A 142,429-nucleotide genomic window follows, 5' to 3' on the forward strand; every position below is an offset into this window, starting at 1 on the left:
TAGACATCCTCCCTCAATGGCAAGTTAGTGACGCAGCAATAAAACTGCTAGCATGTTTGCCAAGTGAAGCAGGGGCCAGTATGATTCCCTGGTGGGCTTTTCCACATTTATCATGCTATTTTTTTGATATAGAAATGACATGAGAAAACTTGGGGGGGAAACCATAATACGGTATGGACAAAATTTAAGAAAACGAAATTAAGTAAAGTGCTAGATGATTGACTAAGTGGTAGATGCATGATGGAGTGACGGGGAAATCGTTAGAAATTCAAGAAGAAGGTATTGTGATGTGATGTAACATATATTACTATTTTCTTTTTTTCTTCTGGATTACTCTTTTGTTTTTTACTTCTTTTTATTCTTAATAAAGCATATATAATTTTTTTTAAAAAATGATATTTATTAGATTTTGACAAGAAAAAAGTTACAATTAACAACAAAAAAAGAGAAAACACCAGAAATATACAGGAAACCAAAAATTTAACATAAAAAGAAAAAAGAAAAGAAAAAAAGACAGAAAAAATAAAAATCCCTTTTTTCAATTTCTTACTATTCATTTACTTATTTTCCTGACTTCCTCTCACCTCCCTTTTTTGTATTCCATTTAAAAGTTAATTCAGCAAATTCATACCTTCCTGATTTACCTTTAAATTCATCGTCATATGTTCTAACTTCAAATTTTCATCTAGGGTCAATCCATTCTTTCATGTTATTTTAGCTTATTACTTGTACCTCATTTCATTTCAGAGTCATTGACATTGAAAATTTTACAGTTCCCTTTACCAATAACTTCTTTAACCTCATCTCACCTTCAAAACATTAAAATTTCAAAATCTAAACCATCTTTAAACTTAACTCCTTCCAACCTTTCTGCTAAAGCCAATTAGTTCCTTTCATGCACATTTTAATATTGTATTAATATTACACTAATTCCCAAAATAAAGTAATTTATAAAAAGAAATTCTCATTCTAATTTTGTCCAATGTCCCTTCTTCCTGGTTTCCGATAATGCCAGTCCTTACACCATTATATCCTGTCCATCAGTCCAGTGTTCTAATATCTGAATAATAATAATAATAATTTATTATTTATACCCCGCCCATCTGGCTGGGCCTCCCCAGCCACTCTGGGCGGCTTCCAAAAGAATATTAAAATACTATGATACATCAAACATTAAAAGCATCCCTAAACAGGGCTGCCTTCAGATGTCTTCTAAAAGTCTGGTAGTTGTTGTTCTCTTTGACATCTGGTGGGAGGGCATTCCACAGGGAGGGCGCCACCACCGAAAAGGCCCTCTGCCTGGTTCCCTGTAACTTGGCTTCTCGCAGGGAGGGAACCGCCAGAAGGCCCTCAGCTCTGGACCTCAGCGTCCGGGCAGAATGATGGGGGTGGAGACGCTCCTTCAGGTATAGTGGACCGAGGCCGTTTAGGGCTTTAAAGGACAGCACCAACACTTTGAATTGTGCTTGGAAACGTACTGGGAGCCAATGTGGGTCTTTCAAGACCAGTGTTATGTGGTCCCGGCGGCCGCTCCCAGTCACCAGTCTAGCTGCCGCATTCTGGATTAGTTGTAGTTTCTGGGTCACCTTCAAAGGTAGCCCCACATAGAGCGCATTGCAGTAGTCCAAGCGGGAGTTAACCAGAGCATGCACCACTCTGGCGAGACAGCCTGCCGGCAGATAGGGTCTCATCCTGCATACCAGATGGAGCTGATAAACAGCTGCCCTGGATACAGAACTGACCTGCGCCTCCATGGACAGCTGCGAGTCCAAAATGACTCCCAGGCTGCGCACCTGGTCCTTCAGGGGCACAGGTACCCCATTCAGGACCAGGGAGTCCTCCACACCTGCCCGCCTCCTGTCCCCCAGAAACAGTACTTCTGTCTTGTCAGGATTCAATCCCAATATCTGAGGCTCTCAAGTCCTTTCTATGCCCCTTCTGCAGGTTTCCCTGCAATTACCCAATTATGCTTGCATTAATAAAGCATATATTAAATAAAAGAAAAATTTGGGGAACAGAGTCCCTCCTGAGTGGGGAAAGCGCTCTGTGCATGGTCAGAGGCACTGTGGCTGAACAGACACCTCCTCCAACCAAAAGGGACCACCTTCTTCTCTCTTATGCCCCAACCTACACTAACCCCTCTCAAAATAAAATTAAATCCTCCTCACAAACCCCTCCCCCCCTTTTCCTCCGATCGATGATCTCTGCGCTCCGCTCGCCTCGCCTCCCTCCGCACTCACCAACGCCGCCCATCGATCCCTCGGCAGTCTCCCGCCGCGCAGCCGGGCCCTGCGCTCCGCCGCTCTGCGCCTGCGCACTAGGAGCCAAGATGGCGGCGCCCGGTGGGCTGCAGGAGGAGGCGCTGAAGAGGAAGGAGCGGCTGAAGGCTCTGAGGGAGAGAACCGGGGCGGCGGCCAGGCAGGTCGGCTGGGGGAGCGGGGCGAGGGGTTAAGGGCGGCGGCTTCGGGTCCGAATGGGGCGGGGGGGGGAGCAGGGCCGAGGCCGGTCTGGCGTGGTGGGAGAGCAGGAAGGCAGCCCTGGTGGATCGGGCCCCGAAGCCTCCCCTCAGCCCTGTGGATCCCGAGGGGGAGGGGCGAATGACCGTCCCTGCCAGGTCACTTTTTGTGTCCCCCCTTCAAATAATTTTTATTTGTTATTTTTATTTTATTTTATTATTAATTTTCTACTTAATAATATATCACCACATCAGTGTTTTCCACTTCACCTCCCTGGCACTTCGGAGCCTATTGTTTTAAGCAGGGTTCCTCAAACTAGGCCCTCCAGATGTTTTTTTGGCCTACAACTCCCATGATCCTTGGCTTGCAGGACCAGTGGTAAGGGATGATGGGAATTGTAGTCTCAAAACATCTGGAGGGCCGAGTTTGAGGAAGCCCGGTTTTAAGTAATAAAACTGCTCCTTTTATGGGGTACCCAAGAACCTGTATAGAGTCCTTTTGTAGGTTCTCTATTGGTAGGTGAAAATAACAGAGGCCAACCAGAGAATATTGAGAAGCAAAGCAGCTAGGAAGCCTGATCTTTATTGATCTGTTGCCACAGGGTGCTCCCCTCACCCACAGGAGAAGGAGGAGCACTTTATATAAGCCCGCCCTGATATAAACATTTTAAATTGCCCACCCTGGAGTCCAAGACCACCCCCAGAAACATACATACATCACAGAAAAGGCGGTCTACAACAGAAATCTGAGTGGGTTGTTTTTACCCTGTCTGCCAGGTTACCAAATAAAAATAAAAAAGTCCTTCCAGTAGCACCTTAGAGACCAATTAAGTTTGTTATTGGTATGAGCTTTCGTGTGCATGCACATTTCTTCAGATACTATTCTTCATATGCTATCAGATACTTCAGACCAACAGGGCTACCTACCTGTTGCCAGTTTTCCTGTTAATGGTCACTTTGACTGGATTACTTGGGGAGTCTGGCCATTCTTTTGCAATGATAATACTTAATTCCTGAGCCAGGTCACAGGCTCACCCTATTCACACCTTAAATGTGCCCTTAAGGCAGGATTTGTGAGGGCAGAGACAATGAGGAGGTTTCTGCATTTCCTTTGACCTTGTAGAGAAATATTTGAGGTGACTGAGAGAGTCAAAATGGCTTTAGGACTTTTCCTGTGGGTTTCAGACATGTGGTTTTATATATTTTATATGTGTTTGCTTGGTACATTTCTGAACATGTATTTTATATATATGACGTAAAAATTTCTATAACACTATCAATTTCCTTCCCTCCCACCTCATGGTTTTCAAAATTAACTTTTATATCATTTTGCATCCCTGACCACTGGTCCTGTTAGCTAGGGATGATGGGAGTTGTAGTCCCAAAACATCTGGAGGGCCGAGTTTGGGGGTGCCTGACATAGGGTATGGGGGACTTGGATCTCCTGTGATCCTCAGAAATGAACTCTAATGTGTTTTTGGGGGTGGAGAGATTGCATTAACTTTTGAAGGCCTAGAGGTAGGGTTTTCGAATCCAGGAGCATGTGAGCAGCTTAAGGTGCCATGATATGAAGAATTTGAGGAGGCAGAGATTTGACATCTCTTTGATGATACAAGAGTAGACTGCGATCTACTCCCAGTACAAAAAAACTGGCAGTGATCTACCCATTTTTTTCCAGGGGGAAGCCAAAGTTATAGAGCTTTGGGGGGGGGGGAGGAGCCAACAGATACCCCTAGCGTAGGGGGCGGGAGGAGGCATCATTGCTAGACCGCGATCGACTACCAGCGTGAGGTGATCTACCAGCTGATTGCGATCAACCTGTTGGACGTGCCTAATGCATATGGTCAAAAGAAAGAGACACTGCTCTGGACCAGAAACCCTGGGTTCAAATTTCTGCTTGGTTCTGAGCGCAGTAGGCAGCCCTGAGTGTGTATGTGTGTGCTCCGCCCATTTCTTTTAATTTGTGGGTGATAATACTGATAAATAACTTGCAGATTGATTGTTTATCTGTACTACTGGCACAGTGTACACATATCACTTTAAACCCTTTAAAAGCACTCAACGGAAACTCCCTGTTTACACACATTCAAGGCATAGGTGCATTGCCACGAACCTGGAAGTGGAACGAAAACAGCTCTAAAAAAGCACAAAAACAATCTTGGGACCCCTTGGAGGCCTGTGGAGATTTGGAGTTTGAGTGATGAGGTTTGGAGGGAGCGGTTGTGCTGTTTGCAGGCTTTTTTGATCTTGTTCCCAATACAGTACAGTGGTGCCCCGCAAGACGAACGCCTCGCAAGACGGAAAACCCGCTAGACGAAAGGGTTTTCCGTTTTGGAGGCACTTCGCAAAACTAATTTCCCTATGGGCTTGCCTTCGCAAGACGAAATGTCTTGCGAGTTCCTGCGGGTTTCCCCCCCCCTTTTGCTAAGCCGCTTATCAGCTGATCCGCTAAAAGCCGCTAAACCGCTAATAGCGCTAATCCGCTAAACTGTCAATGGGCTTGCTTCGCAAGACGAAAAAAACGCTATACGAAGAGCCTCACGGAACGGATTAATTTCGTTTTGCGAGGCACCACTGTATATGCAATTTCACTTAAATGCCTCACAACATTTACCCTGCATAAATAGGGAGTTTTCCTGTATAATAATTTGTTGTTGTTTAGTCGTTTAGTCGTGTCCAACTCTTCGTGACCCCATGGACAAGAGCACGCCATAATAATTTAGTAATATTTATTGGGCATTTTCCTTATGATGGAAGGCATAAGCATTTGGGACTTCTTTTTTGGGGGGTAGTGAATCCTGAGGAGTTATGCTTGACAATTATGAATGGTGTAGCAAGGCAAAAGGTATTTGTCTGCTTTGAACCCACCAGTGAAAATGACTGGCAGTAGATTCAGTTGCTGATGAAGAGTATCACTAGAAGTTCCTTTGAAAAAAGAACTTCTAAATTCACAGAGGAATAGATCTGCCAGAGGCTATTTGCTAAAATGGAAACCTCCCTCGTTCAGAATACTTTTGATAATCTGTTACTATGAACTAATAGGACTCGGTTAGCTCCATCGTTCCTCAGCTGTGAACTGCCGGGAGCATCTAGCTGGCTACTATTGGAATACCTAAAATAGGCAGTCCATATGTTTTCATGATTTGAACGCTTTATTCCAGATCTTCTCAGGGCACACCTGTGTAGGTTTAGCATTGGGTACTTCATGCATTGCTGGAGGAGACACTTGAGAGTCCCATGGACTGCAAGAAGATCAAACCTTTCCATTCTGAAGGAAATCAGCCCTGAGTGCTCACTGGAAGGACAGATCCTGAAGCTGAGGCTCCAATACTTTGGCCACCTCATGAGAAGAGAAGACTCCCTGGAAAAGAGCCTAATGTTGGGAAAGATGGAGGGCACAAGGAGAAGGGGATGACAGAGGACAAGATGGTTGGACAGTGTTTTGGAAGCTACCAGCATGAGTTTGACCAAACTGCGGGAGGCAGTGGAAGACAGGAGTGCCTGGCGTGCTCTGGTCCAGGGCGTCACAAAGAGGTGGACACGACTAAATGACTAAACAACAACAACACTTCATGCATAACCTATGTACCATGACAGTATCTGCAATATATCCTGAAATAGCTTGATAGCATGAACTGACTTGGTGATTCTACATTGAGGAGGGGGGATATCATTGGCCCCAGCTGAGGCCATGTAGTGCTTGTTCTCTCACATGCTGTTGTCTACTTCACATCTACGCCGTCATTGAAGAGCGCTGCTTTTGTCCCTTGGAAACCTTTTATTTCTTAATTAAAAAGAAATACGATAGCTGAAGGCTTGCTGGCGCTTTCCTTGCCGCCAGTGCCCCCAAGAAGTTGCGGCTTCTATGAATTATCCATGTTAGGAATAAAGTGATCTGTCAAGATAAGCCGCCTACCCCCACAGCTCATTGTTTATTAATAGCCTGACTAATAAAGTTTCTGAAAGCTTGGGAAAATGGATTGCTTCAGGCCAGGCGGTTCAGCCTCTCAGACCAGGTGGGCCGCAGCAGTACTTTGACACAGAACCCACGAGCCACGCAATGAATTAAATTTCCATATCATGAATTAAAGTGTTCACAGTACAGGGGAACCTCAGGTTACGTACGTTGCAGGTTACAGACTCCACTAACCCAGAAATAGTGCTTCATGTTAAGAACTTTGCTTCAGGATGAGAACAGAAATTGTGCTCCAGTGGCGCGGTGGCAGCAGGAGGCCCCATTAGCTAAAGTAGTGCTTCAGGTTAAGAACAGTTTCAGGTTAAGTACGGACCTCCGGAACGAATGAAGTAATTAACCCGAGGTACCACTGTATAGCTAATATTATTTAATATACACAATATATTTAATAGAACATATGTAATTAAATGCACAATTAATAAATTTTATATACTTATTTATTTAGCAAAATTAATAACGCAGACATTGAGCTCCTGTCAGGATATCAAAAGATGGGGTATAAATAAATATTATCATAATAAATTATTTTAGATGGCTTCCAGTCAAAATGATTCAAGTCTTTGGTGAAGCCAGTAAATAAACGCAGCCCGTGAAGAAGAAGAAAAGTTCACAGAGTTGTGGGGCCAGTGCTCAAAATCTGCCAGGCATACAATCCTGTATTGCCCAGTTGCAACCATATGGAGGTCTCTGAATGTCAGGTTGGCAGCTGACATCTCCATCTGGCTGGATGGCACTGCTGCAATCCTGTTGTTGTTGTTATTGTTGTTTAGTCGTTTAGTTGTGTCCGACTCTTTGTGACCCCCTGAACCAGAGCACGCCAGGCACTCCTGTCTTCCACTGCCTCCCGCAATTTGGTCAAACTCATGCTGGTAGCTTCGAGAACACTGTCCAACCACCTTGTCCTCTGTCGTCTCCTTCTCCTTGTGCCCTCCATCTTTCCCAACATCAGGGTCTTTTCCAGGGAGTCTTCTCTTCTGAAGGTCACCCAGCAGCTGCTTGTGGAGGAGCAGGGAAGCGAACCCGGTTCACCAGATTACAAGACTACCGCTCTTAACCACTACACCACACCGGCTCCCTCAATCTTTCCCAGCATCAGGGTCTTTTCCAGGGAGTCTTCTCTTCTCATGAGGCGGCCAAAGTATTGGAGCCTCAGCTTCACAATCTCTCCTTCCAGCTGCAATCTTAGGCACACTTTTTTGAGGATAAGAAAGCTCCTCTGGATGCAGCGGTTCTTACTTCCAAGCAAATAACAACAACAACAATAACAACAATGACAAAGTTCCTTGAAAATAAAGGGGAAAAGGCACCTAGACCATGCGTAGACAAACTAAGGCCCGGGGACCGGATCCAGCCCAATTGCTTTCTAAATCTGGCCCGCAGACAGTCCGGGAATCAGCGTGCTTTTACATGAATAGAATGTGCCCTTTTATTTAAAATGCATCTCTGGCTTATTTGTGCGGCATAGGAATTCGTTCATTTTCTCTCTCCAAAATATAGTCCAGCTCCCCACAAAGTCTGAGGGACAGTGGAGCGGCTCCCTGCTGAAAAAGCTTGCAGACCCCTGGCCTAGACAGTCCATTTTGACGATTGTAACCTAGGTTTAAGTCGCCATTTGGTTGTATACGGTGGAGCCTTGGGTTACGTACCGTCCTCCTTACGAATGCTTCGGGTAACTAGCTCTACTAACCCGGGACCAGATGCCCCTAGTTGCGAACTTTGCCCCGGGATGCGAGCGGAAGTCGCTCTCCGGCAGTGCGGCAGCAGTGGGAGGCCCCATTAGCTGAAGCGTGCCTCGTGTAAAGAACGGTTTTGGTTTAAGAACAGACCTCCAGAACTGATTGTTTGTAACTGGAGTTACCACTGTAGCTGGGTTTCTAACTCTGGCGTCCACCTGCACCTGGAGGGCCTGTCTGTCTCGCTTTGCCGCTGGACGAAGAGCTCCCAGGGCAGTTTGTCGGGGTGGCCAAGAAGGAAGATGTTGCTCAGCTTCTCTCCGCCAGGTGAGAGTGGGCGAGTGGACAATGAGCTACAGCTGGAGGCGGCTCTGGAACAGCCATGCCACTGACGCTGCCAGTGTGAGCCCAAAGCAGCATGGCACAGGATCGCTCCCTCGGCTGCTGTGGCAAAGTGCTGTCTGCAGACCCACCTCTTCCCGCCATCTACCAAGGGCTGAATGTTTGATCACCCAGCGTAGAGTAAAGGCTGCTTCTGGTTTTGTTTTGGGGGAGTTGGTGATGCATCTTGGTGACCCTATAGGCCCCAAAAGACACAAAATAAAGCCTGATGCAAGTCACGTTCCTCACGGAGATGGTTTTTTTTTTGTCCAGGCCTTATTAAATGGATGACACTCGGTTCAGCTGTGCATTTCCTGTTTTCTTTCCTGTTTTCACACTGCATGAGGAAGTGGAACAGTGTCTTCAGGCCACGTTAAGCAGAGCCCCAGAGAAAAATAGGAAAGAGAACTCTTGCTTTGGTGTGATAAGGTCTGTGGTTTGCTCTGGCTGAGGCAGGAAGTGCAGGTCTTGTGTTGCTGCCTGATTTCAGAAAACAAATGATAGCTTTCCATTTTAACACCCAAAGCTTGGTTTCGCTGGCTCATGAAACACTTTCTGCTGTCTTAGCAAATGATCGTTATCGAGGCTTAGGCTGGGTAGTTTTTAAGGGAAGGAAATGCACTTTTTAAAAAAAGTATTTGACTTATTTGGATTTTTAATTTGCATTAAAAATAAAGAAAAGAAGCTACAGCAACAGTCCCTGTACAAAGGAAGAAATGCATGTATAGTGGTACCTCGGGTTAAGAACTTGATCTGTTTTGGAGGTCTGTTCTTAACCTGAAGCACCACTTTAGCTAATGGGGCCTCCTGCTGCCGCTGCACCACTGCTGCACAATTTCTGTTCTCATCCTGAAGCAAAGTTCTTAACCCAAGGTGCTATTTCCGGGTTAGCGGAGTCTGTAACCTGAAGCGTGTGTAACCTGAAGCATATGTAACCCGAGGTACCACTGTATTGCTCTGCTCCCATGTGGCTCTCAGAAGGCTGTTCATAAGTGCTAAAGGGATACATATGGAGATAATGGAAATATGGAAATAGACTGGAAAGAGAAGCTGCTGAATTGCAACTTATTACCAAACTTAAAACCATGGAGAGACCTGGTCTGAACAAAGACCTTGGATTCTTATCTCATTATACATGACAAAGCCATTTTTCACCTTCTCACCCCTTGCTTTTTCCTGTAAGACCTACTGCAGTCGTTAAGAGTCGTCAACAGGCTCATCACAGCTATCTGCCAATCACCCATTCCCACCACCCTTCTGAGTAATACCCCTCCCCACCTTCTCACTATATAGAAGGGTCTGGTGACTTCTGTTTCAGTGTATCTGAAGAAGTGTGCATGCACACGAAAGCTCATACCTAGAACTAACTTAGTTGGTCTTTAAGGTGCTACTGGAAGGAATTTTTCGTTTTGAATATGGAGATAACGTTAGTCTTTCTTCATGCCAGTGACCTTCCCTGGCCCAGCGGCTTTTCAAATCTTGGTGCATGCTTTCAACTTAAGCAAATTTTGTAGGGCCCTTGTTTTGGGAGGTTTATGCCTCACTTTTCCCCCCACACCCCTGATATCTGCGGCAACAGGACTCCCACTTTTGGAACTGCCCTGTGGAGTGTTTTCCCAGGCCCAGATTGCAGCCTTTATATATTTTAGCCAGGTTTGCGGTGCTGTATGCATGCTAGAAATATTCTCTGCTGGTAGCATTGCTGCCTCTCTGTGGCATGGGACGGGAGACCTTTCCAATCCAGCCAGTTACAATTTATTTCTTGAGCAACCCCGAAGCCACACGGTTCACAATCCCTCCCTCCTCTCTTCTGCAGAATCTGGGTCTTGGCAGCAGAGGGTTGCTCAGAGTTAAAGAGAAACTGTGCTAACAGAGGGCAGAAAAGGTGGCGAAATCTCTCTCCTTGAGAGCAGAGGACGTGACAGCTTTGAAAACTTGCTATCAAGTTTTTTAGATCGGTTGGCGCCAGTCTGTGTACTGGTATAAATAAAGAAGCAAAAGAGGGCTAGATGTGGATAACAAATGTGGAACAAGGCTGCGAGACAACTTTCTAAACACATTTTACAAGTACATGGAAAGTGCAGAATTTTATAGCAAAGTACCTTCCGTGTTGAAGAACCCATGCTGCGTTCTTTTTTTCCAACCCACCCACTTAACTTTTCCTGTCTTGGCTATTTCTCTCTTTCTGTAGTCCTTGTTTATAGGGGTCAGGGAAAAAAAAATAACTGAAATTTAGGCCAGGGGTAGCCAGCATGGTCCCCTTCAGATGTTGTGGACTCCCATCATCCCAGACTGCTGGGAGCTGTAGTAAGAATCTTAATGTTCTACCAGGAAAGCCTTCTAAAAGGTTAAGATACCGGGTTTGTGCACAAGGCCAAAAAACATTTCCGCTTCGTACATTCTGGCATCAAAATATAATGGGTGTCCAGGTAACCTGGGGCCTAGCACAATTGGTGCTTTTGAATTATGGTGCTGGAGGAGACTCTTGAGAGTCCCATGGACTGCAAGAAGATCAAACCGATCCCTTCTGAAGGAAATCAGCCCTGAGTGCTCACTGGAAGGACAGATCGTGATCCTGAGGCTCCAAGACTTTGGCCACCTCATGAGAAGAGAAGACGCCCTGGGAAAGACCCTGATGTTGGGAAAGATGGAGGGCACAAGGAGAAGGGGACGAAAGAGGGCGAGATGGTGGGACAGTGTTCTCGAAGCTACCAGCATGAGTTTGACCAAACTGCGGGAGGCAATGGAAGACAGGAGTGTCTGGTGTGTTCTGGTTCATGGGGTCACGAAAAGTCGGACACAACTAAACAAGAAGCACTTTGAAGAGCCATGCAGTAGTGGCTGCAATCTTGGGCAGCGAATTCTAAACATGCCTTGACCGTTTTGTATAGTGTCTGTCTCTCAAATATTCTCCTCCTTAACAGCCTGAGCCAGTGCGACCCTTACATTCAGAACTAGCTGGTTTTAGTGTTGGAGGATTAACTTTTCGGGCCACCGAGGTGGCTCTTGCGGCACCTAACCATCCGTGCCATAGAATTGGTTTTCCTGGTCGTAGCCAAGTGGTCTGGTGTATTCTTCTGCACATTTCTGAGTGGTTTGCTGCACCTCGGTGGTTAACTCTGTTGTGTTCAGCTGGGCAGGAGTTGCTCTCAGCCAAGGTCACCTTTAATGAATGTTAGATTTCCCAGCCAAAGTTTCGTCCCTCCCCTCTTGTTTCCAGGCTTACAATCCAAAGATAGCAGTGCCTCCCCTTGTGAAGAGCCAAGGCTCCTCAAGGAATTTCAGGTTTTGAAAGGACAAAATCAAATGCTTTTAAAATGCCAACCCTGGCTTGGCTAACTGGGCCTGTATTATTGAACTGTATCGCTCGTCAAGCAGCTCTGCCTTTCCCCAACAGGGTTTTTTGTGTTTGATTTAAAAAGGAATTGCAAGGGAGGGGGGTGGTAAGAGAAGACTAGGGGGAAACTAGGTTAATGATCAACTCCAAAAATGCACAGTTAGATCTGTGTCTTGCGCCCAAGTGGGAATGCTTAATTAGTATCTGCGAAGCATGTGATTTACATCTGCAAACGACTCCCTGGTGTTGCTTGAAATTAACCTGTTATGTGTGTTCACATCATATATATAAATAGCAGCTTCTGTCTTGAATATTTGTTAATTTCACAGCAGTGCTGTACAACGATGGCTATTTACAGACGGCTGAAGAGAGAGCGAGAACACAAGAACAAGCTTTTGCCCTTGAGGACCTTATAACAGGATAGGTTTGAACCCTCTCTTTTGTGCAAGCCAGGAAGAATCTGTTGACACATTCATGGCTGGTTAACTGGTACAAGGGGGAAGAACTCACAGTTTTTAATTCTGCAGTGGCTTCCCCATTTTTAGCATAGCAATGTTTAGCTTTTCACAGACATACTGTCTGGGCTTGTGGGGTGGCAATGTTGAACGTAAAATCTGAGAGGAGATTTTTGGATGCCCATGTTTGGTGGCAAATGGTTTCTTTTTAAATATTAGCAAATTTCCCTTTACAGTGGTACCTCAGGTTACAAACGCTTCAGGTTACAGACTCTGCTAACCTAGAAATAGTGCTTCAGGTTAAGAACTTTGCTTCAGGATAAGAACAGAAATTGTGCTCTGGCGGCAGCAGGAGGCCCCATTAACTAAAGTGGTGCTTCAGGTTAAGAACAGTTCCAGGTTAAGAACGGACCTCCGGAACGAATTAAGTACTTAACCCGAGGTGCCACTGTAATAGCTTTTACCAAAATTGGTTTTGGTACAGTGAAAAGAACCCCAAAAGCCATATAGAAGAAGATGCATTAACAACAACAACAACGTAGCAGGACCAAATATTTATTATGTGGTACATAAAAATGAGAAGGCCATTGCATTCCTCATTTCCCTGCAAAGAAATTCACAGAGATTAGTAGTCTTTAAAAAAAGCAACATTTTAAAATAGCCTGCCCACCCACATATAGCTGTGTCAGTGATGTCAAAAAGTTCAGGTGTTGGGTGGTGTAATGGTTCTAGGGGGTTGCTTGTGCGTAAGTCGTCGCCACACCTGGCTGAGTTACCTGGGTGAACCCTTTCTGTCCGGACAGCCACTCATCCGTGGCTGTCTCAATCGCTGGCAGAATCCGTCAGTGGGCGTTTCTTGAACTTCTTCCAGCAAAGAAGCTCTTTGACGCCTAGTCTCCGCCTACTCTCCCTGCGTGGAAGCCTTCTGCGCAGGGAGGGTGTGGGCAGCGGAGGACCCTTACTCTCCCCGCTGGTCTCCGGCAAGGAGTCCTGGAGCCCCCTCACCAATTCCCCCATCTGCCCCCCTTCTCCACTGGTGCTACGCTGATTTCCTTCCCCCGCAGATGGGCTGCCTCTCTCCCTCCTGGGACCCTCTCCGGCATCCCTCTGGAGCCCTCCCTCCGCCTCTGGCTCCGATGGCAGTTCCCTGAGAGGTGGGTGGGGGAGATCATGGGACATCTCTTTGTTAAGATCTCCTCCTTCTGCACTTGGCTGATTTGGCAGCCAGGTGAAGCTACCTTTTTGCATATATTTCTAACTGTTAACCACCTTCTGGGAAGGGAAAACAGCAGTGTTGTCATACCGGAGAAACTCCAGAACTTTGCATGCAGGAAGGTCCCTGATTCAGTCCTTGGTTTTTTTTTTTAAATAGATTTTTATTAAGATTTTAAAGAGAGAAATAGAAAAATAGAAAAATTTCCATTTAAACAAAGAAACAAAAAAACAACAACCAATACATAAGAACAAACATCATCACAGAAAACAAAAGACAAAAAAACACACCAAATCAAACCTTTACATAACTTTCTTTCCTTTACTTATTTCCTTGACCTCCTCACACCTCCCTTTTTTGTATTCTAGTTCAGTTAGATATTTCAGCAAATCCTTTCCAGCTTTGTTTTTATCCTAATAATTTATCTTAATATACTGTAATTTTACATTCTCATCTTTCACCAATTAACAATCCATTTTTACTTAATCCTTTATATCATTTCTGCTAAAACCACATTACTTCCTTCCGACATCCTTCTAACATTCCTTAATTTTACAATGTTTCTGTAGATAAACTTTAAATTTCTTCCAATCTTCTTCCACCAAATCTTCACCTTGGTCTCGGATTCTGCCAGTCATTTCCACCAGTTCCATATAGTCCATCACCTCCTGATTCAGTCCTTGGTAATTCTAGTTTTATATATAATAACTGTCAAGAGACTTCTTGCATGTGGCAGAAAGTCAGTTGTTGCACAATAAGGAAGCGAATTGGGGCATCGGTATACATAAAAGGTAATTGTAAAGGACCCCTGACAGTTAAGCGATTCACCCTCTTGTCAGAATAGTCATGCGATTTAGTGAGTAGATCGAGTGAGTTGGCCAGAGATACAGATACAGTGGTACCTCGGGTTAAGTACTTAATTCGCTCTGGAGGTCCGTTCTTAACCTGAAACTGTTCTTAACCTGAAGCACCACTTTAGCTAATGGGGCCTCCTGCTGCCACCAGAGCACGACTTCTGTTCTCATCCTGAAGCAAAGTTCTTAACTCGATGTACTATTTCTGGGTTAGTGGAGTCTGTAACCTGAAGCGTATGTGTCAGAGCTGCCTCTAGGTCCCAGCTCACAGAGGACCAACGCCAGGTTGATGTAATGTACAAAAGTCTTTATTGAAGTTTAGCTTCCATTTCAACGCCAGAGCGTGCAGCCCTACGTCTTAGACCTTAGATCGGCGAAGTCCCGTCTGAATCACCTCCCCTTCCGCACCAGTTTAAGATCCTAGCCCTGCTCCACCTTCTGCGCTGTTCTCTCCTCCTCTGGGTCCTCCTGCCCACCGGGACATTGCCCTTTCTGGACTCCTCCGACGCTGAGTCGCTTAGCTCCTCCCCCTGCCTCCGGCGGGCTTTAGGACCCGGTTCCCAATCCTCATTCTCTGCTGTCCCGCGCTCCTGTACATTTGAACTTGTTTCTCGCGCCAACCCAGTGACCTTTCTCCTAACCGTTACACTGCTTCTATCACTGCTTTCCTCTTCCGTGACACTGGCCGGATCTGACCTCCCCTCCGTTGCCTGACTCTCCGATGGAGGCAGCTCTGCCTCGTCTCCTCTCCCTGGTGGGGAAAGCACTGGCCCCGATACCTGGGACTCTTCCCCCCCACTCTGCTCTGGTGGGGAAGCTGGTCCTGATTTCCAACTACTGCTCTGGGAGTCCCTGCTGCCCCCTTGCTCCTGGGGCGTTCCCCTTGGGAACCCCCTGCCCCTGGCCACTGGCGCCCCCTTTTGTGAATCTTCCGATTCGCTGGAGAGGCTCATGGAATCCCTCGGACCACTGTCCCCTCCTACGCTCCCCTCGGATTCCTCCCCCTCGCTCTCCATCTCCCCTCTTCCCTGTGCCTCTGTTCCTGAGCCCCTGACAGTATGTAACCCGAAGCGTATGTAACCCGAGGTACCACTGTACTTGTAAGGTGGGGGCAGTGAAGGGTTTTTTTTGGGATGGAAACTGCATCAGAAAATGTTCAGTTTGCATTGGAAACTGATGACTTACAACAGCCTTCAACTGGCTGCCCTCCAGATGTTTTGGACTATAAATCCCATCAGCCCCAGCCAGCATGGCCAGGGATGATGGGAGGGAGTTGTAGTCCAGGCTTCCTGAACCTCGGCCCTCCAGATGTTTTTGGCCTACAACTCCCATGATCCCTAGCTAGCAGGACCAGTGGTCAGGGATGATGGGAATTGTAGTCTCAAAACATCTGGAGGGCCGAGGTTGAGGAAGCCTGCTGTAGTCCAGAACTTCTAAATGCGGCGCCAAGTTGGCAAAGGCTGCCCTAGAAATGGATCTGCTTTGGCATGTTTATTTTACTGTAATTTTTGCTCTATAAGACTCACTTTTTCCCTCCTAAAAAGTAGGGGGAAATGTGTGTTCGTCTTATGGAGCGAATGCAGGCTGCGCAGCTATTCCAGAAGCCAGAACAGCAAGAGGGATTTGCTGCTTTCACTGCGCAGCAATCCCTCTTGCTGTTCTGGCTTCTGAGATTCAGAATATTTTTTTTCTTGTTTTCCTCCTCCAAAAAACTAGGTCCGTCTTGTGGTCTGGTGCGTCTTATAGAGCGAAAAATACGGTACTTGCCTTTTATAAACCAAGTTAAAGACTCTGAAACTGCCAAGCTTTCATAGGATGATATTTGCAGCTGGCGTCCATTCATTGTTGATGGTGAACTTAGAAAATGGACAGTTTTCTGTGCAAGAATAAAGCACTGGGCGGTGGGGGGAAATCCTGACTCTCATTGCTGAGCGGAGATCGAGAGGTCATAGCTCAGTGCCGGAGCATCTTCCCCTATGTGGAAAGGTCTCAAGATTAATTTTTGGACCTCTCCATTCAAAAGATCTGATAGCTGGCAGTGAGAAAGGGCTTTGCCCAAAGTCCCACCTTATGGCACTTAGGCCTTGAAGGACCAGCGGTTTGAAATAAATGAATCCAAAAATGGTGCAGGTATAACATTAGTATCTGTGTCTTTATTTACTTTGGGGTGTGTGTGGTGGCAATAAATCACCACGATTAAAATTATAAATAAAAGCAGCTCTCTTTCCCACCCCACCCTGGGCTCTAGTGCATATTCTGCGCTGGGGGAAAACGCCCCCTTTATTGCACAATATAAATGCCAACCTCTCCCGGTTTGTTTAGCTTTGCTGACGGGTTCTTGGTGTGCATTTCAGCACACACTGCCCCCTCCACTTTTGAGTGCTTGGGAATCCAAGGGAATGTTTCACCCTTTGGAGTGGCAGGGCGGACGTTTGCAGCCTCTGATAAAGGGAGGCGATGGAATGAGCGTGGTCTGCGTGAGTTTGCTGTTTTGAGTTCTGGATTATGGCTGCTTGGGCAGTTTTTTTCCTTTTTTCTTTTAATGGACTCTTGTAAGCAAACCGGTTTCTTGCAAACCAAAGGTCCTTTTTTGGTGCTTTGGTCCTTTTGTAGGGAGATGCTAGCTTTCTCCATATAAAAAAAGCAGGTAGGCAACCACAGAGTTTGGCTGATCTTGGTAAAAGGTAAAGGGACCCCTGACCATTAGGTCCAGTCGTGGCCAACTCTGGGGTTGCGGTGCTCATCTCGCTTTACTGGCCGAGGGAGCCGGCGTGCAGCTTCCGGGTCATGTGGCCAGCATGACTAAGTCTCTTCTGGCGAACCAGAGCAGCGCACGGAAGCGCCGTTTACCTTCCCGCCAGAGCGGTACCTATTGATCTACTTGCACTTTGATGTGCTTTTGAACTGCTAGGTTGGCAGGAGCAGGGACCGAGCAACAGGAGCTCACCCTGTCGCAGGGATTCGAACCGCCAACCTTCTGATCGGCAAGTCCTAGGCTCTGTGGTTTAACCCACAGCGCCACCCGTAGAGTTTGGCTGATCTTGGTAGGCAACCATTATTAGTAGCTTCCTGCAAATCTTTGGGCACATGCAGAAGACACTCTATCCTTCCTTTTTTTTTTCTCCCCCCCCCTCTCTCTCTCTGTGTGTGTGTTGATATCTCATTTTCACATTGCATTTCAGAGACACTCTGGAGCAGTAGAAAACTATTGCAACTTATTAAGTGTTTCGAAACCCCAGCATGAATTGCGATGAACTTCCTGCAAAGGGTCTTGTTTGGTTGATATGCAGAGAGGTGGTCCTTGGGGTCCTGAGCCACATAAGACCTCACAGGTCTAAACCTTAGGCTTGATCTCTCTCCCTGTAGCCTGAAGTCTTTCATCAGCTGCACCTCCATCATCAGCCCTGTTGTTGTGCATCCTCCTCGAATGTTTTTGCCTCTCTGGAATGTGTCCTTGAACACTGATAACACCTCTTCCTTGCCTTGGCAGTGAATAGAGGGGTGTGTGCAGAAACTAGCCTGCTGCACAAAGGCAGCGTTAGAAACTCAGATACAGTGGTACCTTGGTTGTCGAACTTAATCCATTCCAGGAGTCCGTTCAACTCCCGGAATGGTTCGAAAAGCAAGGCGCAGCTTCCGATTGGCAGCAGGAGCTTTCTGCACTCAATTGGAAGCCGTGTCGGACGTTCAGCTTCCAAAAAAGTTTGCAAACCGGAATACTCAAACTGCTTTGCAGAGTTTGGGAGCCGATTTGTTCGACAACCTAAGCCGTTCGACAATCAAGTACCACTGTATATAAGCTAGGTGTCAAATGGCTCCTTAAACCAAGTTTACAGTCGCCAAAATGGAATGTCTAATTGCCATTTTGGGGAAAGACAGCTCTAAAGTCTTATTTTTCAAAGGATGGACTCACTGTGATTGGTTCTCAGTGAAACACCTGGCCGGTTCAGAGGACAGCCTTGAGCAAGGTTTAGAGAACTTAAAGATGAAAAGTCACTTGATTCAGGAACAGTGCACATATTAGCTTATTCCTGCCTCTTAATGGTGACACTGACCATCCATAATATAGGGCTATTCTTTACAACTGTGGGCAAGGCAGTGGGGTAAGTGAAGACAAGCGACAGCAATTAGCTATAACGTTGTTCACTGCTCCTGCTCAGGCTGCACAGAGAAAAAGCATTTTGGTTCCTGAAATTCATTCTGACTGTGCAGATAAAATATACCGTATTTTTCGCTCTATAACACGCACCTGACCATAACACGCACATTGTTTTTAGAGGAGGAAAACAAGGGAAAAAACATTCTGAATGAAACAGTGGATGTATCATTTTTGGGCTTCATGCTGTGGCCACAGACATGTGATCTGATGGTGAATTTGGGGTGACCCAATGCAAAGATCCTGAGAATCCCTGTGGATCCATGCTCTGTAACCACGTTTTTGCACCATTGCAGCCCCAGGCAACAGTGGGTGCGTGATTTTTTTGGTGCAGGCTGTAGCCATGGACATGCTATGTGATCTGATGTTGAATTTGGGGTGACCCAATGCAAAGATCCTGAGAATCCCTGTGGATCTATGCTTTTTAACCACGTTTTTGCACCATTGCAGCCCCATGCAACAGTGGGTGCGTGATTTTGGGGGGGCAGGCTGTAGCCATGGACATGCTATGTGATCTGATGGTGAATTTGGGGTGACCCAATGCAAGGATCCTGAGAATCCCTGTGGATCCATGCTTTTTAACCACATTTTTGCACCATTGCAGCCCCAGGCAACAGTGGGTGCGTGATTTTTTTGGTGCAGGCTGTAGCCATGGACATGCTATGTGATCTGATGGTGAATTTGGGGTGACCCAATGCAAAGATCCTGAGGATCCATGTGGATCCATGCTTTTTAACCACATTTTTGCACCATTGCAGCCCCAGGCAACAGTGGGTGCGTGATTTTGGGGGGGCAGGCTGTAGCCATGGACATGCTATGTGATCTGATGGTGAATTTGGGGTGACCCAATGCAAAGATCCTGAGGATCTATGCTTTGTAACCACATTTTAAGTGGGGAGGGAAGGAAAAACACAGAAGGGACAAGGAGCAGGAGAGGGGTGTGCAGAGAAGCAGCTGGCTAAGAATGCAGGAGAGGGGTAGGGAGGAAAGGAAGGCAAAAGTTTCCCCCCACCCAAGCCAGCCAGCCATCTCTCTCTCTCTCCCTCTCTCTCTCTCCCTCTCTCTCTCTCCCTCCCTCCCTCCCTCCCTCCCTCCCCCCCTCTCTCCCTTCCCCCCTCTCTCTCCCTCTCCCCCAGCAGCACTGGAGCTTGCCTGGAGGGGAGGGGCTTTCCCTGCTCTTTGTTCCGTTTCAGCAAACACAGCAAGGAAACAGAGGAGGGTGGGCAGTAAGACCCTGAGGCAGAATGCAGGAAAGCAGCCACTTCCTCTTTTCAAGTTTCGCTTCTCCGTGCAGCGTGCAGCCCTGCGATTTGATTTTTGCTTGATTTTTCGGCTCCAGGGACCACACATTCGCTCTATAACACGCACAGACATTTCCCCTTCCTTTTTAGGAGAAAAAATCTGCGTGTTATAGAGCGAAATTTACGGTACCTTAACTGATAGAATTCTACAGGATGCTGTATTAGCGTCTGAAAACGGCCCAGAGCCAGTGGTTGATAGCTAGGTGCAAAATGCACATGGGAAATTTCGAACACTGTACGAAGGGTAAATGCTACCTTGGTTCCGAGCACAATTCAAACTGTTGGTGCTGACCTTTAAAGCCCTAAACGGCCTCGGTCCTGTATACCTGAAGGAGCGTCTCCACCCCCACCGTTCAGCCTGGACGCTGAGGTCCAGCTCTGAGGGCCTTCTGGCGGTTCCCTCATTGCTTTGGGTTAAGTACTTAATTTGTTCCAGAGGTCCGTTCTTAACCTGAAACTGTTCTTAACCTGAAGCACCACTTTAGCCAATGGGGCCTCCCGCTGCCGTCACGCCGCCGGAGCACAATTTCTGTTCTCATCCTGAAGCAAAGTTCTTAACCCGAGGTAATATTTCTCGGTTAGCGGAGGCTGTAACCTGAAGCGTATGTAACCTGAAGCGTATGTAACCCGAGGTACCACTGTACCAGATTTTTAGAAGACATATGAAGGCAGCCCTGTTTAGGAAAGCTTTTAATGTTTAATAGACTATTGTATTTTAATAATTTGTTGGAAGCCACTCAGAATGGCTGGGAAAACCCAGCCAGATGGGTGGGGTATAAATAAATAAATTATTATTATTACAGTGGTGCCCCGCAAGACGAACGCCTCGCAAGACGGAAAACCCGGTAGACAAAAGGGTTTTCCGTTTTGGAGGCGCTTCGCAAAACGAATTTCCCTATGGGCTTGCTTCGCAAGACGAAAATGTCTTGTGAGTTCCTGCAGGTTTTTTTTCCTCCCCCCCCCTTTTCCTAAGCCCTAAGCCGCTTATCAGCTGATCCGCTAATACTGTCCCGCAAGACGAAAAAACTGCTAGACGAAGAGCCTCACGGAACGGATTAATTTCGTCTTGCGAGGCACCACTGTATTATTATTATTATTATTATTATTATTATTATTATTATTATATTGGTTCCTCCACCCACCTTTGGCTCTGGCCCTGCCTGCTGCTGGGATGTGGCCCCTGAGTGGTTGCCCACAAGGGAATGTGTCGCTCAGTTTGAAAAAGCCCCCTCACACACCCCAGACTAAAAGAAGCAGGAGACTGCTTTCCTTTCTAGCTGCCGCCGCCACCGCCGCAACCCCATCACCTGTTTGTTCCGCTGTGCAAAGTCATAATATTCAGGCTGCGGCTGCCGTCATTTCCATAGCAACCTGCTGCGACTGAGCAAGGATTATGACTTCAATAAGGAGCGAACACCAGGAACTACGGCAGGCTTTTGGGCAGGCTGGCTCTTTGAAAGCAGCTAAGGAGATAAGCACATTTTCCCCTTGTAGACGGGAAGGATCTTCGCACTCGGGGCTGGGGCAGGGGCAAAATGCAAATCCCAGACCGGTTTTCAGACACTCCCAACCAATTGGCAAGCCTCTTTCTTCTATGCAGATTTTGGGTAGGAAAGATCTCAGATCCATAATTGCCGATTTATGGGTGCCTGAAATTCCCCCCCCCCCCCCGTCGCCTGAGAGTCCCTTGTACATTACAGGGGATTCCGGTGGAGGCAGATGGGTCAGGGCATGGGGTGGCCCCCGAAAAGAGAGGCTGGTTGCAGCCTAGACTACACCAGCCAGAGCCTCCCTTGACTTCTTGCTGCATAACTCCTGTCTTCTGTCTCTTTCTTCATGCCAAGGCTCCGATTTGGAGAGTGTGTGTTAAACCAGCCGTGCAGGTGGAACGCCCATCCTTATTGCTTAAGCTGTACATCTTCATGAAGTGACAATCATCTCCGATAGCCCATTGGCAATGATAGTCATTGCAGGACCTTAGAACTGATGGGAGGCATTAATAATAATAGTTTTTTTATTTATGCCCCTCCCTTCCCAGTTCAAAAACTGGGCTTACAACAAATTTAAAACAGTTTAAAACACTTAATTATAAAAGCAGCATAAAATACAGTATAAAAACACGAATAGCAATAAAAATCAAAAATCAGTTAGATAATCCCCAGGGCTAGCTGGCTGAATTGGTCCTACTTGGGCCAGCGAGGAGGCCAGGGGAGAATTAGCTCTGGGGTCTCAGAGTGGGTGGTCTTCATAAAAGGGGAGGGAAGAGAAGGGAAATAAAAGATCAGGCCGAATTCAAATTAGAGGCTAGGCGGAATAGCTCTGTCTTACAGGCCCGACGGAAGGAGGTTATATCCTGCAGGGCTCTAGTCTCATGGGATTCCACCAGGTCGGAGCCATCACTGAAAAGGCCCTGGCCCTGGTGGAGGATAGTCTGACTTCCTTAGGGCCCGGGACCTCTAAACTATGGTTATTCATGAACCTTAAGGTCCTTTGTGGGGCAGACCAGGAGAGGTGGTCCTGTAGATAAAGCTCTGGAGGATGATTTAGGGGAGGGGGCGACTCCTCTAGGAAGAAAGGTGGCAATGTTTGGGATTCCCCTCCCCCCATTCTGAGGAGAGGTGAGGAAGAATTGACGTGTTAGAAGTTTATAAAACCATGCCTGGCATGGAGAACATGGGCAGAGGAACGTTTTTCTCCCTCTCTCACAACACTAGAACACGCAATGAAGCTAAATGTTGGAACTTTCGGGACTGATAAAAGAAAGCACCACTTCTTCACTTAGCATATGGTTAAGCCTATGGAAACCTAGACAGCATCTTAAAAAGCAGAGACATCACCTTGTCAGCAAAGGTCCATATAGTTCAAGCTGTGGTTTTCCCAGTAGTGATGTATGGAAGTGAGAGCTGGACCATAAAGAAGGCTGATTGCCAAAGAATGGATCCTTTTGAATTATGGTGCTGGAGGAGACTCTTGAGAGTCCCATGGACTGCAAGAAGATCAAACCTCTCCATTCTGAAGGAAATCAGCCCTGAGTGCTCCCTGGAAGGACAGATCCTGAAGTTGAGGCTCCAAGACTTTGGCCACCTCAGGAGAAGAGAAGACTCCCTGGAAAAGACCCTGATGTTGGGAAAGATGGAGGGCACAAGGAGAAGGAGACGACAGAGGACGAGATGGCGGGACAGTGTTCTCGAAGCTACCAGCATGAGTTTGACCAAACTGCGGGAGGCGGTGGAAGACAGGAGTGCCTGGCGTGATCTGGTCCAGGGGGTCACGAAGAGGCGGACACAACTAAACGACTAAACAACAACCACCTATGGAACTCCTCCCAACAGGAGGCAGTGATGGGGGGGGGAGAGTGGGCTCTTGTGTTCGAATCCTGGTTGTGGGTTTCCCACACTTGGCCACTGTGAGATCAGGATGCTGGACTTAGATGGGCCATTGGCCTGATCCAGCTCACTATCTTTATGTATTCTTTGGTTTAATTTTGTGAGCGGTTGAGGCAGCGTTCCTCAATTACCCAGGGCTGCAAAGTTTATCTTTTTAGGAGGGGGAAAATGCGTCTTATAGAGTGAAAAATACGGTACCAAGGGCTGCAAAGTTTATCCCCTGTATTGGTGTGCTCCTTGTCTGCCTTCCCTGTTATCTGTGCATGTGTGTTTGCGTGTGTGATCTTTAGAAAACAGGTTGTGCTGTTTGCTATCTCCTGGGTTTTGGGGTCCAATCTGTCGGGTGCCTGACTCAATCGCAGAGCGAAGGAGCCGGAGACTTGGAGAGAGCGTGTGCGGCTCCGCCCCCAAGCTCCTGATTGGCTCTTGTGTCGCCATCTGCCACCTGCTTGGTGTAACTGCAGCCAAACGGGACCCTCTCACCATCTGTCTCTTGCTCACGGAATGCAACCAGCTCACTGATTCAAAGTCCTGATTAAAAAGTCCCAGATGGCTGGCAAAACCCAACAGCACCGTTGGAAAAGGCAAGGAAGGATCGGGGGAGGAAAAACACCAGAAGTTGGGCAGAAACATCCCTGAAATGAGAGCCAGATTTGCTGCGCCGATGAATGCCCAAAGTTCCAAGCACGGCTCACAAAACTGACACGTGGGATGATGTGTGTGCTGATCCCGGGGGGAAGGTTACCGTAGGCGTAGTCAAAGTCCGGTCCTGGGTCACTAGCCTGGAATCAGTCCACAAGGAGCGGGGCGAGGTCCGAAACAGGAAGCCGGGCGGGGACAGGAGCACAGAAGAGTCAGGTCTGGGTCCGGGCAGGAACAGGAACTCAACAACGACGTTGCTCCCACAACCTGGGACCGGGCCGACTGGCCTTTATCTGTTCTGAGGCCAGGGGCGGTCCCGGCCCCCAGGAGACCCGCCTCTCTTGGCCTTAAGGCGAGCACTCCTCCTGGGAGCAACCAGTTCCCTTCGCCTCTCTGCCCTGAGTCTCTGCAGTTCAGGAGAGGCTGGAGGGTTACTGGGCCCAGGGGGAGACTCACCTGCAGGCACTGAGTCCTCAACCACCTCTGGAGCCAGAGTGGATTCACCTGGTGCCTGCTCCTGAGGATCTAACACAGGTGCAGGCGCTTCAGAATCCAGGCCCTGCCCCAATTCAGCCGGCCCTGGAGGCGGGGACTCCTGTGCAGGCTGGGATTCCTCTGGTTCAGCCTCAGAATCAGAATCCCAGGCCATCACAATGTGTTTTGCTCTGTGCTCTAGGGAGATGGCATTTTTCTGCCCGGGGATAACAGGCTGTGCCAGGATAATTCTAAATTCTGTGCCTTCCATCGCCTCGCCAGGTTGGTGCCCTCTGCGGGGTCTTCCTTCTGGCTACCTGAAAGCAAGGACCACCCGCCTCCCGGATTTGAAGGGCATCACAGCAGGCCTTCTTAGGTTTCCGAGCACAATTCAAAGTGTTGGTGCTGACCTTCAAAGCCCTAAACGGCCTCGGTCCGGTATACCTGAAGGAACGTCTCCACCCCCATCGTTCCGCCCAGACGCCGAGGTCCACCTCCAAGGGCCTTCTGGCGGTTCCCTCCCTGCGAGAAGCAAAGTTACAGGAAACCAGGCAGAGGGCCTTCTCAGTGGTGGCGCCCACCCTGTGGAATGCCCTCCCATTAGATGTCAAAGAGAACAACAACTACCAGACTTTTAGAGGACATCTGAAGGTTCAGAGAAGTTTTTAATGTGTGACATTTTAATGTATTTTTAATCTTTGTTGGAAACCACCCAGAATGGCTGGGGAAACCCAGGCAGATGAGCGGGGTACAAATAAATAAATAAATAATAATAATAATAATAATAATAATAATAATAATAATAATTATTATTATTATTATTATTATTATTATTATTATTATTATTATTATTTTATTTATTGCATAATTGCACTGGCTTCCCTGCTGTGTTTGGGACCATAGTATGTGAGAAAGCAGTCACCCACGTTGAAGAAGAGCTATCATTTCCCACCCTCTTGATCCTATTTTCGTGTTTTTTTCTGACAGAGGTATTAATGTCTTGTGTCAGCCTGGTGCCCTCCAGGTGTTAACAGTTCCCATCAGCTCCAGCTGGCTTTGGCCAAAAAAAAGCATTGAAGCTCTGCTGCTACTTGTAGGAGTAACCAGTGCTGGGGTGTCTGTTATCCACAACTCTGTTTTTTTTGTTTCAAAAAAGGGTTCACCACTAATAACATAAACTGTTGCCACCTGTACTTTCTGCTCATAGCTGTACCTTGGGATAACACTCCATACATTGGTTGAAGTGGACTGTAGTCTGTGGCAGTTTTGCCGTAAAAACGTCTTCAAGGTGCTACGATACTCCATTTGCTTCTTTTTACCCCCGCCAAGATCTGATGCTTAACCTACTCAGTCAATGACAATTCTTAAACATGGTTGGATTGAGCACCCAGTTGTTCCAGTTTGCTTATTCTTTGTGAGCTCCCACATGCTTTCATATTTTACTACAGGCACCCCCAAACTCGGCTCTCCAGCTGTTTTGGGACTACAACTCTCATCATCCCTAGCTAACGGGACCAGTGGTCAGGGATGATGGGAATTGTAGTCCCAAAACATCTGGAGGGCAGAGTTTGGGGGTGCCTGTTTTACAGCTGTGTGGGAGGCTAGTTGTTGTTAAAAACCCCATCTAATTCTACATTACCATGCAGCTGTACTGACACTAAGCAAGGCGCAAACCCAGCAAAGCTCTGCATGCATTCTAGCCATGCATCCCCTTGCCCTTTGCTCATATGTGTTTGGTGGAGCTTCACCAGAGTACAGAAGGAGCCACTGTTTATCCTGGCATTCGTCACGTTCCAGGAAACAGTGTCAGCTTTCATTTGACTCGTGTGTGTGTGTTTGTGTGTGTGTTCTCTGCCACCCCCCTGCCAAACTCTCCCTCCAACAGCGCCAGCTCTCGACTTGCTTTGCTCATCCAGCTTGGACCACAGCAGTCCCCAAATGCAAAACTTGCTCTGCACGTCCCAGCACCCGCCAAACATCTAATTCATTTGCCTCCTCGCTGGCCTTGTGTGTCTTTGCGCACCTTCCATTTCTCAGTGGGGAATTCAGCCTGGAGCGAAATGAAATTAAGCCCAGACACCGAAGAACCCTGGGCCTGCTGGATCATTTACATGCAGTTCAGGCACCGGGCCTGGGTTTGTTTGTTTTTTTGCATTGAAATCTCGCACTGGCGAAACGTCAGGCTTGATGGGTGCTCTCCTTCCCCCTAATATCCCCCCTCTTTCTTTCTCTCCACAGAATAAAGATGATGGCGCACCGGAGCTCAAGCATTTCCGAGGCGACGGTGAAGAGAAAGATATGGGAAAGCATAAGTAAGTTTCTGCTTATCCCCCCCCCCCTCTCTCTGGGATTTGAGCAGTATCATGGCTCTGTCGTCTAGCGTAGAGGTCAGTGTTTGCTCCCTTCTTGCAAATTAGGAGCTGAGCTTTGGACTGTGTGTTCTACACACACACACACACACACACACACACACAGAGAGAGAGAGAGAGAGAGACAGACACACACACACACACACACACACACACAGCCCCCTCAGAAAGGAAAAACCAGCTTGTTTATAACAGGGAAACTTGCTTTTCCTGTTAAAACAGCGTACGAGGTAAGCGAGCCGCGAGGCGGCTTGTTACGCGATCCCAAGGGTGGTGAATAATGAATGACTTTGATATTGCATTTTCCGTTTCTGCTGATTAAGGCTAACGGTTCGAGCAGACTGTAGAGCAGGCAGCTCGAGAGGGGCAGGCTGGTGCCGCCTCTGCTCCACAACACAAGACAGGGTTATTGAAATGTTCAGCAGAGAAGAAACACTCGGGTTGTCTGAGCTGACCTGTGGATGAAAACATCCTGACAAGGCGACTGACTCATCTCTTTTCATTTTCCATCTTTCTCTCTCTCTAAAACAACAACAACATCCGGGGATGGAGATTTCCGTAGCTTCCCAGAGGGGATGTTTGCCTGTATACCTCCCTGTGGTGTTGTGAATGCAAGTGGGGTTTACAAACGTCCAAATTAAATGGAATAAGATGCCAAGCCCTGAGGAACGGGTACCAACTCCCATCCCCTGTCTTCAGAGACGGGGGCAAGGGATGGATCCTGAGCGCAGAATTGGGAGCTTCTCTGCTGAACACCCTCCTCCTCCCCACACTGCGGGCTGCACACCCAAAGGACTCTCCTGGGAGGTCTCTTGCCGGGAAGAGGCAGCGCTACTAATTGCGTGTGGCAGGTCTGCGAGAGCCTCGCATTTAGTGGTTAATTAAAGGGATTCGGATCTGTCCGTTTGGACAGGCTAGAGAAATGTAACAAGCCTCCAGCGGTTCCCTGGTGGGCATGGGGTGTCATGCGGCTGGTTTCTGGCTCCTGGCATTGCTCTGATGCTGTGGAATTGAACGGAAGGCCCAGCGGCACAACCCGTTTTTAACTCTGCACTTAGACACAGAGACGATCCTTTGCTGAGATGCCGCACGTAGTTTACCCACAAGGAGCATAGGATCCGCGGTGGTGTGGTAGCGTGGGTAGAAACCTCACACCTGGAGCATAGCACACACATGACCACACCCCAGCGGAATAGCCATTTTAAAAAAGAAGAAGAAGATAAATCTCCATGATTTAAAACTCACCTCCGCTATCTTGGATATGCAAAATAAAACCGGTTGTTTGCTCCAGTTGCAACAGACCCCAATGTCTTCCTCTCCCCTCTAAGAATTTAAAAAGAAACACATAACCACCAACTGCTTTGGTGTTAGAAATGTGTTGCACAGGCTAGGTGGAATGCTTTGCATATTTCAATATGCCTCCGGAATTAGTTATAAACCCCAATTGCATAGGAGGGTTAAAAATCACTGTTGCATATTTCTCTGGGGTGTTCAGGTCCAGTAATTCTGCTCTCTCTCTGTCTCCTCCTCCTATTTCCTCCCGTTAAATAAACTGTGAGCATCTCCCTCCTTTTCTCTCTTTCTCTTCCTCCCTCTCTCTCAGCCCTCCTCAGTTACTTCCTTCTAAGAATCTGGTTTTCAGATATAGACTGCCTCTGAAGATGGAGGCTCTGTTTAATTTTCTTAGCTAACCGTCACTGGTAGAACTCTCTTCCATCATCAGTGTGCCTTAAATTGCTAAGCATATACCAGTTTCCATTACAGTGGTACCTCGGGTTACATACGCTTCAGGTTACATACGCTTCAGGTTACAGATTCTGCTAACCCAGAAATAGTGCTTCAGGTTAAGAACTTTGTTTCAGGATGAGAACAGAGATCATGCTCCGGCAGCATGGAAGCAGCAGGAGGCCCCATTAGCTAAAGTGGTGCTTCAGGTTAAGAACAGTTTCAGGTTAAGTAAGAACCGCCGGAACAAATTAAGTACTTAACCCGAGGTACCACTGTACATATTTTCTCTCTCTCTCTCTCTCTCTCTCTCTGTGTGTGTGTGTTCACAGTATACTGCTTTGACAACGTTTGTTGGAAAGCAGTTTATAAATCCATAAATAAATAAAAAACCACCAGCCCCAAAAGACCCAGAGGTTTGGCTCACTGCACATACCCTGGAAATTACCCACCGGTTATCGTTCCTGCTTGGAGAGAAGGTTTTGGCCACAGGGGGTAAATCCTGTTGAACTCTGTGGGACTCGCTTCTAAGGAAACAGGCATTGAAAGAGGGGGTAGAAAAGAGCGGAACCTGAGCAAATAAGTTCTGATGCTGCCTAGCAACTTTCCATTCCTTGCCTTGCTTGTCCCCTGCAAGATTAAGCAGCTGCACTAAGGAGAGCAACAAAGAGAAAGATGCTCTCCCAAGTCCCCAGCCAATTTTTTATTCTTGCCCCACACGCCTGCCAAACACACAAGCAGCCCACTCCTCCTGCTGCCCGGCCTGTTTCTGAAGGGGTTTGATAGTTGGATGTGGGTCTGTGCTGCAGCAATGCAGTCTGGCTTTCGAGTCCCCCTCTTGCTGGTTTCTGTGTCCATGGGCACAAAATCTCCCAGGTTTCAGGGCTCTCTGCTTCTCTATGCCACCACCTCCTCCCAACTCAGAGGCAGAAGACTGCCTGTTCTTAAAGCTCTGAGCTCCTGCTGCGGACAGAGCTGAGCTCAGTGGCAAGACCTCTCCCAGCTCTCCAAATCCTGGGTTGCTGCATCCAGCCTCATCTCTGTCTCCTGGCCCTGCTCTTCTCCAACCTCTGCATCAGGACTGTTCTTTGTGTCAGGAGCTCGTCCTACACTCGAGTAGGACCCTGGGAGAGACACATGCCCAACTGGCATGTTCTCTCCCTCCTGGTCGTTCATTTGGGAGCTTCAAAGGAGAAGAAGAGTTTGGATTTGATATCCCGCTTTATCGCTACCCAAAGGAGTCTCAAAGCGGCTAAAATTCTCCTTTCTCTTTCTCCCCCACAACAAACACTCTGTGAGGTGAGTGGGGCTGAGAGACTTCAGAGAAGTGTGACTGGCCCAAGGTCACCCAGCAGCTGCATGTGGAGGGGCGGAGACGCGAACCTGGTTCACCAGATTACGAGTCCACCGCTCTGAACCACTACACCACACTGGCTCTCAGCTTTCTTCAGATCGAACATCACAGCGACTGATGCCAACAGACATCGGCACACTTAGGGACCCGCAGAGTCTTCGCAGTTTGCATAAAAGAACTCAGTGACTCAGCATTTTGGCTAATCTACTTTATTTACATACAAACACACACGGAGCACTGCGACATGGCTTCCTCTCTTTTTAGCCTCAGACAGCAAAGAAAAAGATCAAAGGACAATAGTCCCACTTCACGGAACACAGGAACACAAACATCCTGTCTCCGTCACTTCCCACTCCGTGGAGTTAAAACATACACCGTCATGTGATAGACAACAATCCCACGACTGCAACCACGGAGCAGGAATTCTAACACTTTGCCCCAGCTTCTTTCTGCCCACTTAACCCTGTTGCCCCTTCAGCTTCTGACACCTCCTCTTCCCAGTCCGCTCCCTCATTAGAAGAAGAAGAGCTTGGATTTGATATCCCCCTTTATCACTACCCGAAGGAGTCTCAAAGCAGCTAACAATCTCCTTTCCCTTCCTCCCCCACAACAAACACTCTGTGAGGTGAGTGGGGCTGAGAGACTTCAGAGAAGCGTAACTAGCCCAAGGTCACCCAGCAGCTGCATGTGGAGGAGCGGGGAAGCGAACCCGGTTCACCAGATTACGAGACTACCGCTCTTAACCACTACGCCACACTGGCTCTGTAATTTATAAGACTGCAAGTGAAGATCTCATACTCTATCATTGTTTTCCCTGTGTGTGACATTTATTCTGCCCACGATGTTTCCTCCTGTCCTTGTCTGTCAGTCTTATTCCCTGTTGTCACTGCATACCATCACACTCCCTCTTCTCCCTCTGCCCATCTTCACCCCACCACCAACCCTCTGCTTCTGAGCTTTCTTCCCTTGGGGATTCCCCAGCTGATGCCTTCTTCCACTCCTCTACAGCCAGCCAGTCCAGGACACCCCATGCAAATACCGTATTTTTCACTCTATAAGACGGCACTTTTCCCCCTTCAAAAATTAAGGGGAAATGTGTGTGCATCTTATGGAGCGAATGCAGGCTCCTTGGCTTCAGCAATAGCAACACGAAGCCTCTGAAGCGCAGAGGGAGAGCTCCCCCCATGCTCCGGAGGCTTCGTGTTGCTTTCGCTGAAGCCCCCGGAGCGCAGCGCGAACTCCTGCCGCGCTCTGAAGGCTTGCGGAGTTCCCGCTGCGCTCTGAAGGCTTGCGGATAGCCGCCTGAAGCCTGGAGAGCGAGAGGAGTCGGTGCACACCGATCCCTCTTGCTCTCCAGGCTTCGCTTCGCTGGAGAGGCGCTGCACAGTTTTCCCTCTCTGCGCAGCGCCCCTCCATCGAAGCGGGAGAAGAAATGGAAGGGACTCCGTTTCTCCCACTGCTTCGCTGAAGGGGCGCTGCGCAGAGAGGGGGAGAAATTTTTTTCCCCGTTCTCCCCCTCCTATGGTCCGGTGCGTCCTATAGAGTGAAAAATACGGTACCTGCTTGGGCCCCGAACAATCCATGCTTTCAGCCCGCTGCTCCTTGGGTCAAGCACCAGGCACGGCCTCTCCTTCCTAGGACCCCATTGCCATTCTCTCACCCTCAAAACTACCCCTGCCAGGCAGAACGAGCCCCTCTTTGCTGGACACCAAGCGAGTGGCCTTTGTCGGAGGCTGATGAGTGTGCAACATCAGACTGAAGCTTCCCTCTTTTCTTCTTTCCCCTTTCCAGGGAGCTCAAGTTGCGGAATTACACTCCGGAAGACGAAGAACTCAAGGGGCGGGTGGTGCCCAAAGCAAAGCCCGCCTCAGGTGAGTGGGCATCCAGAACCTCTTCTGAAATGGACCACAGCATCTTTCTTGCAACAGCGGCCAATCAGGTGCCTTCTTGGGAAGCCCACAGAGAGGGGCAGACACACTCGTTCTCCTGAGAGAGTCTGTGCAGTGTAGCAGTTGTCGAGTGTTGGGCTGGGACCCGGGAGACCAGAGTGCAAATCCCCACTGACTTTGGGCCAGTCGCAGTCTTGTAGCCGACCTCGCAGGGTCGTTGCGAGGATAAGATGAGGAGGGGGCAAGCCCTGCACACAGCGTTGAGCTCCTTGGAGGGAAAAGGTGGGATATAAACACAATAAGTAAAAATAAAAGAGAACGCACATGGAAGAATTGCTCCTTGCCTCTCAAATAATCAGTTGTTTGCAGGCAGCAAAAGACACTCCTGTTTGGTTCTCATGGCCGATAGCAAAGAAACTCCTACGTACCGTATTTTTCGCTCCATAAGGCGCACCGGACCATAAGGTGCACCTAGTTTTTAGAGGGGGAAATCAAGGGGAAAATCTTATTTCCCCCCCAGCACCAAAGAGTAGTGGACAGGCTGCGCACAGAGCTTCTGGGGTTGCTGGGGGAAGCCCGGGTCCCTCCCCCGCCCCAAATAGCAAAGAAGCCAAGACAGCGAGCAGGATCTATCCCGCTCGCTGTCTTGGCTTCTGCCATAGCCACGCAGCTTCTCCCGGCCGGAGGGGCTGCGAGCGGCTATGGCAATACCCCCACCTGCCACAAAAGCCCACAGGAGCCGCGCACCCTTTAAGGAGCATGCGGCTCCTGCGGGCTTTTCTACGAGGAGGGAGAAGGGACTAACTGGCCATGTCAGACCCTTCTCCCTCCTGGGGAAAAGCCTGTAAGAGCCGTGCAGAGCTTGTGTGCTGCTCTTGGGGGCTTTTCCTGCCTGCCTCCCCCCTGCATTCACTCCATAACACACACACACACACACATCTCCCCTTACTTTTTAGGAGGGAAAAAGTGTGTCTTATGGAGCGAAAAATATGGTAGTTCTCCAGACAGATCCAAGGAAGTCCTTCAGACCGAGTTTAGCTAAGCTATGGAATTTGCTGTTGCAGGAGGCAATGAAGACCACCAACCTAGATGTCTTTAAAGGAGTGTTGGGCAAATTCATGGCGGAGGAGAGGCCTATGGATGACAATTCTCTGCCTCCACTGTCAGAGGCACTGATGCTTCTGAATATCACTTACCATTGGCATACATCCAGAAGGCTCTCTTTACATTCTTTGCCATTGATTAGACTTCTTATTCAGGAATTTGGCTAACCCTGTCCAAAACAAGGACTGCGTCTCTGCAGAGTTGCTTCTAACCTGACCTTGGGGAGGAGGAAGACTGTATGAAGCAGAACAGATAAGCTTGCAGGAGTGATCAAAGCACTTCACAAGGGCCCTGACAGACTATATGAGGATTGGTCCTTCCTTTTCTGAACACGGGAATTAAGCGTGCACCTGTGTCTCACCCACAAACTGGCTTTTTGTGTCTTTCCCCCAAGGCGTTTTGGGAATTGTAGTACCGCTGGAGAACTAGCGTTCTCTAGCAGAAATCTTAGTGTCTTAGACACTTAAGAGTTGGAAGGGGCCACAGGAGTCATCTGGTCTGACTGACCATTGTGGGGTTCTAACCTGCGACCCTGAGATTAAGAGGCTTACTCTCTGCCAACTGAGCTACTTGAGTCTTGCCGTGGCAGCTTAAGTTTGTGCCCTCGGTTCATCTGATAGGGGAGGGATTCCAGTTGAGGTTAGGCCAGCGTTGGCCAACCTGGTGCCCTCTCCAGGTGTTTTGGACTACAACTCCCATTGGCCCTGCTGGTGTCCAAAAGGTCTGGAGAGGGCACCGGGTTGGCCAAGGCTTGTGGCCTTGTCCTTGTGCTCTCCAGCATGCATGTTGTTCATCGCATGTTTCCACCAGGGACTCCCAGAGAGCTTCTCTCCCTCTGTGACCTTCAGTGGACCTTACCTGTCTCTGCACGCCCCCTCTGACCCTCCTTCCCACCTGTGCTAAAATCGCCGTAACATCCTTCTGTCTCCTTCTGCCCCCTAGTGGAAGACAAGGTGAAAGAGCAGCTGGAGGCTGCGAAGCCCGAGCCCATCATCGAAGAAGTGGTAAGTCTGAAACGTTTGGTGCTTCAAACGAAACTGTTTTTAAAAGCCCCGCCTGTTTTGTTACAAAGCTGATTAGTAGTGGCTCTTAACAAGGGATTTTTTTGTGTTCCTCCCCTCTCCACTTTCCTAGGACTTGGCAAATCTTGCACCCAGGAAACCTGACTGGTGAGTATGAAGCTCTGAATGGGGTTTCCGGGACGACTGCACAAATTATTTGGGGATAAAATGCCTGCAATGTTCCTTAGCTTTTATATTATTAGTAGTACAGTGGTCCCTTGGACTACAGATGCTTCAGGTTACAGACGCTTCAGGTTACAGACTCTGCTAACCCAGAAATAGTACCTTGGGTTAAGAACTTTGCTTCGGGATGAGAACAGAAATCGTGTGGCGGTGGCAGCGGGAGGCCCCATTAGCTAAAGTGGTGCTTCAGGTTAAGAACAGTTTCAGGTTAAGAACGGACCTCCGGAACGAATTAAGTTCTTAACCCGAGGTACCACTGTATTAATATTAGCGTAATGCCCTTCATCTGTAGATCTCAGGGCCGCTCACAACATAAAAATGCAATATAAAAACACAAAATACATAATAAAAATAAGAATAAAAACAAACCAATAATATCCTCCTCCACAATGTAATTAAATGGGGATTGGGTTAGAAACCTACCTCAAGTGCCACTGGATAATTCAGAACAGACAGAGAAAGTACTTCTTCACAAAGTGCTTTTGGGGGTTTGTGCCATTTTAATAGAAGCATGAGATTGTAGAGCTGGAAGGGGACCCCAAGGACCATCTAGTCCAGCCCCCAGGAAGCACAATTAAAGAATCTCTGGCAGATAGCTTCCAGTAGCACCTTAAAGACCAACTAAGTTATTTCTAGGTATGAGCTTTCGTGTGCATGCACACTTCTTCAGATAATTCGTATCTGAAGAAGTGTGCATGCACACGAAAGCTCATACCTAGAACTAACTTAAACAAAAAAAATTCCTTCCAGTAGCACCTTAAAGACCAACTAAGTCAGTTCTCAGTGTATCTGAAGAAGTGTGCATGCACACGAAAGCTCATACCAAGAACTGACTTAGTTGGTCTTTAAGGTGCTACTGGAAGGAATTTTTTTTGTTTTGACTATGGCAGACCAACACGGCTACCTATCTGTAACTAGAACTAACTTAGTTGGTCTTTAAGGTGCTACTGGAAGGAATTTTTTGTTTTGACTATGGCAGACCAACACGGCTACCTATCTGTAACTGGCAGATAGCTGTCAAACCCCTATCCAATGAAGGATGGCCCAGCACCTTCCAAGGGTGTCCCTTCCACTGTTGAGTGGCTCTTACTGTCAGAAAGTTCTTCCTGATGTTTAGTTGGAGTCATTTGAATCCATGCGTCTGGGTCCTCGCCTCCGGAGCTCGCTCCGTCTTCCATGACAGCCCCTCAGATATTTGAAGGTGGCTAAGCATATCCACCTTTACCTTTACCTTTAAGCATATCCACGGGTGGCGCTGTGGGTTAAACCACAGAGCCTAGGACTTGCCAATCCCGTTGCTCGGTCCCAGCTCTGTCAACCTAGCAGTTCGAAAGCACGTCAAAGTGCAAGTAGATAAATAGGTACCACTTCGGCGGGAAGGTAAACGGCGTTTCTGTGCGCTGCTCTGGTTCGCCAGAAGTGGCTTAGTCATGCTGGCCACATGACCCGGAAGCTGTACGCCAGCTCCCTCGGCCAGTAAAGCGAGATGAGCGCCGCAACCCCAGAGTCGGTCACGACTGGACCTAACGCTCAGGGGTCCCTTTACCTTTACCTAAACATATCCACCTCCTCATAAGGCTTGGGTTCCAGACCCCTGATCATCTTGGTCACCCTCCTCTGCACACCTTCCAGCTTGTCAACATCCTTCTTAAATTGTGGTACCCAGAAGTGGACCCAGTATTCCAGGTGTGGTTTGACCAAGGCAGAACAGAGTGGTACTATTACTTCCCTTGATCTGGACGCTAGACCTCCATATGTTTCTGTACATAATAGCTCTGGGTGTTCATTTATTTTGCACCCAGATTTTATAATGCAGTTCTCTGCCCTGGGCACTTTTGTTAATCAAGTGTGCCGTGAATCAAAATGTTTTCTCAAGGGACTGGCAATTCAGCCCGACCATTTCCTTCTCCTTTCTACTGAAGGGGTTTTCCGTTCTGCACAGCCTAGCCCAGGAGGAGCCCTAGTCCTCTTCTGATTTCCTCGCAGGTACTGCTGCTGCGTTGCCAAAGGAACTTGCAATCCTGAGGCCGGATAGGTGCCCTTCAGGGCCTTGGCCTCCCTGTCTCCTCCTTGGGCCTGGGCTCATTTTCTTTCCATTTCCCTCACTCCTCAGGGACTTGAAGCGAGACGTGGCTAAGAAACTGGAGAAGCTGGAGAAGCGAACCCAGAGGGCGATAGCCGAACTAATAAGTGAGTGAGCGTCTGCGGGGAAATGTGTGAAGCAGTGCTGGAGGTGTCCATTGCAGTGCTGAGCATCACACAGGTCCCTTCGCCATCTAGTTTTGGCTCTCGCTCAGCCCTCTGTGCCTCCCCTTGGTATCCTGGTGTCCCTGCCCCATTCTTTAGGAAGTCGCCTTATAACGAGCTTGACGGCTGGTCCATCTAGCCCACTTTCGTCTACACTGGCTGGCAGCTGCTCTCCAGGATTTCAGGCAAGAGTTTCTTTCAGCCCTACCTGGAGATGCCACCAGGGGTTGAAGCTGGACCTCCTCTTTACAAGACAGATTCTCTTCCTCTTGAGTTGCAGCCCTTCCCCAGGGAAACTTAGCTCAGCTTGAATTCCAAATGTGGATTCTTGACAGGCCAAGAGGCAGAGATGAGTCAGGTTGGCAAAGAAGCCAGAATGCCTCCTCCTGCTGCTGCAACAAGCTCATATACCCCCCCCCCCAATGTCTCACAGGACCAGGAGAGGCATGAAGCGGGAAGAGCAAAAGCAGGCACACTGGCATAGTCTGAGATTGCTGGGGGAAACCCTGGAGAGGTGGAGACTCAGGCAGCTGTGTGAAAGCAAGGACCTTTAGTTTCCGCAACTGCCTCATAGGGGCAAGACGACCTCCTGAGAAAGGCTGCTGTGTTCATTAGGCCTGGCACTCCTGTGCAGATCCTGTATTTCTAAGAAAGAGTTAACGTCACCGGTCCTGAAAGACCTACATTGGCTCCCAGTACGTTTCCGAGCACAATTCAAAGGGTTGTTGCTGACCTTGAAAGCCTTAAACGGCCTCGGCCCAGTAGACCTGAAGGAGCGTCTCCACCCCCATCGTTCTACCCGGACATTGAGGTCCAGCTCCGAGGGCCTTCTGGTCGTTCCCTCCCTGTGAGAAGCCAAGCTACAGGGAACCAGGCAGAGGGCCTTCTCGGTAGTGGCACCCGCCCTGTGGAACGCCCTCCCAGCAGATGTCAAAGAGAAGAACAACTACCTGACATTTAGAAGACATCTGAAAGCAGCCCTGTTCAGGGAAGTTTTTAATGTGTGACATTTTAATGTATTTTTAAACTTTGTTGGAAGCTGCCCAGAGTGGCTGGCGAAACCCAGCCAGATGGGCGGGGTACAAATAATAAATTATTATTATTATTATTATTATTGTTGTTGTTGTTGTTATTGTTATTGCTACTGCTACTGCTACTACTACATGATGTGGTTTACTGTGGGCTCGCTTCAGACAGGCAACAGTTGCTGAGTGGTGTTTCTGTTTCCCTCGCAGGAGAGAGGCTAAGAGGCCAGGAGGAAGATCTGGCGTCAGCGGTTGACTCAGCAAAGCAGGAGGGAAGCGATTCGGACTGAGGCGGCCCATCCGGCAGGCTCTCCTTTGCCCTGGGTGGCTCTTGCGCAAAGCTTCTCTGACTCTGTGCCGGATGCAGGGCTGTGGAACGAGGGGACGAAATATGCTTGACACAAATCGGCAGAATGCAAGGGCCTGCCTGGTGTTTACGTCTTCTCCAGGCAGGCTTTTGCTTGGGGGTGTTGCTGGCAAGCAGACGAGTGGGGCAGAGGACTTTTCTCATGCAAGGGAGAACCAGGAAGATGGCCAAAAGTATGAGCCTGCAGAAGTGGGTCACAATCGCTTCCAGAACTGTGTCCTTGTGGATACCTGCAGTACAACAGACATATCTGAAGAGGACCCAGGGAAAACCTCACCCATCCCAAAAAAACATCATAACATGAAATGCTGCATTTTAAATGAAATAGGAAATTCTCTCTTGTTGATTTTCATAATGCAAAAGCACACGGGTGTTTAGAGAGTCCTCGGTCTCTTGCAGGCAAATTCCAGTATGCTTGGCAGACTTCCCTTGAAATCCCCTAGAAAGTCATGTTGGGCAAGAAGCTGACTTGAATGTGGCATATATCAAAGGGAGTTGGTCTCAGGGCAAGGACCCTGGATTCTGCCAACAGGCTCGCCTCTGGCAGCTGCTGAGGGGCCTGTAGTTAGATTTAGCACAGATTTTCCATGTGTTTCAAAGGATGCTTCAAAATCCCCAGCCCAGCAGCTGTGAAGTGTGGCGCTGCAGGAGACACCCAGAAATGCAGCAGAAAGCTCTTTGCAAAGTTTCCATAGGAAGTCCCCGGCACATTTGCCAATAATCTCTCAAAGGCAGTTCCCTACCAGTAATGCCACGCCTCAACCTTGCAAAAGAACATAGCTGTCAACTTTTCCCTTTTCTTGCAAGGAATCCTATTTGGAATAAGGGAATTTCCCATAAAAAAAGGGAAACGTTGACAGCTATGTGAAAGAAAGACGAGACCCTCGTGCTCTTGGCTGACACAGGACCCCCTCCTTCCTCCAGTCCGGTGCGTGCCGCAGCCTAAGCGAAGACCCTTGCAGTTTGTGGCACAAGATTTTGGGTGGAGAATTTGAGGCTTGGCAAAAGAGCAAGATCGCTTTGAAAATCCAACCCAGGAGTCTGCCCTTGCGAGAATTATTGGCTGTGATCGGGGAGTGTGTCGGGTTTTTTTCAGGGGGAACCAGGCCCTAAGGCAGTGGGCTGCCTCTCGTGGCCAAGACCCACAGTTCTGTAAGTGGTTGTGGTTGGAAAGGCCCTGTCCTTCTGTACCCCAGATCTCTAACCCCTATAGATAAGTTCTTCTTGCTGCTATCTGCTTGGACTAACCAGTTCTGAGCACATCCGACGCGGGGCAAGCAAGCGGCCGCCTCCTGGAATAGTTTTGTGGCCAGGCCACTTCTTTGTGGGTTGCTAAAATAACAACCTCTCTTGCATTGCAGCCTGGGATGTTAATATTTCATTTTGACATGTTTTCAGATCTGCCCGCCAGCCCCCAACTTTGAAAAGTCAGTGCCACTCCTTGTGGCCATCTTCGTGTTCTTTAAGCGATTCGCCTTCAGTCGTGCAGAGGTTTTTTAAAAAATAATAATAAAATGATCATCCACAGTGCCTTGTATTTTCTTTGATGTTCCTGGGTGATTAAATTAAAAACCCAACTGGGAGGTGCACCATCTGACACAGTATTTCATGCATGGAATTTTTCTGGAGAGTAGAATAGCTCTGGGAAGCTGGATTAGGCCTCCCAGTCCATTGAGCCACAAGATATCAGGCAGACATTCTGTCTGGCAGGTGAAGGTGTGGTTGAGCCAAGACTCCGATCTGCCTCTCAGGTCAAGTCGTTTTATTAAGTAAGGTCAGTGACCAGTATCAAGACGAAAACACTGATTGTTGTTGTTGTTTAGTCGTGTCCGACTCTTCGTGACCCCCTGGACCAGAGCACGCCAGGCCCTCCTGTCTTCCACTGCCTCCCACAGTTTGGTCAAACTCATGCTGGTAGCTTCGAGAACACTGTCCCACCATCTCGTCCTCTGTCGTCCCCTTCTCCTTGTGCCCTCCATCTTTCCCAACATCAGGGTCTTTTCCAGGGAGTCTTCTCTTCTCATGATGTGGCCTAAGTATTGGAGCCTCAGCTTCAGGATCTGTCCTTCCAGTGAGCACTCAGGGCTGATTTCCTTCAGAACGGAGAGGTTTGATCTTCTTGCAGTCCATGGGACTCTCAAGAGTCTCCTCCAGCACCATGATTCAAAAGCATCCATTCTTCGGCGATCAGCCTGCTTTATGCTCCAGCTCTCGCTGATTACAAAATTTAAAAGCCCAGGGCAAGATAAAATGATATCACATTGCATATACATAAAACCCTCCACAGTTCTAGGGGGTTGTTTAACTGTCCAGAAACCCTTCTGACCTAGAAGTTTCCCATCGGTCGATATATATACTACTAATTCTGGGAGCTAATCATTGCACATTGTATTTTGATTGCTGCTGCACAAAATTTGGCCACCTTGTACAGTGAAACCTTGGTTCCCAAACTTAACCCATTCCAGGAGTCTGTTCGATTCCCAAAACAGTTTGGGAGCCAAGGCATGGCTTCTGATTGGCTGCAGCAGCTTCCTGAAGCCAATTGGAAGCCGGGCTGGGTTTGGTTTGGCTTCCAAATCACATTCGAAAACCAGAACAATTACTTCTGGTTTTCGTTCGTTCGTGAGCCAGAACGTTCGGCTCCCAAGGTGTTCGGGAGCCGAGGTTCCACTGTATATTATAACAGGATCTCTACCGAGCAACAAAGTGGCAAGAAACTGATTGCAGCATCCAGTATATTTCTGGAGTAGTGACAGAATAAGGCCTTGTTGTTTGGCCAGAGTCATAGGGACAGCACCTCTCCAAATATTTTTCCCAGCCTAACCTACTTTGCAGGGGACGCGGGTGGCGCTGTGGGTTAAACCACAGAGCCTAGGACCTGCTGATCAGAAGGTCGGCGGTTCGAATCCCTGCGACGGGGTGAGCTCCCGTAGCTCGGTCCCTGCTCCTGCCAACCTAGCAGTTCGAAAGCACGTCAAAGTGCAAGTAGGTAAATAGGTACCGCTCCGGTGGAAAGGTAAACGGTGTTTCCGTGCGCTGCTCTGGTTCGCCAGAAGCGACTTAGTCATGCTGGCCACATGACCCGGAAGCTGTACGCTGGCTCCCTCGGCCAATAAAGCGAGATGAGCGCCGCAACCCCAGAGTCGGCCACAACTGGACCTAATGGTCCTTTACCTTAACCTACTTTGCAGGGAGGAAAACGTTGGCAGAGGGAAAGCCATGTAGTTTCTTGGGGGAAAGTTTGGGTGTAACCGCAACTAAACTGAACAAAGGCTTGAGCAAAACACACAGGTTGCAAAATGGGCTGGGCCAGGAAGTGGCTGGTGAGGCAACCTGGTTGGGTAAACTCCGGGAAATGTAGATTTTGACAGGTTGCATGCAAAGCCCGTTTCCTGCTCGTCTCCCCGAAGAAGGAATTTCCTGCGGGAAGTCCAGAGCAGTGCCTTAAAAAGCGCTCAGGACCTGCCTTGTTCTCAGAAGACAAGACGCTCAGCCACCGAAGCACACATCCCAGGAATGATGCGAGGTCCGTGGTTGCTTTTCCTGATTGTCGGCGTCACCCTGGTGGTGGCTGCCATCTCCGAGGCTGAAGTGCCGGCCACAGAAGGAGGACCAACTTTGGAAGATGCACCTGAGAAGGAAGAAGCCCACCTTGAGCGCCAGCAGGTAAGTCTGGGCGATGTATCTGAAGGAGAGCCTTCAGGGTTAAGATCTCGGCTATCGGCGATTGCTAGCCATGACGGCTCGGCTCTGCCTCCACAATCGGAAGCAAAACGTTTCTGAATCCCAGTTGCTGGAGACCGAAGGAGGGTTGAGGGATCTTGTGTTCAGATCCTGGTTTTTGGCTTCCCACAGGCATCTTGGTGGCCATTTTGAGAACAGGATGCTGGACTAGATGGGCCACTGGCCTGATCCAGCAGCCTCTTACCTTTTTACCTCCACCCCCATCATTCTGCCCGGACGCTGAAGTCCAGTGCCGAGGGCCTTCTGGCGGTTCCCTCCCTGCGAGAAGCCAAGTTACAGGGAACCAGGCAGAGGGCCTTCTCGGTGGTGGCTCCCGCCCCGTGGAACGCCCTCCCACCAGATGTCAAAGAGAAAAACAACTACCTGACATTCAGAAGACATCTGAAGGCAGCCCTGCTAGGGAAGTTTTTAATGTGTGATATTTTGATGTATTTTTAATCTTTGTTGGAAGCCGCCCAGCGTGGCTGGGGAACAGCCAGATGGGCGGGGTACAAATAATAAATTATTATTATTATTATTATTATTATTATTATTATTATTACGATCTCTCCAAGGGAGATGGCGGCATCTTGGACCACTCAGAGTTCGGCGTGACATGTAGCAATATTTTTACCGATCGGGCTTTGCTGTTCAACACAGCAAAAGGCTGAAAAAAGAACAATTACAGCAGATGGTGGACATCTTTCAATGATGAAAATCTGTGACTTGGTTTCCAAAGCGCCATTGTGGTCCAGGAATAGGGTTCTGTTATTCGTGGCTTTTTGGTTGTGGGCATGGTACAGCGAGGGGGGGGAAAGTATTTGATCCCCTGCTAAATTTGCCCGTCTTCCCTCTGACAAAGAAATGACCAACCCATAATTTTAATAGTAGGTTTCTTATAGCTGTGAGAGACAGAGAATAACAACAGGAAACCCCCCCCCACCAGAAACCCAGAAGACTAAAGGCAGAGATTGATGTGCATTATAATGAGTGGAATAAGTATTTGATCCCTTTGCAAAAGATGACTTAGTACTTGGTGGCAAAACCCTTGTTGGCAATTACAGAGGTCAGACGTTTCTTGTAGGTGGCCACCAGGTCTGCACACATCTCAGGAGGTATTTTGTCCCCCTCCGTGTTTGACGGTGGGGATGGTGTTCTTGGGATCATAGGCAGCATTCCTCCTCCTCCAAACACGGCGAGTTGAGTTGGTATATAAATTTCCCCTTGGCTTTTTTGCTGGCCCAAGTAGGAGTAGCATGGATAGCTGGCTCTGGTGGATATCTGATGCTTCCTCCCTTTATGGTCTTGATTTATGGGCTACTGCTAAAATGAGGCTGCATTTTAAGCTGTATTTTAGTTAACTGTTTCTTTTTCCTTTTTCCCGTTTTATTGTAGTTTATATTCAGTGTTAACTGCCCTGAGCCCCGCCCTGGCCAGGGAGGGCAGGGTATAAATAAAAATTTATTACAGTCATACCTCGGGTTGTGAACGTGATCTGTGCGGGAGGCACGTTCACGACCCGTAGTGCCACGTCTGCGCACGTGCGTGGTGCCATTTTGTGTTTCTGCGCATGCGCAAGCGCCAAAACTCGGAAGTAACCCATTCTGGTACTTCTGGGTTTGGCGTGGTCTGTAACCCCAAAATACTCAACCTGCAGCGTTCGCAACCCGAGGTATGGCTGTATTATTATTTATTATTGTTATTAAATTCACTGTACGGAATCCTGATTCCAACTATGGGTTTCCTGGAAGAACCTGGCGGAGGGAACCCACTCTGCTTCTTACCTTCCCTCTTAATTCTCGACATCTTTTGTCTATCAGGGAGCACGGGTCGCTAAAGCCTGGTGGAAAAAGTGGATACGGGAAAGTAGGAAGGAAGAGCCCCCGACCCCAAGGCCTGGGATGTTTGGCCCGCTCGTCAATGTGACAAACACCGTGCATTGCAATACAACCGCAACACCTGGGAACGGAAGTCAGCCGGTCCTCACCCTCTCCACCTCCCCGCACTGACTGTTTCCAGTGGACCCTTAGCTCTGTAGCACCCTAAGCTTTTTCACGCCCACACTGGATCCGCATGCCTGCATTTCTGTAACTTGCTCCTGGTAGTTAAGGCTATGTTGACTAAGGCTACGTTACACACACACACACACACACACACACACACACACCCCGTGTCGGAGGCCGATTGCCTCTGAACATCAGTTTCTGAGAATCGCAAATGAGGAGAGTTGCTGCCACGCTCAGATCCTGCTAGAGAACATCCCAAAATGAGCACCAGAGCGGCCACAGTGGGGAAAGGATGCTAGATCAGACAGGCCTTTTTAGATGCTTAGATTGCTTTCTTGACTTCAGCCACCGCCGGAGAAGGGCAGCGAAGGAATATTCTTTCTTTCTAGATTATCTCACAGTCAGTGATAACCATCTTCGGGAGATTGCAGACTGCCCTTCCTTGTAGGTTTCTAAGGTTTTTGGGATGCCTGTCTGTCATGGATGCTTTTGCTGAGATTCCTGCATTGAAGGGGGGCCTGGACTAGATGACCCTCGGGGTCCCTTTCCAACTCTACAATTCTGTGTTTCATTGTCTTGTTATATGGAGCTTCTAATTTTATAGCAATAAACACTATTACTGGCAAGGCATTACTTGTGTGTTACCTTGTGTCAATGCACCGGATTAGATCCACTAATCTGGATCAGGACCTGGCAGAAAGGTGGTTGTGTTGTGTGTGTGTGTGTGTGTGTGTGTGTGTGTGTGTGTGTGTGTATAATCCCTTTGCCCTTGCAGCACTCTCAACCTGGGTAAATCCTCCCCCTCATTGCCCTAATTAGAAAATATTTTTTTTGCTAATTGCACGGATGATGGAACAACTCGCTTGGCCCGATTCCCTCTGTGTCATGAAGCAATGACCGGTGAGTGGTGAAAGCCGTCTCTTCTACATTGCTGCACTGCAGAATTAAATTGTGGCACACAGGGCGGAGGTGGGGTGCGCCGCCTGTCATGGGATGTTAAAATGCATGCACCACTGATCAATAGGAAGACGAACTGCCGCGCCGTGATAAAACACTATTAATAGAAGGATTGATACAATTCCATAGGCTCGGGTCTCCAAGCCCTGCTTCTAGCGTATCCAGAAGCAGAGAGACAGGCAGACACAGAAGCTGCACAGTTAAGGGAGGAGCTACCCAGCTACGAGATAGTAGCTAAGCAACCAGAAGGGAGGGAGCAGCTGGGCAAGACATCAATTGAGAGTAGGGGGAACCCCCTCCCTCCCCCCAAACTTGGAGGTTCGAGCGTGCCAGAGAACAAAGGAGATGGGGGGGGGAGAGACTTGTCATTGGCATGCTTCTTGCTGTGGAAGTGAGCAGGAATCAGAGTAGGCAACTGATCTCCAGGGTTGCCTGTTTGTGCTTGTAACATAATGCAATAAAAGGACTATAAATCTACCAGATGCTTGTTAATTCTTATTGGTAAGCCACCAGAAGGCAGAGGGGAACTCCAGTACTTGACGCTATCTCTCATGCAGGCACAGCCCTTGAAAACCTTTAAAGGTAAAGGGACCCCTGACTATTAGGTTCATTTGTGGCTGACTCTGGGGTTGCAGTGCTCATCTCACTTTATTGGCTAAGGGAGCCGGCGTATGTAGCCAGCATGACTAAGCTGCTTCTGGCGAACCAGAGCAGTGCACAGAAACGCCGTTTACCCTCCCACCAGAGCGGTACCTATTTATCTACTTGCACTCTGACGTGCTTTTGAACTGCTAGGTTGGCAGGAGAAGGACCGAGCAATGGGAGCTCACCCCGTTGCAGGGATTCGAACTGCCGACCTTCTGATCAGCAAGTCCTAGGCTCTGTGGTTTAACCCACGGCACCACCTGCAACCCTTGAAAACCCTTACTCACCCCGTTGCAGGGATTCGAACTGCCGACCTTCTGATCAGCAAGTCCTAGGCTCTGTGGTTTAACCCACGGCACCACCTGCATCCCTTGAAAACCCTTACTCAACCCTATTTTCTTACTGTACGTGAAGAGCCCTCCTCGCGCCTTACCTGGAGTTGTTTCAGCTACTCGGTTCCTGCTAAGCTGTTTCTCACCAGTTTTGTGGCGGTCCACATTCTTGTGGCACTGGCCTCCCAGATAATGACCCCAACAGAAATCCCACGTCAGTAGGAAGGCTGAACCAACCTAGCATCTTTGGGAAACCAGGGATTTGCTGGTTGCCCTGCCCGGGTGTTGATGTTTTTTGCCTTGTTCTTTTAAGGATCCAAAGGCAGTAAGCACTCTTACGGGCGAGGATTTATTAATGAGAGAAGTGACAAGGTGCACGTACGTCTAAATGAAACCTAAGCAGACAGAAAACAGAAGTGCTTAGGCAAAAATGAACGAAAAATGTGGAATAGCGTCGCTCATGCTCCTTCTGTTGCTGCTGGGGGAAACGGCTGGTGGGTATTGGCGGCAGGCAGGTCCCCTCGTAGCCGAAGCTGGAAGATGCTTAACTCAGTCCTGGGTGGGTTTGATGCTGGGCTCCCTCCAGCCCTCCGAGAAACCGCCTGTCCGTTTAGAAAGCATTGAACTTTGTGGACCGATGGTCTGATTCTGTGGGAGGCAGCGTCTGTGCAAAGTGTGCTTGGCAAGTTTTAAAAGGAAGCGTCGTAGCGAACCTCTCCAATAGATGGAGAGGCAACGTTCTGGCGTTGCTGCGCCTTTGTGCCAAGATTGGCCGCTCTCGTTCGCATTTCCCGGACCGGTCTGTGCGCGTCTTAGAAGGCTGGTTTGGGGGAGAGAAGAGAGGCTGCAAAGGATGCCTTGCTAGCTGCCATGATGGTTGCAAGCGCCTCTTGGCGGATGAAGGCGATGGGGATGGATCAAACTGGTCCTGCACCCGGACTTCCACCTGACGTCCCAGTGCCCTTTGACGCATCTGGCCACGTAGCACATGCCGTGAATCACCTTCGCTTCCTGCTGCGGAAAGATCCGTGGGAGGCGGTGAGAAGGGGAAGAGGCCGCCAACAGCTGCTGGAACAGGCGTAGGCAAACTCGGCCCTCTGGCTGTTTTGGGACTACAACTCCCATCATCCCTAGCTAACAGGGATGATAGGAGTTGTAGTCCCCCCAAAAGTTGGAGGGCCGAGTTTGCCTATTCCTGAGCTAGAACTTGATATGCACGGAAGGGGAAGGACTAACTGAGGAGGAATGCCTTAGGAAACTGATGGGCTATGCTGAAATGGTGGGGTGGACTGCAAAAACGAAGGGGACGTAATGGCAAAATGTTTAAGGGAGAGTGGAGACCACGGATGGATTATCTGTCTAATTATCACCCTTAAAGTTGCTGGCAGAGAATATTACTATTATTATTATTAATTTTATTATTTATACCCCACCAATCTGGCTGGGTTTCCCCAGCCACTCTAGGTGGCTCCCAACAGAATATTAAAAATACAATCAAACATCAAACATTGAAAACTTCCCTAAACAGGGCTGCCTTCATTTGCCGTCTAAAAGTCAGATAGTGGTTTATTTCCTTGGCATCTGATGGGAGGGTGTTCCTCAGGGCAGGCGCCACTACTGAGAAGGCCCTCTGCCCGCTTATATTGAAATATAAGCAGTGGATTATCGAAAGAAAGAGAATGGGAAGACGCCACTTGGTCATTCAAGGGGTGGGATTTCCGAGTCCCCAATGAGGGTCAGGTTCAAGGAGGGCCATTTGTCTTCTGTTCGTGGCCCCCGGGTGTGGTTCTCTGGTTGCAGCGGCAGAACCGAGAAGCCGATCCTAGCCTTGCTTTCGGTTTCCGGCAATGTGCCACACTGATGCTAAGTCACGGGCATTGTGGGAAATCATTAGAATGGCTTACCTGCCTGCTCAGGATGCCAAGCCAGAGGTGGAGGGGGGAATGAAGGGGTCCCAAGGCAGGCCTTGGTGTCCTGGCAAGTGCCTTAGGATGCTGAGTACTAGTGCAGGATTCCTCCCCTCCCTCAAGACAGACAGATGCCAACAAGATTACTGCAATACGCTATATTTGGGGCTGCCCCTGTGCTTGGTTCAGAAGCTGCTTCTAGTACAGAGTGCAACAGCTAAATGGGTGCTCGAGTGAGACCCTGGCAGGACACAAACATCTCACCTAGGTGAAACAGTGGCCCAGGCTGCCTATGAGCTAGAAAGTCATTTCCAAGTTTCTACTTCAAACAACTTGGTGCCCCAGAGAGCCTGCTCATCTGCTCTGTGCCTCACCTGTGCCTCCTGCTTGGCTGCATCCTTGGGGCTGCCATCGCCTGCCCCTCTTGAATTTGTGTCTTCTGATGGGGCGGCAGCCCCTCTCATCACCAAGCCCACCACTAGCACCAGCAGCAGCCAGAAGCACCGCATCGCCCTCGAGGCGCTCCGAGGCGCCACACGACTCTTCATGTCCGGATTTGGGAGGGGAGAAGCTCCTGTTGATGGCGGAGGAATTGCAGGGAGAGAATGAAAATCAGGGGCAGGGGTTTAAGGACCAAGGAAGTTCCCCGAAACATCGCCTTTGCCTAGGGGAGCTGGAAAGGGGAACAAAGGCAGCAGCTAAGTTGGGGAGGAGTACAGAAAGCCCGCAACCTATAAAGCCTTAAATGGCTCAGGACCCCAACACCTCTCCCCTTATGAACCTACCCGGACCCTGAGATCATCTTCTGAGGCCTTTCTTCATGTGCCTCCTCCTCGAGAGGTCCGGAAGGTGGCAACATGAGAGCGGGGCCTTCTCTGCAGTGCCTCCCCATCTGTGGAATGCTCTCCTCAGGGAGATTCGCCTGGTGTCTTCATTATACGTCTTTAGGCACCAAGCAAAAACCTTCCTATTTAACCAGGCCTTTGGTTGATCCAATTTAACACCCTATGCCCTTTTAAAATGTGTTCTTTTTGGGGGGGAGGGGGGCTATTTGGTAGTTGTTTTTATTCTGGTTAGGTATTTTGTGGTTTTATATCTTGATTTTACTCTGTGAACTGCCCTGAGACCCCCAGGTATAGGGTGGTACCGTATTTTTCGCTCTATAGGACGCACTTTTCCCCCCTCCAAAAATGAAGGGGGAAAGTGTGTGCGTCCTATGGAGCGAATGCAGGTTTTCACTGAAGCCTGGAGAGTGAGAGGGGTCGGTGTGCACCGACCCCTCTCGCATTCCAGGCTTCAGGAAGCTATCCGCAAGCCTGCGGAGCCTGGCGGGAACTCCCGCTGGGCTCTGCAAGCTTGAGGACAGCTGCCTGCAGCCCGAAGCCCGGGGAGCGTGGCGCTGTGCACCCCGGGCTTCGGGCAGCTCTCCGCAAGCCTGCGGAGCCCGGCGGGAGTTCCCGCCAGGCTCCCAAGGCTTGCGGAAAGCAGCCTGCTGTCCCCAAAGCCAAAACAGCGAGACGGGGGGCTGCGCAGCGTACCTCGTTTTTGAGGGAGAGAACAAGAAAAAAAATCCCCCCCCATTCTCCCCCTCCTATGGTCCGGCGCGTCCTATGGTCCAGTGCGTCCAATAGAGCAAAAAATACGGTATATAAATTCAACAACAACAACAACAACAATTTGCTGGTGTTTTTTTTACTTTTTTAGAAAATGGCTCTGTTTTTGGTCTTCCTGACTTCAAGTTTTTTGGGGGGAAACGAACCTTTGCATAAGTTGCGGGCTTACTGTATGACAAAAGTAATGCGGGATGATTTAGTATTGGCAGTTGTATTAATCTGAGCAGTAGGACCAATTATCCGTACCCTTGGGAGCATCTTCCAATGGTCAGTTTCCTTCCAAAGACCATTACAGGTTCTATGTTGTGCTGATGCCTGATTATCATCTCCCAAAGCAACAACAGTGGTACCTCAGGTTACATATGCTTCAGGTTACAGACTCCAGTAACCCAGAAATAGTACCTTGGGTTAAGAACTTTGCTTCAGGATGAGAACAGAAATCGCGCGGCGGCAGTGGGAGGCCCCATTAGCTAAAGTGGTGCTTCAGGTTAAGAACAGTTTCAGGTTAAGAACGGACCTCTGGAACGAATTAAGTACTTAACCAGAGGTACCACTGTACTCTATTCCGAACTTAAAAATGGAAAGCGTAATGCTGGTGGTCAACAAAAGAGGTTTAAAGACTCTCTCAAGGCAGATCTTAAAAGATATAGTATAAACACTGACAACTGGGAAATACTGGCTTGTGAGTGCTCCAGTTGGAGAACATCCTTTCCCAAAGATGTCATGGGATTTGAAGACACTCGAACTCAGGACGCAAGGGAGAAATGCGCTAAGAGGAAGGCACGCTTGGCAAACCCTCACCAGGATCAACTCCCGCCCGGAAACCAATGTGGAAGGACGTGTGGATCCAGAATTGGCCTCCACAGTCACTTACAGACTCACTGTTAAAACCGTGTTTAGGGAAGACGATCTTACTCGGCTACGAGGGATCGCCAAAGAAGAAGACGACAAGTCAGGAGGAAAGGATTCCTTCATTGCAGGAAGTTGGAGTAACTGACCCTTGTGGTCCTTTCCAACTCTACAGTTCTATGGTTCTGGGAGAGGGAAGTCACAGCATCAAGCCGAGCTTGGCCCTGGCACCTTTCTGTGTGGGGAATCTCCACCCCATAGACTTAATTAAGTCCATTGGGCTTCTGAGGCCATTTGGCCAATCCACGCTAACTTTCCCGGCCCCTGATGCCACTTGTGGGGCAGGGAAGATCACAGCTAGGCCCATGGGACTCACCCTGTACTCCGGCAGACGCAAACGTCAGCTGATCTGCAGCACAGGGAGACGCAGGTGACCTGGTGGCATTGTGATGTCAGGTGATTGGCAGGTGTGTGGCCCCGCCCATCTGCCCAGCTGGGTGGAGGTGAGAGATAGTAATCCAGTCCACCAAACGGGTTCAGTCCCACATCTCTGGCACAAAACTGAAAGGAATAATAATAATAATAATAATAATAATAATAATAATAATAATAATTTACTATTTGTACCCCGCCCATCTGGCTGGGTTTCCCCAGCCACTCTGGGCGGCTTCCACAGAGACCAAAAATGCACTAAAATGTCACACATTAAAAACTTCCCTGAACAGGGCTGCCTTAAGATGTCTTTTGAATGTCAGGTAGTTGTTTATCACTTTGACATCTGATGGGAGGGCGTTCCACAGGGCGGGTGCCACCACTGAGAAGGCCCTCTGCCTGGTTCCTTGTAGCTTTGCGTCTCGCAGGGAGGGAACCGCCAGAAGGCCCTCGGAGCTGGACCTCAGTGTCCGGGCAGAATGATGGGGGTGGAGACGCTCCTTCAGGTATACTGGGCCAAGGCCGTTTAGGGCTTGAAAGTTCAGCACCGACACTTTGAATTAAGAATGGGAAAGATTAGATGGCTGAATAAGCTGAAGGATTTGGGCAAACATGTGCGACTGGCCATGTGCGAAGGAATCACCGAAGATCAAACTCAGTTGGCAATTCCGTCAATCGACCTGTCGTTTATTTATTTAGTCTGAAAAAATTACACACCACCTGATTGTAATTATTTTTTAAAAATTAAAAATCCAAAGTGGTTTATGAAAAGGATGAAACTACAAATTTCCGATAAGAACAGTGAAAAGCAGCTGCTTGAAATCTTTGGGGAATGATTAAAATAAACAATAAGCTAAACATTCTTAATAAGAATAAGAATAAGAATAAGAATAAGAATAATAATAATAATAATAATAATAATAATAATAATAATAATTTATTATTTATACCCCGCCCATCTGTCTGAGTCTCCCCAGCCACTCTGGGCGGCTCCCAATCAAATGTTAAAAACAGTACAGCATTAAATATTAAAAAAACTTCCCTGAACAGGGCTGCCTTCACATGTCTTCTAAAGATAAGATAACTGCTTATTTCCTTCACATCTGAAGGGAGGGTGTTCCACAGGGTGGGTGCCACTACCGAGAAAGCCCTCTGTCTAGGTATCTAGGGTAGGCCTGTCCAGACAAAAAATGTTTTAAAGAGGTGCTGAAAAGAATCTAGTGAAGGTGCCAGACTGATGTCAATCGGCAGGGAGGAGTGCCAATGTGTGGGTGCGGCCACACTAAGGTAAATATTGATCCTTTACGAATGTAGAATGAATATTATGCGGCGCCTGGCACAATGTGAATTCCGCAGTGCCAGGAATCCTGGAGGAAGTTCCCAGGTGAATGAATCATGGAGTGATAACAACTCCCCAGGTGAAAAGGAAATCATTGCAGACCTGGAAGGCTCTGCCACACACGGAGAAAGGCCCAGGATCAGGTCCGTGGGCCTGATCCTGCAGGCTCCTCTTATGTCAGCCTGACTTTTGAGTAACCCAGCACTGACTCCAGACCAGACCTTCCAAGTCAAGCTGGAAGGGACAGGATAACTGTTAGGTGGATTTGTGGCTGATTGGCTGACCAAATTCTCATTTGTGCTTCTTTGTAATCCTGCAAACAAACAAACAAGCCAAGGTCTTTGAATTTTTTAAAAAGGGGCAAATGTTTAATGCATATCTTTTAGGCTTTGTATATAGATTTTTACATTAGTATAACTGACTCTGTTGTAGGGTCAGTTGAGGCAGTGAGAGATTTTACTTTCTTGGGCTCCATGATCACTGCAGATGGTGACAGCAGTCATGAAATTAAAAGACGCCTGCTTCTTGGGAGAAAAGCAATGATAAACCTAGACAGCATCTTAAAAAGCAGAGACATCACCTTGCCAACAAAGGTCCGTATAGTTCAAGCTATGGTTTTCCCTGTAGTGATGTATGGAAGTGAGAGCTGGACCATAAAGAAGGCTGATCGCCAAAGAATTGATGGTGCTGGAGGAGACTCTTGAGAGTCCCGTGGACTGCAAGAAAATCAAACCTCTCCATTCTGAAGGAAATCAGCCCTGAATGCTCACTGGAAGGACAGATCCTGAAGCTGAGGCTCCAAGACTTTGGCCACCTCATGAGAAGACTCCCTGGAAAAGACCCTGATGTTGGGAAAGATGGAGGCCACAAGGAGAAGGGGATGACGAAGGAGGAGATGGTGGGACAGTGTTCTCAAAGCTACGAACATGAGTTTGACCAAACTGCGGGAGGCAGTGGAAGACAGGAGTGCCTGGCGTGCTCTGGTCCAGGGGGTCACGAAGAGTCGGACACAACTCAACGACTAAACAACAACAACAACTGACTCTGTATATTAAGGCAGCTTCCGATTCTCCTGCGATCCTTCCTGGTCTCTGCAACCAGCGAGGGTGTTGTGCAGTTCCCCCGTGGAGTTGTATCGCTGGATGATTCACCTGGGAATTTCCTCTAAGATTCCTGGCACTGTTGCAAGAGCCACATAATGTTCACTCCGCATTTCTAAGAATCTTTTTGTTTGGCCACACCCACACTTTGCAACTCCCTGCCTGTTGAAATCAGAAAGGTGTTCTCACTGTTCTCTTTCTGTACCTGTTGTTTGGCCTTGCTGGGCAAGCACAATGCGTGTAAACCGGCACAGAAATCACTAACTGTGATTGCCAAAGGTTTGCAATCATATTATTATTATTGATTGCCGCTATTATTGTTTTTTTTAAAAAATAATTTTTATTAAGTTTCCATATTTACTTACATCTCATTTTACGGATCTATAACTTAAAGCATTGCTCAAACAGAGCATCGACTTCCCTCCCTCTTTCTGACTTCCAAACATCTTTTACTAAATTCTCACATTTCTATAACCACTTTTTTACCTTAAAACCTCTTTTTTATAATAATTACCTCCTTATACGTAAATCAGTTCCTTATTTTCACATTACAAAGCGTTTCAGTTCAAACCTATTATTGTTTAGCACTGCCTGACATTTCAAGAAGGCAACATTAAAATTCTTTGGTTTTCCGAAAGCAGTTAATATGCTTCTGCATCAAATGTAGAACTGCCTGAAGGAGCGTCTCCACCCCATCCTTCTGCCTGGACACTGAGGTCCTTCTGGCGGTTCCCTCCCTGCGAGAAGTGAGGTTACAGGGAACCAGGCAGAGGGCCTTCTGGGTGGTGGCACCTGCCCTGTGGAATGCCCTCCCACCAGATGTCAAGGAAATAAGCAACTACAGTGGTACCTCGGGTTAAGTACCGTATTTTTTGCTCTATAAGACTCACTTTTTCCCTCCTAAAAAGTGAGGGGAAATGCGTGTGCGTCTTATGGAGCGAATGCAGGCTGCGCAGCTATCCCAGAAGCCAGAACAGCAAGAGGGATCGCTGCTTTCACTGCGCAGCAATCCTTCTTGCTGTTCTGGCTTCTGAGATTAAGAATATTTTTTGTCTTGTTTTCTTCCTCCCAAAACTAGGTGCGTCTTGTGGTCTGGTGCGTCTTATAGAGCGAAAAATACGATACTTAATTCGTTCCAGAGGTCCATTCTTAACCTGAAACTGTTCTTAACCTGAAGCACCACTTTAGCTAATGGGGCCTCCTGCTGCCACCGTGCCACCGGAGCCCGATTTGTCTTCTTATTCTGAAGCAAAGTTCTTAACCTGAAGCACTATTTCTGGGTTAGTAGAGTCTGTAACCTGAAGTGTATGTAACCTGAAGCGTATGTAACCCGAGGTACCACTGTATCTGACTTTTAGAAGACATCTGAAGGCAGCCCTGTTTAGGGAAGCTTTTAATATTTGATGAATTGTTGTATTTTAATATTTTGCTAGAAGCCCAGCCAGATGGGCGGGGTACAAATAAATTGATGGTGATGCCAAGCTAAATGTTGCCCAGTCACAAAAATAAGAGTAGATTTGAATTCCTCATACCCAAATAAGCCACATTTCGAAGGCCACTCAATGAAGAAATTTGCAAAGATTCATCCCCTAAAATGATGGCTAAAATAGCCACCCAACCTCTGGTTAAAAACCACCCGTGGAGGAGAGCGTGCCAACTTGAATGGATCCTTTATTGAACCTGTCACTGGCCCTGATTAGGGGACTCAGACCCCACACCCGTTGCTGGCCACACTGTTTTCACCCCATCCTGGGAGTGCACAGCCTGGGAGTCATTCTGGACTCACAGCTGTCCATAGAGGCGCAGGTTAATTCTGTGCCTAGGGCAGCTGTCTACCAGCTCCACCTGGTACGCAGGCTGAGACCCTCCCTGCCTGCAGACTGTCTTGCCAGAGTGGTGCATGCTCAGGTTATCTCCCTCTTGGACTACTGTAATGCGCTCTATGTGGGGCTACCTTTGAAGGTGACCTGGAAACTGCAACTAATCCAGAATGCGGCAGCTAGACAGGTGTCTGGGCGCGGCCGCCGGGCCCACAAAACACCAGTCATGAGAGATCTGCATTGGCTCCCAGTACGTTTCCGAGCACAATTCAAAGTGTTGGTGCTGACCTTCAAAGCCCTAAACGGCTTCGGTCCAGTATACCTGAAGGAGCGTCTCCACCCCCATCATTCAGCCCGGACACTGAGGTCCAGCGCCAAGAGCCTTCTGGCTGTTCCCTCATTGCGAGAAGTGAGGTTACAGGGAAGCAGGCAGAGGGCCTTCTTGGTAGTGGCGCCCGCCCTGTGGAACGCCCTCCCTTCAGATGTCAAGGAAAGAAGCACCTATCTTCTCTTTAAAAGACATCTGAAGGCAGCCCTGTTCAGGGAAGTTTTTAATATTTAATGCTGTATTGTTTTTAACACTCGATTGGGAGCTGCCCAGAGTGGCTGGGGAAACTCAGCCAGATGGGCGAGGTATATATAATAAATTATTATTATTATTATTATTATTATTATTATTATTATTATTATTATCCTCATTGCCAACCTTGGCTCTTTCTGTTCCAGGCAAGGAGCACCTGTTCTGAGTGCGTATGCGTCAATGGCACATGGGTTCTGACCTGGAGGCCTGGATGCGGTGGTTCCATAGCAGGAGGTATCCCTGAACATGAGGCATGGAAAGGTCGCTGCAAGAACACTCCCTGTTAGCAACATACCCCGGCAGCCCCTCTCCTCTCTGCCCCCCTCCAGTCTCCAAAGAAGCACGGACTGGTCCTGGAGATGCAACTGAGGATATTCCACCCCGATGCAAAGTCTCAACAAGCTCAGAGTCGGCTCTTGCAGAGGTTCCTCGCGGTGCTTCCAGCTCTTATGTCTCAATAAAGCATTTGCAAAAGTCGGTGGCCTCGTTTTGTCTGAAAATAAGTTTAAAAACACCCTCATAAGCGGGGCGGCTTAAAAACAGCTCGCAAGGATGAAGGCAGAAAGCAGCTGTATTCTTATAGTTGGGAAGTGGAAGGGGCAGGCGGAATATAAATTGGAAGAAGTGCATAAAGAGGTGTGGGATATAGCTATTAAAAATAAATTAATATGTGCCATAGGGACGTGGGTGGTGCTGTGGGTTAAACCACAGAGCTTAGGGCTTGCTGATCAGAAGGTCGGTGGTTCAAATCCCCCGACGGGGTGAGCTCCCATTGCTCGGTCCCTGCTCCTGCCAACCTAGCAGTTCAAAAGCACGTCAAAGTGCAAGTAGATAAATAGGTACCACTCCGGCGGGAAGATAAACGGCGTTTCCGTGTGCTGCTCTGGTTCGCCAGAAGTGGCTTAGTCCTGCTGGCCACATGACCCGGAAGCTGTACAATGGCTCCCTCGGCCAAGAAAGCGAGATGAGCGCCGCAACCCCAGAGTTGGCCATGACTGCACCTAATGGTCAGGGGTCCCTTTACCTTTACTTAACATGTGCCATTAAGCAGTGGCAGAGCATATTCCCGTGCTGCCCAGGGCGGGCGTGCTCCCGAGGGGAAGGTCCAGGCAAGCAATTTGGAGCAAAACAGCAGTCAGTAGGCCATGATCTTTATTGTTGTGCAACAGGTCCCCACAGGAGTAAGATAAGGTTATCAGATTTTTTTCAAATAATCCAGGGACACTTTTCAACTTCAATGGATTTTGTATGGGGACTGATTCGTAAATCCAGGGAAACGGGGACATCTGGTAACCTTAGAGTAAGAACCCCGAGCAGGGGGTGACACCCTCTTTTAAAACTTCCCTCTTTGCCCCAGAATACAATTAGAGCATCATCATTGATACATCATCACTACATGACTAAAAAAAGGTAAAGGACCCCTAACCATTAGGTCCAGTCACGAAAGACTCTGGGGTTGCGGTGCTCATCTCACTTTCAGGCTGAGGGAGCCGGCGTTTGTCCACAGACAGTTTTTCTGAGTCATGTGGCCAGCATGACTAAGCCACTTCTGGCAAACCAGAGCAGCGCATGGAAACGCCGTTTACCTTCCTGCCGGGGCGGTACCTATTTATCTACTTGCACTTTGACGTGCTTTCGAACTGCTAGGTTGGCAGGAGCAGGAACCGAGCAACGGGAGCTCACCCCGTTGCGGGGATTCAAACCACTGACCTTCTGATCAGCAAGTCCTAGGCTCAGTGGTTTAGACCACAGCGCCACCTGCGTGATGGGTCACTAGTATGTCACAAAGGTATACAAGGGTTAAGGGACGCGGGTGGCGCTGTGGGTTAAACCACAGAGCCTAGGACTTGCCAATCAGAAGGTTGGCGGTTTGAATCCCCGCAACGGAGTGAGCTCCCGTTCCTCAGTCCCTGCTCCTACCAACCTAGCAGTTCGAAAGCTGTCAAAAGTCCAAGTAGATAAATAGGAACTGCTCCAGTGGGAAGGTAAACGGCGTTTCCATGCACTGCTCTGGTTCGCCAGAAGCAGCTTAGTCATTCTGGCCACATGACCCGGAAGCTGTACGGCGGCTCCCTTGGCCAGTAAAGCAAGATGAGCGTTGCAACCCCAGAGTCAGCCACAACTGGACCTAATGGTCAGGGGTCCCTTTACCTTTTATACAAGGGTTACACAAGGTCAACATTAGGTCACTTTATCATATACCTTTCCCAACACCTCTTAAGGACCCAACACCGAAAGAACAATAAATTCCTTGACATATCCTTGCCCTCAGGACTTGTCTGGAGATGGGCTTTCAGAACACCTGACTTGCTCAACTGCCTCTGCAGATGTCTGTTGTTGCCACCGTGGTCACTTCCTGGTTGGGCTGCCGTGTATGCGCTCTCACGCTTGGGGAATTATGGTGGGATGCCCTGTTCCTGCTGCCTACGTGACTTCCTGGTTCATGGAGGGAGGTGGAGCCCAAATTCACCTTTCTTTAAGGGTTAAAATGGCATTGGAATGAGGAGATTTGGTTAAAGTTTGGATTTTGTATAGATTTATAAAGCTAGGTATCTCCCCTGAGCTGTCAAGTCAAAAGGATACATTCAGGCACAATATTTAATAATAATAATAATAAATATTTTTTAATTTATATCCCACCCTTCCTGGTTTAAAAACTGGGCTCAGGGCGGCTAACAGCAAATATAAAACATTGATTAAAATGCGACTTAAAAACAGCATCATCAATATCAATAAAATTCAAAAAATCAGGGGTCATTTGTGGGGGGAAACAAACAAACAAACAAACAAACAAACAAACAAACAAACAAACAAACCCAGTCAGTAGACCTCAAATGATTACCAGGGCTAACTGGCCAATTGGTCCTACTAGGGCCAGCGAGGAGACCAGGGAAGAATTTAAATGTGGGGTCCCAGAAAGGGTTTATTCATAGAAGAGGAAAGGGGAAAAGGGAATAGAGGATCAGGCTAATTCAAATTGAAGGCCAGGCGGAATAGCTCTGTCTTACAGGCCCTGCGGAAGGAGATCAAGTCCTGTAGGGACCCTAGTCCCGTGGGATAGAGCATTCCAACAGGTCGGAGCCATCACTGAAATGGCCCTGGCCCTGGTGGAGGATAGTCTGGCTTCCTTAGGGCCCAGGACCTTTAAGCTATTACAGTGGTACCTCGGGTTACATACGCTTCAGTTTACACACTCCGCTAACCCTGAAATAATGCTTCAGGTTACAAACTTTGCTTCAAGATGAGAACAGAAATCGTGCTCCGGCGGCACGGCGGCAGCAGGAGGCCCCATTAGCTAAAGTGGTGCTTCAGGTTAAGAACAGTTTCAGGTTAAGAATGGACCTCCAGAACGAATTAAGTACTTAACCCGAGGTACCACTGTATTATTCGTGGACCTTTTATAACATCGTAACAACTTTAAAGATGTCCCCCCCCCCTTGTCATTTCCGTAACAAACTAGTACCATGTCTCTTCTGCTAGATTCTTACCCAACTTAGTCCTTGAATTCAGTTCCCCTTTCCAGCAAAAGCAGTTGCTTTGGAAACTTCCTTCCCACTTGCAGAATGCATTCCCTTTCAAATCTCTCCCTCTGGGGGCTCATTCTCTCCCCGCTCCTCCTCCGTCATCAACAAGAGCTTCTCCCCTCCCCAAATCTGGACGCAAAGAGTCGTGTGGCGCCTCGGAGTGCCTCGAGGGCGATGCGGTGCGTCTGGCTGCTGCTGGCGCTCGTGGTGGGCTTGGTGCTGAGAGGAGCTGCCGCCCCAACAGAAGACACAATTTCAAGAGTGGCAATTTGGGTGGAAGGCGATGAAGGCCCCAAGGATGCAGCCAAGCAGGAGATACAGGTGAGGATGGAGAGCTGGTGTGGGCACCTGAATGATTTGGTCCTTTATACCCTTGCAATAGAAACTAGGGCACAGTTTGGTGGTTTAAAGGCAGCCTGGGCAGCTGTTTTGCCTTATGCTCTAGTTATCTCTCGCTTGGATTACTGTAATGCACTCTATGTGGGGCTACCTTTGAAGGTGACCCAGAAACTACAACTACTGTATTTTTCGCTCTATAAGACGCACCAGACCACAAGATGCACCTAGTTTTTGGAGGAGGAAAACAAGAAAATAATATTCTGAATCTCAGAAGCCAGAACAGCAAGAGGAATCGCTGCGCAGCGAAAGCAGCAATCCCTCTTGCTGTTCTGGCTCCTGGGATAGCTGCGCAGCCTGCATTCGCTCCATAAGACACACACGCATTTCCCCTTACTTTTTAGGAGGGAAAAAGTGGGTCTTATAGAGCAAAAAATACGGTACTTAACCCGAGGTACCACTGTAGTTGCTTATTTCCTTGACATCTGGTGGGAGGGCGTTCTACAGGGCAGGTGCCACCACCCAGAAGGCCCTCTGTCTGGTTCCCTGTAACCTCACTTGTCGCAGGGAGGGAACCGCCAGAAGGACCTCAGAGCTGGACCTCAGTGTCCAGGCAGAATGATGGGGTGGAGACGCTCCTTCAGGCAGTTCTACATTTGATGCAGAAGCATATTAACTGCTTTCGGAAAACCAAAGAATTTCCCCTTACTTTTTAAGAGGGAAAAAGTGAGTCTTATAGAGCAAAAAATACGGTAATCCAGAATGCGGCAGCTAGAATGGTGACTGGGAGTAGACACCGAGACCACATAACACCGGTCTTGAAAGATCTACATTGGCTCCCAGTACGTTTCCGAGCACAATTCAAAGTGTTGGTGCTGACCTTGAAAGCCCTAAACGGCATCGGCCCAGTATACCTGAAGGAGCGTCTCCACTCCCATCATTCTGCCCGGGCACTGAGGTCCAGCTCCGAGGGTCTTTTGGCGGTTCCCTCCCTGCGAGAAGCCAAGTTACAGGGAACCAGGCAGAGGGCCTTCTCAGTAGTGGCCCCCGCCCTGTGGAACACCCTCCCACCAGATGTCAAAGAGAAAAACAACTACCAGACTTTTAGAAGACATCTGAAGGCAGCCCTGTTTAGGGAAGCTTTTAATGTTTAACAGACCACTGTATTTTAATACTTTGTTGGAAGCCGCCCAGGGTGGTTGGGGAGACCCAGCCAGATGGGCGGGGTATAAATAATAAATAATAAATTATTATTATTATTGTTATTATTAGTCCAAGGGGTCTGTGTCCTGCCAGAGTCTCAATGAGGCCCACCTAGCTGCTGTTTTCTATACTAGAGGCAGCTTCCGAACTCAGTGCAGGGCTAGACCCATGTTCAGCGCACAGCAGTAGCCTAACAAGACAGTCTGGTTTAGGATCGGACTTTTCCTTCTCAGAGATGGGCTACCTGCCCAGGTGGATGAGCCCCATCTGCCTCTCAGTTCACTCTACCACACTCTTCTTTCCTTCTTTTATTTTCATTTTTTATTTATATTTCCAAATTTATACAATTCGTTATTTTAACTTTTTATTTTATTTTAAAAAGATTCTTTATTACAAAACTATTTACATAGAAAGTAAAAAAAAACCCCACGAAAGACAACATAAACAGACCATAGACACTGATTAACCACACCTCATTTGACCTTACATACCCTTTAACTTCCGATTCACCTCATTGTGCTTCACCTCATTGTGTACACACCTCATTCACCGCATTGTGTACACACTTCATATTTATTATTCTTTTCAGTTAATTACCATGAAATTTTTTTACTTCATAATTTCCTCGAACTTCAAGATTCAATCCAAATCTGTCAGGAGATTTGTGTCATTACAGTGCTTTTAAAGATATTCTTTGAACATTCTCCAATCTTTACTAAATTTCTGGTTAGAATTGCCTCTTATTCTCCCAGTCATCCTTGCAAGTTCTGAATATTCTATCATCTTTGCCTGCCAATCAGTTTTTGTGGGGATTACATCACCTTTCCAATGTTTTGCTATTAAAATCCTCGCCGCTCTTTCTGTTGCAGGCAAAGTGGAGCTGTTCCAAGTGCGTATGCGTCAATGGTAGATGGGTTCTGAGGTGGAGGCCTGGGTGCGGGAGTGCAATAGCAAGTATCCCTCATCGTCACCGACGGAAACGTCGCTGCAAGAAGTCTCGCTGTTAGCAATGTAGCCTCAGCCAACCTCTTCTCTCTGTCCTTCTCCAGTCTCCAAAGAATCACAGACTGGTCCAGCAGATACAACCGAGCCTATTCCATCCCAATGCAAAGTCCCAACGAGCGAAGAGTCGGCCCTTCAAGAGGTTCCGCACATCTCTTCCAGCTCTTATGTCTCAATAAAGCATTTGCAAAAGTCAGTGGCCTCGTTTTGTCCGAAAAGAAATTTAAAAACACCCTCGTAAGCGGGGCGGCTTAAAAACAGCTCGCAAGGATGAAGGCAGAAAGCGGCAGTACAGTGGTACCTCGGGATGCGAACGGGATCCGTTCCGGAGGCCCGTTCGCATCCAGAAGCAAACGGAACAAGCAACGGCACGTCTGCGCACATGTGCGTCGCTCTTCACCGCTTCTGCGCATTCGCGTGATGTCATTTTGAGCATCTGCGCATGCGTGAGCGGCGAAACCCGGAAGTAAGGCGCTCTGTTACTTCCGGGTTGCCGCGGAGCGCAACTCGAACGCGCTCAACATGAAGCATATTCAACCTGAGGTATGACTGTATTATGATAGCGGGGAAGTGAAAGGGGCAAGCAGAATATAAAATGGAAGAATGGCATAAAGAGGTGTGGGATATAGTTATTAAAGATAAATTAAGATGTGCCATTAAGGTAAGATGGGGAATATGCAGGAGAAATGATTCTGAGGCGATATGGAGGTTGTTTGTAGAATGTGTACTGTTAAAACGGAAAGGGGTCAAACCATCGCAAGAGGTGTTGACATTTTGGGAGGTTGGAAAGTTGCAATGGAATGGTCTCGGTGGTGGGGTGCACATTTATTTATTTATGATTATTAAGGTAAAGGGACCCCTGACCATTAGGTCCAGTCGTGGCCAACTCCGGGGTTGTGGCACTCATCTCGCTTTATTGGCCGAGGGAGCCGGCGTACAACTTCCGGGTCATGTGGCCAGCATGACTAAGCCGCTTCTGGCGAACCAGAGCAGCGCACGGAAACGCCGTTTACCTTCCCGCCGGAGCGCTACCTATTTATCTACTTGCACTTTGACGTGCTTTCGAACTGCTAGGTTGGCAGGAGCAGGGACCGAGCAACGGGAGCTCACCCTGTCGAGGGGATTTGAACCGCCGACCTTCTGATCGGCAAATGCTAGGCTCTGTGGTTTAACCCACAGCGCCACCCCCGTGGCCCATCTGTTTATGATTATTACTTTGTAATAATAATAATAATAATAATAATAATAATAATATAATTACATTGAAAAAGAAAGGATAGAAAGCAGCAGTAAAGATGGAGAACGCTGAAGTGCAACTACAAAATAATATCTTCCATAAAGTAAAATAAATTAAAATGGGAGCTGGGGGGATACACACAGAGAGAAATAATAGATTCATAGAATGGGGGAGTGGAAGGGGCCCCAAGGGTATCTAGTCCAATCACCTGCATTGCAGGACTCATACCTGGGTGGGCTCAAACCACCAACCTTCTGGTTAACAGCCAAACACACTGACTCACAAGAGTGGAAATCCCTAGTTCTGAAATCTCATGTAGCCACTTCAGATCTAGATATACCCTTTAAATTAATTTTTGTTTGTGAATCCTTCTTTGTTACAAGAGGAAGAGGAGGAACTGAACTGAAGAGGAGGAGGAGGCCTTAACAGTGTGATCATTGCTGTGACCAAGATATGTATAAAAGGTATGAATTAACTGCCTCCCTGGTCTCTTACCGGCTGAGAAAATTGAAATAGAAATAGAAATACGGTACTTTATTGTCACTTGTACAACTTGTATACAGTGAGATTACACGAGCACCCCCCACTCAGCTCTCTTAGTCTTAATTCCCCTCGTTTACTGACACACGAACACCAAACCCAAAAGTCAGTTGCCCTGTTGTCATCTTTTCATTCAGCAGCCTAACAGCCCACAGATAGAAGCCGTTCTTTACTCTGTTGGTGCGACTAATCCTGCTTCTATATCTTCTGCCCCAGGGCAGGAGATCAAGAAAGTGCTGGCCAGGGTGTGAATCATCCCTGAGATTCACACCCTGAGATTCACACTCTCCTGAGGCAATGTTCCTCCGCTATTTCATCCAGCGGATTCACAGGACAGCCTATCTTGTGCTGTATTCACTACCCTCTGTAGGCACTTCTTATCAGTTGGTGTCCAACCAGCGTCCCACACTGTGATGCTGTATGAAAGGACATTTTCTATTGTGGACCGGTAGAAGGAGATCATCAGATGTTGATTGACATCGTTTTTCCGCAATACTCTGAGGAGATGGAGTCTCTGTTGGGCTTTCTTAACCACCTGGGTTGTATTGATTTTCCAAGTAAGGTCTTAACTGAGATAAACTCCTAGGAATTTAAAGGAAGAGACTCTCCCCACACAGCCCTCCCCGATGTACAGCGGGGCTAGTTCTCCTCTCTTCCTCCGAAAGTCCGGCACCATCTCCTTTGTCTTGCTGATATTAAGGCGCAAGTTGTTCCCTAGGCATCATGTAGATATGCCCAGGGAATTTGAGGTCACCATTTTGCCAGAGCTAAGCTGGTCTTGGTCTGGTCAGTCGCTGGACGGATGAAGACTTGGCAACCCCATGCAGACCATCCTGGAAGTAGAAGGGGCCAATGGAAATGTCAGAAAACGCGCACACACACTGCAAAGTACGTTCATCATTTCATTCATTCGTTTTATTTGCATGCCACGTTTCCAGCCCCTCAAAATTATGCTCAAAGCAGCTTACCAGCAAAGTTGGTAGGGGTATGCACTTGAAACAAACGCTGCAAAACAATTTTACAATAACATAGCAAAACAATAGCAAATATAGTAACATACAACTCGCCCCCATATTTTGATACTATAAATATAACCCTTAAAGCCCTAAACAGCCTCGGTCCAGTATACCTGAAGGAGTGTCTCGACCCCCATTGTTCTGCCCGGACACTGAGGTCCAGCTCCGAGGGCCTTCTGGCGGTTCCCTCCCTGTGAGGTGCCAAGCAGTGGCGTAGCATGGGTTGTCAGCACCCATGCTACGCCATGGGTAAGTAATTTGCGCCCCCTAACCCGTGGATTTGCGCCCCCTAACCCGTGGATTTGCGCCCCCTAACCCTAACCCCCAGATGTTGCGCCCGGTGCGGCCGGCCCCCCCTGCACCCCCCATGCTACGCCACTGGTGCCAAGTTACAGGGAACCAGGCAGAGGGCCTTCTTGGTGTTGGTGCCCGCCCTGTGGAATGCCCTCCAACCAGATGTCAAGGAAATAAACAACTATCTGACTTTTAGAAGACACCTGAAGGCAACCCTGTTCAGGGAAGTTTTCAATGCCTGATGTTTTATCTCTTTTTTAATTATTATTATCATTAATTCTGTTGGGAGCCAGCCAGATGGATGGGGTATACAGTTGTTGTTGTTGTGGTTGTTGTTAACTTAAATGACACGCAGCATCCAAGAGCAAAAATAACCAAGGAGCTTCACAGGTTTCACCTTAGTCCTAGAACCAACCCTCCCATCTTTTCACAGCTGATTTCTGGGAACAAGGAGGAGGAATTAAGCAGAACCATTTTCGCACTGGCCAAGCTTGTAGAAGCTATGAGAGGGGCAAGAGCACACTCTCTTAGGGTATAATTTTCTGCACAGCTTCCCTTGAAGACTACTGTGTACAGTAAACCATATTTCTCGAAGACAGTAGCCCCCCAGTATAACCTCACATGCACACAGTTGATTTCAAACGGGAAAGTTTGTCTGTTTTTCTGGGAGAAACTACTGGTTTGGACTGAATTCTGCAAACTTCTGAATTAGGTAAATGTTATGGAGAACAACCAGTGGAAGGGAGGACATCTGCTTGGAGTGCAGAAGGTCTCAGGTTCAATTTCCAACATGTTCAGACAGGGCTGGGAGAGACCCTTGCCTGAAACCCTGGGGAGATGCTGCCAGCCAGTGCCACCTATATTGAACTAGATGCATGAGGCAGATTCTTATGTTGTGGCAGGACTTTGGCTCAGTGGTCGAGGATCTGCTTTGTGCCGAAGGTTCCAGATTCGATCTCTGATCTCTTCGGGTCGAATTAGGAGGGGGATGTCCCTTTTCTTAAATGTTGAAGAGCAGCGTCCACTCAGTGCAGATAATATTTACTTATTTCATAACGTTTATACACTGCTTGAGGGTTGAAAGAACAACAACCCACGACCGTCAAAGTACCGTATTTTTCGCTCCATAGGACACACCTTGTTTTAGATGGGGAAATCAAGAAAAAAATATCTTATTTCCCCCCCAGCCCCAAAGAGCAGTATACAGGCTGCACGCAACCTCTCCCTGCCGGAGGGAGCGCCTTCTGTTCCTCCTCCAGCTTCCAGGCAGGTGCGTGGCTGAAGCCTTTGGAGCGTAGCAGGATGTCGTGCTGCGCTCCAAAGGCTTCGGGTTCCTTTGGCTGAAGCCAGGAGAGTCTTGCTGTCCCGGCTTCAGCTAAAGGAACCTGAAGCCTTCGGAGCGCAGTGCGAGTTCCCACTGTGCTCCAAAGGCTTCAGGCGGCTATCCCTGAAGCCTGGAGAGCGAGAGGGGTCTGTGCGCTCTCCTCTCGCTCTCCAGGCTTCAGCGAAAGCAACGTGAAGCCTCTGGAGTGTGGAGGGAGCGCTCCCTTTGCGCTTCGGAGGCTTCGCGTTGCTATCGCTGAAGCCAAGGAGCCTGCATTCGCTCCGTAGGACGCACATACATTTCCCCTTCATTTTTGGAGGGGGAAAGTGCGTCCTATAGTGTGAAAAATACGGTAGTTTGCAAGATACAAAGCAATAAAATTATCCAAAGGGGAAATGCAGAACAATAAAAATAACGTCCATCAACTTTCTAAACATCCAGAGAATCTTGTCTAAAGGATGTTTTTAGCAGTGACCAATAAGTGCATAGTGAAGGCGCCTTCCAGATTTCAAGTGGCAGTGAGTTCCAAAGTTTAGCTGAAATATAGATTTGCTATTTCTTCATATTTATCCATTCTTACTTTGTGTCGACATGCAATTCGTTTGTATGTAGCTAATCTGTCCATAGCATCAATCCATGTGCTCAATGGAATCTTTTTGCAGCTCTTCCAATTCATCAAAACAAGTTTTTTTGCTTCTAATATAGCACGGGACATGCATTTTTTTCGACCCCTTGTAATCTCCTACGTTTCTTGAATATAATTTAGAATTAAATTCAATTCCCCTAAATAACTTTTTTTAAAAATTACTCTTGCTATTTATATCCTCACCTCGCTTCCTTCCAGAAGAAATCTGGAAGGAATATTTAAGCGATAAGTGGGAGAGAGAGGTGGGAAAACATTGTTAAAAAGGTGTAGTCATATATATATATATATATATATATATATGCAGGTTTTGGTGTCCTCGGGTGTCTTCCCGTGTAAAAGTTGGGGTGTCTAGGCGACGTTTCGACGAGGTCTCACTCGTCATCTTCAGGCTGGTGCTTTCGGCTTCTTGTTACTGGAACAGAGCGGGATCTCAATGTTTGAGTTCCTATAAATACTGTAGAGGGGGTGTGGTGTCTAGCCTCCAATGTTCTGGGCAGAGAGGAAGTTCCCAGGCTAGTGTGCCTTTTCTTCTTTTGTTCCTTAATTACTTGAGAGATACCTTGAGTGATTTCTTGAGTGATATCCTGAGTACCACTTAGGTGGGTCATTAGGTGTGGATTAGTTGCTAAAGTCTTTGTGTCTTGACCTCTTGAACTTTGTGAAGAGTTTTCCTGAGAAGATGGCTGTATTGCACTGGGATGGCTGTATTCCACAAAAACTGACACCAGATCCAGAGGCACACAGAACGCCAACACCAATCAACCACACCAGACCCAAACCCAGACCCTCTCCACAGATGAATTACTGACACCATCCAGTAGCCAATCCATGGTGGCACCTCCGGATGCTGCACCCCCCTGCAATCCCTACACAGATCTGGCTGACACAAGCCACAAAACCACAGCTCGCCCCTATACACGAAGCCAAGCCAAAGCACAACTAAGTGCAATACAGCCATCTTCTCAGGAAAACTCTTCACAAAGTTCAAGAGGTCAAGACACAAAGACTTTAGCAACTAATCCACACCTAATGACCCACCTAAGTGGTACTCAGGATATCACTCAAGAAATCACTCAAGGTATCTCTCAAGTAATTAAGGAACAAAAGAAGAAAAGGCACACTAGCCTGGGAACTTCCTCTCTGCCCAGAACATTGGAGGCTAGACACCACACCCCCTCTACAGTATTTATAGGAACTCAAACATTGAGATCCCGCTCTGTTCCAGTAACAAGAAGCCGAAAGCACCAGCCTGAAGATGACGAGTGAGACCTCGTCGAAACGTCGCCTAGACACCCCAACTTTTACACGGGAAGACACCCGAGGACACCAAAACCTGCATTCCTGTACCCGTGAAAATCTACGAAAGCAAATATATATATATATATATATATATATATATATATATATATATATATATATATGTTAGAGTTGTTACACATGCGGAGATAGAAAATACAGATAGACCAGTGGTCTGACTTGATGAAAAGCGGTTCATTATGTCCTCCTGAAGCCAGCAGTGTCTTTTATTCCTTATTCCCCCATCAAGGCCCCAACCCAACTGTCAGCTGACAACGTTCATGCGATGGGGAAACTCTGAGGTTTCAACGGCTGAATAGGTGGTTCGTGATGTTCCTCTCCCCCCTGGAGCAGGACTTCCTTCCACCTTGAGGATAAATGACAACCGTGAATCTTCTTCCCTTCTTCTCATTCTCTCCAGGTCGCCATGCCCAAATCCAGACCCAACAAGCTGCGCAGCTTCTGGCTGCTGGTGCTGCTGGTGGGTTTGGTGGTGTGTGGGGCTGTAGCCCTACAGGAAGACTCAACTTCAAGAGGCTCCATCTTGGGAGAAAGAGATGGAGGCCCCGAGGATGCAGCCAACCAGGAGATACAGGTGGGTGCTGAGATATTGTACAAAGGACCTCTTGTAGAAAAGGTCTATCTCGCCAGAGTGAAAACAAAAAATTCCTTCCAGTAGCACCTTAAAGACCAACTAAGTTAGTTCTAGGTGTGAGCTTTCGTGTGCATGCACACTTCTTCAGATACACACTGAAAGACAGAGTTGGTGCATGCTCTGGTTATCTCCCACTTGAACTACTGCAATGCGCTCTATGTGGGGCTACCTTTGAAGGTGACCCGGAAACTACAACTAATCCAGAACGCGGCAGCTAGACTGGGGACTGGGAGTGGCTGCCAAGACCACATAACACCGGTCCTGAGAGATCTGCATTGGCTCCCAGTACGTTTTTGAGCACAATTCAAAGCGTTGGTGCTGACCTTTAAAGCCCTAAATGGCCTCGGCCCAGTATACCTGAAGGATTAATAATAATAATAATAATAATAATAATAATAATACCTGCCCATCTGGCTGGGCTTCCCCAGCCACTCTGGGCGGCTACCAACAAAATATTAAAATACAGTAATGCACCAAACATTAAAAGTGTCCCTAAACAGGGCTGCCTTCAGATCTCTTCTAAAAGTCTGGTAGTTGTTTTTCTCTTTGACATCTGATGGGAGGGCGTTCCACAGGGCGGGCGCCACCACTGAGAAGGCCCCCTGCCTGGTTCCCTGTAACTTGGCTTCTCGCAGAGAGGGAACCGCCAGAAGGTCCTCGGACCTGGACCTCAGCATCCGGGCAGAATGATGGAGGTGGAGACGCTCCTTCAGTATAATAATATGCTCAGAATTTGTGCGTGTGTGTTTGGTTGTGGGTATAGGAGGGGTAGTAAAGGTGAAGGTGCCCCTGACCGTAAGGTCCAGTCGCAGACGACTCTGGGGTTGCGTGCTCATCTCGCTCTATAAGCCGAGGGAGCTGGCGTTTGTCTGCAGACAGCTTCCGGGTCATGTGGCCAGCATGACTAAGCCGCTTCTGGCGAACCAGAGCAGCGCACGGAAACGCCGTTTACCTTCCCGCCGGAGTGGTACCTATTTATCTACTTGCACTTTGACGCGCTTTCAAACTGCTAGGTTGGCAGGAGCAGGGACTGAGCAATGGGAGCTCACCCTGTCGCAGGGATTCGAACCGCGACCTTCTGATCGGCAAGCCCTAGGCTCTGTGGTTTAGACCACAGCGCCACCCGCGCCCCACATAGGGGTAGTAGTAACTCCCAACTCCTACCCCCTGACTCTGCCATGTTCATTCTCTCATGGACTTTCCTTCTGTAGGGAGTGAGGGTCAGGCGGTCCAGTAGATGGAGATGGTTTGCCTGCGCTTTCGTCAGATGGGTGAACGGCCGGAGGATTGTCACAATTCGTCCAGGATGCCTCGGCGCCTTGAGAGGCCGCTAAAAGTCTCGAGGCGATCTGAAAAGGAAGCATTAACAGTGCCAAGACACCCCCGTCGCTCGGTGGTCTTCTGGGAAATGCATGAACAGGCAGAACCAGTTTTGCAAGAACCTGACGACGCTACAACGTCCCTGTACTCTTGTCTTTTGGTGGAAACAAAGGCTTGTTTTAGCCATCAGGCAAAAATATCCCTGTTTCCCCAGACCTTTGGCTAATTAAACAATCGATAGCCTTGCAAACTGTGTGTGTGCATGTGAGGTTGTTTTTTTTTGGGGGGGCTGCTGTCTTCCAGAAATAGTACACAGTAGTCTTCAAGGGAGGCTGTGCAGAACTTGAAACCCTAAGACAGTATCTCCTTGCCCCTCTCAAAACTTCTAAAAGTTTGGTTTCAAAGAAGTCAGTCACTCATGGCCAGGGCCGGATTTAGGTTTGATGTGGCCCTCAGCAACTGAAGGTAATGGGGCCCTTTATATGTCCAGCTCTCCTTTGTCAACAAGAAATTGTCACTGTTTTTTGTGTTGAATATATGCTATATGGTAATTTATGGACCTAACAGGTATCTCAAGCCATTTGCACACAACAAAATATGTATTTTATCAAAGTAATTGTTACAAACAGTCCATGCAGAATGTAGGTACCCTATACAGTGGGGCCTCAGGTTACAGACGCTTCAGGTTATGGACTCTGCTAACCCAGAAATAGTACCTCGGGTTAAGAACTTTGCTTCAGGATGAGAACAGAAATCGTGCTCTGGCGGCATGGTGGCAGCGGGAGGCCCCATTAGCTAAAGTGGTACCTCAGGTTAAGAACAGTTTCAGGTTAAGAACAGACCTCCAGAACGAATTAAGTTTCTAACCCGACGTACCACTGTATATAGAAATGAGCAAACCAGTGATATTTTAGGGAGCAGGCTAGCAGGTGGGACCATTCCTTACATCATAGGAGCCTACAGAACACAAAACACTGTTGCTGTATGTAGGTTTTATTTTATTTGTTTTATATTTTGGAAATGTACATCCAGTTTTTTTCCCCTTTACATTTTTTGGGAGCCCCAAGAGAATGGGGCCCTAAGCTATAGCTATAGCGGGGTATGAATAAATAATAATAATAATAATAATACAGTAATAATAATAATAATAATAATAATAATAATAATAATAATAATATTTTCGCAGGGCCACTTGCATTCCCATGAAATGCAGCCTAAGCATTCCTAGGCTTCCAGAGTGCTGAGCGCACCTTACAGGGCAAGCAAATATTTTAGCTTTGCCTTTCGCTGATTTAAGTCGTTGGGTCAGCTTTCCCACTTCATTTATTTATTTTTTAAAGAAACATGCCATTTACTGATTTTCACAGAAGAATAAAAACTAACAAAGCAAAACTTCTTCTTCTTCTTCCTTTCATTCTGCCGTGGCTGTTTGCCACAGCTCACAGTCCCAAATGAATCCACATCTAAAGTTCTGCCAGGATGGAGGCGATATATTTGCTAGGACGATATCAAATTCCGCAAAGCCTTTTGCCAGATCTGAGCTTCGGGTATCACTTTCCTGGCGATGGAAGCCGATGCGAGTCTCATTTTTGCAGCTCTCGACAATTGGCTCCTCTTGCGGCCTGAAAATCCTTCCTTGCCCGCCCTGTTTTAAAACAACAACAACCTTGTCTTGTTCGATGCGATGGGAGGCTCTTGGGAAATATCTCCGGCTGCGATGCCCTGTGGAAGGGGCCTTTCTGCTGCCTGTTTCCCTCGGGGTGGCAGGGTGGGCTTCAAGTCTTGGGAAATAGGACAGCGGCCACAAACCTCCCTTTGTGAGGCCTGCCAGGAAACCCTTGCCATGAGATCACCTGCTCAGGTGAGCTCCGCCTCCCGGGCAAGAGAAACAGCAAACACCCTCAAGAGCTCCTTGCAAAATCCTGGTTCCTCCGAATGTAGGAGATGAAGGGAATTTACCTCCACCTCCTGATTCTCGGGGTCTTGGCTGCAGCCGCCGTGGCGAGGCCAAGCCAGCAAGGAGCGATGGCAAAGGAAGGAGCGGACATTGTACAAAGACAGGACAGAGGGATGGTACAAGAGGATGCAAGGCAGGTGCCAGCTATGGTAAGTCCAGACCCTCCAGATGTCTTTATTTTCCAGGGGCAGTCCTGGATTTACAGAAGTTCCTGATTTGATCCCAGAAGGTTCGGCTCTTCCTTAGGATGTCCCTATTTTCATCGAAGAAATGATGGAGGCCATGTGACCTTCGAGCCAAGGAGATAAGTAACCTTTTGTTGTTGTTTAGTCATTTAGTCGTCTCCTAGTGACCCCCTGGACTAGAGCACGCCAGGCACTCCTGTCTTCCACTGCCTCCCGCAGTTTGGTCAGGCTCATGTTTGTAGCTTCGAGAACCCTGTCCCACCATCTCATCCTCTGTTGTCCCCTTCTCCTTGTGCCCTCTTCTTTCCCAACATCAGGGTCTTTTCCAGGGAGCCTTCTCTTCTCCTGAGGTGGCCAAAGTATTGGAGCCTCAGCTTCAGGATCTGTCCTTCCAGTGAGCACTCAGGGCTGATTTCCTTCAGAATGGAGAGGTTTGATCTTCTTGCCGTCCATGGGACTCTCAAGAGTCTCCTCCAGCACCAGAATTCAAAAGCATCCCTTCTTTAGCGATCAGCCTTCTTTATGGTCCAGCTCTCACTTCCATACATCACTACAGGGAAAACCATGGCATTAACTATACGGACCTTTGTCAGCAAGGTGATGTCTCTGCTTTTTAAGATGCTGTCTAGGTTAGTCATTGCTTTTCTCCCAAGAAGCAGGCGTCTTTTAATTTCGTGGCTGCTGTCACCATCTGCAGTGATCATGGAGCCCAAGAAAGTAAAATCTCTCACTGCCTCCATTTCTTCCCCTTCTATTTGCCAGGAGGTGATGGGACCAGTGGCCATGATCTTCGTTTTTTTGATGTTGAGCTTCAGACCATATTTTGCGCTCTCCTCTTTCACCCTCATTGAAAGGTTCTTTAATTCCTCCTCACTTTCTGCCATCAAGGTTGTGTCATCTGCATATCTGAGGTTGTTGATATTTCTTCCAGCAATCTTAATTCCGGCTAGGGATTCCTCCAGCCCAGCCTTTCGCATGATAAATTTTGCATATAAGTTAAATAAGCAGGGAGACAAAATGCAGCCTTGTCGTACTCCTTTCCCAATTTTGAACCAATCAGTTGTTCCATATCCAGTTCTAACTGTAGCTTCTTGTCCCACATAGAGATTTCTCAGGAGACAGATGAGGTGATCAGGCACTCCCATTTCTTTAAGAACTTGCCATAGTTTGCTGTGGTCGACACAGTCAAAGGCTTTTGCATAGTCAATGAAGCAGAAGTAGATGTCTTTCTGGAACTCTCTAGCTTTCTCCATAATCTAGCGCATGTTTGCAATTTGATCTCCAGAGACCAGCCTTTCCTTAGGATGTCCCTATTTTCATCGAAGAAATGATGGAGGCCATGTGACCTTCGAGCCAAGGAGATAAGTAACCTTTAGAAGACATCTAAAGGGACATTTCTTAATGCTCAATGTTTTATTATGTCCCCCCCAAAAAAAAATTTAAAATTGATTTTCCAAAATTTTCACACAGCGAAAAGAAAAAAAAGAGACAAAACGCATAACAAAGACAATAAACTAAACACATAAGAAAATTATTACTTCAGATACCTAAATCTCTTAACATTGGAAACTGACTTCCTCGAATCCCCTCCATCTGAATTTCATTATATCGCCTGTATAACAGTTCTCCAATTTCGTATTTCTAATAATATTAACTCCTTTCATTAACTAACCTCTTCTCCTTTATTATTATTCTAATCATTAATATTTACTACCACATACTCTTATTCTACCCCTAAGCCTATTTGTTACTTCAAAGAATATTCTATTTATCTTATATTACAGATTTTTTTATTATGTTTTTATATATGCTGGAAGCCACCCAGAGTGGCTGGGGCAACTCAGGCAGATGGCCGGGATATTATTATTATTATTATTATTATTATTATTATTATTATTATTATTATTAAATAGGACGTCCCTATTTTGATTGAAGAAATGTTGGACGGTGTGTAACTCAAAGTGCCTCTTTCTGTCCTTCCCTTCCTGACAACGAGGAATCAGAGGCAACATAATGGAAGTTTATCCAAGATTAACATCCTGATGCAACAATAGGGACCGTTGTTCTATGTCATGTTCTCAGGATATCATCTGGATTGCTATTACAGTCTTGTTCAGATGCCAATTCTGGTTATATTGTAAACCACCCTGTGGTCTTCGGATGAAGGGCAGTCTAGAAATTTCAGTAATACTGTAGTAATTCACAGTAGCGAAAGATAGAAGGGTTTATTATTACCTACTATGGATGAGCGGTTATTGAAATTATTGGATTTGGCTGAGGTGACAAAGCTGATGTGTTTACTTAGAGAAAAATCCTTGTTGACATTTATTAATGAGTGGAAACTCCTTATGGGCTTTCTGCCCCAAAATGAGCCTGTGATATCTGGCTTTGAGGACTGAAAAAAGTTCCGTTTATGGAAAGTTCAGTTTATGGAAACCTGGAAGTGAGTGTTCCGGTTTGCAAATGTTCTTTGGAACCCGAATGTCCGACGCGGCTTCTGCGGCTTCCGATTGGCTGCAGGAGCTTCCTGCAGCCAATCGGAAGCCGCGCCTTGGTTTCTGAAAGTTTTGGAAGTTGAACGGACTTCCGGAACGAATTCCGTTCTACTTCCGAGGTACTGCTGTACTGCAAATGGAAGTAAAAATGTATTAATATTGATTATCCTATAGCACTGACATGTTACAAGGGGGTGAAGGGCATACAATATGGCGTGTTTCATTTAAATTCTGTTTTTTTGGCGTGTGTTTGTAATATATAAATATAAATAAAACCATTTAGAAAACAGGGTGGCAGAAAATGAAAGGGTCCACTTCCACCATGTGGTCTCTGACAGGTTAAACATGGTAGAAGTTTATAAAATTATACTAGAAAGTTGAAAGTAGAGAGAGAAAATTTTCCTTCCCTCTCTCATAACTCAGATACATCCATTGAAGTGGGATTTGGGAATATTCAGGACTGATCAAAAACATAGCTGTCAACGTTTCCCTTTTTTTAAGGGAAATTCCCTTATTCTGAATAGAATTTGTTATGTACTGAAGTTCTCACCCTGGGCCAGCATGGGGATACTGTAGATAGTTTTCACTCAGGTCCACATATGCAAATAGGGGATCGAAAGTGACGTTCAGTGATTGGATAGTTACAGAAAATGGTTACTGTTGCATTGTAGTGGAGTTCTATATAAGCAGGCTGGCTGAACCCTTCAGTTCAGTTCTGTTCTAGCCTGTGAATAAACAAGAGCTGTTTGAAGAATCGCTGTGTCATCTGATATGTTCACCAACAACTTAACAGAATTCCTTGCAAGAAAAGGGAAAAGTTGACGGTTATGATCAAAGAGACGACTTCTCCAGGCAGGTGCGTAGGTAAACTACAGAAAAATGAGTCCTAGTGCTATGAGAGAGGGAGAAAGAACTTTCTCTGAGTAAGTAGTAACACCCTAAATACCCTTCTTTTTATTTCCTCTCTCGATCTCAGGACCCGAGAGGGCAGCGGTCCGGGAAGGGGAAGAAGAGGAAGGGCTGGAATACAGGATCCATTGCCATTCTGGGCTCCAACGTGGCCCAGGGGTTCAAAGGCTGAGGAACCGTTCTCTTGGAGAAGAGAGGAACCGGTCGAGAGGCAGGAATCCATTATTCTGGACGTCTCTATGAGGGCGAGAGGGGGACCTCAAGGAACTCAGCACACCTGTGGGACAGAGATGGTCCAGCAGAAATGGATGGGGGGCTCGAGGTGGTGACACCCCCTTCTCCCGCCTCTCCAATTTTCCAGATGCCAACGTAATCTGTCCCAGTTCTCGTGGTGGCGGAGGAGAGATGTTTTCTATCAATAAATCTCCCGGAGTGAGTGAGCTCGCCTCGTGTGGCTGTTTATTTGCAAGCAGGTTGGAGCTCGAGGATGAAGGGCCAAGTCCTGGACCGGACAACCCCCACCTCTGTGCTTTGTAGTGTTATTTAATTAAAAAGACTTTGCCACTTGTTGTTGTTTAATCGTTTAGTCGTGTCTGCCTCTTGCTGACCCCATGAACCAGAGCACGCCAGGCCCTCCTGTCTTCCACTGCCTCCCGCAGTTTGGTCAGACTCATGCTGGTAGCTTCGAGAACACTGTCCCACCATCTCGTCCTCTGTCATCTCCTTCTCCTTGTGCCCTCCATCTTTCCCAACATCAGGGTCTTTTCCAGGGAGTCTTCTCTTCTCTTGAGGTGGCCAAAATATTGGAGCCTCAGCTTCAGGATCTGTCCTTCCAGTGAGCACTCAGGGCTGATTTCCTTCAGAATGGAGAGGTTTGATCTTCTTGCAGTCCATGGGACTCTCAAGAGTCTCCTCCAGCACCATAATTCAAAAGCATCCATTCTTCAGCGATCAGCCTTCTTTATGGTCCATCTCTCACTTCCATACATCACTACTGGGAAAACCATAGCTTGAACTATACGGACCTTTGTCAGCAAGGTGATGTCTCTGCTTTTTAAGATGCTGTCTAGTTTAAGATGCTGTGACTTTGCCACTAGATGTCACTAAGAGACCACGTTGTGGCTGATCTTTGAGAGTGACTGAGAGTCATAGAATCGTACATTTAGAAGGGACCCTGAGGATTATGTAGTTAGTACAATGCGGAGCAGATCCTGGCAGCGATTTGGTAAGTTTTATTTGCAAGGTGTCACAAGGGCAATTTGTAACATAGGCAGCCAACACTTTTCCCAGCTCTGCAGCTCCACCAATTTAACCAATGTCTTCCTGAAGTTTAATCCTGCGTTTAATGACCAGGCTGAGGTGCACTTGTGATTAAATCTGTCTGGCCTGACTCTTCCCTAAGCACAGATTTCCCAAGCCAGTGCTATTTTTTCTAGAAAAATAACTCTACCATGAATGCCTCCCTGTTCTCTTAGAATAGCTGCCACCTTGTTGTTGTTTAGTCGTTTAATTGTGTCCGCCTCTTCGTGACTCCCTGGACCAGAGCACGCCAGGCACTCCTGTCTTCCACTGCCTCCTGCAATTTGGTCAAACTCATGCTGGTAGCTCCGAGAACACTGTCCCACCATCTCGTCCTCTGCTGTCCCCTTCTCCTTGTGCCCTCCATCTTTCCCAACATCAGGGTCTTTTCCAGGGAGTCTTCTCTTCTCATGAGGTGGCCAAAATATTGGAGCCTCAGCTTCAGGATCTGTCCTTCCAGTGAGCACTCAGGGCTGATTTCCTTCAGAATGGAGAGGTTTGATCTTCTTGCAGTCCATGGGACTCTCAAGAGTCTCCTCCAGCACCATAATCCAAAAGCATCCATTCTTTGGCGATCAGCCTTCTTTATAGTCCAGCTTTTACTTCCATACATCACTACTGGGAAAACCAGAGCTTTTACTATACGGACCTTTGTTGGCAAGCTGCCAGCTAAGAGGAGCCAAAACTGGCTGGGAAAACGCCCCCTGTCCACGCACTGATTAAGTGAGATGTGCATGTATTTTGGGGGCAACTACTGTACTTTTCTGTGTATAGGACTAGGTTTTTTTCTTTATAAATTATGCTAAAAAGTGGGGGCCGTCTTATACATAGATAGTGCATAGGGTGGACGTTTGATTGGTTGCTGCCGCGACTGTCAGCGGCTATGGGGGCGTGTTATTGGTTGCTGTGTCAATGGCTGGTGTTGATTGGCTGATGCTGTGGCAATTGGGCGGGTGATTGACAGCTTCTGCAGGTGAGGGGACAAACAGGAGGTGGATTTAGCGCCGCGTGCGGCCAAGTGATTTCCGGCACCCCCCCCCCGAAAAAGCTCAAAAACCCTGGGTAATCTCCCCCCCAGAAAGCTCAACAACTCTGAGCCATCTCCCCCCATTTTCTTAAACTTGAGCTCCCCAAAATAGAAGGCGTCTTATACGTTGGGGCTTCTTATACACGGAAAAGTACGGTATTTTGTGCAAAGGTTGCAGAAAAACTCTCATGCATGAGAGCCATCTCACAATAAAACACCCATCTGGAAGCTCTCTCTCTCTCTCAGCAAGGAAAAACATTTATGAAAAATCTAGGGCAACATCCAACCAATACTTTCTAGGGGAAAAATTTGGAAATGGGCTGGGTTTGGGGCGTGTGTGCATCAAGCACACCTGGGTTTGTCCTCAACCATGGCAAACAGAGGAGCAGATGGGCCATTGGCCACTTAACAGCCACTGACAGATGGGAGTGAAATCCTTGATAAATGTTTAGTTTCCCTTTTACAGCCAGTAAATTCCAATTAGCATTTTCCCATATAGGTGCTCAACACGCTCAGTTTTAATGCACAACCTGGATTTGTCTCCGCCTGCCAATGGACAAGCAAAAACTCGCCGGAACACGAGATGCTGGATCAGGTTGGTGGTCTGAGAGACAGTGTGGTGTAGTGGTTAGAGCGTTACGCTAGGACCGGGGAGACAAGGGTTCGAATTCCCACTGGGCATGACACTCACCGGGTGTAACATTGAACCAATCGCTGTCTTCTCTCTTTATATATATATATATATATATATATATATGCAGGTTTTGGTGTCCTCGGGTGTCTTCCCGTGTAAAAGTTGGGGTGTCTAGGCGACGTTTCGACGAGGTCTCACTCGTCATCTTCAGGCTGGTGCTTTCGGCTTCTTGTTACTGGAACAGAGCGGGATCTCAATGTTTGAGTTCCTATAAATACTGTAGAGGGGGTGTGGTGTCTAGCCTCCAATGTTCTGGGCAGAGAGGAAGTTCCCAGGCTAGTGTGCCTTTTCTTCTTTTGTTCCTTAATTACTTGAGAGATACCTTGAGTGATTTCTTGAGTGATATCCTGAGTACCACTTAGGTGGGTCATTAGGTGTGGATTAGTTGCTAAAGTCTTTGTGTCTTGACCTCTTGAACTTTGTGAAGAGTTTTCCTGAATAATCATGGAAGCCATCGAGATAGAGAAACACCCTCACAACATGAACAAGCGTGACGACACATCCCGCTTGCCAGACATCTGGAAATTAGCCCTCCCCACAAAAACTGACACCAGATCCAGAGGCACACAGAACGCCAACACCAATCAACCACACCAGACCCAAACCCAGACCCTCTCCACAGATGAATTACTGACACCATCCAGTAGCCAATCCATGGTGGCACCTCCGGATGCTGCACCCCCCTGCAATCCCTACACAGATCTGGCTGACACAAGCCACAAAACCACAGCTCGCCCCTATACACGAAGCCAAGCCAAAGCACAACTAAGTGCAATACAGCCATCTTCTCAGGAAAACTCTTCACAAAGTTCAAGAGGTCAAGACACAAAGACTTTAGCAACTAATCCACACCTAATGACCCACCTAAGTGGTACTCAGGATATCACTCAAGAAATCACTCAAGGTATCTCTCAAGTAATTAAGGAACAAAAGAAGAAAAGGCACACTAGCCTGGGAACTTCCTCTCTGCCCAGAACATTGGAGGCTAGACACCACACCCCCTCTACAGTATTTATAGGAACTCAAACATTGAGATCCCGCTCTGTTCCAGTAACAAGAAGCCGAAAGCACCAGCCTGAAGATGACGAGTGAGACCTCGTCGAAACGTCGCCTAGACACCCCAACTTTTACACGGGAAGACACCCGAGGACACCAAAACCTGCATTCCTGTACCCGTGAAAATCTACGAAAGCATATATATATATATATATATATATATATATATATATATATATACTAATTTTTATTGAATGATTTTATGTTACAAAAAACAATACAACCATACTACCACTAAATATAATTAATAAATAAAAATTACATACATCAATATTTAGTTTATTGATTTTTAACATATCATTTTCAACAGTCATTTAACATAATTTTATATCTTATACAATTTTTTTTGACTTCCATCAATCGCACCCGAAAATTTTCCAACCTTTTTCACTTAATTTACATTTCTTAATTTCACCATTGCTTTTAATTATCTTAACTAATAAATCTCTTTATAACCTTCCTTGCAATATTTCATATGTTCCTCCTTATGAAACATCTTGTAATCCTACTAGTGAAACCTGTTGATTACAATTGCTTTTCAAATAGTTCACATATTTATTGCAGTCTTCTGAGAATCTCTGGTCCCGCAGGTTTCATTCCACCCCCCCTTTCCAATAAATTGTTATTGTTTTCATTGAACATACACTTACAATACAAATATGTCACATTAGCTCTGCTGATCTTCGGACTTCCCTCCACCCCTTCGGCACGTATCATATAATTTCTAACATCGCGTATTCTGTTTAGTTAACTTTATTTTTACCATACGTTGTAAGAGTTATTCCAGCCCTGCCAGTGTCTTTAAAGGTAAAGGTAAAGGGAGCCCTGACCATTAGGTCCAGTCGTGACCGACTCTGGGGTTGCGGCGCTCATCTCGCTTTACTGGCCGAGGGAGCCACTGTACAGCTTCTGGGTCATGTGGCCAGCATGACTAAGCCACTTCTGGCGAACCAGAGCAGTGCACGGAAACGCCATTTACCTTCCCGCCGGAGCGGTACCTATTTATCTACTTGCACTTTGATGTGCTTTCGAACTGCTAGGTTGGCAGGAGCAGGGACCAAACAACAGGAGCTCACCCCATCGTGGGGATTCAAACCGCCAACCTTCTGATCAGCAAGTCCTAGGCTCTGTGGTTTAACCCACAGCGCCACCCGCATCCCTATCTTTAGGGTTTTACAATTATCTGTTACATACACCATATATTTACTCCAGCTTTCTTGAAACTTCTGTTCATCCTGGTCTCGTATTTTTCCTGACAATCTGGCCAGTTCTGCATAACTCATCATTTTAACCTGCCATTCCGCAATGGTAGCTATTACATCTGTTTTCCAGTTCTGGACCAGAATAATTCTTGCTGCCGCCGTGGCATATAGAAAAAGGTTTTGATCCTTTTTTTTTATTTCCTTCCCCATCGATCCCAGTAGAAAGGCTTTGGGCTTTTTTGAGAAAGCGTACTTAAATATTTTTTTGAGTTCATTGTAAATTATTTCCCAATTTTTTTTTTCACTTTACCACAGATCTCCCTCCGCCTCTCTACATTTCCAACATTTCTTATTTTTCATTCTGTACATGTTTGCCAATTTTGCCAGCGTAAGATGCCACCTATAAACCATTTCCCATAGATTCTCCTTCAATGCTGTACAAGCTGTAAATTTCATATTTACATTCCATAATTCATGCCATGCATCTAGTTCAATATTATATCCAAAATCAGTGGCCCATTTTATCCAAAATCAGTGGTCCTGCAGGTTTCGAATCCTTCCTGTCATCTTACCTAATTCTGCATAGTCCATTAATTTTCATCTGCCATTCTTCTTTCGTCGGTAATTCTTCTTGCTTCCATTTCTGAGCCAACAATACTCTTGCAATCGCTGCCTTCTCTCAGCCTAACCTAAACAGAGGATGGATGGCCATTTGTGAGGGAATTATTTAGTTGAGATTCCTGCATTGCAGGGGGTTGGAATAGATGACCTTCACAGTCCCTTCCATGTTTAGCCTGGAGAAGAGGAGGTTAAGGGGTGATATGATAGCCATGTTCAAATATATAAAAGGATGTCACATAGAGGAGGGAGAAAGGTTGTTTTCTGCTGCTCCAGAGAAGCGGACAAGGAGCAATGGCTCCAAACTACAAGAAAGAAGATTCCACCTAAAGATTAGGAAGAACTTCCTGACAGTCAGAGCTGTCTGACAGTGGAATTTGCTGCCCAGGAGTGTGGTGGAGTCTCCTTCTTTGGAGGTCTTTAAGCAGAGGCTTGACAACCATATGTCAGGAGTGCTCTGATGGTGTTTCCTGCTTGGCAGGGGGTTGGACTCAATGGCCCTTGTGGTCTCTTCCAACTCTATGATTCTATTATTCTACAATTCTATGATTCCTTTCCTTTGACTCTCATCTGTCTCATTCCCTGCACTTACAGTATTTTTCGCTCTATAAGATACACCAGACTACAAGACGCACCTAGTTTTTGGAGGAGGAAAACAAGAAAAAAATATTCTGAGTCTCAGAAGCCAGAACAGCAAGAGGGATCTCTGTGCAGTGAAAGTAGCTATCCCTTTTGCTGTTCTGGCTTCTGGGATAGCTGCGCAGCCTGCATTCGCTCCATAAGATGCACACACATTTCCCCTTTTTAGGAGGGAAAAAGTGAGTCTTATAGAGCAAAAAATATGGTAATCCGCTTATTTCTTCTCTTCCTCTTCCCCCACCTCCTTGCCCAGTTTTACAGCTCACAGGCCAGAAAAAAGCGCATTGTAAAATGTGAAAATCTCTGTTCGCAGCGGAGTTGTCGGCAACCTCCATTAACTTTCTCGTAATAAATATTATTTAACGGCGTCCCCTCGCACGGAACTGGGGGTGGTGTTGGTTCAAAGGAAAGAGAGCGAGCGAGCGAGCAAGAGATTGGAGGAGTGAAATCAACACCGAAACATGCGAGGCTGTAAAACAAGGAATCATTACACTCAAATTGCTTTTCTACAGGGAGACTTGATGGAGAAGAAAAGGAAATTGGACAGCCGGGGGTCAGAGGGGATGTGAGAAAATGGGGAGCAGGCCTTAGGGTGAACTTTCTCAACATCAACTTCGTTGGACTGGTCATGTTGTGCGGGTGCCCGATTATCGTCTTCCAAAGCAACTATTCTATTCCAAACTTAAAAATGGAAAGCATAATGCTGGTGGTCAACAAAACAGGTTTAAAGTCTGTCTTAAGGCAAATCTAAAAAAATGTAGTATAAACACCGACAATTGGGAAACACTGGCCTGCGAGTGCTCCAATTGGAGAACAGCCTTTCCCAAAGGTGTCATGGGCTTTGAAGACACTCGAACTCAGGACACAAGGGAGAAAGGTGCTAAGAGGAAGGCACTTTGGAGGGTAGCACTCGAATCCATGGCTTCAAGTTACAAGGAAGTAGATTCCGACTCAACATCTTTCTGACCACAAGGGCTGTTTGGCAGTGGAACGGTCTCCCTCGGAAGGTGGTGGACTCTCCTTCCTTGGAGTTTTTTAAGCTGAGGTTGGGTGGCCATCTGTCATGGATGCTTTAGCGAAGATTCCTGCATTGCGGGGGTCAGACTAGATGACCCTTGGGTCCCTTCCAGCTCTACAATTCTATGATTCTGCTACAAATATCCTTCTTGGAAATGCTAGGGGTTTGAACTTTAGAACTTCCGGACACAAAACCAGTGATCTTCCTCCGTGCTGTAATCATTTTACATTGCGATGGAGTCAGATTGGGCTCTTCTGCCAAGACAACAACACAACACAACACAACACAACACAACACAACACAACACAACACAACACAACAACACAACACAACACGAGTGGCATAAAACCACAGACTCTGACTTTTGCTGGCTCTGCAGCCTTCATTCCTGACCTGCCTGAATCTCCTGGTATTATGGCTCATGTGGTTTAGGGATTTGAAGTTAATTAATTGAGCAAAAACATGCTGTTTCTCATTAATAAATGGTCTTATTGGATTATTTTTATATGTATTTGATGACGGAGGATTTGCTGCAGGCAAAATCTAGGCATTTGCTTCCCACTGTGGAAGGACGTGTGGATCCAGAACTGGCCTCCACAGTCACAGTTTACGGACACACTGTTAAAACCGTGTTTATGGAAGACAATCTTACTCGGCTACGAGGGATTGCAGCCAGGGACGGAGAACATGAAAGTGTTAAGATCAGAAGGCGGAAAATATGAAAACAACGAGAAGAGGCAGGAACGAAGATTTGGAGATATGCTTCAGAGGTCCAGACTATGGGGAGCCCGGAAAAATTTATAATTACAATTTGGACTATAATTGGTTGTTTATTTTATTTTATTATTTTTAATTGGATTATGATTTGGATATGTTGATTGGCTGTTTTTATTGGAAAATCAATAAAAATGATTTTTTTTAAAGAAGAGGGATCGTCAAAGAAGAAGAAGAAAGGTTCCGATTACATCACTGTCTGGGCGGAATGCCTTCTGCAAAAACAACAGAACTTTCCCCCCTCTCTCCTTTCCTCCCCCCAAATCTGCTTTCGGGGTTCCCACAATCCTCTGGGGTAGTTGTAGGATTGGTGCAGGGCCATAGGCGCCGACTCCATGGGGCCTGAGGGGGCCCGAGCCCCCTCATAATTTCGTTTGGGGGGGCTCTGCCCCCCCAATAATTTAAGAAAATTATTAGTTATATTATGCTTTGTAAAATCACAAAATTTTGTTGGTATTTTTTATTTTCCTTGTTTGACGATAGTTACCTTTTAAAATACATTCAGTAATGAGTTAAAACAAAGCCACTCCTGATCTAGAGAGGGGGTGGGGTTGCGGGCTCTCGATCAATCAACAATCTCGCGGGGCTGGCGTCAGCCCCGCGAGAAGCGGGGATTCCCCCTAGCTCATTAATATTCACTGCCCACGGCGGCAGCCAATCGGCTGCCGCAAAGGGCAGGCCCTCACAGGTTCACTTAAGGTCGGGGCAGCCCAGGGCTCGCCCCTTTCGTTCCCCCAGCAGCAGCGGTTTGGAGGTCTTGGGCCCCCCCAATATTTTTTATAAGTCGGTATGGGCCCCCGCCCCCCCAATATTTTTTATAAGTCGGCGCCCCTGTGCAGGGATTCAGGTGGAGGAGAGAGTGGAGAAGTTACGCTGAACTTGCAGAAGTCCTTCTGCACATGCAACAATTTGTAAAGGTGAGTTTCTGCTGGAGAGAACAGAATTGTTCTTCCACCATTCCTCTCCGGTCTTCGTGTTTTTTCTATATTTAATAAATTTGCAAGGAAAGTCGATTCAGAAAAAGACAATGAGAAGCACTGATTTAATAACTCCGAAAACTCACATTCGTCCACCTGTTTCTCTAACAACCCAATTTCCCTTTTCAATCTTCTCGCTTTATGACTGACACCGGAGATGATTCTTTCTTTCCACAATTTCCTCTCTTCCCGAACATGCGCGATGTTTTCTGCATTCAGCTTGCTCCTTCGCAAACTCCATCTGCCTCTGCTCCTCTGCAAATCTCACTTTTAATAAAACTGCACCAGCACTTCTTCGAATCCTTCTGTGTCTCAGCTGCTTTTTAAATTTTATTTACAGCTTCTGCAGGACAGTGGATGAGGCTGGGGTATCAATAAGCTCTGAGAGGAGCTGGCACAATAGCAGATGCCTGCGTTCTCCTGCTCGCATCTCCTTCCTTGGTCAATTTCCCAGGTCCAATTCCTGGCCTCCTCAATGAAAAGTCTCTGTGCTGGTCCCGTGGGTTACCCGAGAGGCGAGGTCCAAGTCCGGTCCGTGGTCAAAGGTGCAACGTGGAGGCAGTCCGTAGTAGCTGAAGCTGGGTGCAGGGCAGTGAGTCGGGTGAAGTCAGGAACAGGCATGCAACGTCATGCCTGGATGATCCATGATGGATTTTTCGGAGCTAGCCGACCTAACCGGAAGAGTCCGCGACCAGAAGAAGGAAGAATACCAGGAATATCAGGAAGAATGGAATAAGTTTAATGATTACAGTGGTGCCTCACAAGACGAAAAGAATCCGTTCCACGAGTCTCTTTGTCTTGCGGTTTTTTCGTCTTGCGTAGCAAGCCCTTTAGCAGCTTAGCGGATCAGCTGATAAGCGGCTTAGCGGATCAGCTGTTAAGCGGCTTAGCGGATCAGCTGTTAAGCGGCTTAGCGGATCAGCTGTTAAGCGGCTTAGCGGATCAGCTGATAAGCGGTTTAGCAGCTTAGAAAAAGGGGGGGGGGAGGGAACAAACCCCGCAGGAACTTGCAAGACATTTTCGTCTTGCAAAGCAAGCCCATAGGAAATTCGTTTTGCGAAGCACCTCCAAAACGGAAAACCCTTTCGTCTAGCGGGTTTTCCGTCTTGCGAGGCATTCGTCTTGCGGGGCACCACTGTATTTAGTTAAATTTGTTAAGTTAAATTAACCGGAAATAGCTTGCAGATACTTAATCAGGCTTAGGATTTTGTTTATATTAAGTGATGAATTAATATGATTAATTATATAAGGTGAAGATTTAAGGATGTTAATGTTTAAGTTAAATTTTATAAAAATTGGGATTTGGGAAACCGTTAAAAAGACATGCAATGAAATTCAACCAAGGGGAAGCGAGGAAGTCACTTAACAAAGTTAATAACTGTAATTTTCAATAAGGCTATGATTTATTTTTGTTATGTTTGTTTGTCTTGTTTCTTTGTTTGTTTGTTTGTTTATAATATTGTGAAAACCAATAAGAATTTTTTTTTTTTGGGGGGGGAGGAACAGGCATGCAAGCAGGGAGCCAGGGCGGGTCAGGAGCTCAGGCAGAAAAGCAGGAAAGGGTTCAGGCAGGAACTCTCAACCAACAATGCTGCTCCCGCAATGTGGGACTGGGGCTGGCTGGCTTTTATCTCCCACGAGGCATAGGGCGGTCCCGATCCTCTGGTGACTCGCCTCTCCTGGCCTGGAGGTGAGCACTCCTCCTGCGGGAACTTACTTCCCTCCGCCTCTCTGCCCTGAGCCTCTGCAGCTCAGGAGAGGCTGGAGGGTTTCCGGACCCAGAGGCAACCTCAGCTTCCTCTGACAGGGCTGGAAGAGGAGCACCTGCAGGCAATGGGTCCTCCATCACCTTTGGAGCCAGAGCATACTCAGCTGATGCCTGCACCTGAGGATTCAGCACAGGTGAGGACCCTTCAGGCTCAAGCCCCAGCCCCAGCCCCGGCTCAGCTGGTTCTGGAGGCAGGGAATCCTGTGCAGGCTGGAATCCCTTGTTGGAGATAAGCAGTGTCCAGTGCACAGCGGAATGATGAAAAGTACGTGCCAACATGCTCTATATTAACTTTATTTACACTTCAAAGCTGGTAATTTACAGAAAAACATCTTCCCTCTGCCGGAGCAGAGAAAGGCATCCTCTCTCCTCTAAAGCACGGAGAGAATCACACTGAACTGCAAAGAACAGTGAAAAACAGGAAACCAGTGTACGTCACATCCAGTCTCCTTTCCCGTGAGAAAACCCAACAGCACTTGACTGTGGAATGTAAACATTGTCTTGTGACAAGCACTTCGCTGCTCAGTGAAGGAAGCAGAAACCAACATCCTCCCCCTTTCTGTGAACATCACTGGGCAGCGTGTTCGTACAATATCAGTACAAACCCAACTTCTGCACATAGGTACAGTGTTGATCCCTTGATACAATCTTGGACAATACATCAGCAGGAATTTCATTACCTGGCATATAGGACACCGTTACGAGTCCCTTTTGAATACGTTCCCTAGCATGTTGCAACTTCAATTGCAAGTGCTTCGTGCTTTGCTTACAACCTTCAGAATTCAGCAAAGCCAAACATGCTTTGTTGTCCTGGTAAACCTGGATTGGACATTTGACAGGAATTTTCATGTCTTTGCACAATTGTAACAACCATTCACAATCTTTAAGTGAATAAGACAGTGCATTCAGTTCAGCTTCACAAGTACTTAAGCTAACTGTTGTTTGCTTCTTGCATGACCAATCAAATAGACCCTGATTGTACTTATAGCAAACTCCAGACGTACTTTTCCTGTCTGTAGTGTCACTTCCAAAACTTGCATCTGCAAATATCTCAAGACCACCAGACTTCTGATTGTTAAATCTCAGTCTGTAATGCATAGTGCCTTTCAAATACCGCGCTATGCGTTTCAGAGCTTTCCAATCCTTAACAGTAGGATTGTTGACTTGTCTGCTTAGCAAATTACAGCTAACAGCAATGTCAGGTCTTGAACATCTGGCAATGAAGTTTAGCTTGCCTAGCACACTTCTGTACAGTGTAGTATCAGAAAATGCTTCTCCAGTGTCATCTACCTGATAACCTGTTGTCATCGGTGTGTCTACAGGGTTAGCATCCATCAGGTTTAGTTTGCTTAACACATCAGCAATTTTACGTGACTGGTGTACTAGAATGTTACCATCTTGATCTCTCTCTGTTTCCAGAGATAGGTAGTTGTTTACCTCACCAAGATCTTTCATGTCAAAGTGCTCTTTCAATTGAGCTAGGGCATTATTGTACATTGTGACATCCTTCCAAAAGAATAAAAGATCATCAACATAAAACAAACAATACAGTTTCTTTTGCCCCTCCTCTTTGACAAATACACATGGATCAGCTTTCCCTTGCTTAAAACCTAGAGAAAACAATACTTCAGTGAGTTTTGTGTGCCAACACCGTGCACTTTGTTTGAGACCATAAAGGGACTTCTTCAGAGACAAACAAATCCCTGTTTTACCTGTACGCCATCAGGTGGAAGCATATAAAGTGATTCATCTAGAGATCCGTACAGAAAAGCTGTATTCACATCATGGTGACTAATGTGTAGATTCTCTTCTGCAGCTAGCTTGAGCATAAGCCTAATGCTCTCATTCCTCACGGTGGGTGAGTAGGTCTCGTGATAGTCTTCACCTGGTACCTGTGCAAAACCTCTGGCTACCAATCTGGCTTTGTGTCTGACTATCTTGCCATTTTGATCTGTCTTCGCTTTGAAGACCCATTTGCTTCCAAGCAGTTTCATTCCTGGAACTACTGGAACAAGGTCCCATGTTTTGTTCCTTTCCAAGGAATCAAGCTCAGCCTTCATGGCATTTAACCATGGCTCAGCTTCCTTTGAATCCAAATCCTGGATTTCTTGGAAACTTGAAGGTTCAAACACCTTCTTGGAGCTTTTAACAGCTGTTACTGCTATCTTAGCAAACTCATCAGCAAATCTCTTTGGAGGTCTGCCTTTTGTTGCTCTCTGTGACCTGTGAATTAGCCTTAAGTCTTCAACACTCTCCTCTTCCTTCTTAGGAGAAAAGTGACCTATTGTGAACAATGGTTCCTCTAATTCTTGATCAGAGCTTTCAGAGGGTCGCATAGAGGCTTTCGCACTCTTGAAATCCTCTGAATCACCCGATTCAGTTTCAGACTCAGAATCAGAACCTTCATCAGTGGGTGTGGGTTGTTGCGGTTGCTTTTGACTATCCTCAGTTTCATCACTGTCATCAGGATAACATTGGAAAATTCCCACATTCTCCCCCCACTTGGCATTGTACTCAACACTTCTTGTGAGCTTAATTTCCTTAGAGTCAGTCATCATTATTCTGTAAGACCCTTTCTGATAACCTAGAAAGATACCATGCAATCCACGCTTGTCTAACTTGGAGTTTTGTGGTGAGTGAACCCACATGTCAGAACCAAAAATTTTCATGTGTTTGATGTATGGCTTCTTGCCAAACATCTTCTCATAGGGGGTACAACCAATCGCTGAAGATAACCTGCGATTATAACTGTAAGTGAAACATGAGAGAGCTTCGGCCCAATAACTCTCTGGAAGATTGGCATCATGCAGCAAGGTTTTTAACCCTTGAAGCAATGTCTGATTTGCTCGTTCCGCAAGTCCATTCTGCCATGGCGAGCGAGGACTAGACAAATCGTGTTGAATTCCTTTCTCAGTCAGAAAAGCTTCAAACTGCTGAGAAGTGAATTCTCCCCCGCGATCAGTGAAAAGAATTTTTATCTTCTTACCATGCACATTTCCCAACCAAGCACAGAATTCCTTGAACCTTGGAAAAGCCTCTGATTTCTGCTTGAGATTGTACACATAAATATACCTGGAAAATGCATCAATGAGAACCATGAAGTACCTGTTTCCACCCAAAGAGGGCGCTAGTGGTCCAACCAAATCAGCATGAACAACCTGGTATGGTTCTGTAGCTTGCCTACTAGACACCTTACCTTTCGCAGCCATTTTTACCTTGTTTGCTGCGCATGCCTTGCACTTCATGTGGTACCTGCAGGGTTTAATAGTCATACCTTCAACCAAGGCAGGCATTTTAGATACTGCCTCAAAATGCAAATGACCAAATTTTCGATGAAAATCGTGAATACATTCTGCATGCAAACTTTTGTTAGAACCTGCAATGCAACAAGTGTCATCCTGCACAACATCATCAAAATACAAAACATACAAACGATCAACATATTCAGCATGCAATACATAATCATTTTTCTTTGTGATGATGCACCTTTTGTTCTTAAAGGAAACGTCAATTTTCCGCTCATTCAGCTGTCCAACGCTGAGCAGATTATGCTTGGCATCTGGCACATAAAGCACATCCTGTATCGATAAGTCCAAACTGTGAAGAACAACAGTTCCGTAGCCTTTACTGGGAATTGTGTGGTCATCCGCCTGGTGAATCGCACCTTCCTGCGGTGTAAAAGATACGAACAGTCGCTTATCGTTGCACATGTGATGCGTTGCAGCCGAATCAACAACGAAGAAAGATCTAGACGTCTTCTGGACCTCTGCAACTTTTGGAGTGAAGCGTGAGACCATTGCCTTGTGCTGAGTTGTCCTGGACACTGGACCTTTGCCTTTGCCTCGGCCTTTTCCACGCGATGAGCTTTCGCTGCACTGCTCTGTCTTGGCCCTGGGATATCTGCATTCCCTCTTCATATGGCCTAGACGTCCACACGAGTAGCATTTCACTGCCTTCAAAGCTTTGGCGCCATCTGGTGGTTCCACTGCACTATGGGATGACGTCTGTGAAGACTCCCCCTTGCCCATGCAGCTAGCACCCTGGCGGTCTGCTTCATTCAGAATCATGGCAGTATCACTGGCTACTGTGAGTTGAGCATTTGGCTGATTGGCATCAAATTCCCCACTTGCCTCATCCAGCCTTCTGCAGCTAGCCATCATGACTTTGGCATTAGCCTTCTGCGTCATCTCTGCTGCTTTAAATCAGGCTGCTTCATACAAGCTGTGTCTGTGCTGCTTCATTCCAAAAGCAAGTCCAAAACAGCCTCTGCCTGTGAGCCTGTGCCTTTCTGCTTAACTGCTTTGCTTATCTGCAGCTGCTTCAAACCGCATTCCAAAGGCAAGTTCAAAAGTGAAAGTTCTCTCTGCTGTCTTAAATTCATGCTGCGACACTGCTGCAGCTGCTTTACTTTCGATTTCCCCCAGCATAGGAAAAATTTATCCTTCTAGCCTTTTGCCTGTGCCACGGCAAAACCGGCTATAAAAGTTCAAAGTCCAGCCATAAAGCCATTAATTAGAAGCTGGCAGGCTGCCCGGAGCTGTAGCACATACCTCATCAAATCATCTTGACGCGCAGAGATATCGTCCGATCCGGCCCTCTGCATTCCGATCCTTTGCCGGCACTCCAATTCGACTTCTGGAGTCCATTCTCAAAACACTGCGTTTTTCTGGGCCCGGAACCAAATGTTGGAGATAAGCAGTGTCCAGTGCACAGCGGAATGATGAAAAGTACGTGCCAACATGCTCTATATTAACTTTATTTACACTTCAAAGCTGGTAATTTACAGAAAAACATCTTCCCTCTGCCGGAGCAGAGAAAGGCATCCTCTCTCCTCTAAAGCACGGAGAGAATCACACTGAACTGCAAAGAACAGTGAAAAACAGGAAACCAGTGTACGTCACATCCAGTCTCCTTTCCCGTGAGAAAACCCAACAGCACTTGACTGTGGAATGTAAACATTGTCTTGTGACAAGCACTTCGCTGCTCAGTGAAGGAAGCAGAAACCAACATCCCTCAGGTTAAGCATCCGAGTCCGAATCCCAGGCCATCACACTCTCTCTGGATTAGGAGAGCTACATTCGGATCCCAAAACTTCCTGAGATAGGGTTGAGGCCGCCGAGACCATATAACACTGCACTTGAAAGACCTACACTGGCTCCCAGTACGTTTCCGAGCACAATTCAAAGTGTTGGTGCTGACCTTTTAAGCCCTAAACGGCCTCGGTCCTGTATACCTGAAGGAGCGTCTCCACTCCCATCGTTCAGCCCGGACACTGAGGTCCAGCTCCGAGGGCCTTCTGGCGGCTCCCTCCCTGCGAGAAGCCAAGTTACAGGGAACTAGGCAGAGGGCCTTCTCGGTGGTGGCACCTGCCCTGTGGAACGCCCTTCCAGCAGATGTCAAAGAGAACAACAACTACCAGACTTTTAGAAGACATCTGAAGGCAGCCCTGTTTAGGGAAGCTTTTAATGTTTAATATGTTATTGTATTTTAGTGTTTTGTTGGAAGCCGCCCAGAGTGGCTGAGGAAACCCAGTCTCAAGCTTCCAGTCTCAATGGCCAGAGCCAGGCAAGGTGAGATGACTGTCTATGGTGTCAGAATCGACAGGGGCAGGCAGATCTGGCTCCCAAGGAATGCATCGCCTGCCGCCTCTGCCATGTTGACAATGACAGCTATGGCACAACCCTTGGAGACAGTATTTCCTCCTCCTTGGTGGCATCCTGCCTACAAGCCTTAGGAGGAATTATTGAAGGAGCTGGATGTTTAGACTGAGAAAGAGGAGACTGAGAGGAGGTAGGAGAGCCATCTTCAAATATCTCAGGGGCTGTCCCACGGAAGAGGGGAACAAGCTTGTTTCCTCCTGCTCTGGAAGGCAGGACTCGAACCCATGGCTTCAAGTTACAAGAAAGGAGATTCCGATTACAGTGGTACCTGCAGGGATCTTAATAATAACACGAAAATTATTTGGCTGCTCCATCCACCCAGGTAGGGCACTCCACACAAAATCAGAACAACTATCTTTTGTCCAATGCGATGTTTGAACCCTTGACCGTTCTGAGTTATCCCAGCTGATTTCTTAAGAAGAAACTCAAACACAGTGGTAGGTAAGTAGCTGGTCCCTGGTGGAGCCACCAGCCTTCTGATTCGATGCAATCCTCTAGTTTGAAAACCCTCCTAATGCCCCGCTCGAAAAACCCATCCAAAATCTGGTCTGCAATAAAAATGCAAGGTTATTGAGTGACTCTTGATCCCTTTGGCCTTGAGTCTCATTTCACTCTGTATTGACATTATGCCAGGGCAGCTGATCGGATTATAAATAGCCTCTCCTTTTCTACTTGATTGCAGCTCTACCAAGCCTGAGCTCCCAATTTCATTTGTTTCTTCCAAAGTCTTTGCAAAGTGCATCTCCCCCTTTCAGAATTATGGTTGGCCTTCAACAATTCGGAGAGGTCAGGAGTACTAAAACGCAATCATCAAACTTGAAATCGTCTTCTGCAAACTGAGTGAGGAGCCTGGAATTTAATTTCTGGGCCTCTCTGATGGTGAGTTTGAGCCAGGGATGGACAAACCGGTGCTGTTCCCATTCCTCACAGCCCCCCACCTCTGATATCCCCCTCATTTCTCCATAAATATGAGAAATAAACTCCACTTCCCCCTCTTGCACTGTTATATGTGTTACCGTATTTTTCGCTCCATAAGACGCACCTAGTTTTTAGAGGGGGAATGCAAGAAAAAAAAATTCTTTAAAGGGAGTTCTGAGCAGAGCCTGTATGCACCCCAGGCTCCGCTCAGCGCTTTCTTTCATGAGCCACATGGAACATGTGTGCGGCGCTTGGGGGCTTTTCCGCAAGGTGGGAGAAGGGACAGAGGGGCTAAGCCAGAAGCTAGAAGAGCAAGAGGGAGCGCTGTGCAGCGATCCTTCTCGCTCTTCTGGCTTCTGGGACAGCTGCGCAGCCTGCATTCGCTCCATAAGATGCACACACATTTCCCCTTACTTTTTAGGAGGGAAAAAGTGTGTCTTATAGAGCGAAAAATACGATCAAGTACCACAGGGCTCTAGTCTCTTGTGACAGAGCATTCCACCAAGTCGGGGCCAGTACTGAAAAGGCCCTGGCCCCAGTTGAGACCAATCTAACCACTTGGGACCTCCAAAATGTTGTCATTTGTGGACCTTAAGGTCCTCCGCGGGGCATACCAGGAGAGGCGGTCCCGTAGGTATGTAGGTCCTTGGCCGCATAGGGCTTTAAAGGTCAAAACCAGCACCTTAAACCCGATCCTGTACTCCACCAGAAGCCAGTGCAGCCCTGAAATTTGGAATCCCCTACAAGCTCTTGCCAAAGTTTTGCAGCAAATCCCCCCCCCACATTTTGCAACAACCCTCAAGGTGAGTAGTTGATGCTCAGACTTAGTGTCATAGCTATCACCCCCAAAACCCCATGTTGTGCGATTCACTCCAGACAAGTTCCAAAGTTTGGCAATAGTTTTGCGGCGTTTGTCAGAGAAAGCCCTGTATTTTGCAGTGCCCTGCAAACTGAGCAATCGATACTCAAACCTAGGGTCATAGCGATCACTCCAAAACCAAAAATTGTCCGACTGGGCCTCATTGTTAACGGCGAACAGAGAAGGGTCTTGCGAACAATTGCAATTACTGGCAAATCACAGACTAACAACTGTGGCAGAGCAGAGAGAAAGAACAAGAGAGAGGAAATAGGAACATTTGTAGCTCGGAGCTATTCCGGCGAAGCGATCCAAGATAATGTTTTTCATTGATCGCAAAGTCTGACAATCGCTTCTGCGTCTTGTGAACTTCTTTGTTTTATTATATTTTTCTTTGGCAACTCAAACAAGAGTGGTTTCGTTGGCTTGCAGGCAATATTCTGAGCTCGCGATGGAAATAGAAATGTTCTCAACTCGTTCGCGACAGCCTCTCCCCCTCTTCCCTTTCTCTTGCTGCAGTTTGACGTTCTTGCTCTGACGGTTTAAGTTTTCGCTGGTGGATGCGATCAGTTCTTTGCATGGGGAACCTTTGGGGCTGAATCGTAAACGCGGAATGGAAAGGTTTCAGCATTTAACTCCCCTCAGGAAGAAAAGGTCATATCACCCGTGGGGGTTTTCAATTTGGAGCAGGGGTCAGCAAACATTTTCAGCAGGGGGGCGGTCCACTGTCTCTCAGACCTTGTGGGGGGCCGGACTATAGTTTGAAGGAAAAAAATGAATGAATTCCTATGCCCCACAAACAACCCAGAGATGCATTTTAAATAAAAGCACACATTCTACTCATGTAAAAACACCAGGCAGGCCCCACAAATAACCCAGAGATGCATTTTAAATAAAAGGACACATTCTACTCATGGGAAAAAATGCTGATTCCGGGATGGTCCATGGGCCAGATTTAGAAGGCGATTGGGCTGGATCTGGCCCCTGGGCCTTAGTTTGTCTACCCATGGTTTAAAGAAAAGTTAGAATCATAGAATCATAGAGTTGGAAGAGACCACAAGGGCCATTGAGTCCAACCGCCTGCCAAGCAGGAAACACCATCAGAGCACTCCTGACATATGGTTGTCAAGCCTCTGCTTAAAGACCTCCAAAGAAGGAGACTCCACCACACTCCTTGGCAGCAAATTCCACTGTCAAACAGCTCTTACTGTCAGGAAGTTCTTCCTAATGTTTAGGTGGAATCTTCTTTCTTGTAGTTTGGATCCATTGCTCCGTGTCCGCTTCTCTGGAGCAGCAGAAAACAACCTTTCTCCCTCCTCTATGTGACATCCTTTTATATATTTGAACATGGCTGTCAGGGGTTCAGAAGGAGAGACACAGGAGGGGGAGCAAATGGAGAGTGAGGAGGAGGAGTACGAGGGGGGCGCAGGCAGTGACAGTGGCCAGAGTTATTCCACAAGCCTCTCTAGCGAATCGGAGGACTCACAGAAGGGAGCGCCGGTGGTCAGAGCGAGGGGGGTTCCAGGGGGGAAGCCCCAGGAGGAAGGGGCCAGCGGGGAGTCCCTGAGCAGCAGTTGATCAGGACCAGCGTCTCCACCAGAGCGCAGTGGGGAGGGGGAGTCCCAGGAGTCGGGACCAGTGTCCTCACCACCAGAGGGAGGAGAGGAGTCAGGTTTGGCAACGCCCACATCAGGAAGCGGGGAAACGGTCAGAAGGAAAGTCACCGGCTGGGCGCGCGCGCCAAGTTCAAATGTACAGGAGCGCGGCACAGCGGGGAGCCCGGGAAGGGAGCCAGGTCCTAAAGCCCGCCGGAGGGAGGGACAAGACTCAGGGGGCTCAGCGTCAGAGGAGTCCAGGAAGGAGGAAACCCCAGAGGGCAGAAGGACCCAGCGAAGGAAAGAACAGCGTAAGAGGTGGAGCCGGGCTAGAATCTTAAACTGGTGTGGGTGGAGCAGTGAGTCAGAGGGGACTTAGCCGGTCTAGCGTCAAGACGTGGGTCTGCGCGCCCAGAGCTTTGAAATGGAAACTAAACTTCAATAAAGACTTTTGTACATTATATCCACCGGGCGTTGGTCCTCTGTGAGCTGGGATCTAGAGGCAGACCTGACAATGGCTATCATATCACCCCTTAACCTCCTCTTCTCCAGGCTAAACATGCCCAGCTCCCTTAGCCGTTCCTCATAAGGCATAGTTTCCAGGCCTTTGACCATTTTGGTTGCCCTCCTCTGGACACGTTCCAGTTTGTCAGTGTCCTTCTTGAACTGTGGTGCCCAGAACTGGTCACCAATCTTCTTGCAGGTGTAATTGCACAGAGCATCCATTTACGTTGACAACTGCTTTATAATGCGATCGCAAGACACCCAGAAAGTATAAAACGATGCAGCTACATAAGAAGATGAGTCATTTGCTGCGGCAAACGCTTCCTCTTCCACTTTGCTGATCTGATAAGTACTTTATTGTGTGTGGTTGGGATAGGACTGACTATAAAACATTGTGTGGGTTTGCAAAATAAGGAACCCAAAGTTCTTTCCGCTAAAAGCGCACGCCCATTAGCCGGGAGATGTAAAAAGGAGGTAATGATCGGGATGGATAAGATAAATGGAGAAGTATTCTTCAGCTGTTAAGGTATAATGAGCCCTACTTTTCTGATCTTACAGGACCGAACTCTGCAAATGAGCTTGGTAAAGCTTCATTTGCTAGAGTCAAGAGCCATCGCCAACTGACGCATTTTGGCGTTGTTGCAAAGTGGGTATCCATTAATTTAAGACATTTCCTGATGGAAGAAACCTGCGAACTTGCCAAGGAACTGATAAGGTTCATAACTGAGTCATCTACAGTTTGACAAATCACTCTCCTTCCCGGGCCAAGAGGGAAAAAATGGTGAAAACAGGTTATTTATTGGGACAGTGTGATTTTTGCAGCTGCTGTTAAAGTTGCAAAACAGTGAAGCAATGGAGAAATTTCTGAAACGACAATGGGATATTAGCTCCGCCCAAGGCATGATGGAGAACGGCAATAACCGGGGGAAGATAGACATATGGTAATATTTTATGAGGACAGGAATTATTCACGGACAGAATAATTGCCACACACAGAAAGAACAAGGATATAGTTTGAGTGCCTCACTTGTAGTGTCATGAATCATTTAATGTGTCAACACGAAGTGAAGTTATTAATTTTGCAGTTCTTGTATGTGGGATTATTACTTTGACCGGAATGTAATTGAAATTAATAAGATTTTGGAACGCAGAAATAAAGGAAATCATCAAACCATCAATTCTAGCACGTGGGGGGAGGGCACCCAAATTACATAATTTGGTATTTGAATGATTGGTATTAGTAATTGTATTATAATTTGGCATTGTTATAATGAGGCTATTATTGGACTGTACAGTGGTACCTTGGTTCTCAACCTTAATCTGTTCCGGAAGTCCGTTCTAAAACCAAAGCGTTCCTAAACCAAGGCGCACTTTCCCATAGAAAGTAATGCAAAACGGATTAATCCGTTCCAGACTTTAAAAACAACCCCTAAAACAACACTTTAACATTTAATTTTACTATCTAATGAGACCACCGATCCATAAAAGGAAAGCAATAATCACTGTACAGTACTATAAAATAAATAAGACAGTATTGTATATGATAAAAACACATTTTTTTTTCTTACCTGCACTAATGATAGTCATTGTTTGGATTGGGGTGTGTGGTTTTTATCCATTTCTGCAATCACACAATCAGTCAGTCAGTAGCGGAACCGGGTTCCACATAGTCACAAAAACAAATTAACTGAAATAGCCTCAAAAACAAAAATGCAGTGGCGGAAAGGAAATAATTGGCTTTAGTAGAAAGATTTGAAGATAATAAGTATAAATATAATTTAAATTCTAAATTTAAAGGTATCTGGTTTTGAAAGTAAAGATAAAGTTAAAGGTAATATTGATAAATTTGAAATAGATTGTTAAGATAAATTATTCTTTTTTTATAAATATGGGAAGAATTTGCTGAAACAATGATTAAATTGGAATACAAAAAAGGGGGGTATGAGGAGGTCTAAGACACAAGATAATGAAATGAAGTTATTTTGAATCTTGTATACTTTTCTCTCTTTTTCTTTTTTCTTTTGCCTTTTTTTCTGTTTTTGTTTGTTTATGCTTTAAATGTTTTTGTATCTTGAAAACTTGAATAAATATTATTTTAAAAAAACACACAACAAAAATGCAAAATAAATAGCAAAAGCAAAACGGCCAAACTTAATCCATTCCAGAAGTCCGTTTGACTTCCAAAATGTTCAAAAACCAAGGCACAGTTTCTGATTGGAGCAGGCACCCCAGAAACAATAGCCGACAGCCGCATCGGATGTTTGGCTTCTGAAAAATGTTTGAAAACCAGAACACACACTTCCGGATTTTCAGCATATGAGAACCAAGGCATTTGAGAACCAAGGTACCACTGTAATTGAAAACTAATTAAAAAATGATTATCATTTTCCAAGACATACCCACACAAAAGCCTCAGGGCAGTTTAGAAAATAGCAACATAAGGAACAACAGAGTGGAATTGGATAACATCATTTTCACACAATACGAAAAAGATAAAAAAAGTTAATATGACAACAATTCATAATAATAAGCAGCATCTAGTCTACCATGTATTTTGGAAGGTGGTTTGGCTGTCCGTTTGGCTGTTTGCCCATTTCTTGAGATGTCACCGTCAAATGCGACACAACGGTTTCTGAGGTGGAGGAAGCAACCTTTGCCAAAGTTTGGGTTCCGGCCACCATTTTGAAAATGGGGGCCCCCCGAGAAGGGTGCTGCTCATAGCTGCTGCCCTGCCTCCTTTGTGGGTGTGGCCCACCCCTGTCCCTGCTGCTGTGCCATGCTGGCGCTGTGGGCGAACCTGTCGCCTCCTCTGCCGAGCTGCATCCCATGGGCAACATTGCCACAGGCGGGCCATGCTCCATCCATGCTCCCATTGAGGATGTGGCAAGGTCATGGCACAACTACCGCAGAGGAGGAAGGCAGAATGCCTTGCCTCTGTGGCAAAACCATACCCTCCAACATTTCTCCGATGAAAATAGGGATGCCCCATTCCATAATGATTTACTATTTATACCAGGCATAGGCAAACTCGGGCCTCCACATGTTTTGGGACTACAACTCCCATCATCCCTAACTAACAGGACCAGTGGTCAGGGATGGTGGGAGTTGTAGTCCCAAAACATCTGGAGGGCCGAGTTTGCCTATGCCTGATTTATACCCCACACATCTTACTGGGTTGCCCCAGCCACTTTGGGCAGCTTCCAACATACATTGGAACCTTGGTTTTCGAACGTAATCCATTCCGAAAGACCGTTTGACTTCTGAAACCTTCGAAAACTGAAAACTCAATACGGAAGCCTCAGAACAACAGGGAAACTCAAAACAGAAGCTGCGTAGCATGTTCAGCTTCCGAAAATCATTAAAAAACCAGAGCAGTTACTTCTGGGTTTTCGGCATTCGAAAGTCAGAACGTTTGACTACGGAGCTGTTTGACAACTGAGGTTCTACTGTATATTAAAACATAATAAAACATTTCAAAACTTTCCTGTACAGGGTTGGCTTCAGACGGCTTGGGCGTCGGATCACTCCATACCCTCCAACATTTCTCCAGTAAAAATAGGGATGTCCTAAGGAAAAGTGGGACATTCCGGGATCAAATCAGAAACTGGGACAGCTTCTGTAAATCAGGGACATCCCTGGAAAATAGCAAAACATCCCAGGCTGGCCCTGCTTGTGTTGGTTTCTGCTTCCTCACTGAGCAGCGAATGCATGTCACAAGACATTGTGTTGTATTCCACAGTCCAAGTTACTGTTGGATTCCCACGGGAATGGGAGACTGGATGTGACGTACACTGGTTTCCTGTTTTTCACTGTTCTCTCAGTTTCTTTGTGTTGAGAGGAGTTGCTTCTCTGCTCTCACAGAGGCAAGATGTATGTTTGTGTGCTCTCAGCATAGCTTGTAAATAAACTTCAGCATGTAGCACATTGCCTGCTTATCCTTTCGTCTGCGTGACTACGCTCTGCTTGGGCTCAAGATAAGACGAGCCTGCACCAGCTTCAGATGGGCTGGAGCTGGTCAAATCTCACAGCCTGTAGTGGCCATCAAATTGGGAAGCACATGCTGTCAGTGTTGGAAAAGCAAAGGTCCTGACTTCCTTTGTCTCCTCAGCCTGGTCCTCGGACCCTTGTCAGCATAAAAGAGTCCACAAAAAGAGTGTCCTTGCAGAGTATTTTCTGCTTTTATTCTTAAAAGTTTTTATCTGCAAAACGACCGAACAACTGTATACACATCAACACTACCAGCTGCTCCAACCAACCAACCAACCCACACCAACACAATCAATGACCACTCTATATATACAGGTACAATTAGCTGAAAGGTTGCGTGAGTCATTGTAGGCCGTTGACTCACCCTGACTTAGTTCTTTTAGCATTAAAGAAACAGCAGCAGCAAATTTTTAGCTGTGGCACATGTTTCTGACAGCTAGCACAGGAAGGAAGAGGCTTGCTTTCCCATACTTCTTCATTCAATAAGAGATTGGTTCTCATTTCCTGGAACCCGTCACTGACTCTCCCCTCCCGCTGTATAACGATCCAATTAAAATGCGGAGGAGTCTTAATCAGGACAAAACCCTGCAAAGGTTTCGGTAGGTAATCCACCAGGCAGCAAAACCCCCTCTTTTTGCAGCTGTGATTATAGTTGCAGCTGCTTTTGGAACATTTTGCAGCCCTCACAGCTCTCCCCTATTGATGCAAATATCACTAAACGCCATGCATATATATCAGATTCGGATTGGCTGACATCCTGTAGGAGGGATGACAGCAAGGAGCCGAGGTTGGGGGCGAAGAAACGAAGGATCAAAGGGGAAAATAAGAATCGTTCTGTTATGGAAAAAATTCCCGGTGAGAGACTATTCAACAGCCTAGCTTGTTGTGCAACAAGTCCCCACAAGAGTAAGAACTCCGAGGCCCAAAAATGGAAGCAAGATGGAAGAACGGAGGATGAAATTAATGGACTACGCGGAACTTGACAAACTAACGGGAAGGACCAGAAGTTTACAGAGGACTGGAGTAAATTTACGAATTATTTGAAAAGTATTTGCGATGACCAGACGGCATTTGTAGATTTGCAAGAAGTTCTGTGAGGAATAACATTAGAAATATTGTAAAAATGGAGAAGGAGACGTGATATGTTAAGAATTTAAAGGCAATATTAAGTTAGGAAATGCGTAAGAAGCGATTAAGAAGGAGGATTAGCAGAGGTGCTGATGGAAGTCCAATAAGATTGTATTTGTGATAAATTGTGTGGTATGTTTTATAATTTTGTATGTTAAAAACATATATATATATATATATATATTCCTTCAGAATGGAGAGGTTGGATCTTCTTGCAGTCCATGGGACTCATATATATATATATATATGAGTAAGAACCCCCAGCATGGGGTGACATCCTCTTTTAAAACTTCCCTCTTTCCCCCAGAATACAATTTGAGAGGCATCATTGATACATCGTCACTATAAAACTAGCATGTCACAAATGGGGAGGGGCATACAAGGGTTACATAAGTTCAACATTAGGTCACTTTATCAGACACCTTTCCCAACACCTCTGTTATGTACTAAGCTTGGATCCTAGAACAATAGGCAGGTAGGATCCTTGTTGTTTAGTCGTTTAGTCGTGTCCGACTCTTCGTGACCCCCTGGACCAGAGCACGCCAGGCACTCCTGTCTTCCACTGCCTCCCGCAGTTTGGTCAAACTCATGCTGGTAGCTTCGAGAACACTGTCCCACCATCTCGTCCTCTGTCCTCCCCTTCTCCTTGTGCCCTCCATCTTTCCCAACATCAGGGTCTTTTCCGGGGAGTCTTCTCTTCTCATGAGGTGGCCAAAGTCTTGGAGCCTCAGCTTCAGGATCTGTCCTTCCAGTGAGCACTCCGGGCTGATTTCCTTCAGAATGGAGAGGTTGGATCTTCTTGCAGTCCATGGGACTCTCAAGAGTCTCCTCCAGCACCATAATTCAAAAGCATTGATTCTTTGGCGATCAGCCTTCTTTATGGTGAGGCATCTAATCATAAGCCTGCATTTTTATCAGAGCTTATATATTTCGATCAGGGCCTGTATATTAAAATGAGCTTAAAGATTTTCAAATGTTTCATGCCAGGCAGAAGACTAAAAAACCTTGGCAAGATGTTTTTCCTCCTAGACAAGGGGGCCCCCTGATTTATAGCAGAAAACAATTCTCAAAGTCGTAAAAAGGGAATTACAGGCTGAGAGCGAGGACACTGACCCTACATATTACAGAAGATAAAAAAGGCTGAGAAAACATAATTAGGAGTGGGTAAATAGTAAAATAACACCATGTGCCTCCCATTAAAACTTGAGCCATATTTTCCTAAGGTTGAAAGGTCAAGAGCAAATTGAAAAGCAACTGGTCTGGCTGGCAGAAAGAGAGCATTTTTGGGAAGTCTTTTCTAAAGCTGTTTCTTTCTTAAACTGAGATCCTTTTAAGATTTCTTTTCCTTTTAAAAGGTTATTTATGTATTAAATATATTAGCTTAAATGTAATTATGTAAAGGATTTAGAAACTAAGAACTGTTAAATCCTTATGCTAGATTCTTATTTCATCTAGTTGTAAGAGTTGTAACTATCCTGAAATTAAGTCAGCCACCAGCCCAGCCCCCCTGCCAGACAGGAGACGCCATCGAGCACTCCTGATATATGGTTGTCAGGCCTTTTGTTTAGACACCTCCAAATGAAGGAGATCTTTCAATGATGATGTGAACTCAAGATCCTTGAAGATAAAAAGTTAAGATTAACCATCTGTTTTGGAAGGCAATAGGGCAAGGAGGGCAAGAGGTGAGCTGGTAATTAAGATTCCTTGTTGAGACACATGTAAGATATATTACTACTTATTTGTCATTTATAGATATAAGAATATATAGCTCTTTGTGTCCCATAAAAGGACAGAAGGAAATGGGTGTATCTTTTGTGATTGGTTCTAGCAAACAGCCAATAGGAATTTCAACCAGGCTGATTGGACAGAGGCAGCCACAGGAGGAGCAAGGGGGCTGGATTAAGGAAATATAAGTGCTGGCCAGAATGGCAGGAGGCCAGGCCAGAGCTTGGTAACCATATACCACTGTGCCTCTCATTTATTTGTCTGACAAATAAATTACTATTTTAATTTCTCTATTGCTGCGTTGAATATTTCATTCCAGCTAAGCGTTAACCACAAGCAGGGTGCTACAATGGTCCAGCTCTCACTTCCATACATCACGACTGGGAAAACCATAGCTTGAACTATATGGACCTTAGGTAGGATCCTAGAATGCAACTACCGATTGGCTTTCAGGAGAAGACCAATCAGGCTCCAGGAGGGAAGCAGAATCAGCGAATCAGATGGGACTCATTGTGTAAATACAGTGATACCTTTGGTTACGTACTTAATTCGTTCCGGAGGTCCGTTCTTAACCTGAAACTGTTCTTAACCTGAAGCACCACTTGAGCTAATGGGGTCTCCCGCTGCCACGGCATGATTTCTGTTCTCATCCTGAAGCAAAGTTCTTAACCCGAGGTACTATTTCTGGGTTAGCAGAGTCTGTAACCTGAAGCGTGTGTAACCTGAAGCATCTGTAACCCAAGGTACCACTGAAATGTATATAAAAGCCTGAGGTTTGGGGGGAAATTCAGTCAGTGTTTTACAAGCTGCAATAAAGAGCATGAAATCACTGCAGGACTCTGAGGATATTTCAACCTCTTAAGTACCTGTCACCGAAAGAACAATAAAACTCTTTACATAGCCTTGCCTTCAGGACTTGTCTGGAGATGGGCTTTCAGAACACCTGACTTGCTCAACTGCCTCTGCAGATGTCTGTTGTTGTCCCCTTGGTCACTTCCTGGTTGGGCTGCCGTGTATGCGCTCTCACGCTTGGGGAATTATGGTGGGATGCCCTGTTCCTGCTGCCTATGTGACTTCCTGGTTCTTGGAGGGAGGTGGAGCCCAAATTCACCTTTCTTTAAGGGTTAAAATGGCGTTGGAATGAGGAGATTCAGTTACTGTTTGGATTTTGCACAAATTTATAAAGCTAGGTGGAATATACTCGGAGTTGAGTGTGGATTTCATGCTCTTTATTCAGCTCAGAGGAGTGAGGAATGGAAGTACCCCCGAAGTGTCTGCTTTATGTACATTATTTACACAATGGGCCCCACGTGATTGGCTAATTCTGGGATTTTCCTGTAGGCCAATCAGCTTGCAGATTCACTTCCACCTGGAGTTGGATTGGGTGGCTCCTGCGGACCAATCAGACTGCTGCATTCTGAATCCTTTTGTTCTAGGACCAATCAGACTGCTGCATTCTGAATCCTATTCAACTCAGTACATAACACTAGATATCTTCCCTGAATGGGAATCGGGTGGCGCTGTGGTCTAAACCACAGAGCCTAGGGCTTGCCGATCAGAAGGTTGGCGGTTCGAATCCCCGCGACAGGGTGAGCTCCCATTGCTCAGTCCCTGCTCCTGCCAACCTAGCAGTTCAAAAGCACATCAAAGTGCAAGTAGATAAATAGGTACCACTCTGGCGGGAAGGTAAACGGTGTTTCCGTGCGCTGCCCTGGTTCGGCGGAGCAACATGACCCGGAAGCTGTACGCCGGCTCCCTCGGCCAATAAAGCGAGATGAGCGCTGCAACCCCAGAGTTGGCCATGACTGGACCTAATGGTCAGGGGTCCCTTTACCTAACAACTTTAAAGATGTGCCCCCCCTGTCATTTCCATTACAGCTCCATGTATCCGAAGTCTAGTTTTTAATGTTTGGCCTGGGTACTTTGAAATCTTGAGATGCTAAGTGGACCCTCCAGTCGAGCGCAGGCCAAACTCTCAGACCACAAGTGGGCTGCAAAAGTACTTTGACACGGAAACTGCAGGCCAGTCGCTGAATTAAATTTCCCCACCGTTAATTAAAGCACCCACAATATAATTTTATTTAACGTACACACATCCTTGACTCACATTCTAGCAACACGTGCAGAAGGCTGATTGCCGAAGAATGGATGCTTTTGAATTATGGTGCTGAAGGAGACTCTTGAGAGTCCCATGGACTGCAAGAAGATCAAACCTCTCCATTCTGAAGGAAACCAGCCCTGAGTGCTCACTGGAAGGACAGATCCTGAAGCTGAGGCTCCAATCCTTTGACCACCTCATGAGAAGAGGAGACTCCCTGGAAAAGACCCTGATGTTGGGAAAGATGGAGGGCACAAGGAGAAGGGGACGACAGAGGACGAGATGGTGGGACAGTGTTCTCGAAGCTACCAGCATGAGTTTGACCAAACTGCGGGAGGCGGTGGAATACAGGAGTGCCTGGCGTGCTCTGGTCCAGGGGGTCACGAAGAGTCGGATACGACTAAATGACTAAACAACAACAGCAACAGACTGTGTAGAGCACGATTTCTGTTCTCATCCTGAAGCAAAGTTCTTAACCCAAGGTACTATTTCTGGGTTAGTGGAGTCTGTAACTTGAAGCGTATGTAACCCGAGGTACCACTGTACTATGTTCTAGTAGCTTTTGATTTTTTCACAGGTCCACCAAACATGTATAAGTGTCCCCTCTGTTTTACCACACCTCCAGCACAAATCTGGTTTCATCACATTGTCCCGTTGCGCCAGAAGCGGTTTAGTCCTGCTGGCCACATGACCTCTGTGGACAAACGCCGGCTCCCTCGGCCTGAAAGCGAGTTGAGTGCCGCAACCCCAGAGTCGCCTTTGACTGGACTTAACCGTCCAGGGGTCCTTTACCTTGACCTTACCATCTGCAGATTGGATGAGTGTCCCCTCGATTACCTCATCCAAGTCAGTTATAAAGTTGTTGAAGCAGAAAAAGAAGAAGCAGAAGCAGAAGGAGAAGGAGAAGGAGAAGGAGAAGGAGAAGGAGAAGGAGAAGGAGAAGGAGAAGGAGAAGGAGAAGGAGAAGGAGAAGGAGAGGAGTTTGGATTTGATATCCCGCTTTATCACTACCCGAAAGAGTCTCAAAGCGGCTAACATTCTCCTTTCCCTTCCTCCCCCACAACAAACACTCTGTGAGGTGAGTGGGGCTGAGGGACTTCAGAGAAGTGTGACTGGCCCAAGGTCACCCAGCAGCTGCATGTGGAGGAGCGGAGACACGAACCCGGTTCCCCAGATTACGAGTCTATCGCTCTTATCCACTACACCACACTGGCTCTCTCAAATTGTCATTGTTGAATGACAATGTGCCCAGGACAGACCCTTGCAACACCATGCTTGTCACTAATGCTGTGCTGTTGCATCAGTGAAAGCTTTCAAAATGCCCTCCACCCAAAAAACAAGATGTCAATCTGGAGGGACCACAAATTGAATCCTTTTACCCAGTGAGCTAGCTTAACTGTCAGTGAAGCTGAATTTGTTTGTTTCGGAATTAGTGCCTTTCCCCCAGTGATTATGCCAAAAGCTGACTTTGCTTCCAGGCCAAACAAGAGACTGGCTCACCCCTCCAAAACACCCCCTGATCTCTGGACTGAGGCACGGGAATTCCAGCAGGGGAAAGTAAATAAGGCCTCCGTCTTCAGATCAACAGCTGGGTGTGTTTTTTTTACGGCTATAATATAATGAGGTATAATTCATTAATTTGCCAGGGAAACAGCCGTGTGGTAAAAAAAGTTGGCTTCGAAAGGAGGAGTAAATCTATAATTCTTCACCCTTCTGGATGCTGTGCTAAAATGAAAATGATGCGTTTCAGAATTATTGCACAGAATCAATGCACACAGAAGTGTCAGCCAATCCTACCCTTTTGCAGGATACTCCATTCCAGGGGTCAGCAAACTAAGAACCCGGATGTGGCTCCCCAGGCTCATAAATCCAGCCCACAGACCCTGCCGCCTGCTCAATCAGTTCCTGTGAGCTGTGGATGCCTTGCTGCGCGGGGACTGACTTCTGTGATGTGGCACGGCTTCGGATTGGCTGCAGGAAGCTCCAGAAGCCAATCCGAAGCCTCGACACCTGCGGCTTAGGTAAGCTCGGTGCGGCCATGGACGGAGAGGCATTGTGATGGGCGCATCATGGGGCTCCAGCCGGAGCTTGGCGTGCCTGCTGGCGTTGCACCTGGTGCCTGGCTCGGTGCTGCTGCTGGTGGCACGCTCGGCAGACTATATATATATATTTTTTGGGGGAATGGACAAATTCCTATGCCCCACAAATAACCCAGAGCTGCATTTTAAATAAAAGGACACATTCTACTCATGTAAAAACACGCTGATTCCTTGACCATCCGTGGGCCGGATTGAGAAGGCTATTGGGCCGGATCTGGCCCCTGGGCCTTAGTTTGCTTACACATATCCCACATGTCAAGGATGCGGGTGGCGCTGTGGGTTAAACCACAGAGCCTAGGACTTGCTGATCACAAGGTCGGCGGTTAGAATCCCCGCGACGGGGTGAGCTCCCATTGCTCAGTCCCTGCTCCTGCCAACCTAGCAGTTCGAAAGCACGTCAAAGTGCAAGTAGATAAATAGGTACCACTCTGGCAAGAAGGTAAACGGCGTTTCCGTGCGTTGCTCTGGTTCGCCAGAAGCGGCTTAGTCATGCTGGCCACATGACCTGGAAGCTGTATGCCGGCTCCCTCGGCCAGTAAAGCGAGATGAGCGCTGCAACCCCAGAGTCGGTCATGACTGGACCTAATGGTCAGGGGCCCCTTTACCTTTACCTTTACCTATCCTATGTGTCTTTCAACTGTGGATCCAACAGAGGGCAGCACAGCGCCTCTTCCAGATGCATTTTACACATCTATCAGAGCGAGAATGGGGAAGAGAGCAACAGGGCGACAGTTTCTGCATGCGTAGCAAGAATCTATCTTGCTGATTTCAGCTGCCAGCTGTGGTGCCTCTGGGAGCACGAGAAGTGCGTGCTCAGGCTCAGAATGACTGACGGCCCCCATTAGGAAGCCAAGCTGTTTTCATGTGACACATCGCAGGCATGCCATGTGCCTCCTTGTTTGGCCAGGACATTTGCTGAAAGGAAGGATCTGGTGGGAAGTTACAGCGAGAGGAAAATCGGACATAAGTGGACTCAACTCTTTTGCTTGGCTGTCTAACCTGGGGGTAGGCAACGAAGGAGGGCCCTACATCCAACCATAGCTGTCAAGCGTCCCTTATATGGCGGGAAACTCCCTTATCCCAGCACCGTGTCCCACTGCTGTCCCTTATTGATGATGTCCCTTAAATTTCCCGGGTTTCAAAGGAAGCAGCTCCTCTCCCTCCCTCCCTCCCTGCTGGCCAGGGAGGAGGGAGGCCCCAACTGGGTTGCTTGGCTGCCCGGTCCGCCCCCCTCTGGCCTCCTCTCACCAGCCTCGGCCCCCAGGAACCCCTCCCCGCCGGGACTGGCGGGAGCCTTGGGCCCTTCCGCCACCATCCTCCTCGCGGCCGCTGAACTGGGCGTCTCTGCCTGGGGCCTCCCCTCTGGCCGCCGCTGCCACTGCTGCCAAACTGGGAGGGGTGGCTAACACCCCAGAGGACAGGATCACACTTCAAAACGACCTTGACAGATTAGAGAACTGGGCCAAAACAAACAAGATGAATTTTAATAGGGAGAAATGTAAAGTATTGCACTTGGGCAAAAAAAATGAGAGGCACAAATACAAGATGGGTGACACCTGGCTTGAGAGCAGTACATGTGAAAAGGATCTAGGAGTCTTGGTTGACCACAAACTTGACATGAGCCAACAGTGTGACGCGGCAGCTAAAAAAGCCAATGCAATTCTGGGCTGCATCAATAGGAGTATAGCATCTAGATCAAGGGAAGTAATAGTGCCACTGTATTCTGCTCTGGTCAGACCTCACCTGGAGTACTGTGTCCAGTTCTGGGCACCACAGTTCAAGAAGGACACTGACAAACTGGAACGTGTCCAGAGGAGGGCAACCAAAATGGTCAAAGGCCTGGAAACGATGCCTTATGAGGAACAGCTAAGGGAGCTGGGCATGTTTAGCCTGGAGAAGAGGAGGTTAAGGGGTGATATGATAGCCATGTTCAAATATATAAAAAGATGTCACATAGAGGAGGGAGAAAGGTTGTTTTCTGCTGCTCCAGAGAAGCGGACACGGAGCAATGGATCCAAACTACAAGAAAGAAGATTCCACCTAAACATTAGGAAGAACTTCCTGACAGTAAGAGCTGTTCGACAGTGGAATTTGCTGCCAAGGAGTGTGGTGGAGTCTCCTTCTTTGGAGGTCTTTAAGCAGAGGCTTGACAACCATATGTCAGGAGTGCTCTGATGGTGTTTCCTGCTTGGCAGGGGGTTGGACTTGATGGCCCTTGGGGTCTCTATGATTCTATGATTCTATGATTCCTGCTAGGCCGTACTGCAGCTGCGCCGCCGAAGAACCTGGATGAGTTGGGTAGCCAGGCACGGTGTACGAATTGCTGAGGAGCCTTGAGAGGAGAGCGAGGGCGACTGTAGAGAAAGCAGTTCAGAGAGAGGAGGAGGCGGAGGCACGGGCAGGTGTTCCAAGGGCTAACCATAGCAAGGGAAAGTGGAGGAAGGGCCGCAAGCGCTTCTCACATAGATTTGTAGTGGTAGACTAGCATAGATAGTCTGATCTGTGGGTTTACTTGGGGGAACTATTTCTCCCCCCTTCCTCCCGCCCCGCCTGATGGAACTGAGAGCTGCAGATGGAGCACGAGAGAAAAGATACAGAACTGCAGCAGCATCTTCGTAGCTTGGACTTCGTTTTGCGCGAAAAGTGGTTGCTGCTTGTAGTTATTTAATTGCAGTGTTTCATCAGCTAGTGTCTTGAGCAGCAACCTCTGGAAACGAAGGGCTAAAAACCGGCCCTGCTCTCCAAAATTACCTGGTCCCTTTTATTTCAGCTGGTTGACTAAAATCCCTTATTTTGGCTGCTGATCCCTTATTTTTGAGGTTGCTGGTCCCTTGTTTTCAAATCTGTAAGTTGACAGCTATGCATCCAACGTAGCTAATTGTCGGAAGATTCAAAGCGGATAAAAGGAAGTGCTTTTTCACGGAGTGCATAGTTAACCTGTGGAACTCCCTGCCACAGGAGGCAGGTGTAGCAACCAACGGGCTTAAAAGAAGTTTGGACAAAATTTGCGGAGGAAGAGAGGGCTATTGATGGCTACAAGCCACGATGGCTCTGCCTTGTCTCCACAGTCAGAGGCAGCAATGCTTCTGAACACCATTTTCTGGAAGCCACAGGAGGGGAGAGTAGGCTCTTGTGTTCGAATCCTGCTTGCCAGTTTCCCATAAGACTAGAAAAATGCAACATGTGCTGCTGATAGAAGTATTTCGACTCATGCAGCACGTTGGCGACTAATATGCACACAATAATTACCAAAATGATTATACATTCTTTATCAATCTTCTGAGAAAAATGCAAAACCCTATGCGAAGCCACAGAAACTTGCAAACTCTCCAACCTAAGCTGAACTTATAATGTCTGATATCAATGGATTTTTTAAGCGCTTAACTCAGTCTCTTGTTTTCTTCAGTAGTCTAATTTCAAAGCCTTGATACGTATACAGTAGTACCTCGGGTTACAGACGCTTCAGATTACAGACTCCACTAACCCAGAAATAGTACCTCGGGATAAGAACTTTGCTTCAGGATGAGAACAGATATCGTGCTCTGGTGGTACGGCGGCAGCGGGAGGCCCCATTAGCTAAAGGGGTTCTTCAGGTTAAGAACAGTTTCAGGTTAAGAACGGACCTCTGGAATGAATTAAGTACTTAACCCAAGGTACCAATGTATTGATATTCAGTTTCATAGAGAATACTATTTCTTGGCTTAAGTTTGAGAGACTGATTTCGCAAATCAATCTCTTAAACTTAAGCCAAGAAATAGTCAAGAAATAGTATCAAGGCTTCGAGATTAGACTACTGAAGAAGTCCGGAAAACTACCTTGGGAGTGTGCTACTTGCAAGCCCCACTGTGATGGGCTGGGAATCGGATTCAGAGGCTGAACCGGAGGAATCCCAGCCTGCACAGGAGTCCCCGCCTCCAGGGCCGGCTGAGCTGGGGCAGGGCCTTGATTCTGAAGCGCCTGCACCTGTGCCGGATCCTCAGGAGCAAGCACCAGGTGAATCCACTCTGGCTCCAGAGGTGGTTGAGGACTCAGTGCCTACAGGTGAGTCTCCCCCTGGGCCCAGTAACCCTTCAGCCTCTCCTGAACTGCAGAGGCTCAGGGCAGAGAGGCGAAGGGAACTGGTTTCTCCCAGGAGGAGTGCTCGCCTTAAGGCCAGGAGAGGCGGGTCTCCTGGGGGCCGGGGCCGCCCCTGGCCTCAGAGAAGATAAAGGCCAGTCAGCCGGGTCCCGGGTTGCGGGAGCAACGTCGTTGATGAGCTGTTTCGGCCAGCATCCAGTCCTTTCCCCCCCAGAATTCCTGTCCTTGCCCGGCTTCCCTCTGTGGACCCCGCTTCGCCCGAGGAGGACTGTCTGCCGACCCTCAACTCAGGTCCTGGAGCTCGCCCCACGGTAACCTCCCCCCCCTGGACCAGCACACCCACGCACTGGGGTGAACAGCGGCCTCTTGATTACTTGGACTGCCAGGGCAAAACAGGTGCCAAACGCTGGCACCCTGTCATCTACAACTTCATTGTCCACAACTTCATTAACATCTCTCGGTATTGTGAACAACCCCAAACTTACCTTTTGTTGGTATCTTCCTGAACTTACCTAAAAAGATAAAGAAAACAAAAGCCTGAGTTAAGCACTTGACAAATCCATTGGTTTCCCATAAGATGCATCTGGTTGGCCAAGGTGACAACAGAATGCTGGACTTAGATGGGCCATTGGCCTGATCCAGCAGGCTCTTATTATGCTCTTATTTTTTTCCAATGACTTTTCCCCGATTGCAAAAAAAAGAAAAAAAAGAAAAAGGCCTGGACTTTTTTGGGAAGGTGGTTTCTTGTACAAGTACTTCCAATCGACAACAAACGGGCAACCTGAACTTGTTAGTATGGGACTAGGGACTCAGCTATACAACTGCAAATGAAACGTTTCAAATGTGTTGTCAAGTGCAATATACAAATGTGACACTAGATGGCGAAAATGAGCTATGCAAAATTTGATGTATTTTTCAAAACGTTTCAATTTCACTGTGTTTTTTTTAATATATGTAGATTCCACTTAGATTCCACCTTAGAACAGCAAGAGTCTGATAGCGTCTTTAGGGTTGTACATAGCAATTACCTGCAAACATTCTGGAAAATGCCTGAAACTTACATGTGATTGATGCTTCAGGAGGAGAATCCCATCTTTGCTTACCTCTAGGGGTGGGGATGGACTTGGATTCACTCTGCATTTAAAGGTGAACCCACCATATGCACACTTTCAGAAACAAAATGCAAACTGAAACACAGTTGTATTTTGGAATTCGCCCTTCTCCAGATTTCCCAATGCAGTTCTCCAGTGGAAGCAGCTGTCGAGACCATATAACCCCAGTCCTGAAAGACCTACATTGACTCCCAGTACGTTTCCGAGCACAATTCAAAGTGTGTGTGCTGACCTTTCAAGTCCTAAACTGCCTCAGTCCTGTATACCTGAAGGAGCGTCTCCACCTCCATCATTCTGCCCGGACACTGAGGTCCAGCTCCGAGGGCCTTCTGGCCGTTCCCTTCCTGAGAGAAGTGAGGTTACAGGGAACCAGGCAGAGGGCCTCCTTGGTGGTGGAATGTCCTCCCATCAGATGTCAAGGAAACAAACAACTATCTGACTTTTAGAAGCCATCTGAAGGCAGCCCTGTTTAGGGAAGCTTTTCATGTTTAATGTTTTATTGTGTTTTTAATATTCTGTTGGAAGCCGTCCAGAGTGGCTGGGGAAACCCAGCCAGATGGGCAGGGTATAAATAATAGATGATGGTGATGGTGACGATGATGATGATTAACCTAAGAGGTATATATATCAACCTTTCCCTCAATTTTGTCTTTTAGTCTGTTCTCTTTTTAATTTGCTTCTCCCATTATTCCCCTCCTTCTAATCCATGGGTAGGCAAACTAAGGCTCGGGGGGCTGGATCCGGCCCAATTGCCTTCTAAATCTGGCCCGTGGACAGTCCGGGAATCTGTGTGTTTTTTAATGAGTAGAATGTGTGCTTTTATTTAAAATGCATCTCTGGGTTATTTGTGGGGCAAAATATAGTCCGGCTCCCCACAAGGTCTGAGGGACAGTGGACCGGCCCCCTGCTGAAAAAAGTTTGTTGACCCCTGTATCCTTTCTTTCCTTTCTGTCAAATAAAGCAATTTTCTTTCTTCCCCGCACTGCCTATTACCCTATTTCCTGAATTTATCCTATTTTTACAATTGTATCCAAGTATACTTTTGTAATTGTATCTGAGAGCTTGTTTTATAGTTGAATCCAGTGAATTTTAAATTGTATCTAGTTTTTTTGTTTCCTTTTCTTCTTCTTCAGCCTAGTAATGTGTCCAAAACTACACATATTTTGGACACATTACTAGACTGAAGAAGAAAGAACGGAAATGGTAGAGCCATTTCCATCCCTGCTTATCTCCCTTTACATATTGGCTGCTATGTAGAAATTATCTGGCAGATTTCTCTTCCTTGGTCCGCTTAGAAAACAATGCTAATCTGTCATGGCATCTCACAGCCACCGCTTTGCCTCAAAAAGGCTCTTAATTGTTGCAGCCAATCCCCTTTTTTCCTAGTTGATGTGCACCAGCAGGACTCCCCCTACTGGTGGATAACCCTTCCCGGACTTCAAGCGGACGGATATAGTCGGTTAGGACCAATGCCTAAGCCAAGACAGTGGTACCTCGAGTTAAGTACTTAATTCGTTCCGGAGGTCCGTTCTTAACCTGAAACTGTTCTTAACCTGAAGCACCACTTTAGCTAATGGGGCCTCCCGCTGCCGCCACGCCGCCAGAGCACGGTTTCTGTTCTCATCCTGAAGCAAAGTTCTTAACCTGAAGCACTATTTCTGGGTTAGCGGAGTCTGTAACCTGAAGCGTATGTAACCCGAGGTACCACTGTACCGCTCATCACCTGTAACCAATAAAGCTGTGGCCTTCTTTAGCCCATTAACCTTAATAATTGCGCCATGTGTCTTTATTTCCACCTGGGGAGGGGGGTTCAGGAACTCACCACGCAATGTAAAAAGAGCATGCTGGATCTGGCCAGTGGCCCATTCAGTCCAGCATCCTGTTCTCACAGTGGCCAGCCAGATCCCTGCGGGAAACCAGCAGGCAGGATTCAAAAACAGGAGCCCTCTCCCCACCTGCGGGTTTCAGCAACAGGTATTACGAAGCATTGTTGACTCCACCTGTGGAGGCAGAGCCGAGCCGTCAGGGCTAGTAGCCGTCAATTGCTCTCTCCTCCTCCACGAATATGTCCACTCCTCTTCTAAAGCCATCTAGGTTGCTGGTCAGCCCTACCTCCAGTAGCAGCGAGTTCCATAGGTTTTTTTTAAAAAAACATATTTAATCATTTTTCCGATACAAACAACAACCGCAAAAGACACTACAACAAAAATCATAATAACAATAACAACACAATTTGATTTAAATACACTGATATGCCTATGACTGCACCTTTTAAACAATATTTTCCCGCCTCTCTCTCCTCCCCTCACTATCTGCCTTATCGCTTAAATATTCATTCCAGAATTCGTCATATTTATCCATTCTTAATTTGCCTCGACATGCAATTCGTTCATATGTAGCTAATCTGTCCATATCAATCCATGTGCTCAATGGAATCTTTTTGCCACTCTTCCAATTCATCAAAACAAGATTTTTTTTTGCTTCTACTATAGCATGGTACATCCTTTTTTTAAACCCCTTGAAATCTCCCACGATTCCAGAATATAATCTAGAATTAAATTCAATTCCCCTAAATAACAATTTCTTTTTATTACTCCTACTATAAATATCCCCACCTCGCACCAAAATGATCTTATCATTGGGCAGTTAATCATATGTACTAAGTTCGCATTTTTACTCCTACCTGGATGGTGGCTAACAAATTGAGGTTGAATCCTGACAAGACAGAAGTACTGTTCTTGGGGGACACGAGGCGGGCAGGTGTGGAGGACTCCCTGGTCCTGAATGGGGTAACTGTGCCCCTGAAGGACCAGGTGTGCAGCCTGGGAGTCATTTTGGACTCACAGCTGTTCATGGAGGCACAGGTCAATTCTGTGTCCAGGGCGGCTGTTTACCAGCTCCATCTGGTACGCAGGATGAGACCCTCTCTGCCTGCAGACTGTCTCACCAGAGTGGTGCATGCTCTGATTATCTCCCGCTTGGACTACTGCAATGCGCTCTACATGGGGCTACCTTTGAAGGTGACCCGGAAACTACAACTAATCCCGAATGCGGCAGCCAGACTGGTGACTGGGAGCAGCCGCCGAGACCACATAACACCGGTTTTGAAAGGCTTACATTGGCTCCCGGTATGTTTCCAAGCACAAAGTGTTGGTGCTGACCTTCAAAGCCCTAAACAGCCTTGGTCCACCCCCATCGTTCTGCCCGGACACTGAGGTCCAGCGCCGAGGGCCTTCTGGTGGTTCCCTCCCTACGAGAAGCCAAGTTACAGGGAACCAGGCAGAGGGCCTTCTCGGTAGTGGCACCTGCCCTGTGGAATGCCCTCCCACCAGATGTCAAAGAGAACAACAACTACCAGACTTTTAGAAGACATCCCTGTTTAGGGAAGCTTTTAATGTTTGATGCATTACTTTATTTTAATATTGTGTTGGAAGCCACCCAGAGTGGCTGGGGAAGCCCAGCCAGATGGGCGGGGTATAAATAATAAATTATTATTTTATTATTATTACGTCTCCAGCAACAGCGAGTTCCATAGGTTAACTGTGTGCTGCACAAAGAAGTCCCCCCTCCACCCATGGCTAGTTGCCTTCGGTAGCTGTCTCCCGCTCCACAAATCTGTCCAATCCTCTGAACGGCCACCAATTTGCAAAGCTTTTAGAGAGGATTGGACAAAGAGGACCAGGCTACCCGCTGCAAAGGCCTACGCTCTAACTCTGCTGTCTGAGGCATCATCCCTTTCATAGAATCATAGCGTTGAAAGTCCAACCCCCTGCAATGTAGGAATCTCAACTTTGTTGGAAACCACAGGAGGGAAGACCGAACCGTTGCAAGGCGCGGATTCCCCTTTCCTCCCGGTTCTCCGACCCTGACCTGTCAATAACGACCCCTGCTAATTATTATTAATAGGGAAAGTGAATAGGAAAGGCATTTACCGATGGCACAGAGCAAACCACCCCCCTCCACCGCTGGGCAAAGCTCCGATGCCAGGAGGGGGTGGAAAAAGGCTTTCTTTGTGGCCATGCTGCAATTATGTGTCCCCTGTGGCTTTCTGCCGCGTGTATAATTTTTGACGAACGAGGCCCCGAGGCCTTCGCTCCGATGGCGAGTTGTTTTGATTGCAACAGGCTTTGATTCATGGGAGCCAAATATATATTTATTTTCGTTTTGCTCAGCCACCCTACTGCTCCAGGTCTCCTCCTCGCCATTCCCCGCTTGGTTGGCCTCCCTCTTCTCCGTCGACTTCATTGTGGGGAGTGACAGAGCTCCTGTTGACCCAACAGGGATGGCCTCTGCGGCTCGAGGTGTCCTTTTTGCTCATCTGTACAGCGGCCACTGTCCTGGCTGTGTGCTGGAGGGGGAAACGGATGGATGGGCTTTGCACCAAACACCTCCCCTGGCAGGCTCCAGTTGTTCCTCTCGTTCGGCAAATGGACATCGGGTTCCTTGCTCTCCGCTCCCCTCTCCGGGGCCTGTCTCAAGGCACGATGGACCAAAATGGCGACATGACACAAGTAAAATCATGCGTGGCCAGGAGGAAGAAGACAGGGAAAATGCTTCTCTCCTGCTCTAAAGAACTTGTAGGCATCCAGTAAGTTGGACACTGGAAGATTTGGGAAAGGACTCCTTCACTAGGAGCATTGTTGAACTATGGAACTCCTTGCCACTGGAAAAATTGATGGGAGACCAGGCTAGATGGCTTTAAAAGAGGACTGGGCAAAATTATGATGGAGAAGGCTACCCATGGCTGTTTCTCACCAACCGCCTCTTATCCTAGAGGCTATTTTGGCTAGTAGACATGGACAGCAGTGCCGGATTTACGTATAAGCTAAACAAGCTATAGCTTAGGGCCCCACTCTCTTGGGGGCCCCCAAAAATCCAAAGGGGGAAAAAACTGGATGTACATTTCCAAAATATAAAACAAATAAAATAAAACTTACATGCAGCAACAGTGTTTTGTGTGGTGAGGGCTCTTCTTAATATTATTTCAGTTCAACAATTACAGTGGTACCTCTGGTTATGTACTTAATTTGTTCTGGAAGTCCATTCTTAACCTGAAACTGTTCTTAACCTGAAGCACCACTTTAGCTAATGGGGCCTCCCGCTGCTGCCACACGATTTCTGTCCTTATCCTGAAGCAAAGTTCTTAACCCAAGGTACTATTTCTGGGTTAGTGGAGTCTGTAACCTGAAGCGTCTGTAACCTGAAGCATATGTAACCCAAGGTACCACTGTATTTTGATAAAATACATATTTTGTTACATGCAAATGGCTTTAGATACCTATGAGGTCCATAAATTACCAGATAGCATATACAGTGGTACCTCGGGTTAAGTACTTAATTCGTTCTGGAGGTCCGTTCTTAACCTGAAACTGTTCTTAACCTGAAGCACCACTTTAGCTAATGGGGCCTCCCGCTGCTGTCGTGCCGCCAGAGCACCATTTCTGTTCTCATCCTGAAACAAAGTTCTTAACCCAAGGTACTATTTCTGGGTTAGCGGAGTCTGTAACCTGAAGCGTATGTAACCCGAGGTACCACTGTATTCGACAAAAAAAAACAGCGACAATTTGTTGTTGACAAAGGACAGCTGGACATATAAAGGGCCCCATTACCTTCAGTAGCTTAGGGCCTCATCAAACCTAAATCCAGCCCTCATAGATAGCGTTGCTACCCTCCACCAATTTTGTCTGTTCCTCTTTTCAAATGTCGAAATTGGTGCCCGTCCCAACCTCTTACTGGAGAAAATTCCACAGGTGTCCTTTCACCTGTTCTGAATCTTCCAACATTCACCTTCAGGGGATGAACCCACTAGGATCTAGTATGAAGAGAGAGGGAGCCCAGAGATGTCCATCTGGAACGCAAATAACGTATTTTTCGCTCTGTAGGACGCACTTTTCCCCTCCAAAAATGAAGGGGAAATGTTTGTGTGTCCTATGGAGCGAATGCAGGCTCCTTGGCTTCAGAGAAAGCAACGCGAAGCCTCCGAAGCTCAGAGGGAGCGCTCCCTCCGCATTCCGGAGGCTATGCGTTGCTTTCGCTGAAGCCTGGAGAGTGAGAGGGGTCAGTGCGCACTGACCCCTCTCGCTCTCCAGGCTTCAGGGATAGCAGCCTGAAGCCTTTGGAGTGCAGTGGGACCTCACGCTGCGCTCCAAAGGCTTCGGGGTTAGCAGTGCAAAACCTCCGCAGGGCAGCGGGGTGAAGGCACCCCACTGCCCTGCGGAGGCTTGAAAGGCTGTCCCCGAAGCCAGAACAGTGAGACAGAGCACTACGCAGCGTCTCACTTTTCTAGCTTGGGGATACCGGGGCTTTATGGGGAAACTCCCCCTTCAGCCCCGACACTGATTTGATTCAAAATATTTTTCACTTGTTTTCCTCCTCTAAAACTAGGTGCGTCCTTTGCTTGGGAGCGTCCTATAGAGCGAAAAATACGGTAGATATTTCTTGGGTATGCATTCCTGGTCCTTCCTCCCCTATCCCTCATCGCAAGCGTTTGATGCATCCTTGCTTATTTATTTCACGGACACCTGACATGTTGATGTAACTATTCGGAATTACACATTGCCCAGTGAAGGGCTGAAGGGCTTGGATGGAGAACGAGTGAGAGAACCCAAGACGTTTGCTGAGGAGGAAACTGTTTATTACCTTGGCTGTCACTGGCATTATTTTTCCCCTCTGATCCATCAGGCTGCATCGCTGACGGACAAATAAGGTTAATTCGTTTCCCTTTCCACCCAGAAGAAGGGCCGTTTTTCTTTTCGGGTGATTTATTAGCCTGGCCTCATGGAACGGGTTTTTTCCGCAAAGACGTTTGCGGAACCGTTTGGCGGTTGCCGGAATGGCACAATTGCAAATAATTTTTCAAAATACACTGCACCGCAGGTTGTCGCAGGAAGGATGAGCCGTGTGTGATGTTTGGAGAGAGCCTGGGTCTCAGCGGCCGAAAACAGAGAAAGCCCAGGGTTCCCTTTGCAGAATCTGAAGGCTGCATTCACTTCCTTGTGTTTTGAAGCACTATGATATCACTTTTGAGAGCCATGGATTCCCCCCAAAGCATTCTGGGAGTTGTTAGGAGACTTGTGTTCCATTGTTTCCCAGAGTTCCCTGGGAAGAAGGAGTGATTGCTAAGCCTCTCTGGGAATTGTAGCTCTGTAAGGGGAATAGATGCTTTTGAATTCTGGTGCTAGAGGAGACTCTTGAGAGTCCCATGGACTGCAAGAAGATCCAACCTCTCCATTCTGAAGGAAATCAGCCCGGAGTGCTCACTGGAAGGACGGATCGTGAAGCTGAGGCTCCAAGACTTTGGCCACCTCATGAGAAGAGAAGACTCCCTGGAAAAGACCCTGATGTTGGGAAAGATGGAGGGCACAAGGAGAAGGGGACGACAGAGGACGAGATGGTTGGACAGTGTTCTCGAAGCTACCAGCATGAGTTTGACCAAACTGCGGGAGGCAGTGGAAGACAGGAGTGCCTGGCGTGCTCTGGTCCAGGGGGTTACCAAGAGTCGGACACGACTAAACGACTAAACAACTAAACAACAACAACAACAAGTGTGTGTGTGTGTGTGTGTGTGTGTGTGTGTGTGTGAAAATGTCCCATCCCTTTTTAGTAGATCACAATCAGGATATACTTCATATTCCTCTTTTGGTTGTAAGGCTGCACGTCAGGCTGGTGTTTTTGTTCAGCGCCTAGCCGTTTCAGGTACTTCAGAAACAACAAGCAGCTTATCATGTCTGTGATGTTAATAACCATGGTCAAAGCTTCTGTTATAAATAGCATCCAAAGTAATTACTTGTGGCTTGATGATGTTTTTTCATCTTCTGGCTTTGAAACACAAGAGGCGAATATGGCAAAGGGCAGAGGGTGCTGATTCTAAAAGGAAATGGGATGTTGTCAGAAATATTCCCCCTATTGTTAAGTATAATGGCTCAATTGTACATTGAAATGGAGAATAGCTCTGAACGTGGATTGCTAAGGGTTTTAACGTTGGGAATTTCCATGGAGACAAACTAGGCCAGGGGTCAGCAAGCTTTTCCAGGAGGGGGCCGGTCCACTGTCCCTCAGACCTTGTGGGGGGCCGGACTATATTTTTTGAGAGGGAAATGAACGAATTCCTATGCCCCACAAATAACCCAGAGATGCATTTTAAATAAAAGCACACATTCTACTCATGTGAAAACCCCAGGCAGGCCCCACAAATAACCCAGAGATGCGTTTTAAATAAAAGGACACATTCTACTCATGTAAAAATAGGCTAATTCCAGACTGTCTGCGGGCCGGATTTAGAAGGTGATTGGGCCGGATCTGGTCCCCAGGCCTTAGTTTGCCTACCCATGAACTAGGCTCTCTCTAAGTGCCTAACAGTTAAAGCTATGATTTTCCCAGTAGTGATTTATGGAAGTGAGAGCTGGACCATAAAGAAAGCTAATCGCCGAAGAATTGATGCTTTTGAATTCTGGTGCTGGAGGAGACTCTTGAGAGTCCCATGGACTGAAAGAAAATCCAACCTCTCCATTCTGAAGGAAATCAGCCTTGAGTGCTCACTGGAAGGACAGATTCTGAAGCTGAGGCTCCAATACTTTGGCCACAAGGACAAGGAGACAACAGAGGACGAAGTGGTTGGACAGTGTTCTCGAAGCTACCAGCATGAGTTTGACCAAACTGTGGGAGGCAGTGGAAGACAGGAGTGCCTGGTGTGCTCTGGTCCAGGGGGTCACGAAGAGTCGGACACGACTAAACGACAACAAGAAATGCCTGACATGTTGGGCTAGGGGAAAGACGATAAAGTCCCGACAAGAGAAGAATGGCAGATGAAGTTGATGGACTATGCTGAAATGACTGGAAGAATCAGAAATCAGGAAGACCAAATTTTTAATAAGGAAGGGGGGGGGGATTGTAACTTATCTTAAAGACCATTGTAAACAGTTAAAATCGTTAGTAGGATTGGAACATCACTTGTAATTTAAGGGTGAATTCCGGACACAGGAGGAAATTATTAATAACAGGACCCACAGAGGGGAGGGCGGAAGTCCAGGAGATTCCGTGGAATCTTGTTTTTTTTAATGGGATTATAACAGTTAAGATAAATGTCTTTTTTGTTTGTTTGTTTGCTTTTTTATATTGTCATGTTTTTCTTGTTTGTTGTTGTGTTTGTTATAATAATGGAAAATCAATTAAAAAAATGGGAATCTAGTTTTTGATGATTTATGCTTGATATATTTCTGTAAAGTTTTAATTTGAAAAACCGAATAAATAATTTTTTTTATAAAAAAAACCCATATTGGGTGCAATGACAAAACAAACAAACAAAAACACGTTGGCTAAGATCCGGGTTTGAATCCCCATTCAGTCACAAAACTCTCTCTTTCTCTCTCAGCCTAACCTACCTCAAAGGGCTGTGGGTAGGATTCAATGGGGCAGGAAGAACCATGTTCCCCACTTGAAGGAAAAGGTGCCATATAGAAGTGAGAAATAAATAAGAATCGAGTTTCTCTCCCATCCAATGTTTGTCATGCTCAGAGGGGACCTGTGGAGATGAACTTGTTGAGATTCCTGCATCGAAGCAGGTAGGACTAGATGACCCCCAGGAACCCTTCAAACACGAAGATTCTATGACTCTGCCTCTGAGTGTTCAAACCCCTGGGCTCTCACTTGTGGGGTGCCTCAGGGCTCGGTCCTCTCCCCCATGCTTTTCAACATCTACATGCAGCCGCTGGGAGAGATCACCAGGGGGTTTGGGCTGGGTGTTCATCAGTATGTGGATGATACCCAGCTCAACCTCTATTTCAAATCAGAACCAGTGAAGGCGGTGAAGGTCCTGTGTGAGTGTCTGGAGGTGGTTGGAGGATGGATGGCAGCTAACAGATTGAGGTTGAATCCTGACAAGACAGAAATACTGTTTTGGGGGGACAGGGGGCGGGTGGGTGTGGGGGATTCCCTGGTCTTGAATGGGGCAACTGTGCCCCTGAAGGACCAGGTGTGCAACCTGGGAGTCATTTTGGACTCACAGCTGTTCATGGAGGCACAGGTCAATTCTGTGTCTACCAGCTCCATCTGGTACGCAGCATGAGACCCTCCCTGCCCGCAGACTGTCTCGCCAGAGTGGTACATGCTCTGGTTATCTCCCGCTTGGACTACTGTGATGCCCTCTACGTGGGGCTACCTTTGAAGGTGACCCGGAAACTACAACTAATCCAGAATGCGGCAGCTAGACGGGTGGCTGGGTGCAGCCACCGAGACCATATAACACTGGTCCTGAAAGACCTGCACTGCCTCTTCCGGGTTGACGCCATCGCCGAATGGCGGACTCCCTCCGAGCTCCGGAGGGAGCCTGCTCGGCAGGGGCTGGGTCCTACCGCGCCGGCGACGCGGGGACCCTCAAAAATCATGGGCGCTGAAACCCATGGACATGGTGACTCGGCGGGCACCCTTTGCGCCCCCGACCCGCGAAGGAGCCTTTTTAAAGGCTACGGAGCGGGGGACGGGGGGTGGTGTGGTGCTATGAGTCCTCCGCTTCCCCTGCCGAGCGAAGCCGCATGCCATTTGACGGAGAGCGCTGACTTCTTCCATTGAAAATTTGGACTAAAAAGAACAACCCGTGAGTAATTGGGAAATCGGATTTAAAAGGAAAAAAATTCTTTAAATTTGGAACGAGCGGGGGAGGTGCAAAAAGGAAGTCCGTCTCCCCCCCTGTTGTAGAGGATTAAAAGCAAGGATTTGACAACTAAGATCGAGAGCTATTTTATATTGATAAAGTTATTAATTTCACGATGGAAAATTATAAGACTGTGCTGGAGGAGAAAAGTGGAACGTGTGAGCTAAAACGTAAGCCCCCCGGGAACCGGGAGCGATCCATGAGAGCGCCTGGTGAGGAGAAATAGAAGCTTTGACAGCTGTCAAAGGAGCTGTCAAAGTTGAAGAATAAAAAGAGAACTTTGTTACGAGGACTTTGCCGGTTACATTTGTTACAATTTGATATAAATTGTTGAAAACAAGGGATAACAAGTTACTTTGACTGTTGGGTGTGATCTGGAAGGAAACTGAGTTACCATAATCCCTCTAGAGGGGCTGTGGGACACTACAAGTATTGCTGTACGCATGGAATTTGAATAGGACTTTTTATCTCCTGGGAAAACTGCAGAAATGGAACCTATTTTGTCTACAGAGGTCTCTACATTAAAGGAGACAATAGATTTATCTATTGAAGAATGGAAGGGACTTGACATAAGGTTTTGTTCCTGAATAACAAAGCCTCTGTAGAGGAACTAGAAGCTTTTGGAATTAGAACATTTTTGCAGTGGAGCAGGAATAAGAAACCAGAGGAAAGTGAGGAGAGAGAACAACAAGAACAACAAGAACAACAAGAACAACAAGAATTGGACAAAGCTGGAAGTGGGAACATTTGGGACATCCAGATTTGAAAGGTCTAAAGAAATAAAATTGGAGTTTTACTCTTAAATATAGAGATCTGGATGGAAAAAATGGACCTTCTTGAGATAGAGTCCTTCCAAGATTGGATGTTCGAAATTAAAGACGACCAAAAAGATGGTAAAGACTATTAAAAAGACAGCAAAGTAGAGTTGTGAAGGATTTCGGCCTAGATGTGGGATCTCCAGGACGACAGCAGACATTGATGGACATTGGGAACGCAACCGGGAAAGGGGGGAGGGAAATTTGGAATCCAAAGGGTGTAAAACTATACTTTATTTTTTATTTTTTTTATTCTATTCTGTTCTGCATATTAAAGAGGGGAACTCGTGGGAGGGAACAGGGGTCGATTTTAGGGGATGGGAAAATATTTTTAACATTGGGTCAATGATAATAAGTCTAAAATTTGGGGTAAGAACTTGCTGAATCTATTTGAAGGAATTGGAATACAAGAGGGGGTGTGGTGGGGAAGTCCTGGAAAGATGCTAATGAAAATAAGGTTAAAAAGTAAATGTTTTATTTTTTCTTTTTCTTTTTTGTTATATTTGGAAACTTTCAATAAATATTATTTAAAAAAAAATGAAAGACCTGCACTGACTCCCAGTACGTTTCCAAGAACAGTTCAAAGTGTTGGTGCTGACCTTGAAAGCCCTAAACGGCCTCGGTCCTGTATACCTGAAGGAGCGTCTCCACCCCCATCGTTCTGCCTGGACACTGAGGTCCAGCTCCGAGGGCCTTCTGGCGGTTCCCTCCCTGCGAGAAGTGAGGTTACAGGGAACCAGGCAGAGGGCCTTCTCAGTGGTGGCACCCGCCCTGTGGAACACCCTCCCACCAGATGTCAAGGAAATATACTATCTGACATTTAGAAGACATCTGAAGGCAGCCCTGTTTAGGGAAGCTTTTAATGTTTGATGTTTTATTGTCTTATTAATATTCTGTTGGAAGCCGCCCAAAGTGGCTGGGGAAACGCAGCCAGATGGGTGGTGTAGAAACAATAAATGATAATGATGATGATGATGATGACTTGCTTTGGTGGGTTCATTTCAATAGGTGCAGGACTTTGTTGGATGCAACCCTTTAACTTTGAACAGACCTGCTTTGAAAACGGAGGGAGGAATTAGAGAGATGAACCCTGAGCAGAGAAAACAGGAAAAACCAGGAAATTCCGTCATGGAAGAGACGAAGTCCGCAAAGGGAACTATGCTGAGAACAGCCGACAGGAGGAAAAGAAAAATAATAATCCAAAGAGCCAACGGTCCCTGGTTTGGAGAGAGCAAGTGTGGAAAATGGCCCTTTGATGGGGACAGACAAGGCCTTGGTGGATAAAGCGATTTCTTTTTGTGGAATTATTTACACCTGGACACCAGGGAGAAGGGACAGGCAGCCAAAATAGACTGAGGTAGCAGTGGGGAAAAAAGAGAAGCTTCTCAGCGGGCACTGTGGGTTTTATCTCAGTTTATTTTGCTTATTTAAACCTTTTTTTTGGTGAAAAATGAAGCAACCTGTACTGAGCGTTATGGATATATTTTTTAAAAAAACTTAGCGGGTAGCGCCGTTCATCAATTTAAAGACAGGTTTTGATTCACCGAACGGGAATTCGCGTCCTATTAATCATGGCTTTGAGTGTTTTCAGAAGGGTTTGGGGTTCGTTTGAGTCTGGAATTATCCGTATTTTCTTTTCTCTCCTCAGCTCAGGCTTGCTTTCCATCCAGGACTTCGGACCGGTAAAATTTATGGAGTTTTTTCCCCCTCCACACTTTTGAAAACCTGTCTCTTTCCAGCATTTTGTGAAAGCGATGCTAGCTTCTGTGGCTAAATGTCTTTCAGTTGGTCCAGTTGGCTGTGGCATTCTTTACTGAAATTTAAAAAGGGGGTGACTGGATTAGAGATGGGCTTTTCTTGGGATAAGTTTAGAAATTGCCTGAGGTTTCACCGGGGGGGGGGGGGGAGGGGGTCAACATGAAAGCTATTGCTAGCTCTCTTCTCCTTCGTGAATTTTGTCTAACCCTCTTTTAAAACCATCTAGGTTGATGTCCATCACTTGGGGAGTGAGTTCCAGAGTTTAACTCTGTGTGGCATGAAGAATTACTTTTTCCCGTCTTTCCTGGAGTGGGGTTGGGAGTATGGGAGATAAGGATCCGACCTGCCAGCCTGATTCAGGTGAGGAAGAGTGTCCCCCCCCCAAGTCCTGTTTTTTTGTGGCAAGAGAACGGCGGCCATTTTGGTTGATTGTGACCTTGATTTTTTGAAATTTTGAAATACTTTATTGTACAACTTGTATACAGTGAGATTACACGAGCACCCGCCACTCAGCTCTCTTAGTCTTAATTCCCCTCGTTTACTGACGCACACCCACCAAACGCGAAAGTCAGTTGCCATACTGTTATCTTTTAATCCAGCCGCCTAACAGCCCACGGATAGAAGCTGTTCTTTACCCTGTTGGTGTGACTAATCCTGCTTCTATATCTTCTGCCCGAGGGCAGGAGATCAAGAAAGTGCCGGCCAGGGTGTGAATCATCCCTGAGAATTTTCCTCACTCTCCTGAGAACGTTCTTCCGCTATTTCATCCGGCGGATTCACGGTTTCAGGCCATAATATCTTGTGCTGTATTCACCACCCTCTGTAGGCACTTCCTATCAGTTGATGTCAAACCAGCGTCCCACATTGTGATGCAGTATGAAAGGACACTTTCTATTGTGGACCGTAGAAGGAGATCATCAAATGTTGATTGACATCATTCTTTCTCAATACAGTGGTACCTCGGGTTACAGACACTTCAGGTTACAGACTCCGCAAACCCAGAAATAGTACATCAGGTTAAGAACTTTGCTTCAGGATGAGAACAGAAAGCACACAGCGGCAGCGGGAGGCCCCATTAGCTAAAGTGGTGCTTTAGGTTAAGAACAGTTTCAGGTTAAGAACGGACCTCCAGAACGAATTAAGTTCTTAACCCGAGGTACCACTGTATTCTGAGGAGATGGAGTCTCTGTTGGGCTTTCTTAACCACCTGGGTTGTATTGATTTTCCAAGTAAGGTCTTCACTGAGATAAACTCCTGGGAATTTAAAGGAAGAGATTCTCCCCACACAGCCCTCCCCGATGTACAGCGGGCCTAGTTCTCCCCTCTTCCTCCGAAAGTCCAGCACCATCTCCTTTGTCTTGCTGATATTAAGGTGCAAGTTGTTCCCTAGGCACCATGTAGATATTTTTTGGACCTCCCCTCTATACGCTGAGTCGTCTCCACCTGTTATTAAACCCATTATGGTGGTTTTAATTTCCCTCCCAAAGAGCACTTTTTTTGGGGGGGGGGGGTCTGAATCTTGCGTGGCTCCTCCAAACGTGTGTTTTTGGGCGCCAGGCCTGAAAAACCACTTTATGGCAGAGAAATGACGGAGCAAAATCATGCAATATCACCACAACTCAAATGGGCACCATACTTTTGCGATAAAAAATGATGGCACCCCAGATTTGGGCTTCTGAGTGTTGGAGGCTACATAAGAGGTGTACACTGGTATTAGTTTGCCTGTCTTCCCAAGTGATGTGTACAATTTTTCGGAGACACCGTTGATGGAATCTTTCAAGGAGCTGGAGGTGGTGTTTACTTCGTTGGACTGGTCATGTTGTTTGGATGCCTGATGATCGTCTTCCAAAGCAACTACTCTATTCCGAACTTAAAAATGCTGGTGGTCAACAAAGGAGGTTTAAAGACTCTCTCAAGGCAAATCTTTAAAAATGTAGTATAAACACGGACAACTGGGAAACACTGGCCTGAGAGCGCTCCAGTTGGAGAACAGCCTTGACCAAAGGTGTCATGGGCTTTGAAGACACTTGAACTCAGGACACAAGGGAGAAACGTGCTAAGAGGAAGGCATGTTGGGCAACTCCATACCGTGATCAACTCCCGCCTGGAAACCAATGTTTCCACTGTGGAAGGACATGTGGATCCAAAATTGGCCTCCACAGTCACTCATTGTTAAAACCGTGTTTTTGGAAGAGAATCTTACTCGGCTACAAGGGATTGTCAAAGAAGAAAGAATAAGAATAAGAGAGCATCTAGATCAAGGGAAGTAATAGTGCCACTGTATTCTGCTCTGGTCAGACCTCACCTGGAGTACTGTGTCCAGTTCTGGGCACCACAGTTCAAGAAGGACACTGACAAACTGGAACGTGTCCAGAGGAGGGCAACCAAAATGGTCAAAGGCCTGGAAACGATGCCTTATGAGGAACGGCTAAGGGAGCTGGGCATGTTTAGCCTGGAGAAGAGGAGGTTAAGGGGTGATATGATAGCCATGTTCAAATATATAAAAGGATGTCACATAGAGGAGGGAGAAAGGTTGTTTTCTGCTGCTCCAGAGAAGCGGACACGGAGCAATGGATCCAAACTACAAGAAAGAAGATTCCACCTAAACATTAGGAAGAACTTCCTGACAGTAAGAGCTGTTTGACAGTGGAATTTGCTGCCAAGGAGTGTGGTGGAGTCTCCTTCTTTGGAGGTCTTTAAGCAGAGGCTTGACAACCATATGTCAGGAGTGCTCTGATGGTGTTTCCTGCTTGGCAGGGGGTTGGACTTGATGGCCCTTGTGGTCTCTATGATTCTATGATTCTATGTATAAAATTTTGCTCAGAGTAGGGAAAGGGGATAGGACTTGCTTTTTCTCTCTCTCCTTTAATACGAGAACCCCTGAAGGGGAACGTTTGAAGATTCAGCACAGAGAAAAAGAATAATTTCTTCACAGGATACCAAGGAAACTGTGGAATTTGCAAGAGTTTGGGACGGCCAACAATTTGGACAGCATTGAAAGAAGATCAGACAAATTCATGGAGGCTACAAAGGTATCAATGGCTGCTAGCCAAAATGGCCATAGGATACCTCTAGGATAAGAGGCAGATAGTGAGAAACAGCCGCAGGGGAGAGTTAGATTGCCCATGTTCATTTTAAAATAACAACGTGAATCCATTTTCTCTTTTCTCATTAAGCAGAAACGCTTACCGTATTTCTTGCTCTATAAGACTCACTTTTTCCCTCCTAAAAAGTAAGGGGAAATGTGTGTGCGTCTTATGGAGCGAATGCAGGCTGCGCAGCTATCCCAGAAGCCAGAACAGCAAGAGGGACTGCTGCTTTCACTGCGCAGCGATCCCTCTTGCTATTCTGGCTTCTAAGATTCAGAATATTTTTTTCTTGTTTTTCTCCTCCAAAAACTAGGTGCGTCTTGTGGTCTGGTGCGTCTTATAGAGCGAAAAGTACGGAAGCTTGTGCATTATCCTTTGGGAGGTAGATTAAGGCTGTCTCGTTCCTTTGGAAAGTGAACTGCTAAATTGTTTCTCAGCTCTCCTATTTTCTTTTATTTTGAGGTTTCTTTTTTTGTAGGAGGGGGGGAATAGAAATGACAGGAGGCACTGTGATGGCCATCAAATTCGATGGCTTCTCTCTTCTTTCCCCCTCAACCCCACAAATCCTAAAACCAAAATGTCTCAAATGGGCTGCGATTTGCCTGTGTGAAAAATTCTACAATTTGAACACAGAGACACCGAATGTACTTTTGCTCCTTATGGGAAATATTTTCATAAAAAAACATTTTGAAAGGAGGATTGGGCAGTCTTTTTAAAAAAAAACAAAAAAAACCCCTGAAATATATTTTCATTTGCATTTTTACCTATAGGGTGGATGCTTGGGTTGCGAATGTGATCTGCGCGGGAGGCACGTTCACAACTCGCAGAGTTCACAGCCCACAGCGCCGCGTCTGCGCACGCGCGGGTTGCAATTCGGCGCTTCTGCGCATGCGCGACTGCTGAAACCCGGAAGTAACCCATTCCGGTACTTCCGGGTTTCGGCGGGTCCGTAACCCGAAAAAACACAGCCTGAAGCTTCTGTAACCCGAGGTATGAATGTAGTTCAAAAAGAACAAGTAAAGAATAAATGAAGAAAAATGAAAACAAAACCACAACAAACCCAGGACACAACGTAAAACACCTAAGGACTTCCCTTCCTCTCCTTCTCTTGTATCTTTTATTTTCCCTCTCTTTTGCATATTCTGTTACCAAGTTCTGCTCTTCTTACAAACTATCTCCTACTTCCTCTTATACTGCTGAATTTATTCAAGTCCTGCTAATCGGTCCACTTGTTTATACTGATTTTTAAAATACCTGAAGGAGTGTCTCCGCCCCCATCGTTCTGCCCGGACACTGAGGTCCAGCTCTGAGGTCCTTCTGGCGGTTCCCTCATTGCGAGAAGCAAAGCTACAGGGAACCAGGGAGAGGGCCTTCTCGGTAGTGGCACCCGCCCTGTGGAACGTCCTCCCACCAGATGTCAAGGACATTTTTAATGTTTGATGTTTTATCGTCTTCTTAATATTCTGTTGGGAGCCACCCAGAGTGGCTGGGGAAACCCAACCAAATGGGTGGCGTATAAATAAAAGTTGTTGTTATTATTATTATTGTTATTATTATTATTATTATTATTATTATTATTATTCCCTTCCAAGGAACCTGTGGAGGACCTGTAGCAGAAGCAGAGAATCATAGAATGGTAGAGTCAGAAGGGACCATGAGGATCATCAAGACCAACCCACTGCAATGCAGGAATATTTTGCCCAATGTGGTGCTCGAACGCACATCCCTGAGTTTAAGAATCTCAAAGTCCGTTCCAAAACCAAAGCGTTCCAAAACCAAGACCCTGATGTTGGGAAAGATGGAGGGCACAAGGAGAAGGGGACGGCAGAGGACAAGATGGTGGGACAGTGTTCTAGAAGCTACAAACATGAGTTTGACCAAACTGCGGGAGGCAGTGGAAGACAGGAGTGCCTGGCGCGCTCTCGTCCATGGGGTCACGAAGAGTCAGACACAACTAAACGACTAAACAACAACAGCAACAATGGAGGAGAGTGTCAGTTTGCATTTCTTAGCACAGAAAGTATTGCCCTGATGTGTAGAGACCTTTCCTATTCTAATTAATTCAAGAGGGTATTGTCGTATTGTTTGATTGGAAAGATGATAAATAGAGAACTTGTGGAGACCGTATTCGTGCTGGAAGATTCCTTCGAAATAGTAGAGCCATCTTTTCGCCCAAACTTTGGCTTCGTTCCATCCTTCCCTCTCTGGGCTGGGTAATTTCCTCTCATCAGACAATCCCTCTGATTGCCGCACCTCATCGCTGCAAATACTGCAATCTTCTGCACTCAGGTCTCCGAGGGAAAGCTGGCAGGCTTTGCACCCGCCGGGAAACAAAGGCCATTTGAGAGCCAGGCTGCATCTTTAGCAAAATTAGCAAACTGGAGCAAGTTCTGTGGAAGGCAGCTAGGAGAGCAAAAGGGATCTCTGGAGACCAAGAACTGTGAAGAAAGTTTGGTAGGTCTGTGCAGGCTAAAGCTGGAGAAATGAAGATGGAGGGAAGGCAGAGAAGTGCGTGTGCTGGATGAATAAACTGTAGGTGCATAAGCAGTAGAGATAAATGGCAAACTGCAAGAATATCTAAGGGCCAGCTGGATCATGCCAATGGTCCATTTAGTCCAGCATCCTGTTCTCACAGGAGCCAACCAGATGCCTAATAATAATAATAATAATAATAATAATAATAATAGTAATTTTATTGTTTATACCCCGCCTATCTGGCTGGGCTTCCCCAGCCACTCTGGGCAACTTCCAGCAAAATATAACAAAATAATAAAATGTCAGACATTAAAAACTTCCTGATACAGGGCTGCCTTCAGATGTCTTCTAAATGTTGCGCAGTTCTTTATCTCCCTGACATCTGAAGGGAAGGTGCCACTACTGAGAAGGCCCTCCGTCTGGTTCCCTGAAACTTTATTCCTCGCAGTGAGGGAACCAGCAGAAGACCCCCAACAGATATAAAAACATAATCAAACATTCAAAACTTCCCTAAACAGGGTTGCCTTCAGAGGTCTTCTAAAAGTCAGGCAGTTGTTTATTTGCTAGATATCTGGTGGAAGGGTGCCACCACCGAGAAGGCCCTCTGCCTCGTTCCCTGTAACTTCGCTTCCACAAGTGGTAACATGCATGAAATACAAATCTAGATGGACTGACATTACGGTAGCTTGGCTTTGACAGGTTCCCTGTGGGGGACATGGATTCTCCTCCAGGGGGCTGAAGATCTCTTCCGATGCTGAAGCCGAAATCTCTCTAGGAGATTCGCTCTTTGAGAGATTCGCTCGGAGAGCCAGTGTGGTGTAGTGGTTAAGAGCGGTAGTCACGTAATCTGGGGAACCGGGTTCGCGTCTCCGCTCCTCCACATGCAGCTGCTGGGTGACCTTGGGCTAGTCACACTTCTTTGAAGTCTCTCAGCCCCACTCACCTCACAGAGTGTTTGTTGTGGGGGAGGAAGGGAAAGAAGATTGTTAGCCGCTTTGAGACTCCTGAAGGGGAGTGAAAGGCGGGATATCAAAATCAAACTCCTCTTCTTCTTCTTCTTCTTCTTCTTCTTCTTCTTCTTCTTCTTCTTCTTCTTCTTCTTCTTCGTTGCTTCCCGATCAAAAGTCCTGGCTATCGCCAACCTCAAGCCGGAAATCTCCAGGCCTCTCCTGCAATTGTGTAAAACCGATTGCGCTGCCTTTGACTGATGAAGATAATGGTTTGGCATTTTGCAAGCAGAAAGCCAGTTCCCCCTTCAAATGGCTTTCAAATGTCATCGTTTAGGAGAGCGACATTTCCCTGTATGAGTTTTACGCACCAGGAGAGACGCAAATTGCAGGCCGCTATTTCAGATATGTTAAGGCTGCTTGGGGGTTTTAAGTTTAATTCCCAGCCCCCCCCCCCAATTTACTCACAAAGTAGCTTTCAATTCCTCCCTGTTTCCATGTTATTACGAAGAAGTAAGCAAGGTATTTGTTGTGCTTGGACGTACCACTCAAGTTCTGCTAATATGGTGTGATTGGTACAATATGATCTTATATAATCCTTAAATATTCTCCATTCTCCAAATATTTTCTGGTTTTCTGGAACCAATTTGTTTATTACATAACAGAAGATTCTGACTAAACATACGAAAAAAGCTTTCTGACAGTATGAGCTGTTTGAAAGTGGAACAGTCTCCATCGGAAGATGGCGGACTCTCCTTCCTCAGAGTTTTTTTAAAGCAGAGTTCAGATGGCCATGTGTCATGGATGCTTTCGCTGAGATTCCTGCACTGCTGTGGGTTGGACTAGATGACCCTCAGAGTCCCTTCCAATTCTATGATTCTACAATTTATGTTGTTTAGTCATGTCCGACTCTTCGTGACCCCATGGACCAGAGCACACACCAGGCACTCCTGTCTTCCATTGCCTCCCGCAGTTTGGTCAGGCTCATGTTTGTAGCTTCGAGAACACTGTCCAACCATCTGGTCCTCTATCGTCCCCTTCTCCTTGGGCCCTCCATCTTTCCCAACATCAGGGTCTTTTCCAGGGAGTCTTCTCTTCTCATGAGGTGGCCAAAGTATTGGAGCCTCAGCTTCAGGATCTGTCCTTCCAGTGAGCACTCAGGGCTGATTTTCTTCAGAATGGAGAGGTTGGATCTTCTTTCAGTCCATGGGACTCTCAAGAGTCTCCTCCAGCACCAGAATTCAAAAGCATCCATTCTTCGGCGATCAGCCTTCTTTATGGTCCAGCTCTCACTTCCATACATCACCACTGGGAAAACCACAGCTTTAAATATACGGACCTTTGTTGACAAGGTGATGTTTCTGCTTTCTACAATTTATACGCCGCCTTTTTCTCCAAGGAGCTCAAAGGGTTGCTCATGGTTCCCAAACTCCCTCTTTCATCTTCGCAACAACCCTGCGAGTTAGGTTAGGCTGAGAGACACTGAGTGGCCTGGTTAGGGATTGTAGGACAAGATGTGCCAAGGAAAATAAAGAACTTATTTATGTATGCTACAACAGCGGTGTTATGTACTGAAGTTCTCACCCTGGGCCAGCAGGGGGATACTGTAGATAGTTATGCAAATAAGGGATCGAAAGTGACTTTCAGTGATTGGATAGTTTTAGAAAATTGTTACAGTTACGTTGTATGCGGAACTGGCGAAATTGACATGCAATTTGTGAGACAAGCACAACTGTGACTTTAAAGAAGATTGGGAGCCTTTTACAAATTATCTAAAAAGACCACGAAATGAACTGGACTCCTTGGCAGTTTTTGAATAAGCATACACAAATTTATTTGGGACGCGGGTGGCACTGTGGGTTAAACCACAGAGTCTAGGACTTGCCGATCGGAAGGTCGGCGGTTGAAATCCTCACGACGGGGTGAGCTCCCGTTGCTCGGTCCCTGCTCCTGCCAACCTAGCAGTTCAAAAGCATGTCAAAGTAGATAAATAGGTACCACTCCGGCGGGAAGGTAAACGGCGTTTCCGTGCACTGCTCTGGTTCGCCAGAAGCGGCTTAGTCATGCTGGCCACATGACCCGGAAGCTGTACACCGGCTCCCTTGGCCAATAAAGCGAGATGAGCACCGCAACCCCAGAGTCGGTCACGACTGGACCTAATGGTCAGGGGTCCCTTTACCTTTACACAAATTTATTGAGGGTTAACATAGTAGATATATAATATAGGGATGTATACAATTTTACAATATCCAGAGGTTAACATAGGTTGAGAAATCAGAGAGAGGAGCTGAAGGAAGTCTTAGGGGGGAAGGAGGGAGGGTTTGTTGGGGAGGTGAGGGGGGGAAATAATGAGGATGATGTTTTGATCATTTGTTATGTTGAAACTGTTAATATATTTTTTAAAAAATAATTAGAGAGACAGTGACTGGCCTAAAGCTGCCTGTTTAACTTTGGCAGGATTCGAACTCTAGCCTCCCAGCTCAGAGTCAGGCTCAGGAACTGAACACCTCTTGTTGTGCATGTGCATCTGCCCATCTCTTAATGAAGACTAAACAAGAATCAAAACACGACAAGGAGGCTTTTACCTGTAGCTCTGAAGAGCTCACACCTGTGTAACCAGAGCTGACACAGCTGGAATATCAGCGGGAGAAAATCACTTTGCGGAAATATGTTTACAAGAGGAAAACGGTGTTATCTGACTTTCTTTAGAAGGGGAAAGAAAACTTTAATGTGCTTTTACACGGGCAGGCAGCTGTTGCTCACCTCTGAAATCATTTTTCCAGCTCATTTATTTCTCTCGCCTCTTCGCAAAGCCGTGACCGTGAGCTTCGGAGTCCAGCTACTGGCAGCTTTCATGGACTGCCTGCCAGCTATTGAGCTCTGTTATTGATTGCAATTAATGCTCTTGTTCTCCTGCTTGATGGAGGTATATTTTTAAAAGGGGCTTTGCTTTTGTGTTGCTGGGAGGTTGTTTTGCAGACTTTTCCACACGGAAGCTTTTTATTTTTGCCGATATACAGGGAAAGGGTGTGCTTGCTCTGGTCTTAACAGAGCCTTTTGTGAGATGCCCCAGGAGTTCCTGTGCTTTTGGGGGGCAGCTTGAGTCTGTCTATTCAGTTTGCCCGAGAAAGGGGGAGATTTGGGGCTGGTTCAAACACATTAGCTCATCACACCAAACGTGTAAATCATAGAATCGCAGAATTGGAAGGGACCCTGAGGATCATCTAGTTCAGGGGTCAGCAAACTTTTTCAGCAGGGGGCTGGTCCACTGTCCCTCATACCTTGTGGGGGGCCAGACCATATGATCCATGCAGGATGCACGTTCGCAACCCGCAGCGTTCGCAACCTGCGTCTGCGCATCTGCTCACGCGCGGGATGTGATTCGGTGCTTCTACGCATGTGCAAAGCGCGATTTAGGGATTCTGCGCATGTGCGACTGCCGAAACCCGGAAGTAACCTGTTCCAGTACTTCCAGGTTTCGGCAGTCCGCAACCCAAAAAAACACATGTGGTATGACTGTATATAAAAACATAATAAAACATTAAATATTTATAAAAGCTTTCCTATACAGGATTGGCTTCAGATGGCTTGGGGTCGAATAACTCCATACTCTCCAACATTTCTCCAATGAAAGTAGGGACATCCTAAGAAAAGGGGGACATTCCGGGATCAAAACAGAAACCGGGATGGCATCTCTTAATCAGGGACGTCCCTGGAAAAGAAGGACACTTGGTGGGTCTGGAAGTGATTGGTTTGCTTGGATTGGTGCACACAATCAAAAATACCCCCACCATAGCATACCCATTCCTCCAAAACAAACTAAATAAAATCTCCACAACACTAAACAGGTCCACACACTCCGTGCTTAATAATAGAAGGGGGAAAGTTGACCTGTTTTAATCTGTTGCTGGTTTTCACATTTGGATGTTTGAAACTGTAATTTTACTGTTTTGTTCTCTCTGTAAACTGTTTTGAGGGCTGACGTCGTTTTTACAAGCGGTGTGCTGGGCCCAAGGGTAACCCGTGAAACGCTGTCCAGGACTGGTCCAGAATCTGAAGGTTCTGCTAGGAGTCAGTCCGACAGGGCCAAGGCAGGACACAAGGCAGGAAACCAGGCTAGGACAGGTGCAGGATCTCAGGCAGGATCTGGCATACAGCAATGTTGTTCCCGCAACCTGGGACAGGGTCCGACAGCCTTTTATCTCTGTCAGGTAGTGGTCGGTCCTGATCCCCCAGCGACTCACCTCCCTGTGTCGCCCGAAGGCGAGCACTCCTCCTGCGAGTACTCAGGTCTCTCCTTCTCTCAGACCTTAGTCTCTGCAGCTCAGGAGATGTCGGTGGGTTACTAGACCCAGGGGCCGCCTCAGCCTCCCCTGACCCAACCGGTAGTGGAGCAGCTGTAAGTGATGGCCCAGCTGGAGACAACGAGGTCATCCCTGCATCTGGAGCCAGGGCAGGATCAGGCCCCTGACTCGGCCCAGCTGGGGCTTGTTGCAGGGGAACCTGTGCAGACTGGGACTCTTCAGGATCAGGCCCCAGACTTGGCTCAGATGATGCCTGAGGCAAAGGATCCGGTGCAGACTGAGTCTCTTCTGGTTCCGAGTCCGAGCCCCAGTCCCAGGCCATCACAAGCGGTGTGTAAAATCTGTGAAATAATAAAGGCGAACGAAACCTTGGAAAATATGAAGGAGTAAAGGATCCGAGTGGCTTGAGTCTCACGAAAGGGGACATGACTGCACGCTGGCGGCAAAGGAAGATCGAGATGTTCGGTGCTGGCCAAAGGGTGGAGAGCGACATCGACAGGAGGCATGAACCCAGATTTGTATCAACAGACACTCCTCCTTGTCCCAGAACTGCAATAAAACCCCTGTTCCAGTGGCTCTTGGAAGATGCTCCTTCCCTGCTGCTACCTTTTTGCTAATTTCACAGAAATGTTTACTGGATATCCAAGGGTGAGAGACTATCAAGTGTTTGTAGGGATCGGTGCCAGGAATGTTGCTCACTCACTATACAAGGGCCCTGTTTGCCTCTCGCTGACTGGACTACTTTCTGGCAGCAAACCACCATGCTTCCTGCTGGACCCGACTTTACCTTGGAACGCCTGGGAAGATAGGGGAACAGAATGCAGCCTCACTGCCAAAATGACGCTGGACCCGCGGCTTCCAGGAGCCGCAGGCAAAGCCCAGGGGCAAAGCATCTGTGTAATTGTCTGCCGCGTTGGAAGAAGACGAAGCGAACTCTGTCCGTGTGGCGAAGCCTGACGCCCAAAGCCTCTGGTTGTGCTAAAAGAACGATCGCTTGGTCACGGAGTGCCAAGCGTACGTTAATACAAGGACTGCAAATATTACGGCCCGAAAACGTTACGTGGAGTGGGAACTGGGGCAACAGAGGGCCTTCTGGCGGTTCCCTCATTGTGAGAAGTGAGGTTACAGGGAACCAGACAGAGGGCTTTCTCGGTAGTGGCACCCGCCCTGTGGAACGCCCTCCCTTCAGATGTGAAGGAAATAAGCCGCTATCCTATCTTTAAAAGACATCTGAAGGTAGCCCTGTTTAAGGAAGTTTTTAATATTTTAAGCTGTATTGTTTTTAACACTTGTTTGGGAGCCATCCAGAGTGCTGGGGAAACTCAGCCAGATGGGCGGGGTATAAATATATTATTATTATTATTATTATTATTATTATTATTATTATTATTATTACAGTCATACCTCGGGTTGAATATGCTTCATGTTGAGCACGTTTGAGTTGTGCTCCGCAGCACACAGAGCATGTTACTTCCGGGTTTCGCCGCTCACGCATGTGCAGACGCTCAAAATGATGTCACACGCATGAGCAGAAGTGGCAGAAAGCGATGCGCATGTGCGCAGAGGTGCCGTCGCTAGTTATGTTTGCTTCTGGATGCGAATGGGGCTCCTGAATGGATCCCATTCGCATCCCGAGGTACCACTGTACAGTGGTGCCTCGCAAGACGAAAATAATCCGTTCCGCGAGTCTCTTCGTCTAGCGGTTTTTTTTCTTGTGAAGCAACCCTATTAGCGGCTTATCAGATTAGCGCTATTAGCGGCTTAGCGGCTATTAGCTTAGCGGCTTAGCGGCTAAACAGCTTAGCGGCTAAGCGGCTATTAGCGGCTTAGCGGCTTAGAAAAAGGGGGGGGAAGCGAAAAAAGTTGCAAGACTCGCAAGACGTTTTCGTCTTGCGAAGCAAGCCCATAGGGAAATTTGTCTTGCGAAGCGCCTCAAAAAACAGAAAACCCTTTCGTCTAGCGGGTTTTTCGTCTTGCGAGGCATTCATCTTGCGGGGCCCCACTGTATTAATATTGCTGTGTTCGCTTCCCACTAGTCAATCTAGTTGCAGAGGAGATTGTGAAGTTAAAAGTGGAGGAGAACTTCATGCAGTCCATGTGTTTAAGCAAGCTGACTGAATTCTTCTCTCTCTCTCTCTCTCTCTCTCTCTCTCTCTCTCTCTCTCTCTCTCTCTTTCTCTCTTTGGCGATCCCTCGTAACTGAGTAAGGTTGTCTTCCATAAACACGGTTTTAACAATGAGTCCGTAAGTGACTGTGGAGGCCAATTCTGGATCCACACGTCCTTCCACAGTGGGGACATTGGTTTCCGGGAGGGAATTGATTCCGGTGAGGGTTTGCCAATCGTGCCTTCCTCTTAGCACGTTTCTCCCGTGCGTCCTCAGTTCGAGCTGTGTGTTATGTACTGAAGTTCTCACCCTGGGCCAGCAGGGGGATACCGCAGATAGTTTTCACTCAGGTCCACATATGCAAATAAGGGATTGAAAGTGATGTTCAGTGATTGGATAGTTACAGAAAATGGTTACTGTTGCTTTGTAGTTGAGCTCTATATAAGCAGGCTGGCTGAACCCTTCAGTTCAGTTCTGTTCTAGCCTGTGAATAAACAAGAGCTGTTTGAAGAATCACTGTGTTGTCTGATATGTTCACCCATAACTTAACACTGTGGGCTCTCCTTTTTTTTAAGCAGAGGTTCGATGGCCATCTGTCATGGATGCTTTAGTTGAGATTGAACTAGATGACGCCCGGGCCCCCTTCTAACTATGATTAAACGATTCTCTTATGTGTGTGTGTACACGTATTCTCATGAAAATCCATCAATAAAAGAACTTTAGTTCTTTGAGGGGGAAGGCGAGGAACAGAACAAGAGGTGGAAAAGTACGAAATGGCAAGATGAAGTTGCCAGATCTGAAAATGAACATGCCCTTTCCCCAGCTGTCATGCCCGCTGCGATGAAAGTCCTTGGCAAGTGTGCATTACCCACAGGAAGCCAAGTGCTTTTGGCACCCATGCCCTTCCAACACAATTTTCAGAGGAGCCAGTGGCAAGGGATGCAAACATTTCCTTCTGGTAATTATGTCTGGTGGAGAAGGGGAAACAGCTGCAGCCCCCGCCAAGTGAAAATTAGGTTTAAAACAAGGATGGGAAAATCTTTTTGGCGCCAACCACCCCTGCTGGTCAACTCTGACAGGTAGGTAGGTTGGTGGTGGGTGGGACAAATCACCTGTCAATCACTCGGTGCCATGACGATGTCACATAGCGATGTCATGTGACTTGCACCTTTCAAAGTTTTGCCTCTCCAGCCTCAGCGAGTAGGTGGTGAAGTGGCAAATGCAATTCAGTATAAACAAGTGTAAAGTGTAAATCACGTTCAAAATATGTTAAATTGTATAACAAGTTAACGATATTACTGGAGTTATTTGAATGCCGCTACAGATTTTAGGTCAGTATTATTAATTTTCAAATATATTTTAAATACTTCCCATTTTGATATGAATGGTTAAATAAATTATGCGAATACCTGGAATTAGCAAAGTAGATGGATTTGATAAGACAAAACCCAAAAAATATAATAATGAGTATTTATGTAGACAAGGATTAAATGTAAGGTATTGGTTGTGTTTAGAATAGATTTATGAGAGATTTAGAAAACTTATTGATTAGAATATTTGTGTGAGATTGTATGGGAAAAATACGGAATAACAGATACAATCTTGCTTAAAATGTATATAGGAAGGGCAGTGTAAGCGATGGAAGTCAATCAATGAAATTTTATTATTGAGATATTTGAAGAATAAACTTGGGAGAAATTCCTCCAACTTTTCTTCTTCTTCTTTTCTCTTTCTTTTCTTCTTCTTCTTTTTTCTTTTCTTCTTTTTTTCCTCTTTTGTTCCTTTTTTCATATAAATGTGCTTATTTGAAATATGTATGTATGTATGTATGTATTTGCAATATTTTGCTTATATTTTGTAACAATTATATTAAATAAACAATAAAAAGATATGAATGCACTGTGCAATTTCAAAGGACGGCAGAATCTAATTTCTGAACCTGATTTCTTCTACATCCTTTTGTACCACTGAACTGAAGAACAGAAGCCTCCTTTTTATGCTGTGTGAAAGCTCTGTGCTGAGATGTCCGACAAGCTGCATCAAAGAGAAAAGGACACCCCCAAAAGAAATCTCCATCTTTCACATTGTCTCATGCGTGGACCGGCACCTTTTCTTCCACACCCCAGTGGGACCAAATAAATTCTCAAGCGGATTTCACACTACAGTCCATGCCTCTCTGGGTCTAAATGTGTCTTCTCCTCCTGAGGTCTCGTCTTCTGCCTCGGAGGCACCGAACTGGGCTGGGCTGCAAGAGAAGGCAACTTTGCTGGATCTTATAGGCAAGGCTGTAAAAGGCAGGTAGTGGCTGAAAACCCGAGATGAAAGAGAACATTTCTGGAAAGGCTATACGAATCAGCAAGGCACCAAAGAAAGCTGGATGCAAGGACCTGAAGGGCAAGGCAAAGCTTTCAAGTCCAGGATAAAAGCAGAAGTTCAGAAAGAACAGCATGGAGAAAGGGATTAATACGAACGTGAGAAAATAATAACACAAGAGTCCTGCTGGATGAAGCCAAGGCCCAGCTTCCTGTTCTCAGGTGACTTTGTCGGGAAACTTGAAAGCAGAGCAAGAGCACATCGTCCTCTCAAGAACGCACACTCTGTCAGGGGATAAGGCTAGCAGAGGCTACTAACCATGATGGCTATGTGCTCTGTTCATGGTCAGAGGCGATGATGGCTCAGTGTACCTGAAGGGGAGACTTCACCCCCATCGTTCTGCCCGGACATTGAGGTTCAGCTCCGAGGGCCTTCTGGCGGTTTCCTCCCTGCAAGAAGTGAGGTTACAAGGAACCAGGCAGAGGGCCTTCTTGGTGGTGGCGCCCGCCCTGTGGAACGCCCTCCCATCAGATGTCAAGGAAATAAACAACTACCTGACTTTTAGAAGACATCTGAAGGCAGCTCTGTTTAGGAAGCTTTTAACGTTTGATGTTTTGTCGCTTTTTAATTTTTATTAATGTTCTGTTGGGAGCCGCCCAGAGTGGCTGGGGAAACCCAGCCAGGTGGGCAGGGTATAAATAATAAATTATTATCATTGCAGTGGACGCTCAAGTCGTGAACGTGATCCGTGCGGGATGCATGTTCGCAACCCGCGTTTGTGCACACACAGGTTGCGATTCTGTGCTTCTGCGCATGCGTGACCGCCAAAACCTGGAAGTAAACTGTTCTGGTATTTCCGGGTTTCGGCGGTCCGCAACCTGAGAAAACCCAATCTGAAGTGGCTATAACCCGACATATGACTGTATTATGAATGAGAGTTCCTGCAAATTACTTTCTCTCTCTCTCCGAGAATCTATTCTATGGGCAACCAGCTCTGCACCAGGGAGCGCCTGATAAAGGTAAAGGTAAAGGTACCCCTGCCCGTACGGGCCAGTCTTGACAGACTCTGGGGTTGTGCGCCCATCTCACTTAAGAGGCCAGGGGCCAGCGCTGTCTGGAGACACTTCCGGGTCACGTGGCCAGCGTGACATCGCTGCTCTGGAGAGCCAGAGCCGCACACGGAAACGCCGTTTACCTTCCCGCTGGTAAGCGGTCCCTATTTATCTACTTGCACCCGGAGGTGCTTTCGAACTGCTAGGTTGGCAGGCGCTGGGACCGAACGACGGGAGCGCACCCCGCCACAGGGATTCGAACCGCCGACCTTTCGATCGGCAAGTCCTAGGCGCTGAGGCTTTAACCCACAGCGCCTGAACTCAGGCCCAAAAATAATTTGCAGTTCCATCTGGGACACCTATTGAATTGGAGGCCATTTCAGTCTCCAAGAAACAAACCCACAGGGAGGAAAATGAGTGCTTTTCTGTTCTCCCCACCAAACAACTCTAAAGACTCCGGGCACAAAAATCTATGGATAGACCTATTTGCTTGTCAGGTAGCTTAGAAACAGCAGGTGTGTTTGTGTGGGGTGTGCATCTCACATGTCAGCAATTTTGAGACCAATTGCCCACAAAGCTCTAGCGGAGGTTGACTGATTCTTCAATAACACACCTGGAAAGTAGAAGCTTGCAGGAAAATCGCTGCAGCTGTTGTTCTGAAATTTAGCAGGCTTCAGGAGGAGCAATCACGGCTGCCAATCATGTCCAATTCCCCCAGATTTGTTTAAAAGTATTTTCAATAGCCTTTAAAAAACAATAATTGACATTTAAAGGTGCCCTATATAAAGCTGTCAGAATCTGCCTGCAATTTGGGGGCTTAACCAACTCAGGAGAGACCCCCCCAAGCTTGCAAATTTCATCCACTTTTGTAGAAAGGAGAACCAGTCACAGACTTTTATATATATAGTCTATGCAATAGTGGGGAACAGAGCCTTGTTTTTGTTGCAGGAATTTATGTATAGGGTGTGTGTGTGGGGTTGCCCCTCCAGCAGATATCATGCACATGCAGCCCGCTACCAAAACCAGCACAATCACTTTTGTGACTTTTGTGATTTGTCTCCACAAAACACTTCATCGCAGTTTCTTCCTATCCATTCAAAGGGCCTTTGCTGCATGATACCAAATGTAAGAATTCACTGATAAATGTATCTGTGTACTGGCTCACTGGGAAAACTTCAGAAATTCATATAGACATGTGAGCTCAGCTACTCAGCAGCCCCTC

General features: G+C 47.0%; 2 protein-coding genes and 3 long non-coding RNA genes across 5 annotated transcripts; 4 read left to right on the top strand and 1 right to left on the bottom strand.

Annotated features, from left to right (window-relative positions):
• The first annotated feature begins 2,297 nt into the window (after window positions 1-2,297).
• On the top strand, window positions 2,298-39,144 carry CCDC12 (coiled-coil domain containing 12). Its single transcript, XM_083704403.1, has 7 exons — window positions 2,298-2,422; window positions 26,542-26,615; window positions 31,543-31,622; window positions 33,687-33,748; window positions 33,879-33,913; window positions 36,102-36,178; window positions 37,471-39,144. The coding sequence occupies exons 1-7, from the start codon at window positions 2,330-2,332 to the stop codon at window positions 37,548-37,550; spliced, it is 501 nt and encodes a 166-aa protein (XP_083560529.1). The 5' UTR covers window positions 2,298-2,329; the 3' UTR covers window positions 37,551-39,144.
• A 1,875-nt stretch (window positions 39,145-41,019) lies between these two features.
• On the top strand, window positions 41,020-43,986 carry LOC310827869 (uncharacterized protein). The gene is made up of 2 exons (XM_083704397.1): window positions 41,020-41,293; window positions 43,171-43,986. Exons 1-2 carry the CDS (start codon window positions 41,144-41,146, stop codon window positions 43,357-43,359), a joined length of 339 nt encoding a protein of 112 aa, XP_083560523.1. The 5' UTR covers window positions 41,020-41,143; the 3' UTR covers window positions 43,360-43,986.
• A 1,634-nt stretch (window positions 43,987-45,620) lies between these two features.
• On the bottom strand, window positions 45,621-50,230 carry LOC310827889. The gene is made up of 3 exons (XR_014556528.1): window positions 50,036-50,230; window positions 47,572-47,771; window positions 45,621-46,301 (listed from the first exon to the last, which is right to left on the bottom strand). It is a non-coding gene; the product is annotated as an uncharacterized lncRNA (long non-coding RNA).
• An 8,304-nt stretch (window positions 50,231-58,534) lies between these two features.
• Window positions 58,535-61,191, top strand: LOC310827898. The gene is made up of 2 exons (XR_014556538.1): window positions 58,535-58,775; window positions 60,863-61,191. It is a non-coding gene; the product is annotated as an uncharacterized lncRNA (long non-coding RNA).
• A 9,988-nt stretch (window positions 61,192-71,179) lies between these two features.
• Window positions 71,180-75,309, top strand: LOC310827893. Its single transcript, XR_014556532.1, has 2 exons — window positions 71,180-71,429; window positions 74,937-75,309. It is a non-coding gene; the product is annotated as an uncharacterized lncRNA (long non-coding RNA).
• The last annotated feature ends 67,120 nt before the right edge of the window (window positions 75,310-142,429 follow it).

Source organism: Podarcis gaigeae, assembly GCF_964106915.1.
Source record: "Podarcis gaigeae genome assembly, chromosome: 12".
NCBI classification, from domain to species: Eukaryota; Metazoa; Chordata; class Lepidosauria; order Squamata; family Lacertidae; genus Podarcis; species Podarcis gaigeae.

Coding starts and splice junctions, on each gene's coding strand:
- CCDC12 (XM_083704403.1), top strand. CDS start 2,330: ATGGCGGCGCCCGGTGGGCTGCAGGAGGAGGCGCTGAAGAGGAAGGAG. Junction 31,623..33,686: donor CAAAGCAAAGCCCGCCTCAG/GTGAGTGGGCAT, acceptor TCTGCCCCCTAG/TGGAAGACAAGGTGAAAGAG. Junction 36,179..37,470: donor GGCGATAGCCGAACTAATAA/GTGAGTGAGCGT, acceptor TTTCCCTCGCAG/GAGAGAGGCTAAGAGGCCAG.
- LOC310827869 (XM_083704397.1), top strand. CDS start 41,144: ATGATGCGAGGTCCGTGGTTGCTTTTCCTGATTGTCGGCGTCACCCTG. Junction 41,294..43,170: donor CCCACCTTGAGCGCCAGCAG/GTAAGTCTGGGC, acceptor TTTGTCTATCAG/GGAGCACGGGTCGCTAAAGC.